The sequence below is a fragment of the Paecilomyces variotii genome (assembly GCF_004022145.1).
Source record: "Paecilomyces variotii strain CBS 101075 chromosome Unknown C8Q69scaffold_24, whole genome shotgun sequence".
Classification (NCBI taxonomy): Eukaryota; Fungi; Ascomycota; class Eurotiomycetes; order Eurotiales; family Thermoascaceae; genus Paecilomyces; species Paecilomyces variotii.
In genome coordinates, this window is record NW_021167163.1 from 1 (window position 1) to 113259 (window position 113259).

Sequence of the window (113259 nt, forward strand, 5' to 3'; positions counted from 1 at the left end):
AAGGAATAAGATTAATACTAGACTATCTAAAGAATCTTATTATAGGTAATAATTTATAGCTAAAAGAGAAAGAATTATTAATAAAAGGTGCTTTTTGCTTAAAAAGCAGTCTTTATCTAAATCTTTAAAAAGATTAAATAAATGCGCCTAAAAGTTATACCTCTAATTATTATTTAAACTATAGATTATAAACTATAGCAGACAAAAAGCTTTCTAGTACTAAAGGCACTCTATAATATAATATAAGAAATAATAAAAGAGAGGATAAATATAGAGATCTTTAAATATAGTTAAGGATTCTACTAAAATTTATAGTTTTTAGTAAAAAAGAAAAATAATAAATATTAGCTAATTAATACAGTTATAAAAGTTAATTAAATAATAATATAAGATATTAATCTGCCCTCTTTAGCTAATAAGTTCTTAGAAGAGTTTAATAAAATATTAATATTAATACTTATAGACTTATTCTCTAGGTATAATTAATTAGAGTTAGCTAAAGAATCGCGGGACTTAACAGCTTTTTATATACTAGAGATTAATTTAGTTTATTAAGCTAGATTACTCTAAGGATAGATAAATATAGTATAAGAATTTATATAAAAAATTATATAAATATTGGTAGATAATATTCTTAATATCTATAATATATTTCTAGATAATATGCTAATATAAGGACCTAAGACTAATTATAGGGGGGAAGAGATACTGCTAGAAATTAGAAGGTTTATATTTAAATATATCTAGAATATTAATAAGATATTATATAGTCTTAAACTTGCAGGTTTAATAATTATTAAGGAAAAATTATAATTTATAATATTAAGAATTAAAATAGTAAGCTATATATATAATACTAAGAGAAGATATCCTAAGTTAGCTAAGATAATTAAGATCTTAGAATAGCTATCTTATTAGAATTTATAGGAAGTAAAAAGATTTCTAGGGATTATAGCCTATTACTAGATATAGATTAAAGGATATATTACTAAAGCTAAGCCGATATATTTAATACTAAGGAAGAGATAAGACTTTTTTAAGGGCTAAAATAATAAGAAGTAATAAATATTTTAAAAATAGCCCTAATAATAGTATTAGCACTTAAGCCGATTAATTATAGAGAGGGAGATATAATTATTATTAATACTGATATTAATAACAGTAAATAAGGGGCTTAACTTGCTTAAGAAGAAAAGGAGTTTAATAAGAGATACCCAGCTAGATATAAAAGTAAAGTATAGATATAAGTAAAGAAGTAATATAATAGAGAAAAGCTAGAGTATAGGATAATATTAAAGGTATTTTATAAATTCTAAGTATATCTATATAATATATATTTTTAACTAGAGATAGATATAAAAACTTTAGTAATATAACTAAATAGGACAGCTATAGACCTTCTTAGGTTAATAATTATTTAATAGATTGCTTAGATTTAGCTATTTAACTTTAATATTATCTATATATTAGGAAAAAAAAAACTTAATTATAGATAGATTATCTTAGAAGCTAATAATAAAATAAGATTTAGAAGAGGCAGAAAATAATAATATAGAGGAATTCTTAAACTTATAGTTTTATATAGTCTATTATATTAGTATATAAGAGATAGAATTAAATAGTATCTCTTAGTTAATACCTATATTATATTAATTAGAAAAGTCTTTATTAATTGTAGAATAATTATAAACTATAATAAAACTAGATAATATAGATAGAGAATAGTATATTAAATTTAAGAAAAAGGCCCTAAAATATATAGTCTAAGATAGTATGCTTTTTTAGAGAGTATAATAAAATTAGCCTTACTATATAGTTATTAATAACGAGAAAAAGTAAAAGGAAATTCTTATAGCCTTTTATAAAGAGTATAGATATTATAAATATAAAGCAATTTATTAAAAGGTGGCTGATTAATATTAGTAGAAAGGCCTATATAAGTATATTGCTAAATAGGTAAAGATATATAATAAATATTAGAAAGTAGATAAAGAATATATAGAAGAAGCTTTATAGTTAATATTTATTCTATTAGGAAGATTAAAGCTATACCTAGATATCTATAAGATTATGCCGCCTAGTAAAGGAAAGACTTATATTACTATACTTTAGGATAATTTTAGCTAGGTTAAATATAGAGTCTTTAATAGCCCTATTTTAGGAGTTATTACTAAATTCTTATAAAAAGATTAAATTTATTATTAGGGAATAATAGAAACTCTTATTAATAATAGAGGACTAGAAAATAAAGCTATAATTAATATATTAGTATAGAAGTATAAGATTAACTATATTAAAATCTTATTATATAACCCGCAAGCAAATAGAGTAATTAAAGTTATATATAAGTCCTTTATATATAATATCAGAAAATTTATAAAAGAAATAAGGGTAAATTAGGTAAATTATTTACTAATAATAATCTAGGTAGATAAGAATATAGTTAAGACCTCTATAGGCTTAATACTATTTAAAATAATTATAAGATATAATGCTGTACTATTAATTGAACTAGAAGTACTTACTTAAAAAACTTTAACATAGGATAAGGTTAAGACTATAAAAGATCTTCTACTCCTTTATATATAATAAATAGAGCTCTGAGATTAGGATATAGAAGAGGCCCGATTTTATATCTAATATATAAAAGAAGCTAATAAAAAAGTCTTTAATAATAAAAAACAGCTTTATAAAGAATAACTAATAAAAGAATAGCTTATTCTGCTTTATAATATAAAGCTTAAGATATCTTATTCTATAAAACTGGTATATTGCTAGCTTAGACTATATAAAATTAAAGAAGTCCTTAGGAAAGGATCTTATAAGCTTAAAGAGTTAAATAATATATCTTTTAGGGACCTAATTTATAAGAATTACTTAAAAGGCTATTATTTATAAGAGAATTAAAATAAAATATTAACTGTAAGTAATAATATAGCACCTAAGCAAGAAAATTAGTAATTAAGTAATAATAATAATAATATAGACTAAATACTACCTAGATCAGAATATATAATTATAGTTCTAATACTTTCCTTCTAAAAATATTAGCTTAAAAAGAGAGAAATAAAAAGCTAATAATAAAATAAGTTTAATACTAAATAAGAAGTTAGTTTAAAAGGAGAAGAAACAGAAGGATAATAATAAAATAAATATTAGTACTATAATAAGAAGAAAAAGAGAATAAACTTAAGATAAGGGCGTCTTTTTTAAAGGAGGAGAAGGATTTAAAGATATCTAATAATAATTAAGAAAGAAGAAAAAAAGAAATAACTAAAAAATATATAATATTAGCTTAAATATCTTAAAAAAGTCTATAAATAAAGCTAAAAATAAAAAATATTAAATAAAGAATATAAGTAATAAATAAAGAATTCTTACCTTATTATAAAAATCTTATTTTTTATATTATATAATATTATAGCGGAAGTAACTAAAGACTAAATTAAGCTAAACTTAACCCTATCTTATCTTTTAAATATATCTTTTTACTTAGAAACTATTTTAAAGAGTTATTTTATAAAGATATATATTAAAAATAGAAGAAAATATACTAGAAATATAAAATATTGTCTATTAGAATAAAGCTCTTTAACTTAGAATATATATATATACTATAGTTAGCAAAATTTATAAGCTTATAAAAAAGATAATAAATAAGGCTAATAATAAAAAAAAAAAGGTTTAGTTTATAAGCGATATAGCAATAATTATTTTAAATTTTTAAAGCAGATATAATAAAGCAGCTAATAATTTTTATAATTTTTTAAACTAATAGGAGCTATTAAAAGAAATAAGAAAAAAAAAAGTACTAGCTATTAATAAGCTAAAAGAATTAAAAATATAAATAAAAAAGAACTATAAATATGCTAATAAAGATTACTATAAAGCTATAAAGAAATAGGGCTAAGAGATTATAAACTAAGTCTTATTAATTATTAAATAGTTATATTAAATCTTAATAGCTATAAGAGGATTAGTATCTAATATTAGAGACTAGAGAATAGCAGCTATATATCTAATAAGAGCATAGGTTAATAGACTTTATAATATTAGGAAATAAAGAATACTAACTAAAAAGAGCCTTTAACTAACTAATATTAGAAAAATAAAAAATATCTTAAAAAAAGCCCTTAGTAAAAAAGGACTAATTTTTTAAAAGCCTACTAATAAAGAGCTATAAGAGGTTAAAATAAGAATAAGGAAAAATAATCTTTTAAAAGAGATTATAGGAGAAGAGAAAAGATATTAAATAAAAGATTTAAGTAAGAGCTTATTAATAGATCTAATATTAAATAAAAGAAAGGAAAATATAAAGAAGGAGGAAAAAGAGAAAAAGAGGATTAAGAATCCTAAAAAGCTAAAAGGGGAAAAAAAGTTTAAGACTTAAAATAAGGAGAAATAGCTAGAAAAAAGATATAAATATAAGGTTAGCATATCTATATTAATAAAAAAGGCTATTACTAACCTAAAAGGCGAAAAAGTATTAAAATTTTTAAGGAAAGAAAAGATTAAACCCGCTGCTATATACTAAGTTTATATTAAAAAAGTATAAAGTATAATAAGATTAAGGAGTATAAAAGATAATATTCTTAGAGAAAAATTAAAAATACTTATAAATAGTAATAATAACCTTAAATCCTAGAATACTAATATAGACTACTAGAAATAGTTTTAAGGGGAATAGAGATTTAATACTAACTTTAAGGATTATTACTATTTAGATAAAAAAAAAATTAAAGTATAGACCTGGCTAAGTAGACTAAATATAAGTATTAAAGAGATTAAAGAAGTCTTGCAATAGGTTAATTTAAGAAAGATTAAATTAATCTATAAGCTATATATATAATTATTGGCCAATATAATTAATATAAGGGAGGATATATCTATAAAAGAAGCCAGAGGAATATTAAAAATAGTTAAAAATATAAAGTTGGCGGTAGTAAAGCAATAAAAGAAGGGACTATTTAAAATAATAATTTATCCTTATAAAAGTTTATTTAAAAAAATCAAATAGTTTATAAATAAAACCTTTAAAAATAAATAGGTAATAAAACCTCTTAGTAGAGCTTTAAGAATTAATATAAAGCCCTTCTTTTCTGCAGTAAACCTAGAAGACCTCTTTATTAAGAAAGAAACTAGGTATTTAAAAAATATATAGAATATTAGAACTATATAGTTTAAAAATAATATAAAGGCTAAGCAGATATTAAATATACCTAGCAATAGCTAGATTAAAAGAAGGATAAAGAGTCCTATTTTAAGAAGTCTTAAAAGTATAGAAGATAGAAATAATATAGAAATTAAAGAATCCTTATTTAAAGACTTTCTCCCTAAGAAATCCCTAGTATTAGGAATAGTTTAACTATTCAGAAATCTTAGGTTAATTAATATAAATATTTCTAGTAATATATCTAGCAGCTTATACTATAAAGCCTAAGATAACCTATATAAAGCTAAAAAATATCCTAAATCTAAATATAAAGACAGAAAATATTTTAACCTAAATAAAGAAGACTTTATCTTAAATAAGATATAGGACTAATATATCTAATTAAATATTGTAATAAAAAAGGACTTTAATTATTAAGAAGTAAATAGGGTTTTCTAAATTATACTCTTTAAAAAGAAATTAATAAAAGAGATATTATAATATACTACTATAGAAGTAAAAGTAGCCTTTTATTATAAAAAAAAGAATAAAAAATTAATAAGGCTTAAAAATTTATCTAGAAGTATTTTCTAAAAAGTTATTATATAAGATATCTAGATCTATTTAATCTAGTTAGCGCTATATAGTTATAGTAAATATAGGCTATAAGTCTGCTATTTTAAGAGATATAAGCTAAGAGTATTAAATATAGAGTCTACAATCTTTAAGGGAGGAATAGGCTAGAGCTTTATAACCCTAGGAACTAGACTAATTACTAGAGATAAGTCTAAGGAAATTATAGGTTTAAAAGATATTATACTTAGGCGGGGAGAAATAACCTTTATTAATAATCTATATTAGCTAGTACTAGAGAATTAGGGAATAGATCTTAATAATATCTATTATTTTAATTATAGGGAATAAAATAAGATAAGATTTAATTAAAGAGAATCTAGGCCTTTTAATATCTAAATAAATAGAGTTATAGTTATAGGCAAAGTAATACTTAGTTAGCTAAATTAGGATTATTTAGAAATTAAAATAGAGCTATACTTTATATTAAAGCAAGATATATTATTAATTTAAGATTATCTATAGAGGAAAAGAATTTAGCTTTATAAGTTAGGGGTTTTAAGGTATATATAATATTAGAAATTAGAGTATTTCTGCTTTAGGAATAATTTATAATATTAGAAGGAGGAGATAGTATAGATTATAATAATTAAAGAAGGTAGATAAGGATATTTACTCTTAAAAAGGGGGAAGCTATATAATAGGAAGGATCGGTATAAAGAATATAATTAGTTAAGAGGTTATATGCTTTTGCTTAAAGTCTTTAAAAAGTCTATAAATAAAATAGGAGAGGAGGAAGAATAGTAAAAAGATAACACCTTTTAGTTATTTAGAATAAAATAATTAGTTTTTTTTTTTTATTATTGTTTAGTATTAGTTTAGTATTAGACTATTATTAGTTTATTATATTAGTTTATAGCCAGAGCTTTTTTTCTAGCTCTACTCTAAGCTCCGAAGCTAAATACCCTTCTCTTCCTTCTTAATACTTACTCGCTTAAAGACTCTATGCTGAGTCTTAATATGTCTTCACACAATAATATAAGCCGCCGGCAGGTGTCTAGTTTCTCCACACAGGCTTAATTATTATCTTATACCACTCCGCTCTAATTGCCAGAGCCTTTGCTATATCTACTATAGTATTAATTAGTGCACTATAAATTATAAGATATATATATACAATACGCCAGGCAGAATGCATACTTCTATATCTTTCCTACAGCGTATATGTAGTTCCCTAGCCCTCTTATAATCTAAACAATACTATAGAGCTAGCTTCCCCGCTTAATTCTAGGATCTGCTGTAGATAGAGAATTAAATCTTCTTTAACAATATTAGTTAGCTCCTTTCTACCCAATAGGCGACTTATTATTAACCCGCTTAATCCACTTAACTGGCTGGACAGAGGATTTAGCTTAGTAGACTCCTAATAGGTTTTCGCAGATAATAGTTAAGCAAGGACTATAACTGGTCCGCTAGTAGCTCTATAAATCTTAGATACTAGGCTATTAACTGTGGCATTCATATGTTTAACAATAGAGTTAAACCCGATAAAACTAAGTATCACAGCAGGTCCAGTAATAGACTTATTCAAACCCAGATATATAGCGGCTTCTGCGCCTATTAATACTATAATAGAACCTATCAGACTAGAGTCTATAAGATCTAGGATCTAACTCGCAACCTCAGCGAGGATAGCCCAAGAGTTATAGTTGCTTACATTAGACCCTTAACTAATATAATAGGAGAAGCCGCCGCTGACTACATTATTAGGAATAAGATATATTTTAAAAATAAATTTAGTTATTACGCCGAACTAACCTCCTGCTTCGCCGCAGATAGCCTAGAATAAGTCCTAATTTATTACAGTGTTTACTATCAGATATTAGCTATCTATTATTATTACAGTCGCCTGGTGCAATTAGTCTAAGGCAAGACTATAAATGCTCGAGAGAAGTCCGTGACTACTATTCTAGATAAGGCCTCCTAGACTAATAATCGCATCCTCCCCTCTAATAATAATTTAGTTCACTTAATGCACTGCAGTATAAGTAAATCCCCAATTATTTCTACTACCAAATATCATTATATCTACAGTACTATTCCTACTAGGCAAACGCCACGCCGGCTAATATTTAGCATAGTTAAGGTTTCGCATCTAAATCAACAATAAGTATACACCCATAGAGCTAAAATATAAATAAAATCAGTTTCCGCAGGTAGGAAGTAAAGGAAGTAGCACCTTTTTATTTTCGGATTCTTATATACCGGCCGCTTAAATCATGCCCCGTCCCCTTAATAACAACACAGATATTTCTTTTCGACGCCTATTCTAGTGCAGTTATAACCTGCTCCTCCTTTATCATATTCACAATATACTATAATAAGCCGCCAATACTGCATCCCCGCTCCTCAATATATCCCTTAACTCCTAGCGGTAAACACAAATTATTAATATAAAGAGAATAGTCGACACTTTCCGGCCAGGCAGCATAATATTTAGTATATATCCAATACTTGCTTACATCGGTACAATCCTCTGGGGAATTAAATGAGTTTCTAGGGTAGCAGGACAATGGTGTAGGGGAAGTTTTAATAAAAACTCCGTCGATAGACTTGTTGAGAGCACTCCATTCTTCCGAGGACGGCCAACTAGCATTTTGAGGAGAAGACTTGCAGTCGGAGGGAGTTGATGCTGCTGAGGGTGGGTCAGTATCCTGTCGGTCGTCTCTGTGGGGTTAAAGACAGAAACGATTCTGCCTAACTTGCTCTATTTTCACCCCAAGGGATGGGTAAGAAGTGACAATTGTCAAAATACTCAGATTAATTACAAGAACCGCAATTGACCTACTCAACTATCATTCGGCACCGGCAGTAAACTAGGTATCAACGCCCACGTAATTTCGCGAAATGTCTCGTGCCGCCAGATAACCCTGGTATCTTGAAGTCACCCCAGCCGCTGATCCCTACTTATGTACTGCAGATATCAGGATAGCACATGCGGCCGAATAATCTTGGCAGGTATCGCCGGTGGGTACTAGTGGACCCTTGAAAAACTATAAGACCGCGTATTCGTATCTTTTCCTTGTTCCGAATATTTCAGGGTATATCTACTGGGTGCATAATGTTTAACATTTTTAACTTATTGACAACAGATATAAGATACATTATTCCTCGAAGAAATACTATTATCTGATAGGTTTTCTGCGAACAGCTAATATATTATTATACACCAAGGTGCTATTAGCTTTGTTTAGATTAGGTGCTCTTTGACGGCCTATTGATTATATTTATAGTTAACATAGACAGATAAACTGCAATAGGATTATTCATTATTATTGGCCCTCCACGCACATAGGGTTACCTACTAGAAGCCAGTCTTCGGCAGAATAAGCCTATAAAGAACCGTTTACAGGTCTGCAACTACCCTGTTTGATAACTACTTAGTGAATTGCATATGCCCTCCCTTAGTAACAGGAGCTTGAACAGAGAAAAGACGAATCATGGACGTTATCTCTGTGAAGTGGCGTCGGCATCTGAAGAACTGAAAAGACAGGATTAGTGATCGGAACCCCCGACTATAGAGAAGAGATATATGTGGACTCTGTACGCCTCATGTGCCGTGCTGTCTATAAAAGAACCTCGTCCGTACGGCTCAGTCTTTGCCGTATAAGAACCCACCGATCAATACGAAAGAGTGTATATCGACGTCTTTGATGCGGCTTTCATAATGATTTCGATCGCGCTTCTTGTTATGTGGCATCCCGAGCTGTTGATTAACAGGGCTAGGAAGGCTAGCGAGTTTGAGAAGATATGGGTCTATGGACCAAAAAGGTTGCAACATGCGAGTCTCGGGCCTTTTTCGGGGTCCCTTCCAGTTCTTGCATCCCTAGTGAGATTTACGGTGGAATTCTTGAGAGTGCATCTTCCTTTTCTACTTTGGATCAGCCATGTGGCGGCAGAGCTAGTTTCTACCATGGTGGGTACAAATATTACCCTCATCGATTACCTCGTAAGGACCAGATCATATTCGTTCTATTCTGCCCTAAGTTGGTGACGAAATTAGGCGTGATAACTGTAAACGCCGCATTCACATGATGTTCAATTCACGAGTGTACAAGCCAATTATTTTTAGTCTTGCGGCATCTTCGCTTATATTGTATCTTGACGGTGTCTTAACATAAGTAGCCTTGGTTTCGACATCCTGTCAAAATCCTTGGTTCGTCCTAATCCTCTCCCTCCTCCTCATTACGACCCGCAGATTCGCTCTCGCCAAAGTAACATTATAGAGGAACAAAAATATCCACACTATCCCAACGAGCAAAATGCCAGCCGCGGCTACCACTAAACTCCATGCCGTAAATACCACACTCGCGGTTTGGAACCTCGGGCTCCTATGCAACCAATCCGTCCCCAGCCCTACCTGCATCGAACTGGCGACGATGCTAAAGAACGCAAACATGGACAACATCCAGGCGAAGTTTCGATCGAAGAATGCTCTTGACCACGACGACTCTGACATGAACCCGCGAATTAGGTAGCGTGTGCTGAAGACGGACGGCGAGAGGCGGTAGATTAGGCTTAAGCGAGAGAGCCGGAGCTCGCCATAGTGGTAACGTCCTGAGACCGAAGAGAGTGATTCTGAATCGACGGTTGAGAGGAATGAGGTCATAAAGGGGACCCATCTTTCCCAGGTGATTGTTCGGGGCAGAAGATTCGAGTCGTGAGCGATGGCTAAGTCTGATTTTGTGCAAATGAGCCACATATATGACAATAGTGTTCCGCATGCACACTGGTAGAGTGATTGATTGTTGATAAAGAGGGCCGAATTCGATGTCCAGAACTCATGGCAAAGAAGATACTCCGGGAGCGGTTTTATAAAGATGCGAGTCGCATGCCAGACGAGATGCTCGTTAGGGTTCTCAGTGATGATAATGCTGCGTCCTAGAAGCCGTTGGCGATGGAGGGGACGCGCCGCTTTTGGGAGTCCAGCTAGCCAGAGGTGGGGATATATTCTATCGATTGATCGAGTGAGGAGATCTTGATTCAGGAGATCAAGGATTGGGCGTTGAGGGTCGAAGCCGTAACTTGGGTGATAGGGAGAGAATATCGGTATGCAATATTGGAGTTCGTGCTCTTTTTCAAATGGTGGCGTAAAGTGACTCTACATTACTTGTTTTCAATGTATGGCTTCAATGGAAATAGAGGGGAGAATACGTACCAAACTCTTCTCTCCTGCCATTTCATTCACGGTTGCAGTGTTAAGGACAGAAATCGAGGCCAGATATCTTGCTAGATCATGAATTTAAGAGCACACAATATGTGGGAAATTCTTACTTTACAGATTTGCATAGGATAATGCTAACACCTTACAGAGCGCTCTACAGACATAGGGAAAGCTAAAAATGCTGCTCGGTTAACGAGCGCTTTAATAGGCGACAAATCTTTCCGAGGATAACCTATAGGCACCACAATATCGAAGTTGCGGGAAAAAGGTAATTATAATGGGGTAAGCAGAAGGTAAGCAAAGCAGCTAAAGTAGCGCTCCAATCAAAATTATCTCAGAGGAAACGTGCACGCGTACTGTTCGATTGTAACTATGTCTAGCATATTGTTTTACGTATATTTTATGATACCTGTAATAGACCAAAAATATAGAACAACATAACTAGCGTTCTCATGATACTAACTAGACATGCTTACCCCAGCTTGTGTGTGGATATCTCCTTCAGAATTGGCTGGCCTGGTTAGCTCTGTGGGCAGCTTAGGGTAAGTACACTGTCCCAGCGCGTGCCTTTGCCCGCCTTTTGTCATCCGATACCATAAGTCACTGAATCTCTTCCTGAAGTCCAATCGCTGGTCCTCACCGCCTTGAAATCCAGTCGAAGGATTATAAGTCTGGTGGTTTCCATTGGCATACTGCCACCCTTTCGCCAAACGCTCTAAGCTCTTGTTTGGCAGTTTGGGCAGATGTAAAGTGCGTGGAGGCTCGGTAGGCGCCAATTGTAGCTCAGGGATCCACACCCATGCGAATAGTGCCGCCAAGGCTAGAGGAACTGAAAATGAAGCCAAAAGTTGATTGAGGGCCTTAGTATCATTGCTGGGTAGTGCTTTCTCTGTTATAAGAAGGATAATTATGGCGCCAATCTTCCCACAGGCAGCAGATATACCATGACAAGTAGCCCGGAACCTTGTTGGGAAGATTTCAGCAGATATCTGAGAAGACTCAATTAGTTCCTTTATCATATATAAACATATTGGGACTCACGATATATGTTAGAGTGTTAGGTCCTAGAATTGCAAGCGATTAGTGTGTCTACTACTTCACCATTTGTTTCTTTTCTGAAGACCACTCACCAAGATTGAAAAAGAATTGGCAAATAGCATAGATAACCACAGCCGCCCAATGGCCACCTTGGAACTCAGTGCGTACAAGAACACCTCCGAGAACTGCAAAACAGACACTGAGTATCAAAAACGACCAGACTAGCCACATCTTCCGTGGGACGTAGTCAATCAAAAAGATGAGTAGCCCACTACCAGCCAGGGAGCTGATAGAAATAGTCTCAATGTATTGCTGTGCGTTGTGGGATATTTGGTTAAACATGGTTAACTGCGGATCCCAGATGTTCTCAAAGTCGGGGACACGCAGGCTGGGGTTACTAGCCGCAATGTAACTGGTTACAGTGGCTGTTGGTGGCGGAACGCCTGCAGCGAGAGAGGTGACCATCGTGTACAGACTACCATCCACAGTCGCGACATATGTGATGGGAATAGTAACTGTAGCGGATGCTATCGGCAAAACGGTAGTGTTGGGAATAGTCGGGAGGCTGTCATCCCAAAGAGCAGCCAGCGGGCGTGGACTGTTGATACCGAGGGCGTAAAAGCAGAAGTCCAGTAAAAACCAACATATTGCCGTCGCCAAGAGGTACCTGATGTTCCCCTGGTTGAAGAGGTAATCCCACAACTCTGGCGGATTGTCCGTTTCGGGGAGTGGTCTGGATATGAGTGCTCGTCGAGAGAGAAAGGCACCACCCCCATTGTTCTGTTGAGCGTTCTCCCCATCCTCAACCGCATGTAGCTGGTGCTGGAACTGACGCCTGGTAGCTGCCAAAGCTTGTAAAGGATCATGATTGACGTCCATCGTATATCGTGGGGATTCTGGGATCGAAAAGCGCCAGATTATTGCAAGTAGAGTGGGGATGCAACCTACCCCGACGACCCAGCGCCAAACACTGTCAAGAGTAGACAGGATCCTTTGCTGCTCGTGAATCGATAAACTCTGGAACTGCGAGCCGTGATCAGGTAGATCGACCAAGCCTCGAGAATGCATCAGACCAGACAAGACTCCCCAGCCAACGGCCGCTGCGAGGATCTGGCCCAAGGGCTGCATCAAGAACACAGCGGCCATCATCTTGGCTCGGTACCTGCTGCTGCTGAACTCCGCCGTAATCACCGCGCTCAATCGGTACTCGGCTCCAATCCCTAATCCCAGAAAGAACCGATAGAAGACGATCCAACTGAGTATGCTCATGCTGTGATGCTCGCCGCCCGACGCCTGAGCTATTCCCAGCGTCGCGAAAATGACCAGCACCAGCTCGAGGCCATACAGCTTCCGTCGACCAAGTCGATCGGTCAGCCAGCCGAAGAGAAGTTGACCCACTGCAGAGCCCGCGAGAGTTGAGACGTTAATCCAAAGTTCGGGCATGCGATCTGTGGGGGTTGGCCAGTAGAGGAAGCCGAGAAGGGGCAGGATAACGTTGGTTGAGAAAAGAGCATAAGAGTCCGTGAGAAATCCAGAGGCAGCCACGAGAAACACCTGGAAGTCAAATCCGTTTGAGTCAAATATGCTGATTACTTCCTGTCGCCAAACTTGCGGGTCGTCCTCTCTCTCCTCCGCAACTCGAGTCGTGCCATCCACCCACAGCGGGTGCTTTCCAAAGGGAAAAGGTAGCCGCCTGGCTATGGATCGTTCGGAAGTTTCATATTTATCTGTCATAGCTACTGAAGCAGGAAATATTCTCCCAGTCGATGGAGAGACAAATGCAGAGCTGGTAGAGATGACCGGGGAGTGATGGCTAGGTACCTAGGTAACTATTTATTTACTGCCGAGGGGACGACCGGGAGCAACTAAGTAAGTATGGCCCCCAACATTGTATGTACATAGTATTTACATACAGTCAGTACATAAGATCGAGATCAGCTCTTGTCCGTGGCCACTATGCATGACCCGAAGAACGATCAATCAGGTACGATGTGAACGACGCCCTGGAGCTAACGAATCCCGCGAGGCTGACCACTCACAGATTCACATCAAGGAACGTGTTTCCAGATAGCTACAGCGGCCTCTGTTGATTGATTTAATGTCATCGATTTAAGTGATTCATCTGGCTTTCGGCCTCGCTGCTACTAATATAGCGATCATTGTCCCCTTTCGACATGCTCTGTTTCCATTATTATTCTTTCGACCATGTCATCCCAGCTCTGGGCTGACTGCCGCATCGCAGGCCCACTTGCCACGCTTCCTGTGGGGAAGCTCGTGGCTTTAGCCAAGAACTTCCAATCCTACTTTGAAGTCTTCCCATGTTTTCGGGGAATTATCAGCCATCAGAACACGTCCATCGAATTCTTTGATGATTTCCAGCAGACATGGGACGAATGCATCGATTTCATTCATCAGAACCCCAGCTGGCATCGCGGAAACGCAAGCCCGCAGCCAACGCTACTGCATCGAACTGCCTACTATGTTTATAATAACAAAGACTTGGCCATCTTGGAAAGGCGTCTCGAGCTGCAGCTTCATATTATGAATGCGAAGATTGACGACATCCTATTGTAGGTCTTTGATCTTCTTGCCCTCCTATAACTCCCATTGACACTTGCTAACATCCTGGCATCAATCGCTAGAACTCTGTTTCTGACGGTGCTGTCCCAGTCATTCGGGCAGCAGAACCCCGACTTAGCAATAACCGGAAGTCTGCCCCAGTATGGCCGTAACTTACCGCAATCAGATATTCCAGTCGATCAAAATGCATGGCCTCTCTTCAGCTACCTTGTCGAGCTCCAAGAGGCTCTTAAGAGACTAAGAGCGCCAGCATTAGGTCCAGACCAACGTGACCGGGTATGGCGGTTGATCATTACGCGCTTCCGTGCCCACGAACTTCTATCCCAGAACTTTCGGTCTATTTTCTCAACCGACTTTACCCCGCAAGACACAAATCGTCTCGTGGAGTACTCACGCCAATCCCTGCGCATGTGGCAATCAGCATATCGTTCCGAGTTGCTCACCCCAACTCTTCGGAGACGTGTATATAGCTACTCTGCTAATAGCGACTCGGCGACATTGTTAGTTTCTGTCTTTCTTTTGTTGTCGACTAACTAATTGATCTTGATTATTTAGTCGATTGGTTCCTGACTACGAAGAGGAGCCTTTGCATACAATTGATGTTGTGACTTGTAAAGGCAGCAGGTGGATAGTCAGCACCAAGCGAAGGTCGCAGTTGGGGATTATCCAGCATCGTGAGAGCCCTTCTGTTAATCCACGTTATAGAGGCACACACACTAATTGCGCACTTAGTTCCCTCCATCAACAATATCCATCCATACACAAAGCATGAGAAATTCAATGCTCCCCAAATTCGACTATTCGAACCATGCAATGTCGATGAGACCAACGGTACTCAGACAGAGCATTATCAGGGAATGAAGCCATCATACTTATTCTATTCTCCATCTAATGCGGATGCTTTTCAATGTGCTTTACGAGGAAAGATTCTACAGTACACCTTCCAAGTCAAACAGATTAAATCCGCGCACGGGTTCCTGGGTTCGGCTCAGCCACTAAAGCTGTGGTCTGATTTCGATGGAAAGCACCAGTCTGTGTCGTTTCTACAACAATATGCCCGGCCATACTGTCATGTGGATATTCCTCTGTCTATTCTTGCTACGACGATATACACGGACAATTCGAGAAATAGGGTCACGGTCGAGATTCCTGCCCCGAGATCAGGGAGAGTTAGACGAGCTCTGGATAGGGCCATTCGGTGGATGCAACGTATGGGCTACTTTCCTAATCGATCTTCTAGAGCTCCGTCGGACACTAGTTCCGTGACAGGCGAACAAAGTACGGTATTTGAAGATGAATTAACTCTGGACGACGTGCGATTCCTCACGTACCTCGCTACCTTGACAATCGAGTTCTCTTCATTACATGGTATGGTCGATTTCCAATGGCCATTAGCTTCAATGGCTCATATCAATATTCAGACGCGAAATGCTTCGAAACTAAACTGTCCGAATTCTTCGCTTCAAGAACACGCATTATACCGGAGTCACCCTCTCCCGAAATACCCGAGTCAATTCCGTCTTCTGGGCAATCTATACATGAATTAGCCACCTCTGTGTCTGGGCACTATCTAGAGCACGACCCAGAATCCCCCCTTGGAGAGTCACTGGATGTGACCTACTCTTCGCCAGAGAATAGATCTATGGTAGTAATTCCGCATCAAGGAGAGTCGACCGGCGAGGACAAGGATCTAGACTATCGTATCAGGGGTATAGGACTTGAGCAAAGCAGCGAGAATTTAATGTCTTTCTTAAGACAGAAGCTGAACCTCGAGGCTAATGTCGTGGGGCGAGTTAAATCCTTCGCGGTCAGCCACAAAGGAGAATCCAAGGTAGCGGTAATATCGTTAAAACCTCGACCGATGTGTCTTTCGACTCCTGGGAGAGAGGAGTGGATTTTCGGGCCTGAGTCTGAGGATGATGACACACTCATCACTGTCGATACACATTTTCGTGGTGTGACCGTTTTATACGCCCCGACACAAGCTTCACCGCACACAATCGAGTAAGTTCATGTCGTATTTTGCTATGTCGACTACTAATATGCCAACTTCCAGTATATGTGCAGTCGCTGGTCTCGGAGGTCATGCCTGGGGATCATTTAAACATAAAGGTGGCTCTCAGTCGTCGTACATGTGGATCCTAGATGCACTATCCAAGGACTTTCCAACGGCCCGAATAATGGTTTACGGTTCGAAGACAAGGCTTGAGAGGGATGAATCGACCCAACAAAGTCTTGAGGAACTAGGACACTTACTACGCAGCGAGATGCTGACCGTAAGAAACCGACGCACACTATCCAACATGAGCGTCGTTGAGCCTTCTCTTGCAGTTCCTTCAATCTTTATTGCGCACAGCTTAGGTGGGCTTACTGTGAAGGAGGTTCGTGCCAAAGCAACCGCCCGCGTATATTGAACGCCGTTTGAAACATTGTGCTAACAATTTCTGTCAAACACTAAGGCTCTTTTACAGGAAAAAGAACACCCAGTACGCGGTAGCTTTATTGACACCCTTCACGGAGCATTATTCTTCGGCGTCCCCAGTCATGGAATGCAAATCAATGGCCTTAGAGCTATTATCCGTGGGCGGCCAAATCGGACGCTTATCGAGTCACTAAGCTATCAGTCTGACACTCTTCTGAGGCTAAGCCAAAGGTTCAATGCACAATTTGGGGATAGCAGACCGAGGATTATATACTTTTACGAGACAGAACGGTCATTTACCCCTAAAGTATGTCGTACTATTCTATATTATGCGTCCTATTACAGCGTCTGCTATAAAAATGCTAACATATACTTTAGTTTTCCAATGGACGGTGGAGAATGGAAGGGACCCCTAAAGATTTCCTTATCAACAAGGACTCTGCGACAGATGGCAAATGCTGGACACCAGATCCAGTAGATATCCATCCATTAAATCGGGATCATTCCGGTTTAGTAAAGTTCAGCAGTCCGGATGATGGGGATCTAGAGCGTGTCCGGATAGAATTAACCAATTTGTTGGAGTATCCTTCAAGTCGCAGATTATAGTTCTAAACGATCAAAATAGAACGTGCAATCTGTTATAGACTACTCAGTAACCTAATACATTTATCTTAATCCCAAGGGCTCTACTATGTGTAAGAAGTTCTATAGTCTATAATCCAGTATAGATAGCCCGACCCTCTAATTACGTAAATGTACTTTATAATGTTCATAAGGAAAGTATACTAGGGTAGTTTTTACAGGTAAATTGTATTTATGGTAAAAGATTGATTTACTGGAACATTATATCTATAGTTCTACTATCCTCTAGGAACTCATGAGACGCGCGGAACGGATGGGGGGAATCTCCAGCTCGACGGAATCAATGGCCATATCCGGCCAACACAGCACCTCGTCTGCAATCTGCACATAAATCTTGGGCAATGGGTATGCTTCAAATGGCTTTAAATCTGATTCAGCCACACGCCATATTGACATTGACGATATATAACAACGGGGAAGTCGGACAATCGTTCGAGCATTATATTTTTGAAATGCGGGTTCGGGTGTCATTGATAATCTTACATATAACCCGATAATTGGGCTCATGTATAAATACCTCCTCTACCTGGGGGTCGCTATGTGGGAGCTCCTATTAGTATCATCCTCGACCTCATATTTCTCCATTGTGTCCTCCACCAGCGTTTGCTTTCTCTCCTTCATTCCCTTTTTCTATCCCGCTGTTTAACTGCCGGCGAAAAGCCACAGTATACTCATCTGGGTCCCATGCCAAAATCCTCACTTCCTTCTCTTTCAGTTTCCGGGTCACCAGTTGTTCCATCTCATCCTTTTCCTTCTCGTCCAACAGGCTAAGTCTCTCTTTCCAGGCTTCTTCCGGCCTCTCAGCAGGCCCAAAAAACCGTGGGTCAATCATCTGCCAGTAAATTACATCAAAGGCAAAGCTGTGCAACAATGCGTACATAATCCAGAAATCCCCGCTCTACCAGCTCTTTTGCATACGATTGGAAAGTCGGTTGTTCTCTGTTAACAGACCCCGCTGGATGGCCATGTCTTCACGACCCTTCATGGCCTTAAGAAAGGTCTTCAGACGATCATCAAACACGCTTTTCCAGTCCTCAATACCCTTTGGCCAGAATTCGGGCTTTTCAATCAATAACCACCAAGGTGGCGCATAAGAAAACTCGGCTGGTGCTGCGTATGTGAATTCCCAATCTACCACGCCGACAATTTGCATATTCTCGTGGAGAAGTATGTTAGCGGGTCGTAAATCATCACACCAAAGTTTGAAAGGTCCTTTCTCCAGTGACGGATCGGTAAGTCGCTTATCCCTGGCGAGCTTACGGAAAAGCTGTCGCGCCACAAACTTTCGCCGACAGTCGTCTGCGGATTCCACAGCATCATTCCTCTGGTGTACCAGATGCTCAACGTTAAGGTTTGCGAGAGCTTCAAGATACGAAGAAGTTGTGTCAAATGTAGTACTGGGAAGTTTGGTTCGCGGCAAATCACCCAGTCGTACAAGTTCATTCATATTCATTGACAAAGGCCGATATGATACTTCCCAAGTGAAATCATCAATCTGGCTCGGTGATCCTATTCGAGATAAAGAGGGTGTGGAGAGCTGGAGCAGAATATCTGATAGCTGTCCATACAACATCTCAAGTTTGGCTTCGTCGATGTTCGGGTCAAGGATTCCACGTTCTTCGGTCGGACATCCCGGTGTGATAAGAGCGTCGTACATTTTCGTTTCGTGTGCGACATAATCCATCATAATGAATGGGCCGAGTTCGAGAGGGCTCTCCTTCTTTGTACCCGAGTGAAGAATGAATGGAACAGGTATCGATGTCTGGTCTGCCAGGAATCTCATCACAGCAACCTCATTCATGACTTTCTCCTCCGGGAAAAATACCGCCCCAGGCTGCGAGAAGCGTATAACAGTGGCAGCATTTTGATACTTCAACCGTAAGGAGATGTTATAAGAGCCTTTTTTAAGTATGGCAAACTCTGTAGCATGGCCTCTGTTGTGCTTGAGGATGAAGTCCGCGATAGGTCTTAAGATATCGAGTTGGAGAAATTGAACTAGCCAATTGTCGGATGTTTCCTCGGCTTGTTCCCAGGCTACATCATCAGGGCACATTTGAGGTAGCATTTTTTAGGTCGCAAATCGGATTGAATAATGTGTAAGGAAATTTTGCCGAAACAAAAGACTGCCCATGTTTATTTCATGGTAAAGTGTACTTAGAAGTATTCAGGAAAGGAGAGCGGAAATAGACTAAGTTGGTCTTCTTTTGGGGGTACTCTTACATGACACCTCCCTCGCCCAATGAAAACAAAGATACACTTGGGTAATAGAGGGATTTTGCAGCGAGTTCTATCGTTGGCATATAGTGGGTAAATACTAACTGAAGTAAGTAAAGCCTGACCTATCGTTGGCGTAGAGCTAGTAATCAAATCTTGAAGCCTTTAAAAATCAATTACCAATTAGTCATTAATTATTAAGCGAGAATTCTCTTACCAGCCTAAGTGAGAAAAATGAAGCTATTTGCGCACACCTACTTAACTCCTTATTACTATGCTTAATATAGCTATTAAAGCTATTAAAATGATTTATATAATAATTAATAATATTAATTATTAATTATTATTAAAAATAGGTCATTTAAATAATTATAAGAGGGTAAAGTATATCTTAGAATACCTATACTAAGGTAGATAGCTATCTTAACCTTTAGTATTTTAAAAGGGGGCTATCCTATAAGATATTCTAATGCCAACGCTAATCTACAGTGGGATGCATTAAGTATTCGACCAGCACTAATTTAGTTATATAAACTAGTCTAAAACGGGGAATTTATATAAGCTATTACACAAAAATACCAAAATATACGTACTATATGTTATATGTTAAACTAGATCAGGTATAGCTTGTATTAGTGCTGGTCGAATACTTAATGCATCCCACTGTATGGCATTAGCTTTTACCATCATACGGTATATTACAGAGTTAGGCGTTTAATAGAGTACAGAAAACTATTTATAATAGGTTAGTATATTTTAGATGCCAAGGCACTAAAAGGTTAAAAAATACGCGCACCTTACTATATAGCGGAAATTACAATGCCTAGCATGCGTTGCAAAATCCCTCTAATACCGATTAACATACTACTTTCCCCCTTAGACTAGGTAAGCTATTTTTATTTTTTGAGACTGTCCTGTCCTGCCCTTTTTTTTTTTTTTTGTTTTCCACTTAGAGTACGCTTTATATAATTGTGGACGGCCTTCTATGATAGTAGGACCTCTCTAATAGTAATCTCGGCCGACCGTTTACGCGCCGTCTTCAGTCAGTCATACAAGCGCTAGTTTTCCCTTAGATTAATTATGAACCCATCATCCATAGAATGGCCTGAGCGCTGAGGTGAAGACCCAGAATCAGCAGCACAAGGAAGATATACCGGATTGCTGCGAGTAATGCCGACGTTTTCAGAGTCTTTATGTTACGTCCAAGACCAAGCTATCCTCGATACAGTATCAATACATTAATTACCTATCTACATATCAGAGGAATTATTTAATATTGTCGGGTGGTTCAGAGGTAGTTAGGTACCTAGGTACCTATTGCTATTTTAAGTAGCTTTCCGCTTCAGCCGCAAAAGTTGTTCACCGCCTCAGACCTGCAATATCCCGAAAGCCACCATCTTCCTACTTTCTGTCTCTTGCTTGTATCTGTGGCGGGTTGCTGTGAAGTCCACTCCCTTATGTCGAAATGGGTTCCAAAACACCTGAGAACGAGAGGCACAAAAATCGTGGTACGTAGAATCCAATAAAGCCGAACCTTGCTCTTTGGTCTATGCTCACTCTTGATAGATAACCCTTCTAGCTCAGCTAAACGTAATGCTGCTGGTGGAGAACCTCGCGGAGTTCATTTGTCCCGGGACGGCGACGGTAGCCTGGGGGATGGTGAAGGAGATTCCGATGACGATGAAGACAACCACGCTTGCACTGCTACCTTGCCGCTGACGCAGCGACCTACATCGGCAAATAATTCGAAGAAGAAAAGGAAGAAGCGAAAGAAGCGCAACATTAATGCTTCGCCATTGAAGCAGACGTCGCCGCCGCGTATTCCGCTTAGTGAGCTCTTTCCCAGTGGCCAGTATCCGATTGGTGAAGTCCAAGAATATTCTCCTACAGTTATCAATACGGCTCGCACGACGGCTGGAGAGATAAGATACCAGGCACGATCTCAACTTGAGGATGATGGCTTTCTCGATGACTATCGAAAAGGAGCAGAAGTGCACCGTCATGTCCGACAGTGGACACAGAAGAATGTTCGTCCGGGCCAGAGCCTCAGCGAGATCGCTTTGAGTATTGAAGACGGTGTCAGAGCACTGCTTGGTAATGACGGCCTTGAACCCGGAGCTTGCCTTATATCTGGTCTGGGATTTCCGACTGGGCTGGCACTGAACAATTGCGTCGCGCATTATACGCCTAACCCGGGTCAAAGGGACATTGTGCTACAAGCCAGCGACGTCATGAAAGTCGACTTTGGCGTTCACATCAACGGCTGGATTGTTGATAGTGCGTTCACAATTACATTCGATCCAACTTACGACAATCTACTCTCAGCAGTTAAAGATGCAACTAATACTGGTATCAAGGTGAATAGATTAGCATTTTATCCTGCCTTGGGACGCTATTGACTCTCTTGCAGAATGCTGGAATCGATGTACGCATCAGCGATGTCAGTGCCGCAATTCAGGAGACTATGGAAAGTTACGAGGTGGAGATCAATGGCAAGACAGTCCCCGTTAAGCCTGTTCGGAATCTCTCTGGCCATGACATCAAGCACTATCGGATCCACGGGGACAAATCGATTCCATTCATTAAGAACAATGATCAGACAAAGATGGAAGAAGGTGAAATCTTTGCCATCGAAACTTTTGGATCCACAGGTCGCGGATATGTCACGGATGGTGTACGTTTGGGCCAGTCTAATGGATACTAGAAGAATGCTGACCGGAGATATCTCTTAGCCTGGCGTCTATGGCTACGGCAAAGACCCTTATGCACCAAAGAAGATCACCTCTTCTCTTGCTTCGGCTCGATCTCTGTATCAAAAAATCAACGAAAACTTCGGCACAATTGTGTTTTGCCGCCGCTATCTCGAGCGTCTCGGCGTGCAGCATTATTTGGCTGGTGTAAGTATCTACCGCAAGTGTTCTTGGGCAACGTACTGATGATGGTCAGTTGAACAACCTTGTTTCACAAGGTGTTGTAGAAAAGTACGCGCCTCTTATGGATGTCGCAGGGTCGTACTCGGCGCAATTTGAACATGTAATGTGTCTTTATCGATTGGTAACTTGCACTGCTGACTTTTCTAGACCATCCTTTTGCGGGAATTTAACAAGGAGATAATCAGCCGGGGAGATGATTATTGAAGTCTGTGATGCATTGAACACCACTAGAGTCTAGTCTTCATCACTTGGCGCCCTTTGTCGTATGAATTACCCAGCATGACTCTGTTCAACATGTGGTTGCAATCATTCCGAGGCCATTCAACATGGTCCGATAAAATATCTGCTGCTAGCGGGGTATTTTATGTACGCTCTTTATTCAACAACCGTATATGGTGCGAGGCAAAAAGACCCTGAATCGATCTATTGTGACAAAGAAACCAAGATTTCTAAATCTTATAGTAACTACCCTTTACAGGCGATATCGCTACGTTAGACTTACTTAATTTCTGGCAGGGAAAAGGATATATAAGTGCAAGTTAGCTTCTTGCAATGATTGAAAGCAAGCTACTAGATGGGGGCCCTATGGCATGCAACTGTACGAGTGGGTAGCTAGCCGATATAGAACTCTGGGCCTATTCACATAGACTTAAGTATTAACTAGGGGGCAGAAGCATCCGATACCTTAACATATATTACGATATTGCGTAAATACAGTATCATTATGTTCTCGAGTTTGGTATCTTCATATATTGACCACGCAAACTGAACCAGCTACCACCCTCAGTTGCGTTTGAGGCTCGCATTTATATTATACATATATAGGTATGGCTATATCCTTTTACGGAATCTCCGTCGTAATGGAGAGCATTAACGATTGCCCTCTACTTTCTCTTTGGCCATTTCTCGTAGCTGTCGTCGCAATGTTTTACCGGATGGGCTCTTTGGAATAGACTTCCGGAAAACAGCACCGCCTGTAATGCGATTGACAGGCTCAACGCGCTGTGCCATAAAGTCTATGATATCCTTGGCTGACGCCGTCTTTCCAGGCTAAGGACAATATAAGATCTGACGTTTCCGATGTTGCCGGTTTTCAGCCAGCCGTCGGTGTCGTTTCTGGCCTGGAGATTGCGCCAGTACTCTTTCACCACCTTGGGAACGTGGACGCGGAGTTCTCACGTTGATTTTGGTCGTTTCTACGACGCAATCCTGGGCCGTGATCCTCGCCTCACAGTTGGGCAGTAGCTCGCCAACAACGGAGATCTTGTTAACTGTCTCGTCCGGGAAGCTCATGAAAGAACAGAACATGCTACAGTGGATGCGGATCAGCTTCACCGAAATGCAGATTTAGGATTCCTTGATATACTCACTTTTTCATCCCCTAATCTTCTATCCCCGATGATGAAATTCCAGAAGCTAGGTGCTGCAATGGGCTCTGGAAGATCGATTATCTCAGAGAATATGGCATTTCTATCTAATACGGAAGCTGAAGCTCTCTCAGATGGGAGCTGGGCTTAACTCGACAACTAACTTAGCGTGTTCAACGCATTGGAATGCGGGGTTTTTCATTCAACGAGCGGCCTTGCACAGCTGGGTATATACACTAAGCCGGATATGCCGTGGAAAATGATCTCGACGGCGCTAGCGATCTTACTTGAGTGCGGACTTGAAACTAGCATCTGAGCAAAAGAGACCTCATAATCGGTGGAGATCCTCAATGGCAACCTTATGAAAAGGGGGCTACGTGAATTGGTTTAGTTTCGTGTGCATTCTATCTTATGAACCGACTCAGAAGGAGGTCAATATCAATGCAACAATACCTACTGCTATCATAAGAATTACTGTGGAAATAGCACTTGGCTCCTTAGCATATTTTGCTTCAAATTACTTGCTCATACTCGATTTAGGCCAACTTGAGGCGGGACGGAATATCTGACTAACACCGCTCTCTTTTCAACACAATATAGCCATTAATATATAATCCCTCTATATGACTTAGTCTATTGTTTTAGTAATCTAGTCTATGCAGAAGTATATATAAAGAGGATCTAAAAACAGGGACTGATCCCAATACAGACCAGCGTCCTGCGAACGTATTGAGGCAGAAAAGAAAAGAAAAGAAAGGCAAGTTATAGTAAGGAGGAAAGAGGACGTGTGTTGTAAGTCTTCCATAGTCACGACCCCACTCAGGGACATTCTCTGCAGCTCAGATTCTCGTTCCCTCCACTTCCTTGCCAGTGGGGACTTTTGCAGATTCTCTCTCGGCAACACTGAGCTGCAGGCCTTGATCATCCCAGCCCTGGATTCCCAGCTTGTAGAAGGTTTTCTGTTGCTCGCGGGAGGGAACAGGGCCCTCCTTGCCACGACGCTGGCGGGAGTCGAGTGTCTCCACGATAGATGCGTTGTCACCATCCACCGTGTAACCCTCTAGATCTTCCGTGTCTACCGTATCCGTGAACCGATAGGTACGGTATTCAGTGTTGGACCAACCGGTACCTGCCAGGACAAAGGTCAGTTTTCGTTGTAGTACCATATGCAGTGGCAGTCCATAACTTAAAGAGAGCGGATCTGCTAAACTCAAGAGTGTCCAGAGCAAGCATCTCAATTGTGGTCAACAAATGGACACGCGGGGGCAATCCATACCTTGATAATGGCTGCTGTCCTCCCAGTCCTCTGTGAAGTAGTGGAGGAAGCCTCCGTGGGTGACGAGAACAATCTCCTTCTCCGGCCGAGCCTTCAGCCACCGTCTTACCTCACGGGCACGGTCCTTGATCGCTTTTGTTTCAGGCGCCCATTTTCCTTTCTATATAACCACCTTCGATCAGTCTCTTCGCCGCCAAAGCTAACACCTACCCGCACATGAGAAGCGACCCGACGCACCTTGGTGTTCCACCCTTCCTTGACTAGTGACAGATCAACTGGCAGTTTCTTCTCTTCGAATTCCTTCTTCAGGAAATCAGGGTCACTGCCCGTGTCGCAAGGCACATCGCTGGTCTCCTGAGCCTCAGGGATTGCGACCACCTTCACATCTTTCTTCTCTTTAAACACCGGCTCGAAACTTAGGAGGGCCGTATAAATTGTTCGACGCAGCGGGGACGCGGTCACCAGGTCGATTTGGGAGTGAAAAGGAAATGAGTCGCGCAACTTGCGGCATTGTTCCTCGCCCAACTCGGTCAGAAGAGGATCCTGGATGACATGGTTTTCCGTGCAGAGATTGTGAAACCCCTACAGTAGAACGAGTCGAATGGGGTTAGAAAGCTGGAACCCGCCCTTTCTGTGGAAGGAAATAACGTACCTGGGCATGACGAACACAATGGACAATGGGTGCCATTCTGCTCCTTTTTTCTTGCGTTCTTCTTCTCCTTGTCTCTCCTTGCGGAGCGCGGGGTAAGTTAAGTAGGTATCTAGCGGGGTCCTAAGGGAACGCAATAATGGGTCGACCCCAATGCAAGATGAAAAGATGGACAAAATAGAAAGGAGCCAGGTGTGAATAATAATACTAGAGAGTATCACAGCGGTCTATTTCTCGATCTACTTCCCACGAGGAGCCACGAGGGAAAAATAAGTTGAAGCAGTGAGCCGTAACTCAAACGCATCGATCGAGTCATCGCGGTGAAAAGATGGGCGTGGGTCCAAGACATCCGCCACGTTCGCTTGCAGTTCGTCCCTGAGCCCCTCTCTTGGTGGATTCCTTCTTCCCAAGGTTCTTTTCGATGCGAAAGATCATTTAGTTAATCTACTCTCTAACTATTCTTCGTTATTACTACTCTGGTCATCGCCGCCTGGGAAGTTCCCCGACGGTCGCTCCGGACAGAAGAATCTTGGCAGAATACTTAGTGGTGAAGCAAAAAAAAAAAGATGCGATGTGATCAAAGATGAATAGATTTATATTCCTGGTGATTGATTATAAGTGTATATCTGGCTTGCAGACTTATCGCCAGTAACTAACGTTTTACGCAGGTTTGACTATGGTCTCGCCCATACTTAACCATCCCACCATTTCTGCGCAAAAATGGTGGCGGCAAAGACGTACGTACAATGTCATCATGCAAGGTCCAATATATTCAGCCCCAGTGCAATGCTTGCATTTAAGCACATGCATATGGTAGGCAGAACTAGAACGAACGCACACCCATTTCTGATGTCTCCAACCAGAAAGTCCGGTGTCAGAATGGTGAGCGACGATGTCCGGTCGCACGGAATATATATTTATGTGTCAGACATGCATCTCCCGTCAGTTATGGGAATGGGGAAGAATGGAAATGCACTCAGCACGTGGCATTGACAGGAACCACGGAGGAAGTTCTGCTCATTAGAGCACCTTCTTTGCCCTCTACCTGCACGTATCGGACAGAACCGATCACTATGGTCGTCTCAAAACCCTTCTTGGGGACAGAGCCCACAAGCTGGAGATGAGAAGCATTCGACCCCCCATAGACATTCCATCCTGTGAGCTCCGTGGCTCCATTCCAGCTCATATAGATGTGCGTGCTATTTCCGGACGAGCAAGCCCACACGCTAGGTGGCGTCTTCGGTTTCCCGATCCAGGGCAGTCGGAAACCTCGGTAGCTCGAAACTTCGTTATTTTCACCGAACTGGAGTGTCATCACGCAGGACCCGTTGGCGTCGTATTCCTTGAACTTCGGGATCTGGCCGTGCCCGAGCAGAGTATGGCCCCCTGGCAGATGTTGATAGTTTCCCTGAGACTCGCTATAGATCACATCGCGAGAATCCAGCAACTTTCGCTCAAGAGTAGCCTCGTGGGTGTTGAGGTCAAGACGGAGAAGGAGGCCAGTCGAAGGACTTGTTCCGTTCTCGACTGGGGAATTGGCGTTGTTGAACATGCTGATGATAACGGCATCTTCTGAGGTATGTCGAATTCTAGCATCATGCTGGTAGCAGAAATCTACTCCAGGACCAAGCTTGAAGTCGCCGCCGCTCCTGCCCTATGTAATCTCTCAGTATGCACATATTGCGAAATAGCTGAAGATAAAAAGACTGCCCTTACATTCAAAACCCAGTCAACGGTACCATTTCGGTTGATACGGTAGATCGAGCAATAATACCGCGAGGAGATGAGATATGCACCATCATCGAAGAAATCCACCGAATTGATGTGAAATGCGCCCCATGCATAAGTTCTGTTGTTGCCAAGTCCGTCTATGGGCAGAAGAGAGCCCTCAAGAGGAATTTCGTCCACGTGTTCCAGTGCGCTCCAGCGGTACAAAACTCTGCTCGTTTTGACGTCGAGCTCATAGAAGAGAGAGTCGGCGATCCAGCCGTCTTCTTCGCCTCCTACAGAACGAAGGTCGTACTGGGTCATGTTTACTGCAGTTACGAGGATTGATCCACGGTCTGTCAGCTTGCTTTCGTGGAGATCAATCCATGATGGAATGGTCAGGTTCTCCACAACCGCGAAGGAACTATCCTCAAGAGTTACCCGGTATATCTCCTCGTACGACTGGTCCAAAAGATAAATCACTCCATATCCAAAGCCTAAAGGATCGCCATACCCCGTCCCTCTCCAGTACGTAAGAACTGGCTTTCCCTCGAAGGTCTGCGGCCGAAGCCCGAAAATTGTATTGTCTTCAGCTGGCATGGGTCCTTGCCAGACCAGTTCATTTTCATCCGTCATGATCAATGGCGCATAATCCACCGTCCCGGCCCATGTTTGGTCGAAGAAGAGAAAGCCGGGTTCTGTTCGGCCATGTTTCTCGATAGTCATATTAGGAGGCTGGTACGTGGCCGACTTGAACGTCTGGTACTGCCACGGAGAGACAGTGTCGGCCTTGCCATGGCTTGAAAAAAACCAAATTGAGAGAATTGAAAGTGAAATAATGGACAGCTGACCAGTCATCATGGAATCTCGTGCAGCTGCGAGTGTTTGATCACTTGAAAACACAAGAATCCCTCAGGAAAACGCTCAGCAAGGCAGGTCGCACAAAGTTTCAACGGAATTAGCAGTCCAGCACTTAAGTATATTCTCTCTCCGGCTAGAATTTGCCGAGTAATTGCCTCCTTGATCCCAGTGAGAGCCCGACATCGCTCGTCAACTACCGTCATCTGGTCCCATCTTGTTCTGAGTATGCGGGGGCCAAATTCAAAAGGAGGTGAAGAAGAGAAAAGAAATTCAGGAAAAGGTACAAAGCGGGGCTATTATTCAATTACACCGGCCTTGGTCCCGTTGTTAAGGAAGGCCGGCAAGAGTCCGGCTGTTGTTGGATACGAAACTGAAGTGTTGGGAGAGTGGTTTACGTCTCGGATCGGCCATCAGATCAGATTAGATAGATATGGATCGCATCCCCACATGCTGGAGTTTAGTGCGCGCCGCCAATTCTCAGCCGCGTCCAAATGGACCGTTTCGTGAAACTCCGGCTCCACGGCACCAAGAGATGGAAGACAAAATGCCACTCCCTACTCTATTAGGATACTCTTGGTTCCCTACGCCAAGAACCAAACAGCCAGCGAGGCTCTCCCTACGGAGTAGTTTGTACTATGAAGATCAGAGAAGAAGCCTGTTCATGGTAACATGGTCAGCCAACGTTGCACCCGCTTCAACGAATCACATTCTCTACAACAATATACAGGGCAAGATACAGGGGCTCAGTGCATACTTGAGGTAGTTTAGCATGTAACGAAGGAGACACTTGATGATTTTGTCGGCTTGTCCCGCCCAGTCAAAAAAGCTCTTCTGTCAGATTCTTTATCTAATCTGATCAGGGTTTCCGATCGCTTCCTGAACCTTGCGCCTGTCTCGGGATGTACAGTACTCTACTTATGTCTCCCAGGTAAGTATGTGCTTGGTGCAGCTGACGCCCTAGTGCAGACAGCATGACAAGGGTCGGTGCCCAAGCTAGCGATGGAATATTAGTCTCGCCAGAAAAGTTATCACACTCTATGGCATGTGGAAATCAGCCCGTCTAATACAAAGGGGCCAGCAGCGAAGCAGGAGCTCTCGTGGAGATTTATGGTAAACAACGCTCCGTTGAATCGATCAACGTGCCTGTCATGGGTCGCTCTCTTACTCATTTGTGGCATGACAAGGCCAATCTGTTCCACTTGCACCAGTCTGGTCCTTCACGAATTACCCAAACAGAGAATGTGATTGAGAAAGATACCAGTACCCAAACAACCGGCCAGAAGGACACCAAAGACGCCGTGGAGTCTTCTGCACCCGTTGCAGCACCGACTCCGTCTCACGCGTATAATGGTGTCAGCGATGTCGAAGCATTAACGAACGCATGGACGACTCAGTCTCTTATTGCGGCATATCTCTTGTAAGTTCTCTTCTCCGCATCGAATTTCATTTAGGCCACTGACTCTGCTAGTGCCTTCTTGGTCTTCTTTATCAATTCATTGCAGCAGGAGACTACTAACAGTCTTTCACCTTATGTATACTCCGCATTTGAGGGGCACTCCCTGCTCTCGACGACATCAGTCCTAACAAGTATCATTGGAGGGGTCTCTAAATTGCCCATAGCCAAAATAATTGATGTCTGGGGCCGTCCAGAAGGATTTGCAGTTATGGTAGCTTTGTGCACCCTCGGTGAGATTCCTTCCTATGCATCACAGGATTCTGGACTGACATGTCAAGGTCTTATCATGATGGCAGCATGCCATAATGTGGAGACATATGTAGCGGCGCAGGTAGGCGTCCCTTCTATACCAGTCAGCTTTTGTTGATTCTCAGCTCACGATTCGTGTAGGTACTGTACTGGGTTGGATACAATGGCATGGACTACGTCCTACACGTCTTTCTGTCAGATACGACTGGTCTCCTGAACCGAGCCTTCGTCTGGGGCATAGCTTCAACCCCCTACATTGCCACTACTTTTGCTGGCCCCGCTGCCGCTCAACGCTTTTATGACGAGAATGCTGTCCGGTGGGGATTCGGTACATTTGTTATATTGACTCCAGTTGTAGCAGCACCAATCCTCATTCTGTTGTGGTATAATCGCAGAAAAGCCCGGAAGATGGGTCTGGTTCAAAAGAGAGAGAGAAGCGGCCGCACATATTTCCGATCAGCCAAGTATTACCTGACCGAGTTTGACGGTAGGTTCATGCATCATGTCACATAAAAACATTTGCTAACCTCCCCAGCTGTCGGATTAATATTGATTACGGCAGCATTTACTCTAGTACTCCTACCGTTGACCTTGGCATCGTCCAAGGCTCATAAGTGGCAATCGCCTGCTATCATCGTAATGATAATCGTTGGTGGTTTCTGTTTTGTCGCCTTTGCGCTGTGGGAGCGCTTCTGTGCCCCTGTTTCATTTCTTCCGTTCGCGATGCTCGCTGACAGGACTCTTTTGGGCGCTTGCATTCTCTCCCTTGTTCTTTACGTGAGCTTCTAGTAGGTTTCTCCTTGATTTAACATCGAACTCGCCTAACTCATTGTTCCAGCTCCTGGGATATATATTTCTCTTCATACCTGCAGGTTGTGTTCAATACAACTATAAAGGACACAGGCTATATTATGAATATCTACAGTATCGGCTCATGCTTCTGGTCTGTGCCTCTAGGACTGTAAGGCTCGCCTTTGAAAGATTTTTTCATGGGAATTGACTAATTCTAATCGCAGAATCATACGCAAAGTCGGCAGAATAAAGTGGGTTGCCCTGGCCGCGATGCCCTTACTCTTCTTAGGATCCGGTCTCATGATCCGTTTCCGGTACCCCAATAGCCCAATCGGTTATGTCATCATGTGTGAGATCTTCAAAGCATTCGCGGGTGGTACTCTTGTCATATGCGAAGAAATGGCAGCAATGGCTTCCGGGAGCCATGACACTATCGCTGTTGCCTACGCTATGGTCGGTCTTTCCGCAAAGATCGGTGGAAGCATTGGTTCTTCCATCTGCGGCGCTATATGGACCAACACTGTTCCGCAAAAGCTCAGGGAATATCTTCCGGCAAATAGCAAGCAACTTGCCCCTGAAATATATCTATCACTAAAGGTTGCACTGAAATATCCCATTGGCAACCCAATCAGAGATGCCACTATCAAGGCATATGGGGTAGCGCAGCGCCGGATGCTCATCACGGGCGTATCTATCCTTCCTCTTGCACTTTTCGCCGTTCTCATGTGGAAAGATATTCAGCTGAAGCAGGTCAAACAGATCAAGGGGAAGGTCCTGTCTTAAAAGAGTCGTACAGCTTTTGGTGCTATGGTTATAAGCTTTGCTAAAGCCCATGCAGGTTCCCTTAGATGTCCGTGATGAGTTCGACCCCAGCGAGCCAAGAGGCGATTCGCCTTCACCTTCCGCATCAGGGTCACTGAGCTTAGTGCGCAGTAGCTAGTTACCTAGATAGCTCAGAGCTTTAGAGCTCGATAAGTCTCCTTCACCCAAGCATCTTAGCAGCTCAAGTCAGGACTATAGCGAGCATCCCGCTTCGAAAATGGTTTTGATGAATCTTGCTCACCGCGGGGAGCAAGTGACTTCTTCGAATCGCACAGGCTACGGACCTATTTTCAGATTAGGAATCTCGCAGTCAACTATACGACACGGATAGAGGGACCAAACCGGAGCTCCGGTTGGTCCGTGAAATGTATTTCCGATGAGTACGTCGAGTCTAGAACACCATCGAAAATCGATGTAACCAAAGAATCGGAAAAAAAAAAAGAGCTAAACTAAGCTTGCGATGTCGTGACAGTATACTCCGTAGATCGAAGCTCAAGCTAACTATTACAGGCAGGTGATGGGCGTATGTATGTACTTACGGTAGTTATTGCCCGGATCTGCGTCGAGACCTCGAGCTTCTTAAGTACTCCGTCGCTGAGATCAGCCCGTAATCCACGTGCTTATTTTGTCAACATAATTCCGTTTCAAACCCCATGAAATATAACAATAGAGTTGGATCGCACTATCTTGTGTTGCTTCTCTTATCCGAAACCTTCACTGAGAACCGGAGTATACGACCTGGGATTAATGCACTGATCCTAGTGTAGCCAAGGAAGCCAAGCGAAGATAAGCAAAATTACGACCTGGTGGCGGAGCTTCGCAGAGCAAGATATGCGGGGTTTCCTCGGACATGTAAGCTACCTAGGTAGAAGGGGCATAACACTGTCCGTCTAGTGGACGCCACGCGGGTTCCCGTCAATGTTGTTGCGGATGGTGCCGAATCGAAGATGTGATCGAGATATGCAAACCGACTGTTATATGCTTATGTGCACCGCACTTCCAACAGTCTATAAGGACAGCTCCTTTTGCGTCTGTTTATTGTTACAACTCCTGCGATTGCGCTCGTGACTTGAGACGCATAAATATCCAATGTGCCAATAATACCCCATTATTGTCGTTATCTGAGCCCATGTGGGGCGGCCGTGAGCCTTGAGGATTGAACACTTTCCCTGACAATTCATCTGATGAGCTTGTATTACTCCGCCCTGATTTTGCGTTTCGCAGTCTGTATCTGAGACCCCGGTGTGGCTTCCACTGGCGCCTGGGCTAGACATCACGGGCAGGATTCTTCCTTACTACTGCCGTCTCACCTGGTCTTATCTGCCACCTGACTCTATCCCGCTAGCGGATGAACAGTTATCTATGCAACCGTTTTGTCTCTCGAGACGTTAGAGTCGATTCGGTGGCATTCATTGGTTCGAGGGCACATACCTGAGTGCCTAGACACTATTCTAGATATAGAGGGTGACACCATCGGACGCTTCGATGTCGATCGAGTACAGGGGTCGTACTCTCTAGATAAGGATGACCATTCTGAATATCACTACGGTGCTGGTTGGTGAAGACTGTACAGCTCCACCTGAGGGGAAACGGTAGAACCATTTCTTGTCCCCCTCGTTGTCAAGGAACAGGGCATAGCAATGATACTCAGTAGGGGGTTGTTCTAGTTAGTAGGGCACATTGCTAGCATATTATTACAAACATAGCATTATTTCACACCGGAGCGGGACAATCTCTGGAATGAAGTACATATACAATGGCACATATCCAAGCCGGGGAAGTATAACTAACCCCCTTCGTTTTCCATACTATATAGGATCTAGGTTGTCACAGTTTCCCTGGTGGTAAACAGTTCTAATCCAACCTTTCGCTTTAGCCACAGCTTCCCCGAATCTAGTGCCCTTCGGGACTCCGTTTAAAGTTGTGTAAAAGCGGTATCTAATTTAAGCCTCCGTTACATCGCCTCCCGTGGCTGTATGCGTGTAGATGGTCTGCAGAAATCTTGACATATACTATTAGCTCCATTAGGAGGATAATCACATAATTTGGCAGCAACCTGGTCAATAGATGGGAAACCAGGGCAAATCAGGAACCTCCCCTGGCATTTCAATATCCCGCTCTCAGAGCCAGACTCGCTCTACTGCTGGTCGCCGGAGATTCGACCCATTCCGGCCGTAAGCTAATAACTGATAGAGAGAGCCAGTAAATGTTCAATAGCAGGGTCCTTGTTGCAAAGGTATAACGTACACGAAATATTGGAGCAATCTTGGCGATCACAAGGCTTAATGCTGTACGCGGGACGACCACCACGGCCAGATGACAACAAGAGTGCATGACCCGCTTTGTTATCGACAGCTAAAAGCATCGTACCGTGCTAGAAGGATATGTAGACCGAAGAGGCTATAAATTTGGCCTCCCCTCTCCCCATTATGTCTTTTCCTTTTCACAGCAGATTCCCGTACATTCCCTCGGGTTTTCGATAAACTCTTAACCTCTCAACTTCATATCCCCCCCTATGAAGAAGTGCCTGCTTCATTAGATCTCACGAAAATGAAGTTCACCGCGGTCACCAGTCTATTCATTGCAGGCACTGCTCTTGCGGCACCCCTCACTACTGAACGGCACGCTCGCAATGAAGCTCGTCAGGCTGAGAGACGTCGTACTAGCCCGCCGCTTTCTGCTGTCAACGGCCAGCAGCTGCATTTCAATGGTACCAAAAATGTTGAATACAGCTCAAACTGGGCCGGTGCCGTCCTGATTGGAACCGGCTATACGAAGGTCACAGGCACGTTCACGGTACCGACTCCATCTGTTCCCTCGGGAGGTAGATCAAACGAAGAGTACTGCGCCTCTGCCTGGGTTGGTATCGATGGCGATACCTGCAGCACTTCCATCCTCCAAACTGGTGTGGACTTCTGTGTCCAGGGCAGCTCTGTTTCATATGACGCGTGGTACGAATGGTACCCAGACTATGCCTACGATTTCAGCGGTATCTCCATTTCGGCAGGCGATGTCATCACTGTTACAGTTGACGCGAGCAGCCCCAGCGCCGGCACTGCTACTGTTGAAAATGTCTCGACTGGACAGACGGTTACCCACACCTTCAGCGGCGAGACAGATGAGCTCTGCGAGTACAACGCTGAGTGGATCGTGGAGGATTTCGAGTCCAACGGCTCTCTTGTTCCCTTCGCTGATTTTGGAACTGTCACTTTCTCTGGTGCTACTGCTACGGATGATGGTTCTACAGTCGGTCCTTCTGGTGCCACCATCCTCGATATCGAGCAGAATAACCGGGTCTTGACATCCGTTTCTGTCGCCGGAAGCGATGTCACTATTACTTATGAGTGATCAAGTGCAGATCACCTATTGAGCATTGGGGGACATACTTGCAACATGAGCAACGATCGAGAAACTCGAAGAGAGGTCAAATCCCTATTTCTATTGTTTGAATTACTGGGTAATTTGATGTGGCAAAGCATGAATCTCTGCCCCTCTGCAAGGGTTTCGATTAAGTTCTGTCTCTTTGAGAAAATACTGTCAAACATGTTTTACTTCTCGGTGTAGTTCATTTCTGCGCAATGGCCCCATTCAGTGGGTGTAGATGCAAAGTATATATGTTATTTTAAGTCATGAATATATTCCCATTAGGGTTTTAAGCTGGAATACCATTAGGTACAGAGGTGGATCCATCATATTCATAGAGAGGGCATAAGAAGCGAATATGTATCGTAGGCGTCAGAAATTGTAAGGTATGAATTTCACGATATGCAGAGAACTAAATGACCTCGTTGGCCCTCGATAAAATGTATCCGACGACTTTATTTGACAAGGGCTTTTTGTATGTGCAACACAGCTCATTTTGATATAAGACATATGCCAAATATAGACGGCGGTAACTAGCCAGGAAACCTCGTTCGCCAACTCCGCGAGTGTTAGGCTTCAATAAAAACAGGACTACTATCAATCGCTATGATATCTATAGATAAGAGGATTCCCCCTTTATTGAGAAGGATAATGAATACCGATTCCTTTCTCTGCCTAGGCTCTCCTAAGCCATCCAGAACGCCACTGATATCGCTCAAAAACCTGAGTTGAATGCTAGAAGGAAAGAAAAAGGTGGTTTCTATGCAACACCAAACCCACGAGCATTCTCAAGGGCCTTTTCTAGCTTCTCCTGCAAGACACTCCTGGAGGAATATTCTGGAAGCAATAATCTTCCAAAACATGTCAAGCTAGTAGGAAGACGCTAGAAGGCATTAGTACGAAAAGAACAATAGCAACAGGAATAGCATCATTAGAAAGGGGAGGACTCACAGTATCACCGACACCATTTTTCTGGATCACAAACATAATGCTTGCGATGCCATTCACTGGAACGCGGTCACTCGCTGTAACAAATTCCAACAACCTACGCTTCTTTTCCGCAGAGAAACGTTTCACGACGTGCCAGAAGTCCCGGATCACTCGATGTGACGCAGTGAAACCGCCATCATATCGTACATGACGCTCTAGTTGATCCAGATTGATCTCCTGAATTCCTTCGACCACTGTCTTCAAAGCCTCGGGGGTGAAGATCGATAGGGCAGTGCGATCCAGGCAAGTATAGAACCCTCTCGCGAAAGCCTCATACTGCGGGCGAATAGACTTGTCCGTCAGCCAGAAAACATAATCTTTGACGAACTGATGTCGGTTCTCATTCGTCACAAGGCGCGCCTCCTCAGGTTGCGACAGGAGTGGGCTTTTCAATGGCATATCATAATCGGCACCTTTGAGAACCCCCGTTCGGAACGATTGATGGGGAAAGCGCATCTCTTGGTCTTCATCCTTCAACGTCGTTGAGAGAGGATGCTTATTGCCGCTGTACCGTCTCCTTTCCAAGCGTGAACCAGGAAGACCACCCCTAGCATCCTCCTTGCTGGATCTCGTTTCAAGTATAGGCCAGTAGGCGTCACGATGGATCTTTTCCATATCGACCGTGTGCACGGTGCCAAAAGCATCAAAGCTGAACTCGTAGGTTCGCATGAAGATATCGCCAACATCACCATCTTTCCAGTTCAGAAGCTCTTCCAATCCTTTGGAAAGCTCAGGCCAGCCGTCTCTGATATGCTCAAGGCGCTTTACTTTCAACCCAAGCAGTTTTCGATATAAAGCAATTGGAAAGTTGACAGGGAGAGTCAAACCATTGTAGATAGCAAGAGACATAAGAAGACCCAATAGTTGGAATTTGTACAGAGGCTCCAGTGAGCAAGGCTGAAACCACGAGATGCGCGTCCGATTATCCATGGTGAACATACCGTACGCTGGGTCGAGCGCCTGCGCCATAACAACCCTGAAGAATTCCTGTTGCACACCACCATGATCCACACCTTCTTCTCCCTCGTCCATTCCCATCTGGACCTTTAGTGGTCTTAAGAGCTCGCGCTTTTCACGTCGCCACAGTTGGTTCAGGGCATCAGTGAGAACATTATCTCGTCGAACCACGAGGACAAGATAAGTGGACATAGATGTTCTCAGTCTCGCCAACAGGCCCACATCGTCATAGATCGGTATTTGCCCGAATGCGGTCTGGGTAATATGTCGAGTTGCGGTCATTGCTGCCTCGTAAGATTTGGACATTGTGGCATAATTGAGAGCTCGGAAATAGATCACCAGCGCTTGCGGTGGGAACAGGAACGAGTACGACAGAATGTGCATGGTCTTATTGTTCGCCTGAGTACCGAGCCACTCCACGGGCATCTCCATCGGGTCCAGTCGTTCAGATAGAAACGCGGTGTGGAAGTCATCCGCAAGAAGGCCCAGTCGCTCACGATCTTTATACATGGATGCCAGAATCTGCACGGCGCCGCCAGCAGCACTGGACTTGGACACTTCAGCCTTCCCATCCCATTCTTTGAGGAAGAGCATTCGCAGCCATTCAACGATGACGGAGGCAGCGCTGAGAGACGGGGCAGGATGCGAAATAGCATCAGACTTACCCACAGTCCTGGCTAGCGCGGTATGATGCTCTCGTAAAATCTCCAGCATGATATCGACGGCACTGTTCTTGCGTAGCTTGGGAGAATCATGGCCATACGTCTGGCGAGCCTTCGAGATCTCGTAGAAAGCCAGCCGTGCCGTGAGGGCACGCACTAGCCGACTGAGGAGCCTGAGCGCAAGTTCATGCTCGAGTCTATCCGTAACATTTACCAACAAGGCACGACTTGCTGGAGAGAGCCTCTGAATCTCCGCATCAGGCAGAACAGTCCCAGCAGCACGCATGTGGACTATGTCCCGCCAAGTCTGCGGATCCAGTTCGGGAAGCGAGCTCACCAATGCAAAAAGCGCCACACTTACTACGTAAGCAGCTTCAGCGTCAGACATATGATCTTCACTTGACGAGGACAGTGACCCGACTGGGATGACTGGCGGGGTGCCGTTATTTGTTGAACTGGAGCTAATTTCCGATTGTCGCCGACTCCTAGAAGGAGTCGAAAGGTCCTTCGGAGGCGCAAAGACGTTCTCCAGCGCAGTCCAGAGACTATGAAGAGCAATATCCCAGGGACAGATGCGAAATAGCTGGCGGAACGTGAGCTCAAGCTGCTCGATATCCAGGCGCGTTTTCAAAATCTCATCTTCTTTCTTCAAAGAATCCGCTTCTCTTTTCCGAAAGGATCGGAGGATTTGCTTCGGGTTACTCAAATTATAGAAGACACTTTGCGCAACAAACGAAAAAGCCTCGCGCTGGCCAGGTTTGGCGTATTTCCAATCGACTTCGTCTAAATTGCCACTTGCTTCCATTGCACTAACTTCCAGTTGCCAGCTCTCAGCGTCATCCTCGTCACTCACAATCATCTGGCTGAGGCCCTGCACGATTTCCTTAGAGAGATGATCGACCGTCTGCACCGAAAGTAAGGTATCGCGTTGCTCGGGGCTACGTCGCACCTTAGCTTGGGGATCCTCTCCTGCCCGAGAGGCCGTAGCCAGGTCATCGTCCAGGTGGAGGTCTCGCGCTCTGACCCTGCGCCTGGGGGAGTCTTTCAACAGTTTTGAACCGTCCCATGATACACGTCTGTTGGCCTTTTTCTTCCCCTCCATATTCGAATTTGCGCCATCCGGATTCGCACCCCTATGTTTCTGAGAACGATGCCGCAACGCCGGTGGAGAGGGTAGTCCAATGGTTTCCTTTGTACTGGAGGGAGTATTCACCGACAGTTTCTTTGATTGTAGATCACGACGACTCTTATCGTCTGCAGTTGACCGCGCGGTTTGACGCCAATGTTCAACATCGTTAAACGAGAGTCTCTTGACCGGTTGTCCCGGTAGTTTCACCTCGACTGCAGTTGGTTGGGCGCTCGTCGACCGCGACGATGAGCGATGTATACCATTCCTAGCCATGCCAGTTGTAGAGACACTTTTTTGCTCACCAGAAACAGAACGCTCAATCCCATGCTGTCGTGCACTCCCTCTGCCACTTGGCGTTTCCGATTTTCCTAGGTCCCTGTTGCGTGGCTGCCGCGTGGTTCTCACCGAATCAACCGGATCGACCACTTCAACGGTGCTGGGAGAGCGTCGTAGCGGAAGCCATTCGACCATTCGCACTGAGATTGTGTCGAAGAGATTTTGTGTGAAAGACTTTGGATCCTTCAGCCTCTGCGCCCCTAAACCATCACCCTCCGACGCATATTGGTGTTGCCTCTGTTCTTCTGACGGACGAGCTGCCATCTCTCCGCCTTCTCCATCTGCCCTCTCTTTTGTCTCAACGTTGCGATTCTCTGTAGAGGTGATGTCTATATGCGATCGTGGCGGCTCATACCCGACATCCTTCGAATCACTGCAACTCAGATCAGGATGTCCAGTCGCGGCCTGATCGGTCGATAGTTGAGGGTTACTCCGCCTTTTTGAACGACGCGGACTCTCCGCTGGTGGGAAGTCGGATGGCAGACGCGGTGGGTTACGACAAAGGCCACTTTCCGCATTATCCAAGCTTGCCAAGTAACAGGCCAGCGTGCGTGCGCTTAATTCGGTATACCGTCGAAAGGGGCCCTCCGTCGCTCTTTTTCTATAACTAAGACACGTAGGGGTCATGCAGTTTGCATCTTGACATCCGTATAGTAGCTGGTTCTTGTACCTGGTGTGTGTCCCCATGTCAGCAGCTGGGTTCATCTGCGCCGGAATGCATTCCCCTTGAATTCCACGTCTTACCTGCGGACCAACAGGTTGAATTGCCTCCGTCTCTCTTCTTTATGCCATGGCAGAACATATTCGCTGTCGGTTAAATGGATGGTGTTCTGAATAATGACTTCTGGCGCATTGGGCGGCAGCTTAGCCCGATGACCAGATGGACGGTCACCCCCGTGAGAAGATCGTGCTGTCTCTGAAGGGCTCCCTGAGCCACCGCGGATTCTCGTCATGCCTATTTATGATATGACTCATATCCGGACGCTCTTGATGGCGCAAGAGAGGACGTTCGACAGTCTCTCCAGGCAGTGTTTCGTTCCTGAGATGATATGGCTGATATCATCGGGGTTCGCTTTTTAGCTTCAGCCTCCGCCACGGTAAGCCTCACCGCCTCAGGTGCCGGTTTCAGTCTAGCCGCTATGGGTTAGTGTATTGAGTGAACACGCTAAACTGCATGTGGACATCATCGCCACAACCCGAAAAGTCAAGTGACTTCACAGTTTGCTCGTTTTGCTCTTCTTTTAGTCAGACGGTCGAAAAGACGATATTTTAGTAACTATGATTATTGTTGAATTATCAAATCTGCAGAGCTCAATTTCATTTCCTGTTCCCTAGTCTATTCCTTCATAGTCTCTTCCCATCTCTTATTCTATCGGCCAAGTCGACGGAGGGCGCTGAAGACATCCCTCCTCAACTGCCAGTTGCACACAGCGACCGCTTGGATACTTTTGCGGTATCGATAACCGCCACCACCCCTCCATCCCGCTTCTTTCTTGAGAAGCGTTCCACGACAACCATGGCGACCTTGACGACACAGGTTCTGGGCCAGGCTGATGGCGCCTATTCGAATGTGCCATATACATGCAATACATGTCTGGTAGCATTCCGCAGCAGCGATGCACAGCGGGACCATATGCGCAGAGACTGGCAGTAAGTTTCCAACGACTCACTGTAAGGAAAGCAAGTCGCTAACAGAGCCTACTCTAGTCTCTACAACATGAAGCGCCGTGTCGCTTCACTGCCTCCTGTTCCTCAAGAAGTCTTTACGGAGAAGGTCCTAACAGCCAAAGCCACCTCCTCCGCTGCCGCTGCCAGAGCCTCTTACGAGAAAACATGTGCTGCCTGTCAGAAAACATTCTACAGCGAGAACTCATACCAGAATCATGTGAAGAGCTCAAAACATAAGCTCCGGGAATCTCGAATGAAGAACAAGGATGCCGACGAGACGGCGTCTGTCATGAGCTCCGCCTTTTCACTAGGAGAGCCCATCAACCGAACTACTTCCGCTGAGAAGAGTTCCGATGCAGACACCGATGTGGACAAGTTGGCTAGTGGCTTGAAGACGACGACTATCGACGAAGAGGATGAACAAGAGGACGAGGAGGACGCAGAGGCGGATAAGGGGTTCAGCGTTTCTCGCTGTCTTTTCTGTCCAATTGAATGTTCCGACCTGATGGCAAATGCAGACCATATGTTGAAGGCCCATGGCATGTTCGTCCCGGAGAAAGATTACCTCGTTGATCCGGAAGGTCTCATGCGCTACCTGTACCGTAAGATCACTGAGGACAATGAGTGCTTATACTGCCATGCCATCCGCAGCACGGCTGCCGGTGTACGAACTCACATGCGCGACAAGGGCCACTGTATGATCGCCTTTGAGACGGAAGAGGAACAGATCGAGATCGGTCAGTTCTACGATTTTACAAGCACCTACTCGGATGATGAGGGCGAGTCCAGTGGCACTGAAGGCCCTGCCATGGGTGGAGTGAAGTTGAATGGATCGAATGCTGCTGAGGATGGCTGGGAGACCGAAAGTTCTGCGTCGTCACTTGATGATGCCGACGGAGCGCCACAGGAAAAGAGTTCTCGAGCACAGCCTCTTGCTATATATGAATCCGACTTCGAGCTGCACCTGCCATCGGGGCGGAGCGTTGGTCACCGTTCCTTGGCCAAGTACTACCGCCAGAACTTGCACAGCTACCCCAGCGCAGAGGAGCGCACAGCTCGCCAGCTGGCCATCGAGAATGGTAGTGCTGAAGAACCCGAGGAGACCGAGCGCGGACGGAACCGCAACCGTGCTGTTATCAGCCGCGCGAATGGCGGCATGGGAATGATCGGTGCCACAGACACTCAGAAACGTGAAGCCCTAACTGAAGAACGCAGACAGCGTACTCGTGCGTTACGGCAAGAATTACGCTATACTGCCAAGGTCAACAAGGCCGCTAATTCCCAGAAACACTTCCGGGTAAGTCTACTCGTCATTTGATCGATGATTCCAGCAATCGCTAACGGCTTTCTACAGGATCCTCTGCTACAGTGATTGTCTCACAATTTGAGACCCCTCCTTGGTGGTATCACTCTGTTGGTCTTGCTTTCTGAAAAGTACTTCTCGGTCGGTTTTTATAGGTTTGCGAGGTCTAGCCTAACGCAGTGGTCATTATTCTCCTTCCATCTAGTTATATGAGACGACGTTTAAGATGTAGATATTCGGCCGGGATACATGATCTGTTATCGAACCTCAAATTCAATCAGGGGTTCCCCTCAACCAATAAGGGATCCATTAATGACAGCATGGATATATGATCATTTCTTATTTCAGAGTACTGCCTCCATGTAATAATGGACCTTTGAGGTAAAGAAATAACCGTGAGCTCGATCAGATATATGGAGCTCGCCCATCTCATGTGCTACGCTTCATCTCTAGAGTTCCCTAGTATCCAGAGAACAAACCCGTCCAGATCAAGGGTCTCGGATCGTGTGGTTCCTAGTATCTCTGTTAAGATTGCCAGATATGTTAATACATACTATCAATAGTAGACTTCACCAAAACTACGCTGAGGAAGTGGAAACACACTCCTTGAGTCGATCGGTTCATGAATGGTAAAAATGGTTTGACGCTGTAAGCTGTGTCTATTCTATGCATAATTTTGCGGAATGATACAACGCCAATGGGATATCCTACATATGAAGGGAAAGATTTGAGCAGCAAGCTTGTCCCACGGCGAACCCCGCTACGGAGCGAATGTAAGAATGAAAAAGCACAATGAGGATGTCATGCTAAACAGGATACATCACGGTAGAAGAAGTATACATGCCCTGTGACAGGTATATCCTTAACGTCGGGCAACAACAGATTACTTTCAAGAATCAAGGCTGAAACAGCTTAACGTACAGTCCCCCACTCATGGAAAGCCAATATGCTCAGGTTATTGGTCTAAGAGCGGCTGCCGTTCTCCATCACCAGAATGCTTGGATTGTGTGTTGCGCTTCTTTCTACGGCGACGCTTCTTCGAGACCGTTTGTCCCGACACATGGGAAGCGCCATCGGACTCGTCTGGTTCTCTATGGCTGTTCGTTCTGTTTCCGTTCGGGCCACTATGCGTTTCGTGTGGTCTTTCGGTATCAGAAAAAGCATCGCTGTTGGTTTGAAGAATGACCTTCTTAATGCCGTTGACATCGACAACTTGTTCTGTAATGCTGCCACTCCTGGCAGGGCCATGGCACTGATAATTGGGTCGGAGTTGGTCGGAGGAAGGGCCAGATCCAGAGCTCACAGGTCTACTGTTCTGAGAACCACGTGAATCATCTCCATCAACCTCTTCTACAACTTCGGGGATGTTGATATTTGGAGCGGATCTAACGTAACCACTCTGGGAACCGTTGGAAACCTGGCTGATTGCGCCATTGGAGCCCCGCGGAAGATCTGTCATAGTACCATATCCGGATTTGAGCGCCCGAACACCATCTTTTGCATCCATTCCCGCTGATTGGATGATTCCAGCACTTGACCCCCCTTGATATTGAACGGACGCTGGCGCCTTCGGCTGATCGTCCGACATACGTCGGGCAGAATCTCCAGATCGCGTTGGAGACGCACCGGGCTTAATCTTCACACTCTGGTAGCGAGTCTGGCGAGGATTACTCGCCAGATTGGAAGGCCCTAGGTGTTTGAGGTGCTGCCTGATCTCGTCTGTCGTGCCAACCTTTGCAACAGTCTCATGTGTGGCATCCCCGGTCTGTCTTCTAATAAGAAACCGCGGCTGCGGTGCCTCCACGGAACTGGAACGCCGTGGGAGGTCTGGAGTCCCGTTTTCGGTGTCTTTCGGCAAGGGTTTCCCTTGCTTGTCGCCTAAATCGATCAGGTTTTGTTCCTGCTGTGACGGGAGTTCCTCCACAATGCGACCTTTCGGCACCCGCGATTTCGGAGCTGGGTTCAAACGTCTGATCGCCTTATGGACATCTATGAAGACATCAGATTCATCGATGATCTCCCTGCATACTCGTTAGCAACGAAAGGCTAGTTCCTCAGCTAGTATCCAAACTTACTCTCCAATAAGCTCCTCGATCACGTCTTCCAAGGTAACCACCCCAAGGGCTCCATGATCCTCTCCTGGGTATTCCGACACCAAGACCATGTGCGACTTACCCTCCTGGAAGAAGTTGACAATGTCCAGGCAACTGGTTTCGGCTCGAGTCTCGGGGAGGGTTGCCAGCGCGAAATCGCGCACCATCTTGCAATCCTCGGGATCGTAGGTGATAAGCATCTTGACCAGCAGCATACCCACAAAGTTCTGCGGATTATCCGGGGCATGTATGGGAATCCGAGAATATCCTTGGGAGAGAATCAGGTCCATCGTCGGTTCGTCCAGCACAGCATCCGCCGACATGGTAAAAACATCCTCCATAGGAGTCATGATGCTCCCGACTGACTTGTCTTTCAAATCAAGAACGGCACTAATGATGGTGACTTCGTCTGAGTTGAGCTGTTCGCCAGCCTTTCCCAAGGTCTTGTGCAAAGTCACCAGCGTCTTCAGGCCGGCCTTCTTGTAGATGGTTCCGTGGTCCTTCCCGAGCAGGTAGTCGAGCAGTTTTGCGACAGGCCATGCAACAGGCGACATTATATACATCAGAATCAGGACACATGGGGCCATCCAAGCGCCGATGGGGAGGCCGTATCGAACGCATATTGACTGAGGGACAATCTCGCCGAAGATGACTGCATGGCTATCAGCACCACCGAAATGATCGACGAACTTTCCTTCATACCAATCAGAACCGTACTGCCCACCACAGCGGGCCATCCGCCTCCTAAGGATCGGTCGAGAATGATGGGGAGAGTTTCGTTGGTGATGACGTTGCTAAGGAGTAGCGTCACCAGCACCCAATGCTTCCCCTTCTGCAACAATCTCAGGACGCTGGCCGCATTCTTCTTTTCTGTCCCTTCTCCGGATGTCTTGATGACCTGAAGATAGATCTCATCCTATACATGATTACTCCTGTTAGCAACACTTGGCGATGTTCTCTCTGATGGGCACCTCGTACCTGGCCCATCAACGCAATAGTCAGACCAGCAAACGCTCCGCCTGCAAGGACTAGCGCTGCTGCGACCACCAGATACAACCATAATTCTGGGTCGTCGGATGGTTTTGCGTCTTCCTCTCGCTTCGACAGGATCCCGGAGAACGGTGTCGGAGCAGCAGTGATAATCGGTAGTTGGGCAATCGCAATCAGAAGCACCTTGGCCAGGCCTAGTATGGCCGGTCTTCGGGTCACGTACGGATTTACGTGGGAAGAGTGCATCCCGATGTGTGATCCTTTTCAATACTGAGCGGACATTGTGACGATGTAGAAACAGGCGGCCAGAGTTACTCGATGACGTGATGACGACCGGGAGACGGAAGGAAAGGAGATGTAAATCCGCCAATGCGGCTCCAGGAAGTAGTCTTGAAGTCAGAAAACAGATATGGATAGCTTTACAATCAGCAGAGAGGCGGGTTTCGGCGTGGGAAGCACGAAAAAAAAGAGTCGGTGGACGGGGTGAACTTGCAGCTCGCCATTATTATTGCATCCTGAGGCTGCACGCGCGGCTGAAGCGGGGTGCGCTAAGGGGGCGCTTGCAGCCTCAGGCAGTAAAGGTACCTAAGGTGTCGACATATTCTTGCCTGATCCTCAAGGCCTCACGTCCTGCTGCCCCAGGCATCAAGAAGCTCGGTTAGTCTCGGCGTTCCGCAACTGTATCGGATCCGGGGTTGATCTGGGGAAGGCATACCATAATAATAAATAATATCTATCTCCCACTTCCTCAGGGCTCTTCAGGTTCATCTACCTGTCGTCTCCCTGCCTGTTGAACTATGTCCCTTCTTCGTACAGCTTCACACCGTCTCCCACGCAGAGTATCCGTATGGCAGTGCCGTCCCTACTCCGCGGGGCCTCCCACCCCCTCCGCACGGCTCAATCTGCCTATAGACTACAAGGCGACCCCTCTCCTTCATCACACGCCTTCATCGCTGTCAATGTCCCCAGAGCTACCTCAGAATTCAACAAGTAAACGACTCAACCTATATCAGGCAATCAACTCCGCTCTTAGAACCGCCCTGTCGGCATCAGATCAGGTTATTCTGTTCGGGGAAGATGTGGCTTTCGGCGGCGTCTTTCGTTGTTCGGTAGATCTTCAAACGGAATTTGGGTCGGAGAGAGTCTTCAACACACCGTTGACGGAGCAAGGCATTGTGGGGTTTGCCATTGGAGCAGCAGCACAGGGATTGAAGCCTGTGGCGGAGATCCAGTTCGCGGATTATATCTTCCCCGCGTTCGACCAGATAGTCAACGAGGCCGCCAAGTTCAGGTATCGCGAGGGCTCGACTGGTTCCAATGCAGGAGGCCTAGTGATTAGAACACCTTGCGGTGCGGTGGGACATGGTGCTCTGTATGAAACCCCAGATCAACCCACTCGTGGAGACAACATACATATATATATAACTGCAGTTTTATGAATGACGTCCCTAACGTTTCGTTCTTAGGTACCACTCACAATCTCCAGAATCCCTGTTTGCCCATGTTCCTGGCGTGCGCGTCGTCATACCGCGATCGCCCACTCAAGCAAAGGGGCTTCTACTATCGGCAATCTTTGAGTGTAATGATCCTGTAATCTTTATGGAGCCCAAGATCCTGTACCGAGCGGCCGTCGAACATGTTCCGAACGAGTCCTATACTATCCCTCTTAGCAAAGCGGAAGTGCTCAAGCCTGGGAAAGATCTAACGATCATCTCTTACGGTCAGCCCCTCTACCACTGTTCCGCGGCAATTGCAGCGGCAGAGAAGGCCATGAACGGCGTGGAAATCGAACTTATAGATCTACGAACCATCTATCCCTGGGACCGACAGACCGTTCTCAACAGTGTGAGAAAGACAGGGAGAGCGATCGTGGTCCATGAGAGTATGGTCAATTATGGTGTCGGTTCCGAAGTTGCAGCCACCATTCAGGATGGTGCGTTTCTCCGTCTGGAGGCTCCAGTAAAGCGTGTCGCTGGGTGGAGTACTCATACGGGACTGTCTTATGAGCGGTTTATTCTACCTGATGTGGCACGTAAGTTAGCTTTTCCCTTCCGGCTCTGGTGATGGATATCTGACATTCTCTAGGAATATACGACGCCATCAAGCAGACGCTCGAGTACTGAAGCTGTGTGCTTGATCCAGCGGTGCCTCTGGTGTTGATTCCATAGAGGAAGGACTGAGTCGACCAAATGTTTCGATTGGGAGCCAGAGATAACGGGCGTCTTTGTGCAGGAGAAGGACTTGCTCTTTTACCTCCTTATTCCCCTGTCAGGGACGCTCGGCGAGGAAACATATGCTCTGCACTGCCTCTGCTACGAGTAGCGATGTTCTCGCTGGGTCTGGTGTTCCACCCGCTGCATAGAGAAATATTTTCTGTTTGTTCTGTTGTATTTGTGGGACTATCTCAGCTGTCCCAGCGGCATGTGCCATGTCACGTAGATACAAGAATATGGCGAGCTCTGATATCATGAATCACTTTATCCAAGCATGTTGCCCCCCTTCCGACACTATAATCCGTATCCTAGTACCCCAAAACAAAGACACTCTAGGCCCTAATTATAGGGAGCTGCCGTTTTGTAACAGCATCCAGCTAGCTTGCAGCCTTGACCAACACATTCTCCCAGAGTGCTCCCCAGGGTTGCAACAAAGCATTCTGCACTCGAGATTGAAAACAGTGAAGTGAATACGAGTCCCCTCCTGGCAACCATTCACTTTCACGTCCTGAATGGGCTGACTCTCGGATAAATTCACATCTCTCAGAGTGTTCCTCCTTATCCTCTACTCTTCTCCATTTACATGCAACTTTACTCAAACGTATCGAAACCTACTCTCTTCGTATCTGACAGCTCTCCTCTACTTCTTGATCTTCTCGCTCATCTTTACTCCGACATATCGAAACCTACTCTCTTCGTTTCTGACAACTCTCCTCTACTTCTTCTCGGTTCTTCTCTTCTCTCTACGTCCTTTTCCTCACTCCCCTCGTCATCAGGGGTTCAAGCGTGCCGTGAAGTGGCCAGGACGTGAGGAGGGCTCCTGCTCCCTTCATCGCTATTTTATCCTTTACAACCGTCCACTTCTATTGAGAGCGCGTTTATCTGAAGGTCACAATGAAGTCTGGCTCAATGACCTGGGATGATGTGGGCGTGACAATCCAGGGGCTCCTCTTTCTTGGGTGCCTCTGTTGGAGGTTTTCGGAGTACATCCAAAACCTCCTGCCACTCGCCCACATCGTGGCCAAAGTGGTCAAATTCGCCTTTCTTGGGCCGACGCTGCTCTCGTTGGACTGCGTCATGATCACGGTGTCGGAACTGGCCTCGATTCGTCGCGACACGCAGCTTACCATCAAATTCGAAAGCCTGGTTACCAGGCTACGAATGAGACTGGAGCAGACAACATGCGTGCGGGCAATCGCCGCGATGTATAACTTTGTCCTTCCCCCGTCCCACGTGCCGCCAATCTTGCGGGTTCTTTGTGGTTTGTTCGTCTGCGTCTGCATATATCCCCTCGCCCTGTACTTGGCGTATTACGCCTGTGGGCTGAGTGAGGGTATCTTGTCAAAGCATGCAGAACTGTCGCTACGTTGCATGGAAATTTATTCCACGTACGACAGCCTTCCATACTGGACCCGCCGACAGCGGATGGAGACTTCGTTTTGCTTCGGGGAAGAAGCTGGTCTCGAGTTGCAGGCTTGCCTGCAGGACATCGCCAATGCCGTAATCAGCTTCATGGAGAACTCCCTCATGTCGACGCCTGCTTTGGCCTTTGTCGTTTTCTGCCTCGCCTGTCTCTTCTCCCTGTTCCATTCTGTCTGGACAGCCAAGCCAAACCCCTCTGCTTCAACAGCCATCGAACCGAGTCTGTATGCGGTACGGGCCGCAGAGATTTCTGCTCTGCGGTCCGCCAAGTATAAACTCGGGGTCCAGGTGGCCCAGTTGAATCGAGAATTGAAGACGGCATATGACCGGCTGACCCATGCCAATGTCAAATACGCGGCAATGCTCGACAAAGCCAACAAGGCAGACGCGTCCTGGATGTCTCTTGTCAAGATCAACGCAGGGCTCCGAACCAATGTAAATTGGCTCGAAGAGCGCCTGTCCAAGGCCCAAGACGACGCGGTACAGACGCTGACCGACCAAGTGGCGCGACTCACGCAGCAGCTCGCCAACAGCCAGGAGGGCGTCGACAGCGCCAACAGTGAGCTTGGCTCACTCAGGAACACTCTCCAGGCCCAGGCAGAGCAACTGGCAGCCACAGAGAAGCGTCTGCAAGAGACCCAGGACACAGCTGAGAAGGCTTCCCGGGAAGTCCAAACACTTGCCGCCGCCAAGATTACCGATCTCACCTCCCAGTACGACAACCTCAGGTTGTCATACGACAATATGGTCGAGAGACTCTCTATCCTGGAATCAGTCAGGCAGGAGCGAGATGACGCCGCGGCACGGGTCATCGCCCTCCAGAGAGAGCTGGAGTCGACTAAGCAGATCGCGGACGAGGCGTACAAGCAGTGGGTGCGCGCCATAGAGGCTGCACAGGAGAGGGAACGGGCTCTCAGCCAGCATTTCCAGGCGGTCCAGAGCGCCTTCGAAGAGCAATGCCGCGCTGGTCAAGAAAAGGCGGTTGCCGACGCCATGTCCCAGGCGAAGGCATCTGCCACCATGGCATTCCAGGCGGAGCGGGAGGAGCTCCGTCGGCAACTCAAGAAGGCGCTCTTGGATGCGCAGACGGGCCAGCAACAGGCCCAGAATCTGAAAGAGGAGGTCGAAAACCTCCAGCTTGATCTGGCTCGTTTCGGGGTCTCCTTCGGGAGCAGCCAATCCATCCCCGAACGCAAGGCAGCCAATCCGTCCTCGACCCTAGTCCGAGGCAGCATCAAAACTGCCCTCGAAGACCGGGACGTCAAAATCCAAGCCCTCGAGCACGAAGTCGAGGAGCTTCGGAAGAAGTCCCGCGAGGGACTGACGGATACGCGGCTGAAGGCTGTGGCCGACAAGCTGGGGAAGGACCTGAAGGAGGAGAAGGCCGCTCGAACCAACGACCAACTCCGCTGGCACAAGCAGCTCCAGGAGCTACAAGAAGAGAACCGGAAGCTCCGGATTTCTCTTTCCAATGCGGAGTCGGCTCTTGGTCGTCGACGGACCTCTAAATGAGGCCGGGCAAGACGAGCTGGCTTATGATTCTCGTGGGGTCGATCCTATTCCTACGCGCAAATCTAGGTGAATTCCTAGATCGCCGTGGTCGATTCGGACAGGGCCCCGGATCATAACCTCCGGATGGAAGATCTCAGGGTGGGGAGGAATACTGGAATCAAAACCTTGGAGGCAGGGCGTTGGGCCTTGTCGGTGTTGCTTTATTCTTGTATCGATGTGGACCAACTCGCGAGTTCAAGGGCCCATCGATTGGCTTTCTTTGTACAGACACCGGGAGGGGGTAAAGATGCACTCGGTATCTTTTTTCTTTTTTTCTTTTTTTTTTGTATTGGCGTTGGCCCGAAACTCGCTGGTAGAGCAGACGGTGCCCGTCAAATTTTCTTTTGTACAAGATCAAGTCTGATGACATGACTGACGACCGTCATGACCAATGAAAGGCACTTTCTTTTCTTTCCGCGCCATAAATTCATGCATCGTATAGGGAAATCAATCAATCCGGTCAATCTGTTTGAGAAATTGATAATAGGTAATGTGAGGAAGAGAACATTTAGTTCATGAGAATAACTTATTGTAACAATCAGAACAGTGGATGCGTTGGGGACGCTAGTCATTTAGCTGTACTCTAGAACACTTTGTGTGCAGTATCCATTATCGGGTAATTCTTCTTGTAATTCCCTGTGGACAGTTTATCTGTGCGGGTCGGCGTTCTTCCTGGAGCAGTCGAGTCGCACGGTGAGTACTAGGACGCTGTATATCTAGGTAGTCGTTGATGAGGTTGAAAAACAGTCCATTAGAAGGAGAAGATGTGAAACGGCTTGGTCGTGCAGTGCAGTTTCAGTGACAGGTCACCCTCCCATCCTCTTCTCTTGATGGCGCGACCATCGAGCAGTGGGCGTGACTAGTCCGTGATACTACCGGTAGTATCAGATAAGCCGCCGTCGATCGAGAGCCAGTCGTGTTGTTGATCGAAGTCCAAGCTGGGACCACGCCGTTGATGGTGCTTTATCTTTCTAGACCGATCGCTCGCCCCTTTCAGTGACTCCAAGAGTCCAAGCAAGGGCCCTGAAGAGGAGCGTTCCTGGCTTAGCCGCTTCGGTTTGGGCTGGTTTCAGCCTCGCGGGCAACACCATCCATTATTCCCTCTCGTCCGCGTCTCTTCTTCGTTCTTCTTCGCTCTGTATCTTCTCCTGCCCTGTTCGTCGGCATTCCTGCGTGTTTGATTGCTCTGCGGATGCTTTGCATCGTGCCACTCCCTCGAATGCTCGATTCGTCGTTTACCAGCATTCTTTACACGCTCTTATCCCACCCCCGCAGTTGAACCAGTTCACTGACCCATCGGACCCTCCTCCAACCCCTATTTCTTGGCATTCCCGAGCGCCAACCACTCGAGCTATAATAGCATAGCAGCAGCACGGCTCACTCAACCCTACTCTAGAGCATTCGGGCTGGTCCGTCGAATTGTTCTTCTATATCCTCTTGTGTCCGTGTGTTCCTTTGTACAGGAGACCAAAAACAGCTCGAGGGGAGAAGAAAAAAAGGGCCTTGGGTGGGAGTGTACCGCACATCTGAGATATAACAGCTTACGGGCGACCGAGATGGGTGATTGGACCAGGATGACTGTCTGATATTACAACACCAAACCGAACAAAGCACGCTCTTTCAGGACTATCGTCATTGTCCGTCTCTCATTTGAAAAAGCTCGACTTCTCACCGGCTGGTCCGAAGAAGTCGGATACGCTACTTTGGAGAGCCCACCGCTCTCGATTCGATCATTGAATATATTCTGGTTATCTGTTCCTGGCCGGTCCAGGCGTCACCAAGATGGGTTGTTGTGGAGATAGAGAGAAGCAGAATCAGATTCGCGCTGAGCAGAAGTGGGATTACATCGTAAGTTGACTCCCGCTGGACTTACAACGAAGCTGGATGCACTGACGACTACCCCAAAGACTCTGGACGACTTCAAGTCCAGTTCCTGCCTCACCCCTTTCTCGTATTTCTTCCTCTATGTATTTCTGCTGGTTTCGATTGCAGTGTACTCGGTTGATACCTTTACGGCTATCCAATTGATCGCCTTCGCTCACTGGGCCGGTCAGATCAAGCCAAGCATCCCCTTCACCGTATCGCGCTGGATCTTCGCTATCTGTATCTGCATCTCGTTTCTGTTACTCATCTATCGATGGATACGAGCAATTCGCGCGATGCGAACAGGCGGCGTCGCGGAAAGCTATCTGGATCCTCTCGCCGTCCGCATCCAAAGTATCCGAACGGGAAAGCGAGGCCGTGGCTGGAAGCGATTCTTGGTATTCGCCGAGCTGACCAAAAGTAAGAAAGGCGCCGAGTACATTGCTCTCTTCGCATACTTCTCCTTTGAATGTGAGTCCGTCATCCTCCATCTACCCCCAACTGTATCAACTGACGGTGAACAAGCATGGCTCCGTGTGGTCTTTGCCGAAGGCCCTCGCCAGGTGGTCAATGCGATAACGCTGTACTCTGTCATGCAATTGAACTTGATTCCGGAAGGACAACATGCGGCCCCTAAAGGTACCCCACCGATTGAGCAGTTCTTCATCAACGTCAAGGCATTGGCAGAGAAGAATGATCGGCAGGCAGTGGTGCTCTTCGGTATGCTCTTCACCTTGATCATCTGGGTCATCTCGGTTCTCAGTCTGGCCGTTTCGGTCATTCTATACCTGATTTTCCTGTGGCACCATATTCCGACCGAGGACGGCTCCCTCAGGGCCTATTGCCGTCGCAAGATCAATACCCGTCTCGAGCGCATTGTGAAGCAGAAGGTCAACAAAGCCCTGGCTAAGGGTGTTGTCCTACAGGACCGGAAGCCAACTCAGCCCAATGTTGGAGCCGGAGCCGACATGAAACCGTCTCTTCCGACACTACCCTCCGTGGCAGGTCCGGACTACAGCAGGCTGCCACTGTCTCGGACAACCACTCAGACCACACTTCCACCGTACACGTCGCGACCTGGTACTGCCGCGCCAGACGAAAAGCCAGGTTCCCTGCGACAGCCGACGTTGCCTGATTTAGGCCTAGACAACAAGTCTCGTTTGACCAGAACCACGACGCAGGGTTCCAGTATCGATGAGAGCTCTTTTATGGAGAATTCAAGGGTTGTGGGATATAGCCCCTTGGACCGCTATCAGCCCTCTCCAGCTCCTTCTGTCCCGACACTACCAGATATTCCTCCCGTGCCTCGATCCTATACTCCAGTATCAGGACCGCCTATGGCTCAAGGCCGACCAGCGCCGGGGCCCTCACACATGAATGGACCAAATCGTGGACCTGCGAATGGAGGATATCCTGGCCCTGGACAAGGCTATGGCTACCCTCCACGCGGACCTCCGCCAGCCATGGGTCGTCCTGGGTTAAATCCTCCAGACCGCGTCAACAGCCCTGCTGGCACGGCACCTCCTCGTTCATTCACCCCTATGGGCAACCCTCCGGGTCGTCCCTTCAGTCCTGCAGTCAACGCACCCGAGCGTCCCTACAGCCCTAGCGCTAGCAGCGTTAATTCAACCCGACATTTCACTCCCGCTAATGGCAATACGACAGCCCCCCCACGAAATGATCAAAGCTATGTCCCGTTCAATCCTGGTATGGGTCCTAGGGCGGCCGAAACTCGCAATCTGACACCAGCCTCCCCTTCATATGCCAATGCCAGCTTCGCCAGACCGAGCCCCAGTCCGTCTGTTCCGAATGGCAGCCGTCCGCCGCCTCAACGGAGCTACAGCCCTGCCCGTTACAACGGCTACTAGTACCATGGTCTCTGCTGCCTCCTTTTTCAGTGTCTATCTCGCATCACCATGCAGCGCAGGGCGCTCTAGCCTCTCGTTTTGCGATAACCATCCAGGATCTGGTGCCTAATATCCGCTCGCTACCGCCAGCATCTATCATAATGGCGTTCGTTGCGAGATCTCGGGACATACAAGGGAAACGCTAGTAGGAACCTTGGGAGCGTCAAAGCCCTAATCATGTTACATGGAAGAGCTGGATCTAACTTCTGTGATTTTTACGACCTGGACATGAGCGAGCAAGATACCTTGTCATTTCTTACAATACTTGATTCCGCAGTTAATACCCACCTTCGTTTCCGTTTCACATACCGTCGATTTGTTCTTTAGCTCCGGCTGCGTTGACACGATGTCGCGCAGGTTTTTGTTCCATGTATTTATTAGTACGGTGGGGCTGTTCTGAGAAAGAGGCCTCTTCCCTTTACTTTGGGCGTCAGGCTAGATTAACTTTTTGTCCTTGATAGGGAGAGAAAAAAATAATACGTGATCTTGAATTGTTTAAGTTTGGTGGTAGCCGAATTGGAAGCTCTTGCACATGTCACGGTTGATAACTTTCATCAGATTAGATCCTGGGATTCTGGTGCGCAGTCAGCCCTAGCTAAGTAGTCAGTATCCTTGAGTGTAGCGTAGCCCCCGTGTGCGTCGCTGTATTGCAGTGTAACTTTGAATACGAGATGCATCCCACAACGCGATTGTTTTGGAGAGCCGCGATTATGGTTCGCTGTTGGCTTTTGATGGCGGTCGAGATTTCTATTCAAGAGGATCGCCCGCGTACATCTCTGGTTTCTCATTTACCCCAATGGACAAAAATATATATATACGATACCACGCTCTACCTTTAGACATCGATTGTACAGGCCGGGACGCATGGTACTTCGACGTCTCCCTACTGTTTGTGTAGACATCATCGCTATTAATAATAATATTGCAATCGCCCAAGTTTAAGAGATAAGATAATTACTGTATAGTAGTGTATACTATATAGAGCGATCCATAGTCGTGTTTTCGTGATAGATATGCCCTCGAGGCGGTGAAGTCGCGGGCGGGGCAGCGCCAAGTACGAACTGCCGCCGATCGACGTCAAGGTCATTATTGGCAGCCAGAAGACGAGGCAGAAGCTCCATCACCACGGTTTCTACTAGAGTTCGTGGATCTATCTAGAGAGAGCCAGTGAACTCGTGAGTACTAGTGTCCCAGATCCCAGCTTACGTTTCTTACCCGCCTGGAACTTCATCAGGACTGACATTCGGGTCTCTTCCCAGTACGACCTCACTACCTACTAGCTACCCTGATAGTGGTCGTTCACCCTACAGCAGCGAACGACAACCGTCCCATTTTCGCATCCCCTGACCGGCCATTGCCACCATGTGTTATCGTATCACGAGGAGTTATACCTTGAGAACGTTTTGAGCTCTACCAAAATGGTGGACGCGAACGCGTCGATATCATCCCCCGCCTTTCGCAACTCATCGGCGCTTCCGTTGCAGAGCCAGTTGAGTGAACAGTTATGGCAACGGAAAGAACAAGGAGATGCGGCCACCCAGCCTGGCCAGAATGAAGAAAGCAGCAGTCATCTTGAACCTGCCCTGCGTCCTTCGACTATGTCTCGTTCCTTGTCAGATGCGGCCCAGAACACTGTCTCTGCTCAATCTGGACCCGCGGAGGTCTTTCGCACGACCAAGGACGATACCGCAGTACCGTCAAGCCCAGCGACACCACAAAAAGTGCATCCTTCCCGCCATGGACTCTCCCTCAATCTGCCTCCAAGGGCCTTTGCGAGTCCCGGGTCTGGTCCTGCAGTGAATCGCGGTCCGCTGTCACCGAAGCTGGACTCATCGCAAATATACGGCTCTCCCGCCTCGGTCTTACCCAGGCGGTCCAGAGGTCTCGACTTCTCGCGTGCCTGTACCAATCTTCACCACTCAACCCTCGCCGAGGCTTCTCCAGATTCATCCCCGACGATTGGTGGCCGAGGGATGACGATCCCGCAACGTCGTGGGACAGCGACATCAAGCGGCATGGGTGAGTTCTCGACGTCCGGTCCTGCAGATCGGACCGCCATCTCGAGTTCGGTCTCCAGTGTGAACATGCTCGACTCAGACACCACGAGTAGTGATGACGATGATGAAGAGCTGATGAATGGAGATCGAGATGAGATGATGATCACGGCGACCCCGCAGGCCAGCAAGACCGGCGGCGGTATTAATCCATTTGCGCCGAGTGCGATCCAGAGCCCTGGAAATGATTGGATGGGCGGTCCCCCAGCAACAGGAAGTGTCCTGAGTTTTCAGCGCGCCCGGCTGCGCAGCAGGAAGAGCAGACACAGTTCCAGTAGTGCTAGTGGAAACAGTTCCAAGCCCAGCCCTGGGCCGCTGTCGCCGCCTGTTATCAAGAGCATTGAGATGCCTAGCGGGGGATATTTCAGTCGGGATAGGTCTAAAAGTACCCTGCAGTCTAGGCGGGAGAGCCTGAGCCTTGGTACCCGCGATCTCTATCTCTCTGACCTCAGTGACGACGGGGAGGCTCGTACCACCAGGGGCAGTAGCCCAGCTGCGGCATCCAACGCCGAAGGCGGACCTCTGGGCGTCATTCGTCGAGCTGTGACTCGACGGGGAAATCTATTGGTAGGTGCTTACCATGTGTCTAATGCCCAGTTCAAAGCGAAGGAAATCAGTCTAACAGCAGATCGTATAGCCTAAAACAAAGACTTTCGCTAGGATCCGCGCTGCCCTCATGGAAGAAGGTGCCCCTATAGATAGTGAGGCGAAACGGGAGGCAGAGGTTATCCGTCAAGTACGCGAGAGTGATCCAGCCATATCAGAGACCTCTCCGGTCTTCCCGTCACTCGATTCTGCAGCGTTAGCCTTGGAAGCTGACGATGGACCGAATGCGTCTACGGATGGTGCTCAAGCAAGCAACAGCTTCAGCAACCACGCCCTGAAGAATTCAGGTGGTACAGAATTCTGGAATTCTTTTGACGAACGATATCGCACTCCGCCTCCACCCCTTCGCGCGCCAGGTCTCTCTGGGGAGGACATGACGATGGAGACACCGCCGTCCACGATTTTCGGATCAGCCTCAACGGACATCCCGAGGCTTCCCGAACGGCCACAATCAGGGTCTTCCAACGCCCAAGCTTCCCAGGCCTCTTTTGCTGAGCTTCCCCGCAAACGCAGGAGGGACGATGACTTAGATCCGAACTCGTTCAAACGGAGGGCAGTTTCTCCCGGGATGAGTGTTCAGAGCAGCCCGATCCTTCCCCAGTCACCGATGATCAAGGAGACCACGTTCTGGGGTCCGCCGCCAAAGTCATTACCTGGTGCTTTGGGAAGCGAAAATGGTAGCAACAGTAGCGGCCACAGTGGCCCTGTGAAGCGTGTTGGCCTGCAGGGAATGAACGAAACCAACGACGGGCTCATGAATATGAGCATCGAATGATGCCTGTTCTCTTCTATCAACCACTTTTTTCCACCTAATATTACCCTCGACGGTGTCCTCAATCGATGGCAACTACTAACAATACGCTTCTTGACCCAAGGTTTACAGTACATAGATACTTATTGTTCTGTCCTTCACTCGTTTGGATATTACAGCATGGCGGGGAGTTGGAGGAGTTCACATTATTTCTAGCAATCATTAATACTAGCGAACCTCATATCCTCATTTGCAGTCCGTATTGTTGTTAAGTCGAGTAGGCGTGCTCTTTGGACTGGCTGGCATATTAGGTATATAATAGACCCTTAAGCTTCCACGTTGCGTCGGTCGCGCTAGGTAACTTCAGTAGAGCTCCGCTTTCCGCTGTTGACACCGGCCAAGTGCTGCACCTACACCGTATCCTGAATCTCCCCGCAGCCCAAGCCTGCCGCGCTCTTTTCCTTGGTATCTGCTGGACAGGTCTTGATATTCTGCGATTTCCCACATCATCCCTCTCATTGACGACTATAGTGCGACTGTTGCGCCGTCATGTCCTCAGCTGTCGACATCGCATCGTCGTTCATTGAGGGCGCCCCGCCGGGCGAGGTGCGTCTATATGAGCTCCCCCGCTATTCTGTTACAGAATCTATCTTTTCCCAATATACTGACGTACTCTCAAGCTCTCTGATGTTGTTGCCGGTAGGACATCCCGCCCCTCAGAGCATTGTCCCGCTCTGCGAACTCTTCCTCCGACCACATACCAGACCCATCCCCGCAGAAGAGCACTAGCTGATGCGTCACCGTTTGAACAGATATCAGGGCCCTCACATCGGATGGACCAGACGTTATTCCCTCTCTGGCCCCAGCATTTGAGAGGTACAATGAGGCACAGCTGGCGACAGTGAAGCTGCCGGGGTCAAGCCAGGAGGTGCGTTGCGGATAGGTGGACATATGCCGGCCAGGAATGCTGATGAATTAATTGCGAGACAGGTCATCGTCAGTGAATTTAACAAATTGGATGGAAACCGTTACTACGACGTGGAGAGCTCGACATCGTTTGAATTCGACCATGTCACACAGGTATGTCCGGGCCCGGCTGCAAGGGAGTCTGAGAGATTGCAGCGCTCGACTACGGCTAATAACCATATTTCTGAAAACAGACCGCATCCAACACCCAATCCACGCCTTTAGAGTCGCAAAATGAGGACCTAATGTGAGAATCTTTCGGGGGCCTCGATACCACTCGGGAGGCAGGACAACCGCTGACATCGTTTGCTACAGTAAATCCCTTATCAAGTCTCTGGGTACCCATGCCCGCGAACACTACCCTAGCTGTTCATACGGTGTATACCCGATTGAGAATGACACCGCCGTTGCCATCGTGCTGGTCGCCAACAAATACTCCCCCAACAATTTCTGGTGCGTTTTTATATCTCCCATGGGGTGCATGCAACTCGAGGTGCGCAATTTGTCAATGATCCTAATCATTCTATGTAGGAACGGACGCTTCCGCGCCATCTACCAGCTTCCCGTGTCCTCATCCTCGACCGTGAGTGGAAAGATTCACGTCGATGTCCACTACTACGAGGATGGTAACGTCTCTCTGAGCACCACCAAGCCCATTTCAATAGCTATTCCATCTGTCTCCGCGGAGACAATCATCTCGCGCATTGCGACCGCTGAACGTGACTACCAGGAGGAATTGAACCGGGCGTTCAGCCGTATGGCCGAGGGGGCCTTCAAGGGACTTCGGCGGCAGTTGCCCATCACCCGACAGAAGGTGGAGTGGGAGAAAGTTGGAGGATACCGATTGGGACAGGATATCTCCGGTGGAAAGGGACGATAGGCACGGCATTGTTAACACAACCTGCCATTTTAGATTCCATGGTGTTTTGCCTTTGTGTGTGTTGACCTATAAGCGATGCCGCTGCCCGCCGTACACTGAGAGAGATGACTATTCCAGGGCAGTCATGAGCCGTTCTTTGTACTGTACATGATTCTCGCCCGGCAATAGCCCTCTCGTGGAAATAAATTAGCGAGTTTATTGACTTCTGAAAGCGAAATGCATCATCAGAGGAGACAAAATGTCCGTAAGTAGTCTGATGTGCTATTTCATGCCATTGTCTGGTAGGTGACATTATCCCTTGGCACCACCGCGATAGTATAGTAATTGAATTTCCATTGACCCTCGACCCGGTACTTGCGCAGGAGTATCTTAAGAACACAACAATGAAATAATCATGGCGTGCAGGTCAGTCAAGAGGACGGGCGGGACATTTGTTAACTAGGTAACTAGTTACTGTAACTAACCAGTTAGTGAGGATCTGAGATCGCTACCTAAGGTACCTGAGACTAGACACCGAGGACTTCCGTACGATCAATGTAATACTGCATATAGATTCCCCTCGTCGCTTCCGCTTCGATACAGATCCATTCATGACCTTCCCCTAGCTATTTTTCAAGACCGTTGCTTGTATTTGAATCTCTTTTCTTGGAGTGATGGCCGCATCTACCAATATCGTTTCCGAGAAGAGTAAGCAGACTCACAGTCAGAGCCAGCATGAGAAGACAACGACCACCAATCAACCGGCGCCATCCTCTTCTCCGGGGAGGACCGTAAAACAGTTCGCCAATTTCACGAACCACGGGATTGGGTTGGAAAAGACGCTCCGACTGGTACAGGCTCTCGCGCAAGTGGGTGCGGAGGTGCTGGTTGATACAGACGAGGAGTTGGCGAAACGGTGTGCCATAGCCAAGGGGCAGCTTGCTCTGTGTGAGTAGTATATTCTGTCTAGGACTTGTTTCCTGCGTCACATACTGGGTAGTATGTCGACGATACATTATCGATCGTTTGCTGACATCTGCAGCACGACGATATTTCCGATTCTTCAAGTTTTTCGAGTGCTTCGAGCGAGTGACCGCCCTGCTTTCAACGACGGGCCAGAATGATTCGATTCACACGACGTTGGAGTTGGGCAAATGGAGCTGCTTGGGAATCTATCTGGTGATGGAGGATTTGACCATTGTAAGATCTCTTTTTTATTGTTTTACTTTCTGCCGCATTTCCGCGCGATCTGTAGGCTGTTTGCCTGCGGGGATGGATACGGATATGGCCCAGATGTGTAGTTATCTATGTTTGCTTACAGAATCTGTGGTCAGCTGGATGCGATGGGTGTGTATTCGACCAGCTGGAGCGACTGGGTGCTGCTGGAGGCGCACAAATTCTGGTTCTGCGCGCTGTCCCTGTCGCTATTAGGCTCGCTCTGGATGCTGCTTGTTGCAGACAAGAAGGCCTCGGCGTCCAAGTCTTCTCCCTGGTTGAAGCGGATAATTATTGATGGATGTGATCTGCTAATCCCAGGGTCAATGGTGGGCTGGATTGCGGTGAGTCCGCTGGTTGTGGCGATGAGTATGGTGGCGAGTACATTGCTAGCGGCGCAGGATATCTGGACGCAGGCGCAGGTTGGGGTGCGGCAGTGAGTGTTGTGAAACCGTTGTCCCCAACTTTTTTGTCTGCCGTATTTCATTGCGCTTTAGATCTTTAGCTGTTCCATCCGGGTTTGCCTGGATAACGATATAAGAACCAATATTCCTCGTGGTCGGCATTTCCTGCCGAAGTAGAGACAATGTCTTTCACAAAGGCCAGCATCCCATTGGGGAGAAGGCATTCTGAGTGTCCGCTAACTAGTTAGTGGATTTCCTTAGTGGATGGCTTCAATCTTGTCTTGTCTTCTCTGACAGGTTGTTGATCATCCGTCGGCCACGGTTTCCGATTCCCCCATGTTAGATACCTAGCAGGTGGAATAAGTAATACCATGAAGGCCCCCGGCGGATGCTTCGGTTCTTCAGCATTATTTATCATTACTCCATGGATAGTCAATATTGATTTCGTACAGATCTCCCCGTGAGGGTGCCGTGACCCTCAAACAGGCTATTTTTGTCATCTTCAGACCGGTCGTTTCTCGGAACTAGGCTGACAGGAGAAGATATCCGTCACGGCTAAATGCAGCCATAATGATTGCCGGAGCCAAGCGTAGAGTATGCTTTAGAGTGCAGCCTGGGCATCCGCCGTTCCTGGTATTCAAAAGAAGGGTAAATAGAAGATCCGATCGCGGAGGTTGCATATATATAAGATATCTTAGGTAGGGATCAAGGAGTTCTCTCATCCAGCTCCGAGCAACGAAAGATAGGCCATCTGGAGAGGAATCGTGGAAAGATATGCTCTCTGTCTCTCTGCTCTTGTCTTCGTTCGTCTGTAAAACGGATATTCCTCTGCTGAGAAAAGGTCCGTCGCGATTAATTGCTTCGTAAAAACCCCGCAGTCGTGGAGGGGGAGAATCCAGACCCTCAGGTGGTTCCGAAGTCGTTTCTCACCGGCTTCAACGTCTTCGAAGCCAAGCGACTCTGCGGGCGTGTTTGGCTAACTCTAGACCCCTGATGGGCCGTACCCAGCACGTCGGTGGCGTTTGCCGACCGAATTGATGTGGGCAAAGCAGGATTTCTTATCGAAGAAGGATAATAATAATGGAGCTCAGTGGGAAAAAAAGTTAGACGTTTCGGGTTCGACGATGTATAGTTGGTAGTTACATAGTGACCTGGGGCAACTGGCTGGACAGCATTCTAGACCTTCCTCTCAGCCATCACAGCCATCAGTCCTCACCTCTGCCTTTTGCCATTCCTTACTGCTGCTTCTCCTCCTATCAGACGATTATCTAGACCTCTACAAACCGTATGCTGTAGTCGGTGCCGTACGGCGGATGGCGATGACCTCTCTACCGCTGCGATCCAAGGCGGACGAGGAGGCGCGCCTCCGCAATCAACCTACCACGAGCAACACCGCTGCTGCTCCTCATTTGAATCTCCCTCTCGTGTTGACCCCGGAGTCAGAAGAGGGAAGAGAACTCCATACCGATGATGATGAGCAACAACAAAAATCAGAAAAAAAGGCACACGCATCCGCAAAGGCCACGGACGAGACGACATCCACAGAAGACGATGGACCCTGGGCGCGCATCTTCGTCCGCACGCCAATCCCAACACTCGTTCTCGACGCAGACCTGGACATCATCCAGGTATCCGACAGCTTCCTGGCGCTGTCAGGACATACTCGGGAAGAATGTCGGGGACGGAGCGTATTCGAGCTGACCAGCATCGGCATCCCCGCGGTCGGTCCCGCTGCCTACCGCAACACCATCTCGACAGCTATCGCCATCCGCGCTCCCCAGGTGATTGTGGACGTCGAATGGGCCGGTCACAGCCTCAGCAATCTACGGGTGACCCCCGTCCATGAGGGGGACAGGCTCTGCAACATCCTGATCGAGGTCCTCGACATCACAGAGATGGTGCCGCGACGGAGGCCTGGCCGGGAACAGCTCTACGTGAACGAGACCTACCGCATTCTTATCGATACCGTCAAGGACTATGCTATCTTCATGCTCGACACTGAGGGCTACGTGCTGACCTGGAACGCGGGCACCTCCATCCTCAAGGGATACAGCGCAGAAGACATCATCGGCCAGCACTTCTCCGTCTTCTACGGCCAGGAAGACCGAATCGCCGAGAAACCCAGGAAGGAGCTGGAGATCTGCAAGCGGGATGGCAAGGTCGAGGATGAAGGCTGGCGATACCGTAAAGATGGAACCCGTTTTTGGGCCAATGTCATGATCTTCCCCGTTCACCAGTGTGGCCGCCATGTCGGTTTCGCCAAAGTCACCCGCGACTTGACCCCCCGGAAGGCAGCAGAGGCACGCCTGATCACCGCCTACGAAGAGTCGTCTAATATGAAGACAGAATTTCTAGCCAACATGAGCCATGAGATCCGGACGCCGATGCATGGCATGCTGCTCGCCCTCACCCTCCTCTCCGGCACCGAGCTCTCCGAAAATCAGAGAGAGTACGTCTCCATCATTGAAGAATCGGGCTCTATCCTGCTGCAGGTCATCAACGATGTGCTCGATTATTCAAAGCTGTCATCGGGCTCCTTCTCGATCAACGCAGATGTCCTCAGTGTCGAGGATGTGGTGGGATCGGTTGTGCGCAACTGCAGGTCCGCCCTGAAGCCGGGCGTTCAGCTAGAAACTATCATTCAACCTAATCTCCCGAAACATCTCCGCGGTGATCCCCTGCGTTTCCGCCAGATCGTCCAGAACCTTGTTGCCAATGCTGTCAAGTTCACTGAGCAGGGATATGTCCGCGTTCATGTCAGTTTCACCGAGGAATCGAAGGGTGACGGCTACATCGTCCGCTGCGAGGTAGTAGACAGCGGTATCGGTGTTCCTGAAGATGCCGTGAGCACCCTGTTTACCCCCTTTATGCGCTTTGCAAATACGACCCAGCAGCGCTATCAGGGCACCGGGCTAGGTCTCTCCATCTGCAAGAGTCTGGCGGAACTCATGGATGGCTCTGTGGGCTTTGTTTCGAACCCGGAGGGTCAGGGAAGTGTCTTCTGGCTGTCACTGCGACTAGAAACGCTGGAGACCAGCCAGTCGGACAAGCCGCAGCGCATGAATACCCCATCTCCAGACCCAAGCAGTGCCATCCGGGACGTAGCCCCCCGCAAGCAGCTGCTGCTAGTGGAGGACAACACTGTCAACCAGACCATCATGCTGAAGCTGTTGAAGACTCTAGGATTCGAGCGGGTTGATGCGGCGTGGGATGGCGCAGAGGCTGTCTCACTGGTCCGGCAGAAACCCCTGTCCTATCACGCCATCCTTATGGACATCAATATGCCGGTCATGGATGGCATGCAAGCCACGCAGGAGATTCGAAAGATGAAGTCGGACATTCCAATAATTGCCATGACCGGGAACGCACTCAAAGGCGACGAGGAGACATATCTGGCTAAGGGGATGAACGATTACATCGCTAAACCCGTTAATCGGCAACATTTGATCAGAATTCTTTTAAGGTGGCTGGAATGACGGGTTGCTTTCAGGTAGCTTCAGTGTCTTCTCGACACTCTTCTTGCAGCATTTCTTTTTTCCCCCAGATTATGCAAGCGTGTCCGCAGTGGACCGCCGATTATGTTATATGCCAATTTCCCGGTCATCAGCTATTTAGCTGTTCTTTTGTCAACGCCACTGTTGACCTGATGACGGAGCGGTATGTCGCTTCGTTTCAAGCGTCATGGCGGAGGTCTCTTTTCTACCTGGCTCCCTTTTCCTTCGTCTGCTGCATTGACTCGTGGAGACACCCATACAGTGGTTTGTCATCCCATTCTGCACGAATACAATTAGGACATAGGTTTTATTCGGAGTTTGTTGGTTGCATCTGACGGGCGCTTTTTCGTAATGTCTGACGTGACGCTCCCGGTGGTTTCATGAAGTCATGTGTTATGTACAGTACTGGTTTTCTCAAGTGTTGATATCACCTACGTTGGCCTCTTGAACTGGACCAATGCCATATCCGGATTATTTTCATCTTTATACTTTCCATACGAGGTTTATCTCTTTCAAAACTGCTATATATTGTACATCTGGTCCTTATCAATATGGATATCTGTTCATAACGTATAAGGTATAGATTCCTTAGTATATAAAGTAACTCCTAGCTCAAGAGACACAGACGTATGACGAAGAAGAAATGAAACTTCCTACTTGCTGTACTTGGTGACAAAAGAGATCAATGCATTGTCGACTTCCTTAGGGTGGGATGCACTCAGGAAGTGAGCGCCGCCTTCGATGGTCACCAGCTGTGCGTCGGGGGAGTTCTTGAACAACTTGATCTCGTGCTGGGCGTTGGCTACGGAATACACAGCATCCTTGGTACCCTGCGGTTATCTTAGCGTCAGCACTCTTATCGCTGGACTAAGCAGGGATTGCAGCAGCAACAACCCCCAATAAGGCCAATACTCACATGCAGCCACATCACCGGGCATCGCACATCCCACACACGAGAATGCAGCCCATCGCGCTCCGAAAGGTTGATTGCAGCCATGCGGATTCTTCTGCGGCCGTCGTCGCCACGGTAGTTCTCTCGAATCCTGTTGCGCCAGTACTCGCGTGTCTCCTTGGGACAGTCCTTGTTGAAACCAATGTCGACCAGGAAGTCGCAGTATTCAAGGTGCGGCTCGAAATCCGGGGTCGACTCGTTGGTCGTCCAACGCTCGATGTTTGGACGGAGATCACCGGGGCCGTCCCAGCACTTGAGCTGGCGGGTGCGTTCGGATTCATAATCCAGAGAGGTTCCCAGGGGGATGATACCGGCGATCTGTACATTCGTCTCAGCAAGGGCTGTTCTAGAATAATGCGAATAAACTGTATACCTTCTCCGGCCTTAGCAGTGCCATCCGCACCGTGATCCAGCCACCCTGACTCGTGCCCAGCACGAAAGCCTTGTCGATACCAAGGGCGTCCAGCACCTGCAAGTTCATCTCGGCCGTGTCCCAATAAGTCCAGTTCTCACGCTTGGTGCGAGTCTGGCCGTGGCCTAGCAGCTCAATAGCCAACAGGTTCATGGTGTCGGTCAATTCCTTGTTGCCATACTGTTCGCGGTAGAGCTCTGAGTCAGTCGTGAACGAATTCACCAGCACCAGAGTTGGCTTCTTTGGGTCATATGGGTAGGGCATCTGGTAGGAGGCATCGATGCCCCCAAGATGGGGGACGTGGACGATCTTGGTGTTCGGCATGGTCAATTACGACAACGAATTGGGGTATATAGGGTAGTCTTCGAGAGGATTAATATGTCCGGTTACTCAAGTAAGACTGGCAAACAGGCCCGTCCGTGGTCATTATATAGCTCCCACTTGGGGGCCCTCCTGGGATCGGGTGGGAGGACCGAGGACTTCTGAACGAGTATTATTAACTCGCATTGCTGTCCGGTGTCCGCACACCCAAGTAACGAGCTTCCATTGGGAGGATCATCTACCTACCCCGCTCGTTCTGGGTCATGCCCCTCGTGCTGTGGATATATGTACATGATGTAACTGGGTTCCGCCGGTACCGGGGATGAAGATGATAAATTCTCCAAATTCTCCAGAGAAAATCTTCAAGATTACTGACTAATCAACCAGCAACCCCGGAGATTATTCCCGAAAGTCTGGGGAGCGTAAGACCTATCTGGATCCATATCGAGGACGACGAGATGACGAACGGTCGGGTTTCCGAGCTTTCAACAAGGATTCTGGACGGATCCGACACCAGGGAGTGCCAGGTTCGGATCGAGATGACAGAGTGCGGGGTAGCTAGGTAGCTGGGTTGGTTATGTTAGTTTTTTCTCCTCATTCTTGATAAGCTTAATTGTTGATGTTTGACCCTTTCATTCGCAGATGTGCCGTTTCCAGCGCAGTGGTTACCTCGGGAAATAGTTTTATTATTGTCGGCGACTCGATCCGCCGGCCCGGATGCCGATATTGGGAGCATCTATTATTAATCCTTCTTGATCGTCCTCATTTTCGTTATTATTATTGCTGTTGTTTTTTCAGCGGACTGCTGCTGTTTATCTCACTGAAGGTCCTCAATAACGGCGGTCCATATATTAACCCACCCTAGATAATTCTCTTCCGACCGATGAGACGGACCTCTTGATCTCCAGCAGCCTGCTTCTCCTGTATGTTCTGATCCTAGTAGACAGGGGGGTAAAGGAGGGAAGTTCTTGTGGGGTCAAAGAGGAGAAAGGAGCGTATCGCAAACGGCTGAAACTTGACAACAACCATGCAGGATCATGCAAGGCAGACCAGACCATACATCAAGAATGTTTGAACATGACAGGGTGCAGTAATAATCAGTTGCAATTAAAGCAGGGAAATGATGGATTATGGTTTTAACATTATTACTATGGAAAAAGGATGCTACAGTGGGAGAGTCGAGCTTCACGCACAACTAGTGTTTACACGTCATCTAAGCCCTTCGAGCGCGATTGTTCGACTATTCTGTAAATAATTGTTCGATAGAACGCTATATGGTTTGCTGTGGCTGTCTGAGTGTAGAACTGTCTGCACACAGCTTATTGCTCTGCCCCGTCATCATGGTCCCTTCCGAATAGATCGACTAACTACATGATAGATCCTTGACCGCATCGTATATGGCGCCGCTGTCAACCACCATCAACTATATTTACATAATGCCAAGAGCAGCACGAAGCATACTCATAGACAACAGTATTATTTTGTTGCCGGCTTTCGTATCTGTGATTAAAACGAGGTTAGCTGTTTCGGCTCTACTTGTGGGGTTCTGCGCTGCCCCCTTGCGTCGTCACTTTTGTTAGAATACGTTCAATATGCCCCCTATCATTTTTCGTGCCTGATGCACATGCATATGCATCTATATATATGTCTATATATAGAACGTATTCAGAGTCACAAATTATATTTTATGCCGACAATAACAGTCATACATAAGTTGTCAGGTTGCATCTGAAGACTGATATCGCGTCCTCTTATCGATCGCTACTTTATCTACTGAGGAATTGTATTTCGGTGCCCCTAGGGGCTCCAGTAGTGGTCGCCCGCGCCAGCAGCCAGCTTAGTCAGCAGAGTAGTGGCCAGATAGTTCAGCTCGATTGAGCTCCTAGATAGTTGCACAATCAAGCATCTTCATCTCCTAGCTTCGCGTGCCCGAGATTGTACGCCCCATATTGTGGAGTCCTGTGCTAAATGCATGACAGGAGACCTAGATAACGGGTCTACTTATGATGATCAACATAAGTACCACTGGTCCAGGCCAAATGGGGCTCTGTGATTTCCACTTGTCAGTGTTATCTCAGTTTATAGAACGAGTACCCCCTAGTTATCAAGATGTTACATGCTAGACGATACTGAGTGACATTGAAATTTTTGAATAGACATCTTGTATTAAGACACAAAAACTATGTTTCCATTTCAGGTCCTCCGGATACAAATGTACGACATAGCTTCGAAGTTATTATATCCAGAAAATACCAAAATACAAACGGACCCGAAGTAAATATCCGCCATAGTCCCAACACTATTTAACCCAGAATGAATATCGTTCCCACTTCCATGACGCTAAATCACGGGCATCGCTTAGAACTGGAAGACAGCAGCCAGGAGGACACCGAAAGCCATGGTGACGGCGGGCAGCTGGAGGCTCTGGCCAGCACCAGTGAACGCGGGAGCGGCGGGAGAAGGAGAAGGAGAGGATGAAGAAGCAGGAGAAGCAAAGGGGGATGGCTTGATGTAGCTACCAGTGGCAGCGGGAGCCTTGGGGCCACCGGGGATGATAGCACTGCCCATGGGGTAGGGGGCGGTAGCGAAGGTCGAGGGACCGGCGACAGACGAAACACCGACGGACGAAGGACCGGCAGGCGAGGCAGTGACAGACGAAGCACCGGCAGGCGAAGCAGGGACAGACGGTGCAGGAGTGAACGAGGCACCGGCAGCAGTAGAAGAACCGCTCAATGGGCAGTCGTAAATGGTGTTCTTGAGAGTGTCGGTGACAGATCCGCCAGCGACGGTCTGCGCAGGGGCAGAGGGTGCTGAAGTAGTGCTGGAGCCAGAGGACTGCTTGCACTTAGCCTCACCCAGAGCAGCAATGCAGGCATTGAGAGGGACATCGACCAGACCGCCGTTGCCGCTAGCCTTCTGCTGGCACTCGGCCTCACCCAGGACAGCAGCGCAGACGTTGACAGGAAGGCTGATCAAGCTGCCGGAGCCAGAGCCGCCGGCGCTGGCGGTCTGCTTGCACTTGGCCTCACCCAGAGCAGCAACGCAGGCGTTCAGAGGGACATCAACCAAGCCGCCACTGGTAGTAGCCTTCTGCTTACATTCGGCCTCACCGAGGATGCCTGCGCAGGCGTTGACGGGAACGCTGACCAGGCTGCCGGAGCTGCCCGAGCTTGAAGAAGTAGTCTTCTGCTGGCACTTGGCCTCTCCCAGAACGCCCAGGCAGGCGTTGAGAGGGATGTCGATCAGACCGCCGTTGTCAGTGGTCCTCTGCTTGCACTCGACGTCACCGAGAACAGCAAGGCAGACGTTGAGGGGAACACTGATCAAGCTGCCAGAGCCTCCAGAGGTGGATGACTGCTTGCACTTGGTCTCACCCAGAGCAGCAACACAGGTGTTGAGGGGAACGGAGATGAGGCCGTTGGAAGCAGTCTTTTGCTGGCAAGCGGCGTCACCCAGGATACCGGCGCAGAGGTCGACAGGGACCGAGATCAGACTGTCGGTAGTGGGGAGCAGCTAGATTATGGATATCAGCTTCTGATCCATTACAATCGAAGTCATATGGTTCTGTTCATACCGAAGCGGTGGCAGATCCAGCAACTGCCAAGCCGGCTGCAACAATAGAAGTAGAGGTTCTCATTGTGGAATGAAGGAGATAAGAAGGATCGGGTGAAGATCGAAGAATAGTGGTCTGAAAGCAATATTCGACAAACGAATGGCAGCTAAGATTACTTAGCGAAAAGAGTGACTGCTGAAATCAGCGAAAGAAAGCGACCCGAAGGAAAGGCTGGAGTTTCTGGATGAGAACGAGATGGAAAAACAGACCGAAGACGGGGAGATCTCGACCAATTTGTATGAGCCGTTGGGCTATCTCAAGGATACAGGGAGATCGGATGTCCAGCCCATGGTGCCGATCCATGAAGTCCAGAACACTCTTCCCCTTCCTCCTACGGCTGCATGGGTCCTTGGGGATATGCAGGTACAACCGCCATCAGAACCGCCGGCGCCCGGATAAGGATGGTCTGATGCTGAGCCTCCTTTCATTATTCTTCCCCCTGCCAGGTTAGCGGTTGCACAAAGAGCAGACGGCCCCTGTCATTACGCCCTTGTACATACAGAAGTGCCGAGAACCATATGCTGGAGAGCAGCGAAGATGGCTTTTCACCACCATTACTGACCATACATGGTTTGTAGGTGAGACGCCTCTAACAGCAAGGAGCTGAGATCGATCAATGTAATAACCAACCAGTGTCTTTCTATAAAGCCTTATCTCAGCCACCGCGCATGGCACTGATGTGTGTTTTTCTCCGTATCCATCTTTCCACAAGGGCGATCCTGCAATTAATTACTTGCGTAGCTCTCCTTGGGCAATATTCTGGACGTGCAAGAACAGTTCAATAGCGTCCGTCGCTACGAGAAGTGCCCCGCATGGGCTGTAGTGCTAACCACTAACGGGATGATCATCGCTAGGCTGGAAGAATTAACCAGTTGTTTAAGCATATTGACGCGCGAACGCGACAAGGACTCAACTCACTAGGCGAAGTCAATTCTCCGCTTCGAAAGGGGGACGTGGAGAGGCTCTATCAAGTTCGCCTCAAAGATGGGGCCGACTCTGTCCTGCAGTCCTGGCTTACTTTCGCACAGAGTTGGAGAGTATCACTGCGCAGGAACTATAATCTCACACATTATTAGCACGTATAGCCCGCAGAGTCGACATAAGATCCTTGAAGATAGCGAGCGTGAAGGGGAAATTGAAAACTAGACTGACCACCCTTGCTGGTTTACCGCATCCATTTGGCCCAGGAGAATGACCGCTGAGAAAGGCCTGGAAAAAGGCTTTATTTCGGGTTAACGGTATCTAGATACTCCGTAGGCAGAGAGCAAACAGTCAACCTGTGCCGTCTGCTGACCGCAATTGAGCGATGTTGAGATCGGCGTCTTAGGGTCTCCCAAGGCCTTGTCATATCAAGGATTGCGGTCCGTCCGTCAGCATCAACCGCTAGAAGTGGATTAGACTAGTCTGGTTTGATAACGGACCTGTCTCCTGTCGAGCCCTGATCTCGGGCTGGACCATGCGCGAAAGTCGGTCGCTCCTGATGCTGTCTAAGGATGGCGCTCAAATTATCGAACTTGGCAGTTCAAGAGAATACGAAGGCGAATCCAGGTTACAGAGCGGTGCCCAGGGGAGGTGCGAGTCAGTTAGTCTAACTGATTCAAGTATAGATACCCCAGAGAAGCAAAGGGGTTGCGTACAGTACCTGACCTTCCCCACCGATCCCTTGCTCCCAATATCAGTAGATAATAATGTCTATCATTTAATTATGGTAGTCTCCCCCGGCTTGGCGTCATCGTGGCCGGATGCTTTAATTAATTTATCCTCACCGCCTGCTTGGGGAAACAGATTTCTCAGCGCACTAACTACTCCGTAGGTAGCTATTATTATTACTACTACAAAAGCATGGGATAGAATAGTTAGTAGGAGCGAGGGAGGCGCTCGAGAAATCAGGTCGCCGGAAGACTCCCTGAAGGACTATAGACTATCTATGCTGTGTTATCACTGCAGTGCCACTAGATAGATTTAATACCTTCTCTAAGCAGTCTCAATTTCAATGTTGAGGTCCGGAAGCTATTCTACGAATATGTGTAAGTTTCACGCGCATCAGCTTTTGCTAATTAGGCCTTTTCCATAGGCTGGCCCGGTAATGTTTCACTGTCACACAGTTAGCTACTCCGTAGTCCGTAATAATGTTGGGAAGTTGGAGATTTAGTTGACTCAATGCCATAATGTAAGAATGCCTGCATCTTCACTCCAAGCGAAAACAATGAAGATGTAGTGAAGTAGCTACCTCACACTTCCTAGCGAAGTCGCGCATGTTTCTGTATGTTCCCATGATGTACCTAGTCCTGTTCCTGATTGAACGGCGAACTACCGGAAAAACCCGGCTAAGTCTGCATGCGCCACCAAGTCTTTTGGTTCTTTGTTTATTTCCAAATGCAGCTTCGGATCGCAACCACCACTGCACCTACATGCACAAGGCAGGGAACCATTTGGGATTTATTACTGGTCCCTTCTTCAAGTCACAGACAGGCAACTCTTTACGAGGGCCATCTTTTAAGAACATTTTCCGATATCCGGCTTACGGGGCTGCATCATGGGCAGGAAGCCCGAACTTTGTTCTCAACAACCAAGAAACTCAATGGAAGTAGTAGTCCAGGTTTTGTCTCGGCTGGACTGCCCCGCAGCCGAAGTAGGTCCTAGACACTCAGCTCTTTCGGCTACAGCGTGTGCTACCAGATCCTCTAACAGTAGGATTTGGTATTTCGGAACTTCTGACATATGTTAGAGTGCAGCGAGAAAATGTTAACTCAGTAAAAATCTCAGGCCTTCTATGCAGAGCGAAATGATATCTACACAAATTGGAAAATTCCTGTGAGGTGTTGACAATACAACTAACGTGCCCAATCAGAAGTTGAGCTTAGACCCAGAGAGAAGTACATCATCCTACATTCATCCTACATTCAAAGTGGCAGAACTAAGCACAGTCCCCTCGTCAGATTTTGTGCTAATTTCTATATCAGTCTCTGGTCGTGATGCTCATCATCAACGATAGGTTCTTATAAACAATATACCTGAGACGATGAGACTGCTGAAGCCGGAACGATCTCCCTACGTTGCCCATAGGTCTTCGAAAGACATCAACAAACGGAGTCTATGCTATACTGTTCCTGTTTGCGTAGGTTCAGCGGTATATCCGTCTACGTTTCGCTGCGCTATTCGATTTGGAAAAGCACTACTTAGATAAACCGACTCAACCCCGCGTATTTACGCTCCCCTTATGCTCGGAGCATACTACCTGATTCTGCAGTAAAACGTGGCACAGAGCCTTGTAGAAACAGAGCCTTGTAGCTTCCAGAAGTATCGACACGTCCCGCGACCTAGACTTATTTTCACTGCAGGTATTCGCACTCAATGGCTGTGATCATCTTGGACTTCGCAACGCCTCTTAAAGGTCTTCGTCTGTGACCTGGGCTTCATCGGCTGATTGAGAGAACGGCTGGCTACGGGAAAGAGACCTAACGTCGGTTGCGAATAATATTTGGAAGCAGAGTTCACAATACTTGAACCTCTTGGGAATTGAAGATATGCTTCCCTTTATTTTCGTTCAGCCAAGAGCCAGCCAAATGCGAGATGTATCGAGGATTGGATGCAGCAAGACTTTATGAATAAGCTAGATATCGTGTTACAACAGCGAGTCATGGAAGCAAAAAGTCATCTCGACAGGCTGAAGCTGCCCGCTGTTTGGATTTATTCACAGGATCGGGCTATTTATCTCTGAACGCAGCTTTCTGAGGCAAAGACGAGGGCGAACATCTCCTGCAGGAGCTCCATTGCTAGTTAGGGAGTCTCTGAGAGATCATGCCGAACTACCCAGAAAGGGCAGTTAGTCGCTTTCTCCTATGTAGAATCCAGGGAAGACCCGACCTTATACTTCTGACTAGAAGTACTAGATCCTTATGGTGTCAGCTATAAACGTCGATTGGACTAGTCGCCTGAACAGTAATTCATAAGTGCTGATAGCCTTTCTCTCTATAGGGGTCTAACAGTAGTTCCACAATTTAGTGGGTACCACGTGGTGACAATATGTTGTGAGATACTGAATCAGGATATTTCTAGGAACGCTTGTTCTCAATAGATACGTCCTGCTATATTGTGACTATAGAACTCATACTATCTATAATTAAAGAGGTTGTGTTTACAGTTCTTATGGAATACTCTACAGAGACTACGTAAACATTACAGCGACATAGAGCTAGTTAATATAAATGTCTCCACTTTTTAGAAATGCCGTAAATTATATATACATATCTGGACTCCCAAGAATCATTGAAGTTGGACGTCAGCCCTCGGAGACAGGGTATCTATATTAGCTACCGCAATACTTGAAAGCCTTTCAGAAGAGAAGGAGGACATATACTACTTACGCTCCAGGAAAACAGACTAGCTGGCTTCACTTCTGACTTTTCCAGGGATAAGGAATCTAGAAAATCAACCCCAAATAGCTCTCAAAGGGCACAGTCTGGGATTCTCCCAATCCCTAGCATAGTTACACATTGATAAATGAAACGAACTATCTCCTAGTTATTGGGTGAGGCAGCACATTAAAGTGTCCGCCGTGAACAACGATATGGGTTTAACAATAATTAAACTTCATGCAGCCCCAGAGTAGATGCCAAGGTTTCCCTAAAATTAAAAAAATCCCAATGGCAAGGGAGCAATGATATATTTTGAGCTTCTAACAAATAACGATTAGTTGCTTGCTTGTTTTATTCGGGTAGGCCTGGGGGACGTTGGTCCCTATTTACCTCGTGATTACATAGAGAGTGTAGATGCGAAGGATCTAGAAAATTAGATCGAGTCCTAAAGGACAGGGAAGCAACGACCTGACTTGAGTCTCCTAGCTAGGCAGCTAGGTTGCTTGACTTGCTTCGTTTTAGATACAGGGAGGAGACTAATTCTGCATTTATCTCCTATAGCATATAAAGAATCTAGATCCTAGTTATCAAGTAGGTTCTATACCAAAGAACCTGCTGCAAATGGATGATATGACAGATTACCTGCACACTCTTGTGTGCGCCGACAAATTATAATATAGGAATAGTTAAATGCAGACGGAGGGTATAACAGGTCCCTATGCATGCAGGCGAAGTCTGGAAAGCTCGACATCCAAGAGGTGCCAGAGGACGCCGGAGGGAAAATTGAATGTCGTGCTATCAGTTCGCGCCTAATAGAAACAGCAGACAGATGGTATCGCATGTATGGATCTCAGCCAGAATGATCATAGAGTACGTATAGGAAAAGAGTAGCTCTGCCGTATAAGCATTTTCAGGATTTAATCTCACGACGATTAATTCACCTCTCGTCTTTAAGACATCTTTATGATACCTATAAAATTTGGCTTCGGATCACATATCTAGAAAGCAATATTACTGGAGATTTGCGAATGTGTATAGTTTCATGGCGAGGGTTCTGCTACGCAAGTTGTCAGGGCCTTTGAAACAATGCATTGAATCTCCGTGCATCATCTTGACAGGATGACCGAGTGGTTAAGGTGCAGGCCTGCGTAAGTAGCCTTGATAACACACCATAACTCGATTTCCAACTAACAACCCCAATAGTAAGCCTGTGGGTTCGCCCGCCTGGGTTCGAATCCCAGTTCTGTCGACATCTTTTTTTCTTTTTTTGCCGGTAGTCCATACCTAGCAGGGACAGAAACTAGCCGTGATTCTGCGTCCAAATTATTATTATTTTTATTGAGCCATGTGGCGGAGTTCACACAACTTCAGAGACCAACCAAAGCTCACAGGTTGACAGTGTATCCCGCCACGTGCTATAAGCCAAACCGAATGACTTCGATTATTGGACCGTCTGAGTAGCCGAAGGCTATACGATATTAACCTAGAGAAAAAGGGAAAGAAAGACAATAAAGAGAAACTCGAATTCACTACTAAAGTCGGTTCACCCGTCGTCATCACCCTGATGTCAGGCGGCAAACTCCCAATGTCAAAGCGCTACAGCTTTCGATTAATAGAACAGGACCATAACTCATCTAAGAATAATTTCGCTCACACAGCCAAAAGAAAATTCGTCTAGTCCAGCTTACAGCCAAAATGTCGTCCGATACACATCCCGAGTCTAACGTCAACCATCATAGCACTGGCTTCCTAGATCTGGAATGTGCGACCAAAATATATCCATACCAGGGAATACGACAATTCTGGAATATTAGGGAAATGGAGTGGCGCAAGCTAGAGGAGAATATATAAGATAGCGAATGGGTGTTATTTACTGATGTGGACAAGGAGACATTCACCCGTGACTTCCTTAACTCTTCCGACAACATCATCCTCCGCAGCTGGAATTCATACGACAAAGCTAAACACTTCTTACTGATCAAGATGCCTACCTCATTGGCTCATGAAGCTGCAGCGTCCGAATTTGCAGAAATCTTTCTCGAAGTCCTCCGGCCAATGGGCCTTTACGATAAGCTCTATAAATGGGGAAGCGCAACTCGCTACAACGACAAAGGTGGCAAATGACCTGAGCTGCAGTTCGTACCTAAAAGACCACCACCAGATTACCCTCGATACTGGCCCACGGTGGTGCTGGAAGTGGCATTGACTGAGCCACCATCCAAGCTCATGTCAGACATTCGATACTGGCTTGGCCAGTCCTCCCGCAGTGTTGAAGTGGTAGTAACGCTCCAAATCAATCGAAACATGCGCGAAATTATCCTACAGAACTGGCAGTCTGCCAACAGCCGTCCACACAGAATACAACAAGTGACTGTTTACAAAGGCTCTAACGATACAATAAAAGTCGACGATGGCCCCCTTGTCATTGACTTCGAAAAGCTGTTCCTCCATCCGCCAGGCACACCACAAGAAAAAAAAAACATTGGACTGGGAGATGGCGAGCTGCAATATCTTGCGACTTCAATATGGACAGCACAGAACCTCGATCAGGAAGATGATGAATGAACAGTTACCACTATGCACCAATATCAGCTACGAAAGAGCACAATCCTTGACGGCTCAAACTATGCAGGGATACGACAGCAGCCTGAGCGCGTTTCCAGTACTAATACGAAACGGTCTAAGCATACCACACGGAGTACTCCGTAGAGCCCCGGGAACAACCTGAACCCCCGCAAATACAGTATGGAGTGCTCTGGTCCGTAATAATCGATGCATCTAGTGGCGATACACGGCCTATTATTCCCTGAGAATGAAAACCGACACGTGCCTGGGTTCTAAAACCGCATTCAAATGCTCGATGGCTTAAAGATTGGATCGGTACAGCTGCGCTGTGTCAAGCCAGACATGGACGTCTGGAATACGGTTAGGCCTCATGCCCTTGCCAACTGGGAGCGTACTGCGTTGATACTTTCTTATAGGATTCGCCATGCGTTATTCGCAGAGAGGTCGACATGATAGGAGGCAATTGACGCTAGGTGATCAATTCTGACAGGTTTGCGTCAAGGAACTCAACTGTCATAACGTTAATCATTCAAAAATAACATAATCTTTCCAAAGGAATTTTAAAGGGGCCATATGTTCAAAGAAACTGATTGCGAGCAGGTAACGGGATACAAACGCGTGTCTCTAGTCTTTCGGAAAGTACTGTACTTAGGTATAGAATGATTGCAGAGTCGGTTACAAAGAGTTCCTATCTTATTCTGCTCCCTGAGAATTCCTGATGTCAAGGCTCTAGTCAACCTCTACTCACGACCATTGGTTGCTCTCTTAAACCTCCTATCCCACGATGCAACTCTCTGATCTGCAGGGCCCCTCAACCTTCGATTCTGTTTTCGCACTTGATTGACCAGCTCCGTAGACGCCGTTGATTTTTAGCGCCTGACCAGTTCCCATTTGAGTCCCGAGAGCTGCCGCGGGATTGGGAGTCGGCCGCAAATATTATTGCGGAGTACGGAGTATTAAGGAGTATTACTTCCTTTGAACCTTCAGAGAATATCAACTAACTACGGAGTAGTTGGCCATATAGTTATTTCGCCGGCGATAATCTGTTCGAAGTCCGTCGTGTTATGGTAAAAGTCCACGATTAAGTGCCGCGCTCATCGCTGCCTGTTTTGGAAGGCTTCACAGCCACGAGATCTTCAGCCACCGGCCCAGCACCAAGTAGTACCTACGGACTCTGCGGACTCCGGAGTAAGTTTATCTTATCTCATAGATGGGATTGGAAGGTTCAAGGTTTGTCTTCCCGTCCTAAGATCCCGCTGTTGCTAGGAAGATCCCAATCTCTACTCCGTACCCCGGGCCTACTCTTCTGCAGGAAGTTGAACATCACTCCGTACTCGGTAGTGCTGTATCCGTGTAAGTACTAAGTATCGTCTCGTTGGCGGGGACACAGCTTCAATTAGTGGAGAACGTCCTCCCCTGGAGATCGATGTGGGTTTGACCGTGGTTCTGTGGGTAACGCCAGAGCGTGCACAAAAACTGGAAATTTGCAGAGAAGACAGTTTCCCGCCGAGGCAACTGAGGCCTGAGCTTCGTGACCGACCTGGATAGCTTACAGGAGGCGCTGGGTTGTAGGAAAGTCTGTTGAACTCGACTCGGCTGGTTTCTGTGCAAGGATGACCACGAGGAGAGCCGTCGCTTTAGATAAGCCTCACTAAGACTTGGAGCTTGGAGGATGCTTATCACCTGCCAAAAATGGAACGAGCGAACAAGTTTCAACCCCACTGCCTAGACGCTTATCGGCGTTCTGAAAGTCGGGGGAGCTTAGTTTTGGAGTCGTCGATGTTGACCTAAAGATCGAGCTAAATGCCGCAAGATGGGTCGAACCCAGCGTTCCCGGTTGCTTGAAGAACGAGTGCTCCATAGATATATGGTCCTCTGGATCCCCTCTTCTAGAGACTGGTGAGCGCTGTCTTCCTGCTCCCTGTCACCCAATCAGCCATTTACGCCATGAGAGCCTCTGTCTTGCTCCTTGGAGCCCTGGCAGCAGCAGCTGCCGCAATCCCTGCTCCTCACAATTATGTCCTTCATGAAAGACGGGATGTGTTACCTACCTCATGGAGTGAAGGCGAGCGTATCTATAGGAAGACCTCGCTGCCTATGAGAATTGGCTTGACCCAGTCTAACCTGGATCGAGGTCATGACCTTCTGATGGAAGTGTATGTTTGGACCCCCATGCTCGTTCTTAGCGGTGGTTGACAGTTCTAGGTCCGATCATACTTCACCAAAGTATGGTCAGCATTACACTATAGAAGAGATTCACGACTTATTTGCTCCCTCAGAAGAGAGCGTCCAGAGTGTCCGTGATTGGCTCGAATCAGCTGGAGTACACGGCGATAGGATCACCTTGTCAGCCAATAAGCAATGGCTGCAATTTGACGCTGATGCCGAGGAGGTTGAAAGACTGCTGCGTACTGAATACTACGTACACACAGATTCCGTGACTGGGAAGTCTCACGTCGCATGCCACGAGTTAGTAACCTTCCGCTATTGGCAGTGACCAGTGTTCAAGCTTTACTGATACATGTTTTCAGATATTATATTCCGGAGCACGTGCAAGAGCACGTTGACTACGTAACCCCAGGCGTCAAGCACCTTGGTGTTAAGGGTGGAACTTCATCTTCTCTCGCTAAGCGTACCAAGAACTTGCGGAACCCCGGCCTGCCGCCTCTAACGAAACCTCTGGATATTGCTCTTGGGATTCTGAAAGAGGCACTTCTGGAAACATGCGACCTTGCCATCACTCCCGAATGCATTCAGGGTAAAGCTCCCGTGGATAAATCTTCAGTTGAAATGGATGCTGACAGCAAGCAGCCATGTATAACATCACAGTCGGAGACAAGGCAACCCCCGGAAACGAGCTTGGAATTTTTGAAGATTTAGGGGATGTCTACAGCCAGACAGACTTGAATCTGTTTTTCACGACTCTATACCCGTACGTTGGAGATATTCTGCTCGCTGATTATATCGCTGACAAGACATCAGCAAAATCCCGTACGGAACGCACCCGACGTTAAATGCTATCGACGGTGCCCAAGCTCCGGAATCTGTGACGAGTGCAGGCCCTGAGTCTGATCTGGATTTCCAGATCTCTTATCCTATCATTTGGCCGCAGAATTCGATCCTTTTCCAGACGGATGATCCAGTCTACGAGAGCAATTATACGTTCACTGGCTTCCTCAATAACTTCCTCGATGCGATTGATGGCTCGTACTGTACCTACAGTGCCTATGGAGAGACCGGAAACTCGGATCTCGATCCTCCCTACCCAGACCCCGCGCCTGGCGGATACAAGGGCCAGTTGCAATGCGGCGTTTACAAGCCGACCAATGTCATCTCTATCTCTTACGGAGGTGCCGAAGCCGATCTACCTATTTCCTACCAGCGGCGGCAGTGCAATGAGTTCATGAAACTTGGCCTACAAGGAGTCTCGGTCGTCGTGGCTTCTGGTGATTCTGGCGTCGCTGGCCGAGGTGGAGACCCGACCCCCAGTAACTGTCTAGGTGAAGATGGAACAGTCTTTGCGCCCGACTTCCCAGCTACTTGCCCCTACGTCACTGCAGTTGGTGCGACTTATCTTCCCTTGGGCGGTAGTGCCGAAAAGGACGAAGAAGTAGCTGTAACTCGTTTCCCCTCAGGCGGCGGTTTCAGCAACATCTACAAGGCTCCGGACTACCAAACAAGTGCCGTTGCCGCCTACTTCAAGGAGAAGAACCCTCCTTACAAATACTACGAGAGTGTTGACAACAGCAGTTTCGCTGCAAATGGCGGCATCTACAACCGCATCGGCCGTGCCTACCCCGATGTTGCGGCCATAGGTGACAATGTCGCCATCTATAACGCCGGAGCGCCCACCTTGATCGGTGGTACATCGGCTGCGTCACCTGTGTTTGGAGCAATTCTTACCCGTATCAACGAGGAACTAATCGCGAAGAACAAGTCAACCGTGGGTTTTGTCAACCCTATTCTCTACGCTCATCCAGAAGTGTTCAATGACATTACGGTCGGAAACAACTCTGGCTGTGGTACTCCTGGTTTCTATGCTGCTGAGGGATGGGATCCTGTTACTGGGTTGGGAACTCCAAACTACCCAGCGCTACTTGACCTCTTCCTAAAGCAGTAATTTGTTTCGATTCGAGTGTTGCGCCTGCTGGATCAGTGCTATGAGTGTCTAAAATGCACATGAGGCCGCACAATGTTTATATGTTCAGTCTGTACGGGTACATAGTTAATGACAGATCAGTCACGCTTCAAGAGACAAACTGATACGCTTGATATTCTTGGTTTAGCACACATCTCATTGCCAGTATACTCATTCAGACTATCCTCAACAGAAGGCTCGTAGATTGTTCGAGCGGCATAGCATTTGGTCGTGGACATCCTCCCAATTGAGTATGCGGGAAACCCCGCTTCGGAGTCTGTTTAAAGATGGCCAGAGATCGCCAAAAACAGCTCGTAAATGAAATCTGTATAGGGCAACTTTATGTCGATGCAGTACGTTTGAAAGCCAGGAGACCCACTCGTTCATGTCAGTTCTAGCCATATTAAGATGATAGGCCGAAGGGCCTATATGTGCTAGCTCGTCGGCGATTATTACGGCGACACATCTGTAGTTCGTAACTGGAGCGAAAGTAGCAGAGATCTGCCGTGGCATGTCAGTACTAGATGAATTATTAATGTCTAGCCTTTCGGGTTTCAGATAACAACCTGTGCTGAACCGTTGTAGCGCGCTCGTTCGTCATACTCCAGAATTTGAGACGGCTACTCAGTGGAAAGTTGGTAGAGGTCCCGATATAAAGGAGCTTCTGTTACCTTCATTGCTAGATTATTTCGGTAGAAAGAGACCTCTCAGAGTATTTCAACTACTTTGACTTGCAAGTGGGGAGGTTATCGTATTTGACAGGGGTCTGCGGAACGTCGCTTCAAATTTCGAGATGGAGCTGCCCGATAGCATTGACCCTGACCAACCCTGGTAAAGAATGATGGCCTTAATGGCCACACTAGATGAGATCCAACGCATACGCCATGGGCGCTAGGACTAACTAATAGCGAGGTTGTACGCTTACGCACGCCTAATCGCACACCTCAGAAGAGCCATACGCAAGGCTAATCGAGGAGTATAGTCACCTGTCGATATTTACAAATAGAATTTTAACGTGGCAAATGAGAATGTTAATATTGTGACAATATGTGATTTTCTGGAGACAGATCTCCAGGAACTCCCCGCGATGTACAAGCTGGTAATCAACTAGAAGCCACCACATTCTCAAACTCTGCCTTTTCCACCATCTTCAGCAGAGCATCTGCGATTCCGTACGAAAAGGCATATCCGCCACCACCGAATCCGTACGCAGAAAGGAGTGTCCGCTCCCCGACACGTTCAGAATCTAGGCGAAAGCCGCCCTGGCGTGAAGGACGAATTCCCACAATATAACTCAGGTCGGATTCCGGCGGATTGGCGGGAACAATTTCCGGTGCAAGGCGATGGGCTCTTGCAATCTCATCGCGCGCGATTTCCAGGTCGACCTCTGGCGAACTGTTCCCAGTTAGTAGTGATGATTTGAAGACGGGACACTGCTAACTCACGTAACGTTGGGCTGTTTGATACCCCCCAGGACTACTCCTTCTGAAAGAGGCCGAGGAATGACATACGTGTATTCCTTTCCGTTGCGGAAATACATCGTTCTGCAGTTGGAGGTCTTCAAAAAGACGTTCTGGCCACGATCAGGATAACATTTGTCATCTCTAACATCATTCAAGAGCTTGCTGCCCCAGCCACTGGCATTGATGAAAATCCGGGAATCTGGAAACATTGAGTACAACTCCTCGAGAGAGGAGACCTTTTGTCGGATAAATTTGCCACCAAGAGATTCAACCTGCTTCCTAAGATAGGGCATATGTTTAGTGGGATCTGTCACCAGACAGTCGTAGGACCATGCACAGTTGAAGTTGGGTGGGAATTCGCCCGGGGCGAGCTCTTGGAACTATACATGCGTTAGAACGGTCATGGCATATACAGAATTAGACAACTTACGTTTGATACGACTGTCCTTCCCCAGATAGCTGAATTCTTTGCAGGTGCCTCCTCCAGATATTCTCTAGCATTGACCATGCAGACACCGGATTCCGGTTCTTGTGCCATCTTCAATAGGTGTCGATGTGTCACCACCTGGAGGTATCGGTGTTCCTCTGACAGGCCGCCCGCGGCATGCCATGCAGCTCCTGCCCATGCTGAAGCGTAGAAGATATTCTGATCTCCTGGAAGATATTCTCCTACAAGCACGACTTGGAATCCATTCTGAAGAAGCTGGCGTGCGGCTGCGCAGCCGATGATGCCGGCACCTAGGATGACGATCGGTCGTCTCGGGTAGGGTAGACTGTTGATGCCGTTTGGAGTAGCTGAGTTGCCCGTCATGGTAGTATTTCAGGATGCTATATCGAACGAGCAGAGCTGTAAAGAAGTAGAAAGAGGATATAAAAAATTTCGCTCAGAGCGCTCAAGAAGACAGACAGAACGGGTGGCGGACATTGCTGCGAAGACTCAACTCCCAACTCCTTTATATTCATCCTCCCGTCTCCGGCTGAAGACCCATTATACCACGGAGTTGTTACTCTTTTGCTGGAAGTGTAGAGCTCCGTCGGGTCGACCCGCCCGTCAAGATGTGCAAGTCCAGAGAAATATTCCTATCGGCTTCTCGATAACGCGTAGTACCGTATCAGAAAATCCCGACAACGGAAATTCTCTGGCGGCACAGCCCGCGCACGAGGCGATGAAGTCTGGACGAATCGGCCATACCCCACGAAATCGAAGCCTTTTGACCCACTGGAAGGCCCGTGGAAGCATCAGAAACATTAGATTGGTTTCCCGTGGCCTCGAGAAACGAAGATCTGGGTCTTCCCGTCCGCCCACCCGTTCTCATTCTCCTGCCCGTCCCCTTTAAGTCCCTCTCATCCCCACTGGTATCCCCAATCGAGCACAGGATGGAGACGGAGAAGATGGCCTCGCGCCCGCCTGGCACAATCATGGCCGAGGTCGAGACCGATGGTAAAGTCGCTGAGCCCAAGATCCTTCCCAATGACAACAGGTCTGCCACCCTGAGCAGTTCAAGTGGTGAATGAGGATGCTGATAGCGCACAAGTGCCAGCAGCGAGCTTGGTTTCATCGATGATGGCGAGGCAAAAGAGATTCTCCCATTCGAGGCCGATGACTCTCCCTTTCCAGAGGTTCGCGCGGTCGTCCCCGCCGCCGACGATCCAACTCTGCCCGTCAACACGGTGCGGATGTGGTTCATCGGAATCATCTTCACGATCGTAAGTTATCGACGCATACCGAAGCAAACGTCCCGCGAGATGGCCACAATGTTGATTTTACCAAATCCCAGATCGGCAGCGGTCTGAACCAGTTTTTCAATCTTCGCCAGCCCAGTGTTACGATCAGTGCCCTGGTGGCCCAGCTGCTCGCCTACCCCGTTGGTTGTGCCTGGGCCAAGTTCATGCCACTGGGAATTTTGAACCCGAACCGAAACTTCAATATCAAGGAGCATGCCTTGGTCACAATCATGGCCAACGTCTCCTTCGGCTCTGCAGCAGCAACCCAGGTCATCGAAGCGATGGTGAAGTTCTACGGTTTGCCGTCGCAGGGTGGCTTCGAGATTCTTTTCGTCATTACCACCCAGCTATTCGGATTCGGTTTGGCTGGTGTTTCCTATCGTTGGCTGGTGTTTCCCGCTACGATGGTCTGGCCGCAGGTTCTCTCCAATGCGGCCCTGTTGACTACTCTGCATTCCAGATCCAATGCTGTCGCGGACGGCTGGAAGATCTCTCGTCTGCGTTTCTTCCTCTACGTCTTCATCGGAGGTTCGATCTGGTATTTCGTCCCCGGTTTTCTATTCAAGGGACTCAGTACCTTCAGCTTTATCTGCTGGATCGTTCCCAATAATGTTGTGGTCAATCAACTTTTTGGCCAGACGACTGGTCTGGGGATGTCGCTCCTGACATTTGACTGGGCGCAGGTCGTCTATGCCAACCAGAGTCCGCTGCTGGTTCCGTTCTGGGCGGGTATGAATGTGATGGGAGGGTTCGCGCTCTTCTTCTGGCTGATCTGTCCGATCTTATACTACACCAATACGTGGTATTCGGCGTACCTACCACTCATGAATTCCGCGACCTTTGACAACACCGGGAGTACGTACAATACGAGTCGGATAATGAACGCCGACGGCACAGTTAACCAACAAGCTTACCGGGAGTATTCGCCTATGTTCCTTCCGGCCGCGTATGCTCTGACTTATGGCCTGGCTTTTGCTAATCTTACCGGAATCTTCGTGTACATCGGTCTATATCACGGCAAGGGCATTCTGAGCAACTGGAAAGGCACGGAAAAGAAGGATATCCACGCCCGCCTGATCGAGGCCTATAAAAAAGTTCCCTGGTGGTGGTTTGCGGCCATCACTGTTCTGATGTTCGTTTTGAGCATCGTGACCAACGAAGTGTGGCATACAGGACTACCTGTCTGGGCTGTCTTTGTGTCTTTCGTTCTTCCAGTCATCTACTTCATCCCTGTGGGGATCATCAAGGGCGTAACCAACATCAGCACCAACCAACTGAATCTTATTACCGAGTTTATCGGTGGCTACGCGTTACTCGGGAAGCCAGTGGCGAACATGGCTTTCAAGTTCTATGGCTATGTCGCAGTGTCGCAAGGACTCGAGTAAGTATTGGGAGCGTCTGAGGATAAAGCACAAGTGATTAACGTCGTCTCACAGATTCGTTGCTGACATGAAACTGGCACATTATCTCCATATCGCACCCCGGGCCGTCTTCCTCGCCCAAGGTATCGCCACCCTCGTAGGTGCGATTGTGCAGACAGGTGTGACAGTCTTTATGATCACTCGCATCAAAGGGATATGTGCCTCAAAGGACAATAACGGTTACTCGTGTCCACATGGCGAAGTCACCTATTCGTCCTCATTGATCTGGGGTAAGCTCCAAAGGAATTCCTTTCCCTGCGTATGCTAACGTTGTCCCCAAGGTGCATTGGGCCCCGGTCGCAACTTTTCGCCAGGTCAATTATACGGCAAACTACTCTGGTTTTTCTTGGTCGGACCACTTGCGGTTCTGGCAACGTGGCTGCTGTCGCGGAGATGGAAGTTTTTCAACTACGTGTCTTGGCCAGTCATTTTCGGCGCCATGGGTCTGGTGCCTCCTGCTACGGGTGTGAACTTCTCGTCCTGGTGGGTGGTGAACGTGCTCTTCAATGGTCTTCTTAAGAGGCGCAAACCGGCGTGGTGGACCAAGTACAGTAAGTTTAGTCCCGTTTACTTGGCAGCATGGGCCAAGCTTGTGTGGGCATTGTAGATTGGCTGACTCCTTTTTCCTTTTGAACCAGACTACGTGTTGTCCGCAGCCCTCGACTCGGGTGTGGCGGTCTCGACCATTATCATCTTCTTTTGTATCATCCTGCCCGGGGGTACACTCACCTGGTGGGGGAACACCGTCTACTCGCAAACGGCGGACGGTCAGGGTACACCCTGGAAGAGCCTGCCTGCGAGGGGATATTTTGGGCCCGCGAAGGGAACTTGGGAGTGACACCGCTGAGATGCATTATTGCGCAATGGTTGATGGATATCGGCGATTGAGCGAATTCTGTATGGGTGCGTTTTCGGATACTGATTTGTTTAATACACAGAGTAATAATACAATATACCCTCTCATTTAGAGACTCGTTCTTCATTATGAACTATTTACTGTTTCATCATTATCATGATTATTGACTATTGATCACCACAGGCTGTCATGAAGTCTATTTAGCGTGTAAATTAGCAACAGGAACACACGCCTTGCCGCGTAAATCAAGGATCCAGTGCTCTAGAGTACATGCTTGCATGCACTAGTTATATATATATAGTCTCTATCACATTGATGTTGCTATGAGTTCTTTGTCTATCTGATTAGCGAAATAATATTCTTGACAGGTCATAGACATGAACCCAGCACCGGTTGCAGAAATACATTTATTGTACGACACAAAAGAGAAATGATGAATAATAGATCCCTAAGCCTTCGGGTGCATCTTTCTCGTACAGTACAAAATATACACTACAAAGTATCCCACATGTTTAGTTATTAATTTCCTTCTTTAGTCTGCGAACTAACCGTAAACCTGACAAGAGATAGTTATATATAGCCCAGTTTCATATATTCCCGTCATGTTTCCTCCATATCTCTTGATGAGCTCTTGCGCCTGTTCTACTCCGTACACTAAGTGTTAAGAAGACGTGATTGATGAACACCCTTCTCGGTGTTGCATCACTGGTGGCTTTTTTTGCCCACTCTGTATGGATGTGGCTGATTTTGGTGCGCACGAGCATTGGGGCCATTTCTGAAGCCAACCATGGTTCCACAATGAACCGACCATCAAGAATGTTTGGGTGTTTTCTCTTCTGATACCTTGCCATTGCAGGATATTGCGCTGTAGAGACCACGATGGTTGTTCTTATGATGGATAGTCCCTGTGCAATTGACCTATCTCCGCCACCATGAGTGTTTCTGCTGTATAACTACTGTGCAACGGCCAGCAGATGATCTGTTGCGCAAAATAACGCCAGTGGAGGCTTGCCGCATAGCCGTGATCCCCCGTCTTTCAAGTTTCCCCCCTTTTCGCCCCTCTTCTAAGTTCCACAGTCGATCTATCCACCATTTTGTGTCTCATTGGTGATGGACTGTAGGATCGTCGGCGCCATAACCGCTCTAAGGTCAAGACGGTGTGCAGCCAGCGACGCCTGCTCATGGCTTCAAAGACTGATAACTGAGGCTCGGCGTTATCGGATCGTCAGACCTTCACTACTGGAGCGATGGCAACAGGGGAAATCCGTCTGCTAAGCTTCACACTCGACGGAGCGGCGCAAAAGCTTTTCTCGCGCAGTCGTTGGACGAACTGCCACCGGCGCTCGACATTTAGAGAAACTCGGTTGAACCGGGGCCCCTCTGGCTCCTCCCACGAGCGTTGGGCGGCGGATCTTGGTCAGGTTATCGTCCCATCATCTTCCCCCGATCCGCCTCGAACAAACGACACTGTCACCATCCCGTAGACTCGTGGTGATCATGGTGATGGCCGTTGCGGTTCGAGCCGACATCCTCCAATATGGCCGCCAGCACGACGGGCAGTGATCGGGATTTCCGCGAGCAGTTGGGCAAGTTCCGTCTCGACCCAGCTGTCGCCGCCAGCGTTACGTCCGAGCACACGCGGACAGACACCCAGCAGACGCGCAGCAAGCGTGTCTCTACGGCCTGCGAGTTCTGCCGTAAGAGGAAGAAGAAATGCGACTTCAGATACCCCAATTGCAGCGCGTGCACGCGCGCCGGTGTGCGCTGTACTGTCCTCTCTCAAGGTCAGCAGATCTTCAATGCTTCTGTGCCTCGAGATCAGCTTGAGAAACTCCAGAAGCGGGTGGAATGGCTGGAACATATCATCCGCAAGAAGACCGGGGCCGATGTCTCTGATACTCCAACGGGCAGTGCCGTGGACGGCGAAGGAGAGCTGGACTGGTGGTATCATGTCCCAGACCTCATCGCTGGGAATCAAACCGCGACCAGCCCTGGAGGGGCGACGGATTCCTCCAGCGCTGGGTCTCCTGGGATTGCTCCGGAGCTGCCTAATATAGGAGAGATCTTTCGTGATAAACTTGAGAACCGACGGCCGTCGACGGCCCGGCCAGCAGCAGCATCGCCAAAAGTCCTTCGGCTCTCTTCCTTCGAAGAGGCGCAGACAGTCGCGAGCGAGTATTTCGACAGTCTCGGATATCAGTATCCATTCCTTCACCGCGGGGAGTTCATGACCAACCTGCGGCGGATCTATAACGGGGAGACAGTCCCTGCGGACGCGCAATTCTCCTACCACATAACCATGGCTACGGCAGTACTGATCGGGTCGTCGGATGGAAGTATGTCGTCGTCGTTCTACAACGCGAGTCGGGAAACCCTACCACTGGCACTGCAGAATGAGGATCTCCCAGCGCTGAGGGCTCTCCTTAGCGTCGCCCTCTATACGATGTTCTCAACGTCCGGGCCAAGCGTCTGGCATGTACTTGGAACAGCGATGCGCCTGGCGACAAGTCTGGGCTTACACAAGGCTAAGCAACCGGGGCAGGCAGTAGATCTGGTGGAAGACCAGATGGGGAAGCGTGCTTTCTGGAGTCTCTACAACCTTGATCGTTTGACGGCTGCAACCCTGGGACGCCCAGTAAGCATTTCAGACGAAGACATTACGACGGACCTTCCGCGCGAGTACGACGACAATTGGATCGAGGCACCGGGCGCATGCGCCATGAGCATTCCTGTTCAGGTGGTCAGGCTGCGGCGCATCTTCTCCCGGGTCTATCGTGCGTGTAAGTATTTCCCTCACGATATTTCCATTCTACATCAGTCCCTAACATCGTCTAGTCTACAGCAATCGACCGCGTCCATCTAGAGAGGTGCTTGCTCAGATGATCAATGACTTCAGGACCGAGTTGGATGCCTGGCGTACTAACGCACCACTGCTCCTCTCCGCAATTCACTACTCGACTAGTTATTTTGATTATCTTTACTATACCACCTTATTACTTATGTACCGTCCCAGTCCTGTCAATCCCGCTCCCGATGACGCATGTATTGTGGGCTGCGGCGACTCCAGTATCCAGATCATCCGATCGTACTGGGACAGTTACTCCCTGGGGAAGATCAAATGGATCTGGTTGACCCTATGCCAGATCTATTCAGCTGGAATAACCATCCTATGGTGCATTGAACAGAATATTCGCGCCGTCAATGAGGGACGCCCCATTCTCTGGGAACCAAAGGATGACATGGTTCGCTATGGAGTCGATGCAGTGGTCGTGCTGCTCGAGGAATTTGGAAAGAGAAGGAACGGCGTTGACAGACTCGCTACGACGTTCCAGAAACAGAGCTCTGCCGTGCTCAGCAGAATGGTGCATTCGCCTCCGGGCATTGATGACGTGCTCTTAATGAATGGACCTGTCCCAGAGATCGATCCTAGCGTCGTTGAGCAATTGTTCTACGCTTATGATTGGTTTCAGGACGAAGTCGCAACATTCTATACCCTATAGGCTTGTCACGATGCCTGAGTGTTTTCACATCACATACGTCAAAAATGGGGTTCTATGGCCTCTTGTCCTGTAGGTTATCGCTGGTTCTCGGTCTGGGCAACCCTTGCCTATACGGCAATCCCCAGCACTATTTGACTCGGCCATTACCTTTCCTTCTGATGATGTCCTAAACGACCGGGAGAGACGCGCATGTGCTAGCCACAGTGTGCCCGCAGAGCACTTGCTGTCCCGTGCTTTTGAGACTAATCTTGTCGTCTTGGACAGTCAAACAACGGTTATCCACATTCACTGCGAAGATGTCAGAGTAGCAACTTGTGAAGGAGTCACTTGTTGCTGCTACCGCAGTTCACAAAATCGGCCCAATTCATGTAGTTCAGAGGGTTAACTTTGAGATTTAACCATGTCCAAGCGACTGTTGGACGCGTCTGATGGTGCCGCGAAATCGCATCAGGGCACTGCCGAGCACCTACGCTCTATGGGCTCAGTATCCTTGAACACCTCACGGTTATCACAGCTCAATGATGACTCAAACGTACCATGCCTGTGTATCGGACACCGCAGCCTTCACATGATGAGTCGGGCCGGTGATATACTATACAGATTCATGCTACGCTTTTCGATAGCCCTTCAAAGGGCGGTTGGACCAGGGAGTCGTTAGCTTGGGTCTGATGCCCACTAAGCCAGTTAATCCACCACTGGGCTCCAGAGAAATTGCCGCGACATATTCCACGGTCAAAGATCTATTCGCGGTGTCGAACTTGCCGCAGACATAGCTGACACATCTGCACCTGAGTAAAGGTGGCACTTGCAGTAAAGAAAAGCGCAAGAATTTATGACAATTGTTCAGATGAATTTATGATGTTTCCCTTGACGGCTGCTTCGGATTGCCTGTCTGTCTATACCCAAATATAAAGATTTCCGCCGACGTTCCGTCCTTTCCAAGTCATTCTAGATATCTAAAATGTCATTGCGGGAAGCTTGCGTTGATATCACTATTCCTTTCATCCTGTACACTTTTTTAGATTCTGTATCCATCAATACAGGCTAGATACAACTCCAACTAGGGTGCCTCTGGAATAAAGAGTTAGATGCACTCGATGTCGCATTCTCCACGAGTCACTGTTTGGTAGTTCGTATGTTACACATTATTTCTGAAATGGATCTGTTACCTGTACAGTGTTGGCTTTCTTTTATGGTTAGTGGTACTTCATTAGGTATGGTCGCTCCGATAGGCCGTATCGCAATTCAATCACCGCCTCGATTCTCCGTGTATAAACTCTCCTCACTTCTTCATTATGCTGATCGTTCCCTTCTACACTTACCTCGGCCGCACCCTTCGCCTCACCAGTTCGCACTGCGACTCCTTCTGTTTTCTTAGAAACGGCGGCTGCACCATCGAGTAATTTTCCATCTCTCGTGCCTTTCAGTCAGCTTTGGGGGATGCTGAACAGATTCCGTCTGCCTGTTCTTCTATTTTGATATTCTATGAGATCGTTGGGTCATCTACCTCTCCTACACTGATAGTGAAGCGTGTCTCGCTTTCGCAGACCTTTTATTTTGGCGCTGGATTCTTCGCAGCTTTCCTGGTCCAATCTAAGAAGCAAGATACTGATGTCCCAACGGTCGATGGGCACCAACTACAATCCAAAAACAAACCAACCACAAACAGGCTGCAAGGCTGAGACAACGACGCGAATCTCGCACTGCGCCTCCATCTACTGCTGTTACCTGTCCTTCGTCACGTGAGATATCTACCGCTCTTAACGTCCGCAATAACTTAGATCATCTATGTGACAATAATCATATCCGAGTTTTCATCCTGGCTACTTTTCCCGGCAAGAATGAATAGCGAAGATTGGACCAAACTGTTCTTTTCCGGGAACCCTCCCGATTGGATTAGTGTTTCTCCTGAAGATCAGAAAAGCTTCAGGACTTTTCACCATAAGAGAAAGTGGGTGCTGTGGAAATCAGTTGATAAGGGTCGATACCCTGCACCAGATCGAATTCAAGTTTTATGGCTCCTCGTGAAATACCACCAGGGCTATCGACGCATGTATGTTGCGAAAGTGGTCAGTCACTCTGCCGAGGCCAGTTTTCAATGTTTCCGATTGAAAGCTAATATCCAGTTCAGTTCCCGGAATATACTGAAGCACAAGCTCGAGCTCAGCTCCGTCGAATTCCTTTCTCACGTGATCCAAAGCAGGTCCGGGATGAACTCGATCCCTTTCTCAACGAAGCTCGAGTATTCCGTCGCATTGAAGAGCGTTGTGATAGCTCACGAAAAATCTATTTTCCCCAGTTTCATGGTGTAGTCACTGATATTGACCCTTCGACATTTAAGTCTGGGTATTCCAACCGGCGTGCCATTATTCTCGAGGCCATCAAGCCAGATCTTTCGTCTCGGCGGATCCTGGCTGCACATAATCGCGATTCCGACGAGCGTGTTGCACGATTCCATCAGCGGGTCCGAGATATCAAACCAAGCCTCAGTGCTTTTGAATCTGATTACTACAGTTCTCTCTTCACGGACCGGGTTCATCGGCTAGATGCACTACACGATCTTGCGATCACCCATGGCGATATACGAGATGATCATTTCAGGCTCCCCGGGGACTTCTACGATATGGTCCTTTATGACTTCTCTATCTCGTACACGTTCTCTCCTATACCACCTTATTTGGTGAACTTGCGGCGACCTCGACCACTGAAAGATATATCAGAGACAGAACAACTGTTCCTTGCGGAACAAGTATATGAACGGTATGCCCAGTATTCCAGCTGCTTAGTGCGCAACTAACCTGAATTTAGAGCTCAAAAGCGGGATTTGCGTGATCATCTGATTCAGTCAACCAGGGTCGCCGCAGAAGTCATCGAAGATGCACTCTTTCAGCCCCTCCAGGATGAAGAGCTGGAGTTGGTCATTTTCAAAGTTATGACACGACCGGATGGTAGGTTTCTTCTCTTCCCCCTTCCCACTGACTCATCATTTATAACCCCATAGCTTTCTCTATGCCCTCTCTCAGTTCGGTCTTTCCCTTTCTCGCAACCATTTGCCCACAGAATGATCCTACTTGGCATATCCGTAAGGGCCGGCAGCTGGACCACTATGCTCCGGCTTGGGTCTTTCTGGGAAGGTCGGGAAACTTATCAAATTCGGTTACGTTGATGACCATTGGCCACCATCAGGCCCCCAATGTTGGACTCTTGGAAAACGAAAGCGGGTACTATCTGCTTTGCCTGATTCCGAAGGAGTGGGAGATAGATGGAATACATAATAAACTGCGGCAAGTCTGCTCGTCCCTGGAATTCTCCAAGGTCTGGGGTTATATTATCAGACGGATAGAGTTCGATGATCATACTTGACACATCAGGTATGGGATGCACCAAGGAATAGAGTAACTTGTGGTAGTTCACATGGGCCAGAGCTCACTATGCTTATGGAGACTTTCAATCACGCGCAGGTGATCATATATATCACGTATCACAACATACAGACTTTTTAACACTGCGAGATGTCTGATTCGGTCTTCTAGATTGATATGGAACTGCTGGCCTAGACAACCCGATAATGCGATCAATATGCAGTCTTCCTCCCCTCACAATGCACGATCAGCGCCTACTGGATTGAATATCGTTGGCAGCTAAGGATCCACGAACTTGTCAGACAAATCGGCAACCGGAATCGCTGCCTCTGGCCGTGGGGCTGCTGTTATCAGCCAATAATTTCCTACGAATAACATAATATGTGAGGTTGGCGCTACATACCATACCCACAAATTATTATATAGAGAATGGCTCTTCCAATGACCGTCTGTGCTTGGATATAGACTGACAGAGAAGTAGTCTTAAGGGCTTGGGGAAGTGAACTGGCGTAGTATGAGCGGCTCTTTCTGAACGGGTATTGTGTCTTAACATGAGCAAAACTCCCAACTTGGCCTTTAGCATACTTGGCGAAAAAGGAAAAGAGAAAGCGATATCGACAGGCTAGACGTATATTTACATATTGATTCTGATCTCATCTTCTGTAGTTATACAATATACCGCATCTGTGAAAACAAATTCAATGCTTATCACGGGTATAATACGCAGCAAAGTGCGTAACCTGACGGGATATATTGATGGATAAGTATATCCAACCTGAGTTTAAAAAAACGTGCTGACCGATGCGGTTGAAGTATCGGGTATGAGACGTGCCTATCGCAAACAAGCTCTTTCTATGACCGATGTCGCCTGCCATATAATGCTATTTCTTCTTCTTTTTTTCTTCTGGAGTATAGTGACCAGCACCTCTAAATCTCCGAACCATTTTCCTTCGTACCCCAACAGTATTCCACCTTTTGTTCGTGTCGACCGTATCCAAGCCCCGAAATTCCAAGACCAGCTCAACCGTCTCGCTTCTTGAGCAACTCGACAATGTGGTCGTTTAACCAGTATCCGCTCAATTCCTCCTTGGACATTGTCTTTGCCCCCGAAATCCAGCCGCGACAGATGCCTTCCCCTGCCCCGCAGTTGCAGTTGAACGGTTGATCCATATCCCACTCGGTGCTCGGATAGAAAAAGGTCAAGGCATCACCGGTCTTGAGCGGCTTGTTGTCAACCACTCTAACCTCCATCTTTCCCATATCGAAATTGAGAGACGGCGCACAGGAGTGGTTACAGAAAACCAGGTCGGAGTTCAATTCGATATGGGTATCCGGACCGGTCTGGACGGATGTATAGGCCTTGGTTCCCGGTGTTGCTTCGGTGATCTTGGCGAAGAGTGCGCCAGCGGGAAGGTCGACGAGAGATACGGCGCCGGAACCGAACGGCTTGTTACTTCTGATGACCTTTATCAGAGTGGGATGCGTCGGAGGTGGTGGCTGCACCTGGACAGGCTGGGGGTCTGCCATTGGAGCCATTATGCCCTTGGTAGGATAGAGATAGGTGGTTCGAACCGCGGAATAGAAAGACGGACGGGAATTGAGGGCTGAAAGGCAGTTTCTGGATGTGCGCTAGTTTGAAAGGATGTACCTGTCAAGGCGAGGGATGTGGGCGGACAAGATCTATTTATTGTTATTTTATGCTTCCCTTCAGATAGCCCAATGGTGACTCCGACCCGAGGTCATTGGTCCCGGTGTATACTGCGGACAAGCGCAGCCAATGGCATTGTCTCGCAAACGGTCCGATATGCGGCGGGGGTCAAATGGGACAGAAAGATTGACTTCGAAACGCTTCCATCAGTAGTGCGCGGGTTGGGCATCCTTTTTGTTCTTTCCCTTCTACCGAGGACGGTTGCGGAAAGATGGAAAACTGCGGCGCTTGAGCCCCACGACGCCGGTGGATCGTGATTTTATCTCTGTATCGGTATCGGACGGACATGGTCATTATTATCATCATGAGACGCTGAAGGAACTTGCAATGCGCGGGGTCAGTAACGCCGAGGAGTTGCCTGACAGGAACAGGGTGGAAAAGAATCCACGCAGTAAGCACTTGGAGACACATGCTTTAGCACTCGGACGGTGCATCTTCCAAGCCTATAATTGCATATATTATGAGTATCGTGAAGATGTCAGATCTCTCTCTCCTATGGTTCAACGGTCTCTCCCCCACATGCACGTAATAATTCATTGAGATCCCGGTATCGCTTGCTCTCGTTTGGAATAGTTAAACGATAGTTAAACTATCTAACTAGACTAGCGAATCATACATGATGTCACGGTCACAATCCCTTTTGCGACGTCTCGGATAACTAGAAACGCAGAATCTATACCATACCATACATATTTTGTGGGATACCAAGTGCTTAGGTACCATAGGCAAATAATAATGTAGTTCTTCTTGATAATAGGTTCTCGTCCACTCGTCCGTTAAGTACACGCCGTTCCGGAAGCGGGCTGAAGATGTGCTGCAGCAAGCATGTGGTCTCAGCTCCTCGCAGGATTATTCTCCACGCGGCTTGACTACTTAAAAAGTTAACGCGGTAGACTGGGTCGCATGTGTTGGCTCTCCTCTGCTAGCAATTAGAGGTACTAAAGAAGACGGAGAAGTAGGTAAAAGCTCTTGTATGGTCGGGTTCTCTTTCTGTCGATAGGAAGCGTTGCATAACTGCCAGGGATTAAAAACTATGCCATTTCGCGAATGAAGGTCGTTTGAACAGAAAAATAAATGTCGGTAGCTTTTATCGTCCTGTACAGTACATGAGCTCAATCGTAACGTAAATGAATAATCACTTCGATGTACATACAATTAGGCAGGCTTCAACGTACTGGTCGAAGAAGCCCAGTAAAATCTTCCGGTTTCCGATCTCTCTGGATGCTGGTAATATTGCTATGCTCAGGAGTATCTTCTAGATCATATGTGGAGACTAGGATAGCTTGGAAATTGAGATACAGTACTATCCCGATTAAAGAAAAGACGTTGCTAAGGTTGCAATTGCAGACTTTGGAAATTTCTAAACAGCTAGCCCATGTTCGCTTCGATGACAGAGCATCGCTCAGCACATGCTAGTTATACCTTGACAGATTTACCTCTGACGTAGACCTTTGCGATGTTCCGATCATCGCCTGACATCAAAAACTTCTCCCAGATAATCTCATTAGAATCCTCATCCTCTATTGGCGTTATGATGCTTGGGTGTTCTGTGTCCTCGGTATGGATCTCCAGAGCATCAAATTCTTTACCGACTTTGAAATTTCCAATCTTATCATCCAAGCAGCAAACCTGCGCACCCCCCAGCGTCGCGAGGAAAAAACATTCCTTCAGCGATAGCGATGGATCTTTGCCCTTCGTGAGGACCTGTCGGGCGTTGGATACGATAAATGCCTGTCGCATAGCATCGATAATCGACGCCGAATAACCCCCGCCACTGTCGGTTCCGAGTCCGACTTTGATGCCTCGTCGCAAGTACTCGCGGATGGGAGCGACCATATACACGCCAGCAGTGGTGTTGGAGATGGGACAGTGAGACACGCCACAATTCAGTGCTTTCAGACGTCCCATCTCGTACTCATCGACGTAGATGCAGTGAGCCAGTATAGAGCGTTCGTTTAGCAGATTAAAATGCTCGTACAAATCTGCCTCGTTCTTGAACTCGGGAAATAACTCTCTGGTGATCTCCATCTCCTGTTCTGCCTCGTTGAAGTGGGTTTGAATAGGTAGATCTGGGTTCTCTTTGGCTATCTCGCCAAGGCCAGCCAGGACATCATGCGTGCAGGAAATAGCGAAGCGGGGCGTCAAGATTGGAGTGACGAGGCTTTTCTCTGGATCGATTGCCCGTACATGAGCGATGAAGTCGCGCGTCTCTTGTATAGACTCCTCGGCCGTGAGATCGCGGTACCAGTCTGGAGCGTTGCGGTTCATATTGCACTTTCCGACGTAAGCTCGCTGGCCCTTTTCCAGACAAATCTCCGCGAGGATTTTGGTTGCCTCACAATGCTTCGATCCATAATATGAGGCTGTCGTGATTCCCTGTTTCAGAAATCCCGATACACAAGAGGCATAGGTGCGCTTCGCATATTCCGGGTCTTCGAATTTGGCTTCATGAGGAAAGGTTACCTTATTCAACCAGTCCATAATGACAAGGCCTCTGCCAACTCCACGTTGGGCCCATTGTGGTGCATGGTTATGGGTATCTATGAAGCCCGGACAAAGAAACTCTCCTCTTTTCAAGTACTTCACTGGGAATACGTCGGGTGTGTATCCGACCTCGGAGACGATGCTGTTTACCTGATCCTTGCTGACGTTTTCCCGGAGTGCTTCGATCTTCCCGTCTCCTCCGACGACTAGCAGTCCATCTTCGATGATCTCAAGTTCATCTACGTCGAGTGAATGGATAATCGTGCCGTGAAATGCCAAGGGTAGCCCACTGCCCTTGGGTGTCGCCTCTGCGGCGCTAGAATCCATCTGTCTCAGATGGTGGATAACGGTGAAACAACTGTCAGTAGGGAATACTGGACAAAATTGAGAATATGATGGATAAATGGTTTTGAGTCCACAGGGCGAAGGGTTCAAAGTATTCGAAGTGCGTTTGAAGCAAAGACCTCCCTTGCTGGTCTGACGCGGGGTGTTGGCGGTTTCTGGGCGCTTTGCGGGGGAGCGATGATAATAATAAGTAAGTGCCTAACAACAACAACCTTCGGGCGTTTCCGTCCAAGATGAGTAGCAGGCGCGCCTCTCTTCTTCTTCCAACTTCTCTGCTAACCTGACATTTTGCTCATGCATGACCTGGTTTCCATCTCCCTGGGCCTCTGTTATTTTCCGTGATGGTATTATGAGAAAGCAGCTCCCCATGGCTTAGAGATCGATCTAATAACGCGCTCGAGAGCCTTATCATGAGCCTAATTGCCTCTGATCGCCTACACATCCCCTGTGGAGATACGAAGAGACTATATATGATACGACGCAGAGACATACCAAGCATACAACCATAGACAGGGATGTTATCGTTCTTTATCATCGACCAACTGTGCACTACCACAAGCGTGCGATTACGGTAAAAATAGAATGGGCAATATTTAGACCCGAATGAGCGCCAGGTAAAGACTGCCCTAAAAAAAAAATTCATCTGAATTCTGACTGCTTCCCAGTCTGGTCATCAATCACCCTATTAAACCAAATCAGCTCCTGAAAACCTTCCTCTTCCTCCAGCTGCAGACCCATCTTGACCGTCCGATCGTTGTCAAACCTAAACTCTGCCATAAGAGGGACATCGCCGCCTTCCCAGAAATCACTAAAATGGGCAATATACTTCGTCTGCTCACCGATATGGTCGAGCGTAAGCGTGAATCCCATCGATCGATCCGTAGCGTCAATGAAGAGCTTATCATTTTTGGTCTGGACCGTTATACCGCGGTAGCCCGGGTTCCAGTACCTGCCCGTGTACGCGCTGAGCGGCATCTTCTGCGGCTGGGTCTCCTTGATTCCCGGACAGAGCTGTTGCCGAAGGTCTTCTTCGGAAGGGTCATTCACATTGTCTCCGGATTCGAGTTTGTTCCAATCCGGTCGTTCAGCTTCCGGCACTCGGAGCAACTCGTCGATCAATTCGTGTCCCAAGATAGAGGCGACCGGCTCCCCGTCGCCTGAATTCCCGAAGATGACCCCGCCGAACTTCACATCAGGCAGGAAGAAGTGCCAGCTGCCAAAGCCAGCTACTAAGCCAGAGTGACTGACAATCTTATGACCCCTGTAGAAGAATGTCCCCAAACCAGCACCATACGCTCTTGGCGAGGTGAATGGGGGTAGGTGTTTCTCATCAGGGTTCTCGAATGATCGCGACCTAATAATACCCTTGTAGACTTCTTCTGTGATGGGGTCCTCGTGGTTCATTAGAGCCTTGATCCATCTGATATAGTCGTTGACACTGGTAATAATAGACCCTGCACCTTGGGCCTCGGGGCAGTCTGGAGTTTGGAATCCTTGGTATTTTTGGTCGTTTTTGTCCCATACATATCCGGTAGCGATGCGGTCACCAAGACCCTTAGCTCGAGCACGTTCGGGCTGGAGGTTAGTCGAGTGCATACCCAGCGGACTGAAGAAACGTTCGTGGAGGAAGTCAGCAAATGGTCGCTTCGTACTGCACCTCAGGATATTTTTCATTGTCGTTGACCAGCAATCCAACCGATGCGCCCGTTAGAGACTTCCCAACAGACGCAGTGTCGAAGAGTGTGTCTGGTGTACACGGCTTGGACGGGTCCAGTGACGCCTTCCCATAACCTGCTGAAGCAATTGTTTCGTTCTGCACGATAGCGATGGCAAGACCGGGCACATGGTATTGTTCCATAAGCTCTTCCACACGGGAAGAGAATTTTGGAGAGTGGAAAAGATCCATTTCTGTGTGTGTTCGTGTCAATCAAATGCGAAACGCTTTTTCGGCCCTTTGGTTAGAGAAATGCTAAACCCTTTCAACGAGCCAATGATGCAGAGTTAATGTTCACTGTATAGCAAGATCATCTTGATGCCTGGCTGGTGGATTTTTGGACCTTTTTATATACAAGACTGTATTGTTGTCGAATTCATTCTCTCGACATGAGTCAAAATGAGTAAAACGGGCTTTGTTGCCTGGAGCTGAGAATAATCAAGTGATAGCCTGAGTTAGACTAGGTAGTTAGCGTATATACATAGTGGCCTGCGGGGTTCAGAAACAACAGTTGTACGGAGTAAAGGGTTGCAGAGGTTATGCATAATCCCAGCTAGTCACAACAGTTATAAACGCTTCAACGTGCGAGCATATTCTATTGGGTTCCTGGAATGGTTGTCAGCGTTTCCAGGAACGCCTGGCGCCGAAGAATGGTTTGCGCCAAATAATTGCTTCATGCCGGAATTTGCGAAAATGTTGCTCTATGCCAAAAAGAGCGTGGATTGTGTCAGTATGGGATTCTCCTAGCTAGTTATTATTACGAAAGCTTCTCGCCGCTTCCTTCAAAAGCGCTGCAGCCTCTCCATGGATTTGGCAAATTCCTGCTTACTACCTGTTGGATATGCCGGGACCATGTCGATTTGCTTCGCATTTGTCGGTGCTGTGCTTTATGTGGATCGAACTGATATGAATCTCTTGTCTTAAAAGGCGATAAAGTCCTGCTGGACAGAATTGAGATCAATAATATTCAGTGGAGCATTTACAATATTTGCACTCATATCCTTACGGGTCCTGGAAAAGAAAGAAATATACGCGTAGGTAAGCGTGTACTAGGAAAGACGAAGGGCCTCTTGCTCGGGCGACCATTTCAACTCCTAGTGAGATTCGATTAATATGATGCAGTTTCCGGAATGGTCCCGTGCCGTGGTGGCTTCACCGATTCGCGGTAGAGAAGAAGTGAGAAGGATGACGACAGTTTGCATAGACGATATTCGAGCTAGTTCTATGTATCTACTAGGCTGCTGCTGGAGTCACTGCAACAGCGTGTTTCCAAGATCTTTCGGTCTGAGGACCATTGCAATTCCGGCAGGATAAGACGCCATACTCGGTCCATTATTATTACTCGGTAGACCGAGGTAATACTTCACTATCACTGCGCGCCGGAGAACTAAGTACATACATACTTAGTCTAATGCCGACAATACTCCGGTTTCTGCGCACCTGGCCCGTCGTCGGATCATTCATGGCTGCCGTCGTTCGGCAAACACATCTTGAATCCTTTGCTGACCACGTCGGGGTTGTTCCCGTAACGAGTCAAGTAGGGATCGGTGAGTGCGAGGACTCTGTAGATGATGAGGACACGGCAAATGTGTTCCTGCAAGTCCTTTTGCACCTACTGGATTGAAGGGTCAAGAATGATGGATTGTTACCTTCGTTCCTTCACTGATGTTTTTGTTCCTGAGTATTGGGTTCTTTCAGCTCCTGCCACGCCGCTTTCGTCAGAATAATGGTTGTCCTAAGACAGACGTCGTTCACTTTTGCTCAATTTAGGCGATATTCAACGGTCTACTGTTCCTCTTCCCGGTAAGATGGAAGACAACTACACGAACGAATGGATATTAGCCAGCCCAATTGCCCGATCGTTTGACGGCATTGGAGGGAGCCCCGAGAGGAATTCGGTTAATTGAATGGAATGCAAAATCAAGGCGATTCTCGGCGCAGCGAAAACAGCCGACTGGATGGCGCCGACAAGCCGGGGATGATCTTTTGGGTGTTGCAACGCTAAGCTTCTCTCCACGGATGACGCAGCCCCCTGACCCCAACTTTCGATATGCTTCCCCATGGGCAGCTCGGACGCTAGTTTCGGGGTTTCTCCAGACTATCTGATACGATGCTTGTCAACTTGTTCGACATGAAGTCATGGTTTCTTTTAGCGCTGTCTAGGCCATGCATTTCGGCAGCGTGTCCAGCGTGGCCGGGAAAGCATTCAGTTTTGCGAAGGCGGAGGGCATTGCGGCCCGGTTCATACATATTAAGACGGTCCCCAGTCTCCTAGATGAGATGTTTCCTCCTCCACGCAGAACAGTTCTCGCAGCTGGGAGTGGTCGGTGTCGTCTTCAGTCACAATGTATACCATCACCAACATCTATGGTATGTCTGTTTCTATGCTTGACCTGTCATGTACTGTACATGATTCCGCTAACCCGACGGCAGTCCTCGCTGCCTTTGGCACCATTGGAGGTGCCCTTTTCGGCTTCGATATCAGGTAAACATTGTTTGAGGAGAGACGCTGGTAGACCATCTCACTAACGCTTGGTGTAGTTCGATGAGTGCCTGGATAGGGTCGAAACAATATCTAGACTACTTTGACAACCCGGATTCTAACCTGCAAGGAGGAGTACGGGCATCTTCAGTTACCTTATCAAGACGTCCAAGCTAATGATTTACTTGTCTCTAGATTACAGCATCTATGTCTGCTGGGTCGTTTGCCGGTGCTATTGCTGCTGGTTTCTTGTCGGACCAGATCGGTCGTCGTTATTCCTTGATGATTGCTGCCTGTATATGGGTAATCGGAGCCGCCATTCAATGTAGCGCTCAGAATGTGGCCCATCTGGTTGCGGGACGAGTCGTTAGTGGGCTTTCTGGTATGAACACTTCTAGTTCTGACTTATGGAGATGATATAATGAACTGACCTTCTCTCTGCAGTCGGTGTGACCTCCTCCCAGGTCTGCGTTTATCTAGCTGAACTGGCCCCCGCACGCATCCGAGGTCGCGTCGTCGGTATTCAGCAATGGGCAATCGAATGGGGTATCCTAATCATGTACTTGATCGCTTATGGCTGCTCCGTTGGTATAAGCGGGCCGGCCGCTTTCAGAATCTGCTGGGGTATACAAGGTATCCCAGGCCTCATTCTGCTGGCTTCTCTGTTCTTTTTCCCTGAGTCGCCTCGTTGGTTGGCTGGAAAGGAGCGATGGGAAGAGTGCCTCGACACCCTGGCTCTCATCCATGGAAACGGCGACAGAAATAATCCTGTAGTACAGGTCGAGTTTGAGGAAGTCCGGGAAGCAGCACGGGTTGCCCATGAGGCCAAGGACATCTCATTCTTTGCACTGTTTGGACCGCGTATCTGGAAGCGTACTGTCTGTGGCATGTCGGTGCAAATGTGGCAGCAGCTGCTAGGTGGCAACATAGCATATTTCTTATAGTTCTCTTTTAAAAGAGTAAAAATAGATTTCCCCTTCTTATTTTCTATAATATTCACTAAGAATATAATAGTAGTAAATTAATATTTTAACCTTTAATAGAATTTAATCCCTATTAGATTTAATATTTAATATAATATTAAAATAGTTTATTATAAATCCTCTTATTATTACACTTAAGTAGACTAAATTAGATTTATTAAAGCTTTAATCTAGTAAAGCAGTATAATAGAGAACTTTTATTAGTATTATAAAAGTATAAGAAGGTTAAATTCTACTAAGTCCCGCGAGAAGCGAGGTTACTAATATATATAATATAACTGGCAGAATAAGGCGGTGAGCCCTAAAGGCGGTAAGCCCGCGGGTCTTCTCTGTAATACCTCTATTAATTTAATATTTAAGAGATATTAGACGCGTTTATTAATTAATATCTTAATCTTATATTCTGCTATACTATCTTATTTTATACTAACTAGCTTAGCTAGTATAAGGATTTAATTAAAGAAGTCTTTATTATATATAGTAAGTTTAAGATAAAGAATTTTTATATAAGATATAATTTATTTATTTAGTTATAATAAAAGATTTATCTATAAGTCTTTATAATTATTTAGATTATTAAAGTAAGAGTTATTAAATATTTCTTTTTATTTCTTAATCTTATTATAGTTAGAATTTTTAATTTTATTTTAATAAAATATCTCTTTTTTATTATAATAAAAAACTTTATTTTCTTTTTAAAAAAAAGATAAAATTTTTTTAAAGCTTTTCTCTTAATTATTAGTACTATTCTTCTTTTTATTTAAAAGTATATATATATTTAATATAAGATTAAGTAAGATAATAGATTAAGTTATTAGTTAATCTTTTAAATTCTTTATTAATACTATACTTAATAATACTTTTTAGAGAATATAGTTAAAAAGAATAAGGAATAGACTTAAATTACTTAGACTAATCTATAGTCTTATAAAGGCTAATATTACTTAGGGAGAGAGAGTATTAGTAATATTTTAGATTATAAAGATAGTAAGTAAATCTTTATTTAAGTAATAGAGTTTTTATAAAAAGCTTAGAGAAAGGTTTTTCTAAGTTTCTTAATTTTATTAAAATAAAATTATTCTTAAAGATTTCTTTAAAGTAAAATTTATAGTATATTTAATATTTATTAGTTTTAACTATTATTTTATAATACTTTTCCTTAGTCTAGACTTATTAAGTTAATTAATCTTAGTTAATTTAAAAATCTTAAGAAGTTTATCTTTAATAATAACTTAGTAAAACTATCTACTATTATATCTTATATTTTAATAAACTTAATACTAATTCTATTTCTTTAATATAGATTATATATATAGTAATATATAATATTAATATACTTTAATCTTTTATAAGTATAGGTATCTCTAATTAATAATAATAATATTTAATTATTCTTATATATCTTTATTAAGAAGCTAATAATAAAAGTTTATTCTTTTTTTACTTTTAGTTTAAACTTATTAAGACTAATATAATATCTATACTCTATATCTCTTAATAGAAGGGCTAGCTATTAGAATTATTTTATAGTTTAATATATAGCTATATATTTAGCTTCTATAGTTAAAGTTATAATAGATTAATGCGAATAATAATAAAATAATAGTTTTAGTAGCTTAAATACTAGAATTTTAGATAAATTTAGAGAATAAAGCTTACCCTCTTCTATTTAGCGGGAGAAGAAGACTATATTTAACTAATACTTATATAATAGAATACTTATATCTCTATATCTCTCTTTAGCTATTCTATTAGTAGATTTATATTAGAATCTCCCCTTTTTATTAAGCCGATATTCTTATTATAACCCTTTTATATTTTTTATTTAGCTTCTATAGTTAGAAATAGCTATTCTATTTTTTATCTATAAAAATATTAGTATATTTAATAATTATAACTAATTCTATAGTTATATCTATTAATTAAAAAATATTTAGTTTATTTCTATTATTTATAAATAATATCTATTTTTAATTCTAATAGGTTTTTTTTTAATTATTATACTTATTCTTAAACTATAATATTATAATTTATAAATATATATTAATATAGAAAAGTACTAATAAAAAGAATTATATAATATTAAGAAATTATATAAAAACTTAAGCTATAAGGTATAATTAGATATAGAAAAAAAGGGTATTATAGAATAATCTAGTATTATATAAATAGAACTATATAGTATATATATAGTAAAAAATAGAGAGATATTAATCTAAATATATAATATAGCTAAGAAGAATAGTCTAACTATAACTCTAATTATATAATACTATTATATAATATAATTATAAGTTCTCTATAATATATAATTAAAGTCTAGTATTAGTATTCTCTATTAATATTAAAGAAAGAAAAAAAAGAGAATATATTTACACTATAAACTAATACTAATATTAAAAGATAAAAAAGGTAAAAATAATTATAAAGGAATATATAGATCTATTAATAATAGTTATTTCTTAGGCTTAAACTTATAAAGGTAATATTATTAACTAAATATATAAAGATTAAAATAGATATTAAGATAAAAGTAATATAGATTCTCTATAGCTTACCCTATAGTAAGGTAGCGAGGTATAGGGAGAGAACTGGTAGTACTAGACCGCCCTAGGCCTAGTATTTAGTAGTAGTACCCCTTCTAGAGGGAGAATTAAGCTTCTTTATCTCTCTATCTCTACCTTAATAATACTATAGTTATCTCTGTAGAGTTCTTCTATATAGGGCTATATTAAAATAGTAATATATCCTTTATTAAATAAGGTCTCTAATTATAGATTTTAAGTTTATATATTATTTTTTATTATTTATTAATATAGATTTAGCTATAGGGATTCTATACTATTAATTAATTATTACGATACTATTTATTAAATTATTAGTAATAATTTCTCTATTAAACAGAAATTTTATCTATTTTCTTTTTCTTTATATCTCGCCCTAACCCTTCTAATTATTATTAAGCTATTATATTAGTTATTAGTAGTATAACTATTATTAAGCTATTAATATCTTATTAGTATTTCTTCTATTAATTTTATATTTATTCTTATTGTTTTTATTATTATCTTTAATTAATTTATTTATCTCTAATTTAATATATCTAAGTAACTAGAAGATAAACTAAAAGAAGAATTCCTAGATCTTTTAGAAGATATTATAGAATTAGGATTTTAATTAATAATATTTTATAAAATTAAGTTATTATATTAGAATTACTTTAACTAAGAATTAATTAATTAAATTAATTTTATAGTATCGAACTATTTACTATCTTTAGTAATACTAGTCTAATTTTATAACCTGTTATTAATAATAGTATATTATTTAATAATATAAAGTAAAGTACTATTAAAATAAGCCTTTATTTTTTCTATAAAATAAATAATTAACTAATTCTATATATTAAAAGCTATACGGAGCCTTAAATAGAGAATAGCTAATATACTATAGCTAGTATTAGCTACTAATATTCTTTCTATAAAAGAAGATTTACTTTAATAAACTTATAGTAATACTATATAGTATTATACTACTAAAAAGAGTATAAAGTAAATTATAAATTATATTATTAGCTAGTATATAATTATAAATAAACTCTATAAATTAAATATTAAGTAATTCTAGTAATAGAACTAATATATTTATATTAGACTAGTAGACTAATAATAGAAATAGTAGTATAAATAATAATATAAGAATATTAGATATAATATAGTAAATACTAGATTAAAACTAGGCTTTAATTAATTGCCTTTAAGAATTATAGAATTAGAGTTATAACTAAATTAATAGAGAAATACTTAATATAAATAGAGGTTTACTAGTATTCTTATAGAAATAAAATAACTTAGATTATTTTTATCTAAATCTTAAGAATATAGATTATACTAGAAATAGATTAATAATTAATATTAGGAATTATATATATTATTATAATATTCTTATTTTTATTAATAGAATCTATAATCTTATAGTAATTAAAGGGGAATTAATTATCCGGACTTATATTTATATATTACTTTATAGTATAACCTTACAATAGTTTATAGTAGAATTAATAGACCTTAAAAAGAACTCTTTATATTATCTAACTATTAAAGTAGAGTAAATCTCTACTTTTACTAAATAGTTCTAAAAGAACTCTACTATAGTAATATAAAAATTAAATTAGTTTAAATATATAATAATAGATATAAGGAATAGATATAATTTATAAGATTTTATTTAATTAGTAATTAGATTATATTAGGCTTCCGGTATAGATAATATCTATAATTAGCTTCTTATAATATAGAACTAATTAGATTTTAATCTTAAATATAATATCTATATATTCTGGTTAAATACTATACTAGGAGATTTTATATATAAAATAAAGAAGACCTTTACTATATAATAATAATATTAGTAGAATAATTAAAGATAGAACTAAATAAACCGATATCTCTTTAATACTCCCTATAGTAACTAAAGAAGATTTCCTAATACCCCTTTTAATAATCCTAGAAATAAATATTAGAACTTATATAATATATAATATATTAACCAGAAGAATTAAAATAGACTATAGTTTAATTAATAAATATAGTTATTCTCTTATTAAAATACTAGTTTCTAAAATTTCTAGAATTAATATTAGTAACTATTATAGTAATAATAATACTTATAATAATTATAATAATAATAATAATAGATATAATAATAATAGTAATTTTATTTATTATTTTCTTAGTGCCTATATTAAAACTAGAATTATTATTAACTAGAACTATAATAATAAGATACTATACTATAAAGAAACTTTAGTAATATAATAGGCTATTAAAATACTATATTAATATAGGTTTATTATAGAGATACTAATAATAACCTTATAGAAAGTAATATTAATCTAGAGTTTAAGTTAAATAATAAATAATATTAGAATAATATATAATATAGTAGTTTTAAAGATAGATTTTATCAGGGTATTTATTATATAAATTAAAATTTTTATAAGAAATAAAATTTTCTAAATTAAGGTTTTAATAAAGTTATAAGCTTTACTAACTTCTAAGATAACTTTAAAGACTACTATATTAATACTAATTATATTAATTCTAATAATATAGAGTAATTTAGTTATTACTTTAAGTACTATAATTACTATAAGTATTTTATATTAAATAATTAACTCTATATATATCTTTATAGAGTAAATTATTATTAAGAGATATATTTAAAGAAATACTTTAAGCTAACTATATTAAAAGAAATAAATATATACTATATAGAACTTTAGATAGCCTATATTAGTAATAACTCTTATATTATTATAGAAATCCCTAAATACTATATATAGTATTTTAAAGAAGTCTTTAGAAAATAGTAATATATAATTATTAAGGCCTATTTTATAGAATTATAGAAGCCGGTTAAACTAATTCTAAATACTAGCTATAATATAATTTTAGCTAATTAGGAATTTATATAGAAATATTTATTTAATATAGTTATATAGAAAATAAATTAAGATATAAAAGTTTATAGTATAGAAGCAAGTACTTATATATTAACTAACTTTATTAATCTTATTTTAAATATTCTAGTTAAAAGAGATAATACTAAAGTATTATTCTAGATTAATATAGAGATTTATCTTATTAATAAGTTATAAGTAAATATATTAATTAAAAATAATATTATTATATTATTAGAAATAGTATTTAACTTTAATAAGAATATATTATAGGTAAAAGATATAATTATAGATATTATAGTAATACTAAGGTAGTATTACTAGCTATACTCTATATATAGTATAATATATTATTATCCCGCCTAAATTAATAACTAATATATTAATATATATTATAAAGAATCTTCTAGATAATAGAGACTTTATCTTTAAATCTTTCTATAATTAAATACCTATTTATTTATATACTTATATTATAAATATAAATTTCTTCTTTATATAGACTATTAATAGTATATTTAGGGAATAAATAATACTATAAAAAACTTAGCTTAAACTTTTCTATAACTTTAAGGAGATAAATATCTTTCTCGCTAAATCTAATACTATAATATTACTTTTAATATTAAAGGAACTAGAACTATTACCTTAATAGACTATATCTTTTATAGATTATAAATACTGTCTCTCTAATAGAATAACTATATATATAAAATACCTAGAGACCTTTAAATATTATTAATAAGTTATTAAATAATATAATATTTAGAGAGACTATAGCTTTATTAATATATTAAAGGAAGAATAAATAAGAATTAAACTAAAGAATAAATAGTAGAATAAGATATTATAATATAATAGGCTATATTAACTTAAACCTTAGAATTAAAATATTATTAATTAAAAGTTTAATAGGCTTTATATATAGAATAGAATATATTATATAGTAATCTATACTCCCTTTAGATATTCTATCTTTATAATCTAGAAGAATATTATTAAAAATAATAAAATTATAATAAAATTATAAATAATAATTAATCTTAGACCTTTAAATAAAATAATAGAGATAGATATTTATTTAATTCCCTTTTAAAAAAATATTTGTTATTTTATTACTAGTAAAGCCTATATATCTATATTTAATATTATATACTTCTTCTATTAATAATATATATACCTAGATAATTAGTAATATCTTATAGTAATTATATATTAAAGATAGAAAATATTTAAAGTTATAATTATAGGGTTTAAAAATATAATAATATAGAAAAGTACTAATAAGAAAAATTATATAAGAAGCTATATAAGAACTTAAGCTATAAAGTATAACTAGATATAGAGAAAAAAGGTATTATAGAGTAATTTAGTATTATATAAATAGAACTATAATATATATATATTATAAGAAGTAAAGAGATATTAATCTAGATATATAATATAGCTAAAAAGAACGGCCTAATTATAACTCTAATTATATAATACTATTATATAATATAGTTATAGGTTCTCTATAATATATAACTAAAGCCTAGTATTAGTATTCCCTACTAATATTAAAAAAAAAAAAAAAAAAAAAAAAAAAAGAGAATATATTCGCGCTATAAAAGATCTACTAATAATAGTTATTCCTTAGGCTTAAGCTTATAAAAGTAATATTATTAACTAGGTATATAGAGATTAAGGTAAGTATTAAGATAGAAATATTAATTCTATATTTCTAATAATAGAAATATAAATTTTTTCTAAATATATATTTTTTAATTTTTTAGACTAGCTTTATAGTCTTAAAAGCCTTAATAAAAGCGCGTTGCCTCTAATTATAGATATACCTTCTATTTATTTTATAGCTTTTTATAATAATAAAGAATTCTGTCTAAATAATAGAATTAGTCTATTTAATTCTTTCTATTAATATATTTAAGATATTATTTAAACCTATAATTAAAATAATAGCTAGAAATATATATAGAATTATAATATATTAATTAATAAGCTTAGATAGAAAAGTAATATTAGAAATAAGGTCCTAATATATTATAGATAACTACTTCTATATTTTAGTTTTTATAATATTTAAAGTTTAGTAATCCTTCTAGATACTAATATACTAAAAAAGAAGAGTATATTATATATATATAGCAGGTCCGGTAGATCTATAGAGTAATATAAAATATATAATCTTAGTATTAAAGGTATAATAAACCTTATTAGTTTAATCTATACTAAAGTCTTTAATATTCTAGTATATAAATATCTAATCACTTATATAGTAAATAAAGCTTATTAATATTAATCCTTTTTACTATATATAAGACTACTATTACTTAAGCTTTCTATATATTTTAAGGAGAATCTATATATAGTTTCTTATATTCTTATAGTTTAAAAAGATACTTCTCTAAATAATAATAAATCCCCTCTGGTATTTAATTAAATTAGGTATATTTATATTAATATACCGAAAATATATTAAATTTTCTAATTATATATACTTTATATAGTAAGAGTAAATAATTAAATACTAATTCTTATCTAGCTAATAAATAATATATTAAAGGTAATAAATAGAGTCTTAATATATAACTTATTATATAATAAAGTAATATATTATTTATAATTATTTTAGGTTACTTTACTCCCTTACTTTATATTAGTAGTATTATAAGAAGATATATTAAGACTTAGCATAAAGTCTTTAAGCGAGTAGGTATTAAGAAGGAAGAGAAGGGTATTTAATTTTAGAGCTTAGAGTAAAGTTAGAGAAGAAGCTCTAGCTATAAACTAATATAGTAAACTAATAATAATCTAATATTAAACTAATATTAAATAATAATAAAAAGGTAAAGCTAATTATTTCCTTCTAAATAACTTAAAGATCTCCCTCCTCTCCTCTATTATTTTGCTTATAGACTTTTTAAAGACTTTAAGTAGAAGTATATAATTTCTTAACTAATTATATTCTTTATACTAATCCTCTCTATTATATAGTATTCCTCTCTTTAAAAATAGATGCTCTTATTTATCTTCCTTAATTATTATAATCTATACTATTTCCTTCTTTTAATATTATAAATTATTCCTAAAGTAGGAATACTCTAGTTTTTAATATTATATATATTTTAAAATCTTTAATTTATAAAGCTAAGTTCCTTTCTTCTATAGATAATCTCAGATTAATAATATATCTTATTTTAATATAAAGTATAGCTCTATTTTAACTTCTAAGTAATTTTAATTTAGCTAATTAAGTATTACTCTGCCTATAACTATAACTCTATTTATCTAAATATTAAAAGGCCTAGATTCTCTTTAGTTAGATCTTATCTTATTTTATTCCCTATAATTAAAACAGCAGATATTATTAAAATCTATTTTTTAATTCTCTAGTATTAGTTAATGCAGATTATTAATAAAGATTATTTTTCCCTACCTAAGTATAATATCTCTTAAGCCTATAATTTCCTTAGATTTATTTTTAATAATTAGTCTAGTCCCTAAGATTATAAAGCCCTAATCTATTCTTTTCTTAGGGATTATAGTTTCTATATTTAATGCTTTTAGCTTATATCCTTTAAGATATTAGATCTATAACCTATATTTGCTATAATTATATAATACTAATTAGATTAAATAAACCTAGATATCTTATATAATAATCTTCTAGAGAATACTCTAAGATAAATTCTTAAGCCCTATTAATTCTTTATCCTTTTTCTTATAATAAAGGGCTGCTTTTACTTCTATAATAATATATTATAATATTTTTTTTATTAATTTCTCTTTAAAAGATATAATTTAAAAAACCTTATTTACTTTCTAATAATTAAAATCCTCTCTTATTATAATATCTAACTAAATATATTAGTCCTATATCTTATTTAGAGTAAAATTTTCTTTATTTAAGTTAAAATATTTTCTATCCCTATATTTAGATTTAGGATATTTTTTAGCTCTATATAAGTTATCTTAAGCTTTATAATATAAGCTGCTAGATATATTATTAGAAGTATTTATATTAATTAACTTAAGATCTTTAAATAGTTAAACTATCCCTAATATTAGGGATTTCTTAGGGAGAAGATCTTTAGATAAGGTTTTTTTAACTTTTATTTTATTTTTATTTTTTATATTTTTAGGACTTCTTAGAATAGGGCTCTTTATTTTTTTTTAACCTAGCTATTACTAGATATACCTAATATTTACTTAGCCTTTAAGTTATTTTTAAATTATATAGTTCTAATATTTTATATATTTTTTAAGTGCCCAGTTTCTTTTTTAATAAAGGGGTTTTCTAAGTTTATTATAGAAAAGGAGGGCTTTATATTAATTCTTAAGGCTTTATTAAAAGGTTTTATTACTTATTTATTTTTAGAGATTTTATTTATAGACTATTTAGTTTCTTTAAATAAATTTTTATAAGAATAAGTTATTATTTTAAATAATCTTTTCTTCTATTATTTTATTACTGCTAGCTTTATATTTTTAACTATTTTTAATATTTCTCTAGCTTTTTTTATAGATATATTCTCCTTTATATTAATTATATTAACTAATAATTATATATATAGCTTATAAATTAAGTTAATCTTCCTAGAATAACTTACTATAAGACTTCTTAATCTCTTTAATAAATTATA

The 113259-nt window shown here is 44.7% G+C and overlaps 33 protein-coding genes and 1 non-coding gene across 34 annotated transcripts; 20 read left to right on the plus strand and 14 right to left on the minus strand.

Moving 5' to 3' along the window:
• Nucleotides 1–9765: 9765 nt before the first annotated feature.
• On the minus strand, nt 9766–11173 carry C8Q69DRAFT_424969 (hypothetical protein). The gene is made up of 3 exons (XM_028628420.1): nt 11060–11173; nt 10944–11010; nt 9766–10886 (listed from the first exon to the last, which is right to left on the minus strand). Exons 2-3 carry the CDS (start codon nt 10962–10964, stop codon nt 9930–9932), a joined length of 978 nt encoding a protein of 325 aa, XP_028480871.1. The 5' UTR covers nt 10965–11010; nt 11060–11173; the 3' UTR covers nt 9766–9929.
• A 139-nt stretch (nt 11174–11312) lies between these two features.
• On the minus strand, nt 11313–13806 carry C8Q69DRAFT_439744 (major facilitator superfamily domain-containing protein). Its single transcript, XM_028628607.1, has 3 exons — nt 12080–13806; nt 11991–12013; nt 11313–11938 (listed from the first exon to the last, which is right to left on the minus strand). Exons 1-3 carry the CDS (start codon nt 13719–13721, stop codon nt 11408–11410), a joined length of 2196 nt encoding a protein of 731 aa, XP_028480872.1. The 5' UTR covers nt 13722–13806; the 3' UTR covers nt 11313–11407.
• Nucleotides 13807–15299: 1493 nt separating this feature from the next.
• On the plus strand, nt 15300–16189 carry C8Q69DRAFT_192996 (hypothetical protein). Its single transcript, XM_028625996.1, has one exon. The coding sequence runs from the start codon at nt 15425–15427 to the stop codon at nt 16112–16114; it is 690 nt and encodes a 229-aa protein (XP_028480873.1). The 5' UTR covers nt 15300–15424; the 3' UTR covers nt 16115–16189.
• Nucleotides 16190–16209: 20 nt separating this feature from the next.
• C8Q69DRAFT_410091 (hypothetical protein) lies at nt 16210–17595 on the plus strand (the record flags this gene model as incomplete). The annotated part of the gene is made up of 4 exons (XM_028628279.1): nt 16210–16571; nt 16624–16948; nt 17027–17296; nt 17368–17595. 4 exons carry the CDS (start codon nt 16210–16212, stop codon nt 17593–17595), a joined length of 1185 nt encoding a protein of 394 aa, XP_028480874.1.
• A 474-nt stretch (nt 17596–18069) lies between these two features.
• C8Q69DRAFT_483535 (kinase-like domain-containing protein) lies at nt 18070–19797 on the minus strand. Its single transcript, XM_028631720.1, has one exon. It carries the CDS (start codon nt 19694–19696, stop codon nt 18530–18532), a length of 1167 nt encoding a protein of 388 aa, XP_028480875.1. The 5' UTR covers nt 19697–19797; the 3' UTR covers nt 18070–18529.
• Nucleotides 19798–21142: 1345 nt separating this feature from the next.
• C8Q69DRAFT_483540 (methionine aminopeptidase 2-like protein) lies at nt 21143–23478 on the plus strand. Its single transcript, XM_028631721.1, has 6 exons — nt 21143–21353; nt 21412–22202; nt 22256–22519; nt 22578–22742; nt 22792–22878; nt 22926–23478. The coding sequence occupies exons 1-6, from the start codon at nt 21311–21313 to the stop codon at nt 22980–22982; spliced, it is 1407 nt and encodes a 468-aa protein (XP_028480876.1). The 5' UTR covers nt 21143–21310; the 3' UTR covers nt 22983–23478.
• A 170-nt stretch (nt 23479–23648) lies between these two features.
• On the minus strand, nt 23649–24086 carry C8Q69DRAFT_448709 (hypothetical protein; the record flags this gene model as incomplete). Its single annotated transcript, XM_028629304.1, has 2 exons — nt 23649–23828; nt 23958–24086. The coding sequence occupies 2 exons, from the start codon at nt 24084–24086 to the stop codon at nt 23649–23651; spliced, it is 309 nt and encodes a 102-aa protein (XP_028480877.1).
• A 629-nt stretch (nt 24087–24715) lies between these two features.
• On the minus strand, nt 24716–26577 carry C8Q69DRAFT_193054 (phosphoglycerate mutase family protein). Its single transcript, XM_028625998.1, has 4 exons — nt 26074–26577; nt 25659–26003; nt 25422–25581; nt 24716–25274 (listed from the first exon to the last, which is right to left on the minus strand). Exons 1-4 carry the CDS (start codon nt 26107–26109, stop codon nt 24985–24987), a joined length of 831 nt encoding a protein of 276 aa, XP_028480878.1. The 5' UTR covers nt 26110–26577; the 3' UTR covers nt 24716–24984.
• Nucleotides 26578–26678: 101 nt separating this feature from the next.
• Nucleotides 26679–28853, minus strand: C8Q69DRAFT_193210 (ASST-domain-containing protein). Its single transcript, XM_028626000.1, has 2 exons — nt 27787–28853; nt 26679–27724 (listed from the first exon to the last, which is right to left on the minus strand). The coding sequence occupies exons 1-2, from the start codon at nt 28636–28638 to the stop codon at nt 27047–27049; spliced, it is 1530 nt and encodes a 509-aa protein (XP_028480879.1). The 5' UTR covers nt 28639–28853; the 3' UTR covers nt 26679–27046.
• A 933-nt stretch (nt 28854–29786) lies between these two features.
• C8Q69DRAFT_448712 (putative siderophore iron transporter) lies at nt 29787–31918 on the plus strand (the record flags this gene model as incomplete). Its single annotated transcript, XM_028629305.1, has 6 exons — nt 29787–30055; nt 30107–30425; nt 30485–30830; nt 30879–31131; nt 31182–31304; nt 31360–31918. 6 exons carry the CDS (start codon nt 29787–29789, stop codon nt 31916–31918), a joined length of 1869 nt encoding a protein of 622 aa, XP_028480880.1.
• Nucleotides 31919–34349: 2431 nt separating this feature from the next.
• On the plus strand, nt 34350–35627 carry C8Q69DRAFT_483602 (aspergillopepsin). Its single transcript, XM_028631722.1, has one exon. The coding sequence runs from the start codon at nt 34508–34510 to the stop codon at nt 35303–35305; it is 798 nt and encodes a 265-aa protein (XP_028480881.1). The 5' UTR covers nt 34350–34507; the 3' UTR covers nt 35306–35627.
• On the minus strand, nt 35628–40453 carry C8Q69DRAFT_483603 (hypothetical protein). Its single transcript, XM_028631723.1, has 3 exons — nt 40139–40453; nt 36272–40064; nt 35628–36203 (listed from the first exon to the last, which is right to left on the minus strand). The coding sequence occupies exons 1-3, from the start codon at nt 40345–40347 to the stop codon at nt 36081–36083; spliced, it is 4125 nt and encodes a 1374-aa protein (XP_028480882.1). The 5' UTR covers nt 40348–40453; the 3' UTR covers nt 35628–36080.
• A 188-nt stretch (nt 40454–40641) lies between these two features.
• Nucleotides 40642–42835, plus strand: C8Q69DRAFT_483607 (putative C2H2 finger domain protein). Its single transcript, XM_028631724.1, has 3 exons — nt 40642–41044; nt 41102–42359; nt 42417–42835. Exons 1-3 carry the CDS (start codon nt 40911–40913, stop codon nt 42432–42434), a joined length of 1410 nt encoding a protein of 469 aa, XP_028480883.1. The 5' UTR covers nt 40642–40910; the 3' UTR covers nt 42435–42835.
• A 144-nt stretch (nt 42836–42979) lies between these two features.
• C8Q69DRAFT_483608 (hypothetical protein) lies at nt 42980–45956 on the minus strand. The gene is made up of 4 exons (XM_028631725.1): nt 45437–45956; nt 45161–45374; nt 44441–45110; nt 42980–44386 (listed from the first exon to the last, which is right to left on the minus strand). The coding sequence occupies exons 1-4, from the start codon at nt 45692–45694 to the stop codon at nt 43321–43323; spliced, it is 2208 nt and encodes a 735-aa protein (XP_028480884.1). The 5' UTR covers nt 45695–45956; the 3' UTR covers nt 42980–43320.
• A 131-nt stretch (nt 45957–46087) lies between these two features.
• Nucleotides 46088–47724, plus strand: C8Q69DRAFT_193437 (2-oxoisovalerate dehydrogenase). The gene is made up of 3 exons (XM_028626002.1): nt 46088–46820; nt 46915–47480; nt 47534–47724. The coding sequence occupies exons 1-3, from the start codon at nt 46246–46248 to the stop codon at nt 47569–47571; spliced, it is 1179 nt and encodes a 392-aa protein (XP_028480885.1). The 5' UTR covers nt 46088–46245; the 3' UTR covers nt 47572–47724.
• Nucleotides 47725–48343: 619 nt separating this feature from the next.
• Nucleotides 48344–50674, plus strand: C8Q69DRAFT_193439 (hypothetical protein). Its single transcript, XM_028626003.1, has one exon. It carries the CDS (start codon nt 48556–48558, stop codon nt 50593–50595), a length of 2040 nt encoding a protein of 679 aa, XP_028480886.1. The 5' UTR covers nt 48344–48555; the 3' UTR covers nt 50596–50674.
• A 1742-nt stretch (nt 50675–52416) lies between these two features.
• C8Q69DRAFT_511161 (hypothetical protein) lies at nt 52417–54365 on the plus strand (the record flags this gene model as incomplete). Its single annotated transcript, XM_028633252.1, has 3 exons — nt 52417–52482; nt 52542–52968; nt 53023–54365. The coding sequence occupies 3 exons, from the start codon at nt 52417–52419 to the stop codon at nt 54363–54365; spliced, it is 1836 nt and encodes a 611-aa protein (XP_028480887.1).
• Nucleotides 54366–55485: 1120 nt separating this feature from the next.
• Nucleotides 55486–58195, plus strand: C8Q69DRAFT_483617 (hypothetical protein). Its single transcript, XM_028631726.1, has 3 exons — nt 55486–55579; nt 55664–57025; nt 57096–58195. The coding sequence occupies exons 2-3, from the start codon at nt 55823–55825 to the stop codon at nt 57837–57839; spliced, it is 1947 nt and encodes a 648-aa protein (XP_028480888.1). The 5' UTR covers nt 55486–55579; nt 55664–55822; the 3' UTR covers nt 57840–58195.
• Nucleotides 58075–60118, plus strand: C8Q69DRAFT_193520 (F-actin-capping protein subunit alpha). Its single transcript, XM_028626005.1, has 8 exons — nt 58075–58295; nt 58347–58421; nt 58496–58514; nt 58628–58743; nt 58806–58895; nt 58976–59028; nt 59097–59234; nt 59313–60118. Exons 2-8 carry the CDS (start codon nt 58365–58367, stop codon nt 59659–59661), a joined length of 822 nt encoding a protein of 273 aa, XP_028480889.1. The 5' UTR covers nt 58075–58295; nt 58347–58364; the 3' UTR covers nt 59662–60118.
• A 196-nt stretch (nt 60119–60314) lies between these two features.
• Nucleotides 60315–61295, plus strand: C8Q69DRAFT_410101 (peroxisomal biogenesis factor 11-domain-containing protein; the record flags this gene model as incomplete). Its single annotated transcript, XM_028628280.1, has 3 exons — nt 60315–60588; nt 60683–60891; nt 60975–61295. The coding sequence occupies 3 exons, from the start codon at nt 60315–60317 to the stop codon at nt 61293–61295; spliced, it is 804 nt and encodes a 267-aa protein (XP_028480890.1).
• Nucleotides 61296–62277: 982 nt separating this feature from the next.
• On the plus strand, nt 62278–65202 carry C8Q69DRAFT_193499 (putative two-component histidine kinase Fos-1). Its single transcript, XM_028626004.1, has one exon. It carries the CDS (start codon nt 62573–62575, stop codon nt 64733–64735), a length of 2163 nt encoding a protein of 720 aa, XP_028480891.1. The 5' UTR covers nt 62278–62572; the 3' UTR covers nt 64736–65202.
• A 204-nt stretch (nt 65203–65406) lies between these two features.
• Nucleotides 65407–66441, minus strand: C8Q69DRAFT_448724 (Alpha/Beta hydrolase protein; the record flags this gene model as incomplete). Its single annotated transcript, XM_028629306.1, has 3 exons — nt 65407–65583; nt 65670–66023; nt 66079–66441. The coding sequence occupies 3 exons, from the start codon at nt 66439–66441 to the stop codon at nt 65407–65409; spliced, it is 894 nt and encodes a 297-aa protein (XP_028480892.1).
• A 2355-nt stretch (nt 66442–68796) lies between these two features.
• On the minus strand, nt 68797–69936 carry C8Q69DRAFT_410079 (hypothetical protein; the record flags this gene model as incomplete). The annotated part of the gene is made up of 2 exons (XM_028628278.1): nt 68797–69273; nt 69586–69936. Coding segments are annotated over 2 exons (828 nt in total), but the record flags the coding sequence as incomplete, so codon positions are not given.
• Nucleotides 69937–75522: 5586 nt separating this feature from the next.
• On the plus strand, nt 75523–75658 carry C8Q69DRAFT_t146. Its single transcript has one exon. It is a non-coding gene; the product is annotated as a tRNA-Arg (tRNA).
• Nucleotides 75659–76054: 396 nt separating this feature from the next.
• C8Q69DRAFT_518086 (hypothetical protein) lies at nt 76055–76974 on the plus strand (the record flags this gene model as incomplete). The annotated part of the gene is made up of 2 exons (XM_028633429.1): nt 76055–76522; nt 76571–76974. The coding sequence occupies exons 1-2, from the start codon at nt 76393–76395 to the stop codon at nt 76972–76974; spliced, it is 534 nt and encodes a 177-aa protein (XP_028480894.1). The 5' UTR covers nt 76055–76392.
• A 1947-nt stretch (nt 76975–78921) lies between these two features.
• Nucleotides 78922–81094, plus strand: C8Q69DRAFT_410077 (putative alkaline serine protease AorO; the record flags this gene model as incomplete). Its single annotated transcript, XM_028628277.1, has 5 exons — nt 78922–79130; nt 79180–79443; nt 79506–79732; nt 79786–79906; nt 79957–81094. The coding sequence occupies 5 exons, from the start codon at nt 78922–78924 to the stop codon at nt 81092–81094; spliced, it is 1959 nt and encodes a 652-aa protein (XP_028480895.1).
• A 924-nt stretch (nt 81095–82018) lies between these two features.
• On the minus strand, nt 82019–83536 carry C8Q69DRAFT_193885 (FAD dependent oxidoreductase superfamily). Its single transcript, XM_028626006.1, has 3 exons — nt 83006–83536; nt 82558–82955; nt 82019–82507 (listed from the first exon to the last, which is right to left on the minus strand). The coding sequence occupies exons 1-3, from the start codon at nt 83384–83386 to the stop codon at nt 82216–82218; spliced, it is 1071 nt and encodes a 356-aa protein (XP_028480896.1). The 5' UTR covers nt 83387–83536; the 3' UTR covers nt 82019–82215.
• Nucleotides 83537–83766: 230 nt separating this feature from the next.
• Nucleotides 83767–86922, plus strand: C8Q69DRAFT_193958 (OPT oligopeptide transporter protein-domain-containing protein). The gene is made up of 6 exons (XM_028626008.1): nt 83767–84056; nt 84120–84282; nt 84354–85681; nt 85737–85951; nt 86003–86272; nt 86360–86922. Exons 1-6 carry the CDS (start codon nt 83953–83955, stop codon nt 86557–86559), a joined length of 2280 nt encoding a protein of 759 aa, XP_028480897.1. The 5' UTR covers nt 83767–83952; the 3' UTR covers nt 86560–86922.
• A 1061-nt stretch (nt 86923–87983) lies between these two features.
• Nucleotides 87984–90277, plus strand: C8Q69DRAFT_193895 (C6 transcription factor). The gene is made up of 2 exons (XM_028626007.1): nt 87984–89357; nt 89413–90277. Exons 1-2 carry the CDS (start codon nt 88115–88117, stop codon nt 90075–90077), a joined length of 1908 nt encoding a protein of 635 aa, XP_028480898.1. The 5' UTR covers nt 87984–88114; the 3' UTR covers nt 90078–90277.
• Nucleotides 90278–91918: 1641 nt separating this feature from the next.
• On the plus strand, nt 91919–93440 carry C8Q69DRAFT_410136 (hypothetical protein; the record flags this gene model as incomplete). Its single annotated transcript, XM_028628282.1, has 4 exons — nt 91919–92146; nt 92209–92837; nt 92886–93025; nt 93079–93440. The coding sequence occupies 4 exons, from the start codon at nt 91919–91921 to the stop codon at nt 93438–93440; spliced, it is 1359 nt and encodes a 452-aa protein (XP_028480899.1).
• Nucleotides 93441–94459: 1019 nt separating this feature from the next.
• Nucleotides 94460–94975, minus strand: C8Q69DRAFT_410130 (hypothetical protein; the record flags this gene model as incomplete). The annotated part of the gene is made up of 1 exon (XM_028628281.1): nt 94460–94975. One exon carries the CDS (start codon nt 94973–94975, stop codon nt 94460–94462), a length of 516 nt encoding a protein of 171 aa, XP_028480900.1.
• A 1588-nt stretch (nt 94976–96563) lies between these two features.
• Nucleotides 96564–97958, minus strand: C8Q69DRAFT_494207 (hypothetical protein; the record flags this gene model as incomplete). Its single annotated transcript, XM_028632202.1, has 1 exon — nt 96564–97958. One exon carries the CDS (start codon nt 97956–97958, stop codon nt 96564–96566), a length of 1395 nt encoding a protein of 464 aa, XP_028480901.1.
• A 657-nt stretch (nt 97959–98615) lies between these two features.
• C8Q69DRAFT_410076 (beta-lactamase/transpeptidase-like protein) lies at nt 98616–99656 on the minus strand (the record flags this gene model as incomplete). The annotated part of the gene is made up of 1 exon (XM_028628276.1): nt 98616–99656. A coding segment is annotated over one exon (1041 nt), but the record flags the coding sequence as incomplete, so codon positions are not given.
• A 2238-nt stretch (nt 99657–101894) lies between these two features.
• C8Q69DRAFT_194296 (general substrate transporter) lies at nt 101895–103148 on the plus strand. The gene is made up of 5 exons (XM_028626009.1): nt 101895–102060; nt 102124–102175; nt 102232–102307; nt 102368–102554; nt 102617–103148. The coding sequence occupies exons 1-5, from the start codon at nt 102036–102038 to the stop codon at nt 103114–103116; spliced, it is 840 nt and encodes a 279-aa protein (XP_028480903.1). The 5' UTR covers nt 101895–102035; the 3' UTR covers nt 103117–103148.
• Nucleotides 103149–113259: the final 10111 nt, after the last annotated feature.

What these genes read in the sequence shown, in the direction of transcription:
- C8Q69DRAFT_193958 (XM_028626008.1), top strand. Translation starts at nt 83,953, where the DNA reads ATGGAGACGGAGAAGATGGCCTCGCGCCCGCCTGGCACAATCATGGCC. An exon ending in GCAGTGTCGCAAGGACTCGA is followed by an intron (nt 85,682 to 85,736) that starts GTAAGTATTGGG and finishes GTCGTCTCACAG; the next exon opens with ATTCGTTGCTGACATGAAAC. An exon ending in GGCGTGGTGGACCAAGTACA is followed by an intron (nt 86,273 to 86,359) that starts GTAAGTTTAGTC and finishes CTTTTGAACCAG; the next exon opens with ACTACGTGTTGTCCGCAGCC.
- C8Q69DRAFT_483602 (XM_028631722.1), top strand. Translation starts at nt 34,508, where the DNA reads ATGAAGTTCACCGCGGTCACCAGTCTATTCATTGCAGGCACTGCTCTT.
- C8Q69DRAFT_193437 (XM_028626002.1), top strand. Translation starts at nt 46,246, where the DNA reads ATGTCCCTTCTTCGTACAGCTTCACACCGTCTCCCACGCAGAGTATCC. An exon ending in GCGGTGGGACATGGTGCTCT is followed by an intron (nt 46,821 to 46,914) that starts GTATGAAACCCC and finishes TTTCGTTCTTAG; the next exon opens with GTACCACTCACAATCTCCAG. An exon ending in TATTCTACCTGATGTGGCAC is followed by an intron (nt 47,481 to 47,533) that starts GTAAGTTAGCTT and finishes GACATTCTCTAG; the next exon opens with GAATATACGACGCCATCAAG.
- C8Q69DRAFT_483608 (XM_028631725.1), bottom strand. Translation starts at nt 45,694, where the DNA reads ATGCACTCTTCCCACGTAAATCCGTACGTGACCCGAAGACCGGCCATA. An exon ending in GGGCAGTACGGTTCTGATTG is followed by an intron (nt 45,111 to 45,160) that starts GTATGAAGGAAA and finishes ATAGCCATGCAG; the next exon opens with TCATCTTCGGCGAGATTGTC. An exon ending in ATCGAGGAGCTTATTGGAGA is followed by an intron (nt 44,387 to 44,440) that starts GTAAGTTTGGAT and finishes ACGAGTATGCAG; the next exon opens with GGAGATCATCGATGAATCTG.
- C8Q69DRAFT_483540 (XM_028631721.1), top strand. Translation starts at nt 21,311, where the DNA reads ATGGGTTCCAAAACACCTGAGAACGAGAGGCACAAAAATCGTG. An exon ending in CGAGAGGCACAAAAATCGTG is followed by an intron (nt 21,354 to 21,411) that starts GTACGTAGAATC and finishes CACTCTTGATAG; the next exon opens with ATAACCCTTCTAGCTCAGCT. An exon ending in ACTCGGCGCAATTTGAACAT is followed by an intron (nt 22,879 to 22,925) that starts GTAATGTGTCTT and finishes TGACTTTTCTAG; the next exon opens with ACCATCCTTTTGCGGGAATT.
- C8Q69DRAFT_193439 (XM_028626003.1), top strand. Translation starts at nt 48,556, where the DNA reads ATGAAGTCTGGCTCAATGACCTGGGATGATGTGGGCGTGACAATCCAG.
- C8Q69DRAFT_483607 (XM_028631724.1), top strand. Translation starts at nt 40,911, where the DNA reads ATGGCGACCTTGACGACACAGGTTCTGGGCCAGGCTGATGGCGCCTAT. An exon ending in CATATGCGCAGAGACTGGCA is followed by an intron (nt 41,045 to 41,101) that starts GTAAGTTTCCAA and finishes AGCCTACTCTAG; the next exon opens with TCTCTACAACATGAAGCGCC.
- C8Q69DRAFT_193054 (XM_028625998.1), bottom strand. Translation starts at nt 26,109, where the DNA reads ATGGCACCCATTGTCCATTGTGTTCGTCATGCCCAG. An exon ending in AGGAAGGGTGGAACACCAAG is followed by an intron (nt 25,582 to 25,658) that starts GTGCGTCGGGTC and finishes GTGGTTATATAG; the next exon opens with AAAGGAAAATGGGCGCCTGA. An exon ending in GGACAGCAGCCATTATCAAG is followed by an intron (nt 25,275 to 25,421) that starts GTATGGATTGCC and finishes TTGTCCTGGCAG; the next exon opens with GTACCGGTTGGTCCAACACT.
- C8Q69DRAFT_193520 (XM_028626005.1), top strand. Translation starts at nt 58,365, where the DNA reads ATGTCCTCAGCTGTCGACATCGCATCGTCGTTCATTGAGGGCGCCCCG. An exon ending in TGCCGGGGTCAAGCCAGGAG is followed by an intron (nt 58,744 to 58,805) that starts GTGCGTTGCGGA and finishes ATTGCGAGACAG; the next exon opens with GTCATCGTCAGTGAATTTAA. An exon ending in AATTCGACCATGTCACACAG is followed by an intron (nt 58,896 to 58,975) that starts GTATGTCCGGGC and finishes TTCTGAAAACAG; the next exon opens with ACCGCATCCAACACCCAATC.
- C8Q69DRAFT_193499 (XM_028626004.1), top strand. Translation starts at nt 62,573, where the DNA reads ATGGCGATGACCTCTCTACCGCTGCGATCCAAGGCGGACGAGGAGGCG.
- C8Q69DRAFT_193210 (XM_028626000.1), bottom strand. Translation starts at nt 28,638, where the DNA reads ATGATGACTGGTCAGCTGTCCATTATTTCACTTTCAATTCTCTCAATT. An exon ending in CCGTTGACTGGGTTTTGAAT is followed by an intron (nt 27,725 to 27,786) that starts GTAAGGGCAGTC and finishes GAGATTACATAG; the next exon opens with GGCAGGAGCGGCGGCGACTT.
- C8Q69DRAFT_194296 (XM_028626009.1), top strand. Translation starts at nt 102,036, where the DNA reads ATGTATACCATCACCAACATCTATG. An exon ending in TACCATCACCAACATCTATG is followed by an intron (nt 102,061 to 102,123) that starts GTATGTCTGTTT and finishes ACCCGACGGCAG; the next exon opens with TCCTCGCTGCCTTTGGCACC. An exon ending in AGTCGTTAGTGGGCTTTCTG is followed by an intron (nt 102,555 to 102,616) that starts GTATGAACACTT and finishes TTCTCTCTGCAG; the next exon opens with TCGGTGTGACCTCCTCCCAG.
- C8Q69DRAFT_192996 (XM_028625996.1), top strand. Translation starts at nt 15,425, where the DNA reads ATGAAGCCATCATACTTATTCTATTCTCCATCTAATGCGGATGCTTTT.
- C8Q69DRAFT_483603 (XM_028631723.1), bottom strand. Translation starts at nt 40,347, where the DNA reads ATGACGAGAATCCGCGGTGGCTCAGGGAGCCCTTCAGAGACAGCACGA. An exon ending in TTCAACCTGTTGGTCCGCAG is followed by an intron (nt 40,065 to 40,138) that starts GTAAGACGTGGA and finishes GACACACACCAG; the next exon opens with GTACAAGAACCAGCTACTAT. An exon ending in AAAATGGTGTCGGTGATACT is followed by an intron (nt 36,204 to 36,271) that starts GTGAGTCCTCCC and finishes AATGCCTTCTAG; the next exon opens with CGTCTTCCTACTAGCTTGAC.
- C8Q69DRAFT_193895 (XM_028626007.1), top strand. Translation starts at nt 88,115, where the DNA reads ATGGCCGCCAGCACGACGGGCAGTGATCGGGATTTCCGCGAGCAGTTG. An exon ending in CTCCCGGGTCTATCGTGCGT is followed by an intron (nt 89,358 to 89,412) that starts GTAAGTATTTCC and finishes AACATCGTCTAG; the next exon opens with TCTACAGCAATCGACCGCGT.
- C8Q69DRAFT_193885 (XM_028626006.1), bottom strand. Translation starts at nt 83,386, where the DNA reads ATGACGGGCAACTCAGCTACTCCAAACGGCATCAACAGTCTACCCTAC. An exon ending in GAAGGACAGTCGTATCAAAC is followed by an intron (nt 82,956 to 83,005) that starts GTAAGTTGTCTA and finishes ACGCATGTATAG; the next exon opens with TTCCAAGAGCTCGCCCCGGG. An exon ending in ATCAAACAGCCCAACGTTAC is followed by an intron (nt 82,508 to 82,557) that starts GTGAGTTAGCAG and finishes AACTGGGAACAG; the next exon opens with TTCGCCAGAGGTCGACCTGG.
- C8Q69DRAFT_439744 (XM_028628607.1), bottom strand. Translation starts at nt 13,721, where the DNA reads ATGACAGATAAATATGAAACTTCCGAACGATCCATAGCCAGGCGGCTA. An exon ending in CCAATTCTTTTTCAATCTTG is followed by an intron (nt 12,014 to 12,079) that starts GTGAGTGGTCTT and finishes TTGCAATTCTAG; the next exon opens with GACCTAACACTCTAACATAT. An exon ending in CTAACACTCTAACATATATC is followed by an intron (nt 11,939 to 11,990) that starts GTGAGTCCCAAT and finishes GAGTCTTCTCAG; the next exon opens with ATATCTGCTGAAATCTTCCC.
- C8Q69DRAFT_483617 (XM_028631726.1), top strand. Translation starts at nt 55,823, where the DNA reads ATGGTGGACGCGAACGCGTCGATATCATCCCCCGCCTTTCGCAACTCA. An exon ending in CTCGACGGGGAAATCTATTG is followed by an intron (nt 57,026 to 57,095) that starts GTAGGTGCTTAC and finishes CAGATCGTATAG; the next exon opens with CCTAAAACAAAGACTTTCGC.
- C8Q69DRAFT_424969 (XM_028628420.1), bottom strand. Translation starts at nt 10,964, where the DNA reads ATGGCAGGAGAGAAGAGTTTG. An exon ending in TGGCAGGAGAGAAGAGTTTG is followed by an intron (nt 10,887 to 10,943) that starts GTACGTATTCTC and finishes CAAGTAATGTAG; the next exon opens with AGTCACTTTACGCCACCATT.
- C8Q69DRAFT_483535 (XM_028631720.1), bottom strand. Translation starts at nt 19,696, where the DNA reads ATGCTACCTCAAATGTGCCCTGATGATGTAGCCTGGGAACAAGCCGAG.